A 144,179-nucleotide genomic window follows, 5' to 3' on the forward strand; every position below is an offset into this window, starting at 1 on the left:
TCTGTCTATACGGATCAGTAGAGGTGCGACTTTGGCTGCTTCATACAGCGTCAGAGGGATCTTCTGTCCATGGAGACCAGCAGAGGTGTGACTTTGGCTGCTCCATACAGAGTCAGAGGGATCTTCTGTCCATGGAGACTAGCAGAGGTGTGACTTTGGCTGCTCCATACAGGGTCAGAGGGATCTTTTGTCCATGGAGACCAGCAGAGGTGTGACATTGGCTGCTCCATATAGGGTCAGAGGGATCTTCTGTCCATGGAGATCAGCAGAGGTGTGACTTTGGCTGCACCATACAGGGTCAGAGGGATCGTCTGTCCATGGAGACCAGCAGCGGTGTGACTTTGGCTGCTCCATACAGGGTCAGAGGGATCTTCTGTCCATGGAGACCAGCAGAGGTGCGACTTTGGCTGCTCCATAGAGGGTCACAGGAATCTTCTGTCCATGGAGACCAGCAGAGGTGCGACTTTGGCTGCTCCATACAGGGTCAGAGGGATCTTCTGTCCATGGAGAACACCAGAGGTGCGACTTTGGGTGCTCCATACAGGGTCCGAGGGTTCTTCTGTCCATGGAGACAAGCAGAGGTGTGACTGTGGCTGCTCCATACAGGGGTAGAGGGATCTTCTGGCAATGGAGACCAGCAGAGGTGTGACTTTGGCCGGTCCCTACAAGGGGCAGAGGAATCTTCTGTCCATAGAGACCAGCAGAGGTGTGACTTTGGCCGGTCCCTACAAGGGCAGAGGGATCTTCTATCCATGGAGACCAGCACAGGTGTGACTTTGGCTGCTCCATACAGGGTCAGAGGGATCTTCTGTCTATACGGATCAGTAGAGGTGCGACTTTGGCTGCTCCATACAGGGTCAGAGGGATCTTCTGTCCATGGAGACCAGCAGAGGTGTGACTTTGGCTGCTCCATACAGGGTCAGAAGGATCTCCTGTCCATGGAGACCAGCAGAGGTGTGACTTTGGCTGCTCCATACAGGGTCAGAGGGATCTTCTGTCCATGGAGACCAGCAGAGGTGTGACTTTGGCTGCTCCATACAGGGTCAGAGGGATCTTCAGTCTATACGGATCAGTAGAGGTGCGACTTTGGCTACTCCCTATAGGGTCAGAGGGATCTTCTGTCCCTGGAGACCAGCATAGGTGTGACTTTGGCTGCTCCATACAGGGTCAGAGGAATCTTCTGTCCATTGAGACCAGCAGAGGTGTGACTTTAGCTGCTCCATACAGGGTCAGAGGGATGTTCTGTCCATGGAGACCAGCAGAGGTGTGACTTTGGCTGCTCCATACAGGGTCAGAAGGATCTACTGTCCATGGAGACCAGCATAGGTGTGACTTTGGCTGCTCCATACAGGGTCAGAGGGATCTTCTGTCCATGGAGACCAGCAGAGGTGCAACTTTGGCTGCTCCATACAGGGTCAGAGGGATCTTCTGTCCATGGAGACCAGCAGAGGCATGACTTTGGCTGCTCCATACAGGGTCAGAGGGATCTTCTGTCCATGGAGACCAGCAGAGGCGTGACTTTGGCTGCTCCATACAGGGTCAGAGGGATCTTCTGTCCACGGAGACCAGCAGAGGTGTGACTTTGGCTGCTCCATAAGGGTCAGAGGGATCTTCTGTCCATGGAGACCAGCAGAGGCGTGATTTTGGCTTCTCCATACAGGGTCAGAGGGATCTTCTGTCCATGGAGACCAGCAGAGGCGTGACTTTGGCTGCTCCATACAGAGTCAGAGGGATCTTCTGTCCATGGAGACCAGCAGAGGTGTGACTGTGGCTGCTCCATACAGGGTCAGGGGGATCTTCTGTCCATGGAGACCAGCAGAGGTGCGACATTGGCTGCTCCATACAGGGTCAGCGGGATCTTCTGTCCATGGAGACCAGCAGAGTTGCGAGTTTGGCTGCTCCATACAGGGTCAGAGGGATCTTCTGTCCATGGAGACCAGCAGAGGCATGACTTTGGCTGCTCCATACAGGGTCAGAGGGATCTTCTGTCCATGGAGACCAGCAGAGGCGTGACTTTGGCTGCTCCATACAGGGTCAGAGGGATCTTCTGTCCATGGAGACCAGCAGACGTGTGACTTTGGCTGCTCCATAAGGGACAGAGGGATCTTCTGTCCATGGAGACCAGCAGAGGTGTCACTTCGGCCTGTCCCTACATGGTCAGAGGGATCTTCTGTCCATGGAGACCAGCAGAGGTGTGACTTTGGCCGGTCCCTACAAGGGCAGAGGGATCTTCTGGCAATGGAGACCAGCAGAGGTGTGACTTAGGCCGGTCCCTACAAGGGCAGAGGAATCTTCTGGCAATGGAGACCAGCAGAGGTGTGACTTTGGCCAGTCCGTACAAAGGCAGAGTGATCTTCTGGCAATGGAGACCAGCAGAGGTATGACTTTGGCTGGTCCAAACAGGGTCAGAGGGATCTTCTGGTTATGGAGACCAGCAGAGGTGTGACTGTGGCTGCTCCATAAGGGACAGATGTCTCTTCTGGCAATGGAGACCAGCAGAGGTGTGACTTTGACTGGTCCATAAGGGACAGATGGCTCTTCTGGCAATGGAGACCAGCAGAGGTGTGACTGTGGCTGCTCCATAAGGGACAGATGGCTCTTCTGGCAATAGAGACCAGCAGAGGTGTGACTTTGACTGGTCCATAAGGGACAGATGGCTCTTCTGGCAATGGAGACCAGCAGAGGTGTGACTTTGGCTGCTCCATAAGGGACAGATGGCTCTTCTGGCAATGGAGACCAGCAGAGGTGTGACTTTGGCCGGTCCCTGCAAGGGCAGAGAGATCTTCTGGCAATGGAGACCAACAGAGGTGTGACTTAGGCCGTTTCCTACAAGGGCAGAGGGATCTTCTGTCCATGTAGACCAGCAGAGGTGTGACTTTGGCCGGTCCCTACAAGGGCAGAGGGATCTTCTGTCCATGGAGAAAATCAGAGGTGTGACTTTGGCGGGTCCCTACAAGGGCAGAGGGATCTTCTGTCCATGGAGACCAGCAGAGGTGTGACTTTGGCCGGTCCCTACAAGGGCAGAGGGATCTTCTGTCTATAAGGATCAGTAGAGGTGCGACTTTGGCTGCTCCATACAGGGTCAAAGGGATCTTCTGTCCATGGAGACCAGCAGAGGTGTGACTTTGGCCGGTCTCTACAAGGGAAGAGAGTTCTTCTGTCCATGGAGACCAGCAGAGGTGCGACTTTGGCTGCTCCATACAGGGTCAGAGGGATCTTCTGTCCATGGAGACCAGCAGAGGTGTGACATTGGCTGCTCCAAACAGGGTCAGAGGGATCTTCTGTCCATGGAGACCAGCAGAGGTGTGACTTTGGATGCTTCATACAGGATCAGAGGAATCTTCTGTCCATTGAGACCAGCAGAGGTGTGACTTTAGCTGCTCCATACAGGGTCAGAGGGATCTTCTGTCCATGGAGACCAGCAGAGGTGTGACTTTGGCTGCTCCATACAGGGTCAGAAGGATCTTCTGTCCATGGAGACCAGCATAGGTGTGACTTTGGCTGCTCCATACAGGGTCAGAGGGATCTTCTGTCCATGGAGACCAGCAGAGGTGCGACATTGGCTGCTCCATACAGGGTCAGCGGGATCTTCTGTCCATGGAGACCAGCAGAGGTGCGACTTTGGCTGCTCCATACAGGGTCAGAGGGATCTTCTGTCCATGGAGACCAGCAGAGGCATGACTTTGGCTGCTCCATACAGGGTCAGAGGGATCTTCTGTCCATGGAGACCAGCAGAGGCGTGACTTTGGCTGCTCCATACAGGGTCAGAGGGATCTTCTGTCCATGGAGACCAGCAGAGGTGTGACTTTGGCTGCTCCATAAGGGTCAGAGGGATCTTCTGTCCATGGAGACCAGCAGAGGCATGATTTTGGCTTCTCCATACAGGGTTATAGGGATCTTCTGTCCATGGAGACCAGCAGAGGCGTGACTTTGGCTGCTCCATACAGAGTTAGAGGGATCTTCTGTCCATGGAGACCAGCAGAGGTGTGACTGTTGCTGCTCCATACAGGGTCAGGGGGATCTTCTGTCCATGGAGACCAGCAGAGGTGCGACATTGGCTGCTCCATTCAGGGTCAGCGGGATCTTCTGTCCATGGAGACCAGCAGAGGTGCGAGTTTGGCTGCTCCATACAGGGTCAGAGGGATCTTCTGTCCATGGAGACCAGCAGAGGCATGACTTTGGCTGCTCCATACAGGGTCAGAGGGATCTTCTGTCCATGGAGACCAGCAGAGGTGTGACTTTGGCTGCTCCATACAGGGTCAGAGGGATCTTCTGTCCATGGAGACCAGCAGACGTGTGACTTTGGCTGCTCCATAAGGGACAGAGGGATCTTCTGTCCATGGAGACCAGCAGACGTGTCACTTCGGCCTGTCCCTACATGGTCAGAGGGATCTTCTGTTCATGGAGACCAGCAGAGGTGTGACTTTGGCCGGTCCCTACAAGGGCAGAGGGATCTTCTGGCAATGGAGACCAGCAGAGGTGTGACTTAGGCCGGTCCCTACAAGGGCAGAGGAATCTTCTGGCAATGGAGACCAGCAGAGGTGTGACTTTGGCCAGTCTGTGCAAAGGCAGAGTGATCTTCTGGTTATGGAGACCAGCAGAGGTGTGACTGTGGCTGCTCCATAAGGGACAGATGGCTCTTCTGGCAATGGAGACCAGCAGAGGTGTGACTTTGACTGGTCCATAAGGGACAGATGGCTCTTCTGGCAATGGAGACCAGCAGAGGTGTGACTGTGGCTGCTCCATAAGGGACAGATGGCTCTTCTGGCAATAGAGACCAGCAGAGATGTGACTTTGACTGGTCCATAAGGGACAGATGGCTCTTCTGGCAATGGAGACCAGCAGAGGTGTGACTTTGGCTGCTCCATAAGGGACAGATGGCTCTTCTGGCAATGGAGACCAGCAGAGGTGTGTCTTTGGCCGGTCCCTACAAGGGAAGAGGGATCTTCTGGCAATGGAGACCAACAGAGGTGTGACTTAGGCCATTCCCTACAAGGGCAGAGGGATCTTCTGTCCATGTAGACCGGCAGAGGTGTGACTTTGGCCGGTCCCTACAAGGGCAGAGGGATCTTCTGTCCATGGAGAAAAGCAGAGGTGTGACTTTGGCCGGTCCCTACAAGGGCAGAGGGATCTTCTGTCCATGGAGACCAGCAGAGGTGTGACTTTGGCCGGTCCCTACAAGGGCAGAGAGTTCTTCTGTCCATGGAGACCAGCAGAGGTGCGACTTTGGCTGCTCCATACAGGGTCAGAGGGATCTTCTGTCCATGGAGACCAGCAGAAGTGCGGCTTTGGCTGCTCCATACAGGGTCAGAGGGATCTTCTGTCTATACGGATCAGTAGAGGTGCGACTTTGGCTGCTCCATACAGGGTCAAAGGGATCTTCTGTCCATGGAGACCAGCAGAGGTGTGACTTTGGCCGGTCTCTACAAGGGCAGAGAGTTCTTCTGTCCATGGAGACCAGCAGAGGTGCGACTTTGGCTGCTTCATACAGGGTCAGAGGGATCTTCTGTCCATGGAGACCAGCAGAGGTGCGACTTTGGCTGCTCCATACAGGGTCAGAGGGATCTTCTGTCCATGGAGACCAGCAGAGGTGTGACTGTGGCTGCTCCATAAGGGACAGATGGCTCTTCTGGCAATGGAGACCAGCAGAGGTGTGACTTTGACTGGTCCATAAGGGACAGATGGCTCTTCTGGCAATGGAGACCAGCAGAGGTGTGACTTTGGCTGCTCCATAAGGGACAGATGGCTCTTCTGGCAATGGAGACCAGCAGAAGTGTGACTTTGGCCGGTCCCTACAAGGGCAGAGGGATCTTCTGGCAATGGAGACCAACAGAGGTGTGACTTAGGCCGGTCCCTACAAGGGCAGAGGGATCTTCTGTCCATGTAGACCTGCAGAGGTGTGACTTTGGCCGGTCCCTACAATGGCAGAGGGATCTTCTGTCCATGGAGAAAAGCAGAGGTGTGACTTTGGCCGGTCCCTACAAGGGCAGAGGGATCTTCTGTCCATGGAAACCAGCAGAGGTGTGACTTTGGCCGGTCACTACAAGGGCAGAGGGATCTTCTGTCTATACGGATCAGTAGAGGTGTGACTTTGGCTGCTCCATACAGGGTCAAAGGGATCTTCTGTCCATGGAGACCAGCAGAGGTGTGACTTTGGCCGGTCTCTACAAGGGCAGAGAGTTCTTCTGTCCATGGAGACCAGCAGAGGTAAGACTTTGGCTGCTCCATACAGGGTCAGAGGGATCTTCTGTCCATTGAGACCAGCAGAAGTGCGGCTTTGGCTGCTCCATACAGGGTCAGAGGGATCTTCTGTCTATACGGATCAGTAGAGGTGCGACTTTGGCTGCTCCATACAGGGTCAGAGGGATCTTCTGTCCATGGAGACCAGCAGAGGTGTGACTTTGGCTGCTCCAAACAGGGTCAGAGGGATCTTCTGTCCATGGAGACCAGCAGAGGTGCAACTTTGGCTGCTTCATACAGGGTCAGAGGGATCTTCTGTCTATACGGATCAGTAGAGGTGCGACTTTGGCTGCTCCATACAGGGTCAGAGGGATCGTCTGTCCATGGAGACCAGCAGAGGTGCGACATTGGCTGCTCCATACAGGGTCAGCGGGATCTTCTGTCCATGGAGACCAGCAGAGGTGCGACTTTGGCTGCTCCATACAGGGTCAGAGGGATCTTCTGTCCATGGAGACCAGCAGAGGTGTGACTTTGGCTGCTCCATACAGGGTCAGTGGGATCTTCTGTCCATGGAGATCAGCAGAGGTGCGACTTTGGCTGCTCCATTCAGGGTCAGCGGGATCTTCTGTCCATGGAGACCAGCAGAGGTGTGACTTTGGCTGTTCCATACAGGGTCAGAGGGATCTTCTGTCCATGGAGACCAGCAGAGGTGCGACTTTGGCTGCTCCATACAGGGTCAGAGGGATCTTCTGTCCATGGAGACCAGCAGAGGTGCGACTTTGGCTGCTCCATACAGGGTCAGAGAGATCTTCTGTCCATGGAGACCAGCAGAGGTGTGACTTTGGCTGCTCCATACAGGGTCAGCGGGATCTTCTGTCCATGGAGATCAGCAGAGGTGCGACTTTGGCTGCTCCATTCAGGGTCAGCGGGATCTTCTGTCCATGGAGACCAGCAGAGGTGTGACTTTGGCTGTTCCATACAGGGTCAGAGGGATCTTCTGTCCATGGAGACCAGCAGAGGTGTGACTTTGGCTGGTCTCTACAAGGGCAGAGGGATCTTCTGTCTATACGGATCAGTAGAGGTGTGACTTTGGCTGCTCCATACAGGGTCAGCGGGATCTTCTGTCCATGGAGATCAGCAGAGGTGCGACTTTGGCTGCTCCATTCAGGGTCAGCGGGATCTTCTGTCCATGGAGACCAACAGAGTTGCGACTTTGGGTGCTCCATACAGGGTCAGAGGGATCTTCTGTCCATGGAGACCAGCAGAGGTGTGACATTGGCTGCTCAATACAGGGTCAGAAGGATCTTCTGTCCATGGAGACAAGCATAGGTGTGACTTTGGCTGCTCCATACAGGGTCAGAGGGATCTTCTGTCCATGGAGACCAGCAGAGGTGCGACTTTGGCTGCTCCATACAGGGTCAGAGAGATCTTCTGTCCATGGAGACCAGCAAAGGTGTGACTTTGGCTGCTCCATACAGGGTCAGCGGGATCTTCTGTCCATGGAGATCAGCAGAGGTGCGACTTTGGCTGCTCCATTCAGGGTCAGCGGGATCTTCTGTCCATGGAGACCAGCAGAGGTGTGACTTTGGCTGTTCCATACAGGGTCAGAGGGATCTTCTGTCCATGGAGACCAACAGAGTTGCGACTTTGGGTGCTCCATACAGGGTCAGAGGGATCTTCTGTCCATGGAGACCAGCAGAGGTGTGACTTTGGCCGGTCCCTACAAGGGCAGAGGGATCTTCTGTCCATGGAAACCAGCAGAGGTGTGACTTTGGCCGGTCACTACAAGGGCAGAGGGATCTTCTGTCTATACGGATCAGTAGAGGTGTGACTTTGGCTGCTCCATACAGGGTCAAAGGGATCTTCTGTCCATGGAGACCAGCAGAGGTGTGACTTTGGCCGGTCTCTACAAGGGCAGAGAGTTCTTCTGTCCATGGAGACCAGCAGAGGTAAGACTTTGGCTGCTCCATACAGGGTCAGAGGGATCTTCTGTCCATTGAGACCAGCAGAAGTGCGGCTTTGGCTGCTCCATACAGGGTCAGAGGGATCTTCTGTCTATACGGATCAGTAGAGGTGCGACTTTGGCTGCTCCATACAGGGTCAGAGGGATCTTCTGTCCATGGAGACCAGCAGAGGTGTGACTTTGGCTGCTCCAAACAGGGTCAGAGGGATCTTCTGTCCATGGAGACCAGCAGAGGTGCAACTTTGGCTGCTTCATACAGGGTCAGAGGGATCTTCTGTCTATACGGATCAGTAGAGGTGCGACTTTGGCTGCTCCATACAGGGTCAGAGGGATCGTCTGTCCATGGAGACCAGCAGAGGTGCGACATTGGCTGCTCCATACAGGGTCAGCGGGATCTTCTGTCCATGGAGTCCAGCAGAGGTGCGACTTTGGCTGCTCCATACAGGGTCAGAGGGATCTTCTGTCCATGGAGACCAGCAGAGGTGTGACTTTGGCTGCTCCATACAGGGTCAGTGGGATCTTCTGTCCATGGAGATCAGCAGAGGTGCGACTTTGGCTGCTCCATTCAGGGTCAGCGGGATCTTCTGTCCATGGAGACCAGCAGAGGTGTGACTTTGGCTGTTCCATACAGGGTCAGAGGGATCTTCTGTCCATGGAGACCAGCAGAGGTGCGACTTTGGCTGCTCCATACAGGGTCAGAGGGATCTTCTGTCCATGGAGACCAGCAGAGGTGCGACTTTGGCTGCTCCATACAGGGTCAGAGAGATCTTCTGTCCATGGAGACCAGCAGAGGTGTGACTTTGGCTGCTCCATACAGGGTCAGCGGGATCTTCTGTCCATGGAGATCAGCAGAGGTGCGACTTTGGCTGCTCCATTCAGGGTCAGCGGGATCTTCTGTCCATGGAGACCAGCAGAGGTGTGACTTTGGCTGTTCCATACAGGGTCAGAGGGATCTTCTGTCCATGGAGACCAGCAGAGGTGTGACTTTGGCTGGTCTCTACAAGGGCAGAGGGATCTTCTGTCTATACGGATCAGTAGAGGTGTGACTTTGGCTGCTCCATACAGGGTCAGCGGGATCTTCTGTCCATGGAGATCAGCAGAGGTGCGACTTTGGCTGCTCCATTCAGGGTCAGCGGGATCTTCTGTCCATGGAGACCAACAGAGTTGCGACTTTGGGTGCTCCATACAGGGTCAGAGGGATCTTCTGTCCATGGAGACCAGCAGAGGTGTGACTTTGGCTGCTCAATACAGGGTCAGAAGGATCTTCTGTCCATGGAGACAAGCATAGGTGTGACTTTGGCTGCTCCATACAGGGTCAGAGGGATCTTCTGTCCATGGAGACCAGCAGAGGTGCGACTTTGGCTGCTCCATACAGGGTCAGAGAGATCTTCTGTCCATGGAGACCAGCAAAGGTGTGACTTTGGCTGCTCCATACAGGGTCAGCGGGATCTTCTGTCCATGGAGATCAGCAGAGGTGCGACTTTGGCTGCTCCATTCAGGGTCAGCGGGATCTTCTGTCCATGGAGACCAGCAGAGGTGTGACTTTGGCTGTTCCATACAGGGTCAGAGGGATCTTCTGTCCATGGAGACCAACAGAGTTGCGACTTCGGGTGCTCCATACAGGGTCAGAGGGATCTTCTGTCCATGGAGACCAGCAGAGGTGTGACTTTGGCTGCTCGATACAGGGTCAGAGGGATCGTCTGTCCATGGAGACCAGCAGAGGTGTGACTTTGGCTGCTCCATACAGGGTCAGAGGGATCTTCTGTCCATGGAGACCAGCAGAGGTGTGACTTTGGCTGCTCCATACAGAGTCAGCGGGATCTTCTGTCCATGGAGATCAGCAGAGGTGCGACTTTGGCTGCTCCATTCAGGGTCAGCGGGATCTTCTGTCCATGGAGTCCAGCAGAGGTGTGACTTTGGCTGTTCCATACAGGGTCAGAGGGATCTTCTGTCCATGGAGACCAGCAGAGGTGCGACTTTGGGTGCTCCATACAGGGTCAGAGGGATCTTCTGTCCATGGAGAGCAGCAGAGGTGTGACTTTGGCTGCTCCATACAGGGTCAGAAGGATCTTCTGTCCATGGAGACCAGCATAGGTGTGACTTTGGCTGCTCCATACAGGGTCAGAGGGATCTTCTGTCCATGGAGACCAGCAGAGGTGCGACTTTGGCTGCTCCATTCAGGGTCAGAGAGATCTTCTGTCCATGGAGATCAGCAGAGGTGCGACTTTGGCTGCTCCATTCAGGGTCAGCGGGATCTTCTGTCCATGGAGACCAGCAGAGGTGTGACTTTGGCTGCTCCATACACGGTCAGAAGGATCTTCTGTCCATGGAGACCAGCATAGGTGTGACTTTGGCTGCTCCATACAGGGTCAGAGGGATCTTCTGTCCATGGAGACCAGCAGAGGTGCGACATTGGCTGCTCCATACAGGGTCAGCGGGATCTTCTGTCCATGGAGACCAGCAGAGGTGCGACTTTGACTGCTCCATACAGGGTCAGAGGGATCTTCTGTCCATGGAGACCAGCAGAGGCATGACTTTGGCTGCTCCATACAGGGTCAGAGGGATCTTCTGTCCATGGAGACCAGCAGAGGCGTGACTTTGGCTGCTCCATACAGGGTCAGAGGGATCTTCTGTCCATGGAGACCAGCAGAGGTGTGACTTTGGCTGCTCCATAAGGGTCAGAGGGATCTTCTGTCCATGGAGACCAGCAGAGGCGTGATTTTGGCTTCTCCATACAGGGTCAGAGGGATCTTCTGTCCATGGAGATCAGCAGAGGTGCGACTTTGGCTGCTCCATTCAGGGTCAGCGGGATCTTCTGTCCATGGAGACCAGCAGAGGTGTGACTTTGGCTGCTCCATACAGGGTCAGAAGGATCTTCTGTCCATGGAGACCAGCATAGGTGTGACTTTGGCTGCTCCATACAGGGTCAGAGGGATCTTCTGTCCATGGAGACCAGCAGAGGTGCGACATTGGCTGCTCCATACAGGGTCAGCGGGATCTTCTGTCCATGGAGACCAGCAGAGGTGCGACTTTGACTGCTCCATACAGGGTCAGAGGGATCTTCTGTCCATGGAGACCAGCAGAGGCATGACTTTGGCTGCTCCATACAGGGTCAGAGGGATCTTCTGTCCATGGAGACCAGCAGAGGCGTGACTTTGGCTGCTCCATACAGGGTCAGAGGGATCTTCTGTCCATGGAGACCAGCAGAGGCGTGACTTTGGCTGCTCCATACAGAGTCAGAGGGATCTTCTGTCCATGGAGACCAGCAGCGGTGTGACTGTGGCTGCTCCATACAGGGTCAGGGGGATCTTCTGTTCATGGAGACCAGCAGAGGTGCGACATTGGCTGCTCCATACAGGGTCAGCGGGATCTTCTGTCCATGGAGACCAGCAGAGGTGCGAGTTTGGCTGCTCCATACAGGGTCAGAGGGATCTTCTGTCCATGGAGACCAGCAGAGGCGTGACTTTGGCTGCTCCATAAGGGACAGAGGGATCTTCTGTCCATGGAGACCAGCAGAGGTGTCACTTCGGCCTGTCCCTACTTGGTCAGAGGGATCTTCTGTCCATGGAGACCAGCAGAGGTGTGACTTTGGCCGGTCCCTACAAGGGCAGAGGGATCTTCTGGCAATGGAGACCAGCAGAGGTGTGACTTAGGCCGGTCCCTACAAGGGCAGAGGAATCTTCTGGCAATGGAGACCAGCAGAGGTATGACTTTGGCTGGTCCAAACAGGGTCAGAGGTATCTTCTGGTTATGGAGACCAGCAGAGGTGTGACTGTGGCTGCTCCATAAGGGACAGATGGCTCTTCTGGCAATGGAGACCAGCAGAGGTGTGACTTTGACTGGTCCATAAGGGACAGATGGCTCTTCTGGCAATGGAGACCAGCAGAGGTGTGACTTTGGCTGCTCCATAAGGGACAGATGGCTCTTCTGGCAATGGAGACCAGCAGAAGTGTGACTTTGGCCGGTCCCTACAAGGGCAGAGGGATCTTCTGGCAATGGAGACACACAGAGGTGTGACTTAGGCCGGTCCCTACAAGGGCAGAGGGATCTTCTGTCCATGTAGACCTGCAGAGGTGTGACTTTGGCCGGTCCCTACAAGGGCAGAGGGATCTTCTGTCCATGGAGAAAAGCAGAGGTGTGACTTTGGCCGGTCCCTACAAGGGCAGAGGGATCTTCTGTCCATGGAAACCAGCAGAGGTGTGACTTTGGCCGGTCCCTACAAGGGCAGAGGGATCTTCTGTCTATACGGATCAGTAGAGGTGTGACTTTGGCTGCTCCATACAGGGTCAAAGGGATCTTCTGTCCATGGAGACCAGCAGAGGTAAGACTTTGGCTGCTCCATACAGGGTCAGAGGGATCTTCTGTTCATTGAGACCAGCAGAAGTGCGGCTTTGGCTGCTCCATACAGGGTCAGAGGGATCTTCTGTCTATACGGATCAGTAGAGGTGCGACTTTGGCTGCTCCATACAGGGTCAGAGGGATCTTCTGTCCATGGAGACCAGCAGAGGTGTGACTTTGGCTGCTCCTAACAGGGTCAGAGGGATCTTCTGTCCATGGAGACCAGCAGAGGTGTGACTTTGGCTGCTCCATACAGGGTCAGTGGGATCTTCTGTCCATGGAGATCAGCAGAGGTGCGACTTTGGCTGCTCCATTTAGGGTCAGCGGGATCTTCTGTCCATGGAGACCAGCAGAGGTGTGACTTTGGCTGTTCCATACAGGGTCAGAGGGATCTTCTGTCCATGGAGACCAGCAGAGGTGCGACTTTGGCTGCTCCATACAGGGTCAGAGGGATCTTCTGTCCATGGAGACCAGCAGAGGTGCGACTTTGGCTGCTCCATACAGGGTCAGAGAGATCTTCTGTCCATGGAGACCAGCAGAGGTGTGACTTTGGCTGCTCCATACAGGGTCAGCGGGATCTTCTGTCCATGGAGATCAGCAGAGGTGCGACTTTGGCTGCTCCATTCAGGGTCAGCGGGATCTTCTGTCCATGGAGACCAGCAGAGGTGTGACTTTGGCTGTTCCATACAGGGTCAGAGGGATCTTCTGTCCATGGAGACCAGCAGAGGTGTGACTTTGGCTGGTCTCTACAAGGGCAGAGGGATCTTCTGTCTATACGGATCAGTAGAGGTGTGACTTTGGCTGCTCCATACAGGGTCAGCGGGATCTTCTGTCCATGGAGATCAGCAGAGGTGCGACTTTGGCTGCTCCATTCAGGGTCAGCGGGATCTTCTGTCCATGGAGACCAACAGAGTTGCGACTTTGGGTGCTCCATACAGGGTCAGAGGGATCTTCTGTCCATGGAGACCAGCAGAGGTGTGACTTTGGCTGCTCAATACAGGGTCAGAAGGATCTTCTGTCCATGGAGACAAGCATAGGTGTGACTTTGGCTGCTCCATACAGGGTCAGAGGGATCTTCTGTCCATGGAGACCAGCAGAGGTGCGACTTTGGCTGCTCCATACAGGGTCAGAGAGATCTTCTGTCCATGGAGACCAGCAAAGGTGTGACTTTGGCTGCTCCATACAGGGTCAGAGGGATCTTCTGTCCATGGAGATCAGCAGAGGTGCGACTTTGGCTGCTCCATTCAGGGTCAGCGGGATCTTCTGTCCATGGAGACCAGCAGAGGTGTGACTTTGGCTGTTCCATACAGGGTCAGAGGGATCTTCTGTCCATGGAGACCAACAGAGTTGCGACTTTGGGTGCTCCATACAGGGTCAGAGGGATCTTCTGTCCATGGAGACCAGCAGAGGTGTGACTTTGGCTGCTCGATACAGGGTCAGAGGGATCGTCTGTCCATTAAGACCAGCAGAGGTGTGACTTTGGCTGCTCCATACAGGGTCAGAGGGATCTTCTGTCCATGGAGACCAGCAGAGGTGTGACTTTGGCTGCTCCATACAGAGTCAGCGGGATCTTCTGTCCATGGAGATCAGCAGAGGTGCGACTTTGGCTGCTCCATTCAGGGTCAGCGGGATCTTCTGTCCATGGAGACCAGCAGAGGTGTGACTTTGGCTGTTCCATACAGGGTCAGAGGGATCTTCTGTCCATGGAGACCAGCAGAGGTGCGACTTTGGGTGCTCCATACAGGGTCAGAGGGATCTTCTGTCCATGGAGAGCAGCAGAGGTGTGACTTTGGCTGCTCCATACAGGGTCAGAAGGATCTTCTGTCCATGGAGACCAGCATAGGTGTGACTTTGGCTGCTCCATACAGGGTCAGAGGGATCTTCTGTCCATGGAGACCAGCAGAGGTGCGACTTTGGCTGCTCCATTCAGGGTCAGAGAGATCTTCTGTCCATGGAGACCAGCAGAGGTGTGACTTTGGCTGCTCCATACAGGGTCGGCGGGATCTTCTGTCCATGGAGATCAGCAGAGGTGCGACTTTGGCTGCTCCATTCAGGGTCAGCGGGATCTTCTGTCCATGGAGACCAGCAGAGGTGTGACTTTGGCTGCTCCATACACGGTCAGAAGGATCTTCTGTCCATGGAGACCAGCATAGGTGTGACTTTGGCTGCTCCATACAGGGTCAGAGGGATCTTCTGTCCATGGAGACCAGCAGAGGTGCGACATTGGCTGCTCCATACAGGGTCAGCGGGATCTTCTGTCCATGGAGACCAGCAGAGGTGCGACTTTGACTGCTCCATACAGGGTCAGAGGGATCTTCTGTCCATGGAGACCAGCAGAGGCATGACTTTGGCTGCTCCATACAGGGTCAGAGGGATCTTCTGTCCATGGAGACCAGCAGAGGCGTGACTTTGGCTGCTCTATACAGGGTCAGAGGGATCTTCTGTCCATGGAGACCAGCATAGGTGTGACTTTGGCTGCTCCATACAGGGTCAGAGGGATCTTCTGTCCATGGAGACCAGCAGAGGTGCGACATTGGCTGCTCCATACAGGGTCAGCGGGATCTTCTGTCCATGGAGACCAGCAGAGGTGCGACTTTGACTGCTCCATACAGGGTCAGAGGGATCTTCTGTCCATGGAGACCAGCAGAGGCATGACTTTGGCTGCTCCATACAGGGTCAGAGGGATCTTCTGTCCATGGAGACCAGCAGAGGCGTGACTTTGGCTGCTCCATACAGGGTCAGAGGGATCTTCTGTCCATGGAGACCAGCAGAGGCGTGACTTTGGCTGCTCCATACAGAGTCAGAGGGATCTTCTGTCCATGGAGACCAGCAGCGGTGTGACTGTGGCTGCTCCATACAGGGTCAGGGGGATCTTCTGTTCATGGAGACCAGCAGAGGTGCGACATTGGCTGCTCCATACAGGGTCAGCGGGATCTTCTGTCCATGGAGACCAGCAGAGGTGCGAGTTTGGCTGCTCCATACAGGGTCAGAGGGATCTTCTGTCCATGGAGACCAGCAGAGGCGTGACTTTGGCTGCTCCATAAGGGACAGAGGGATCTTCTGTCCATGGAGACCAGCAGAGGTGTCACTTCGGCCTGTCCCTACATGGTCAGAGGGATCTTCTGTCCATGGAGACCAGCGGAGGTGTGACTTTGGCCGGTCCCTACAAGGGCAGAGGGATCTTCTGGCAATGGAGACCAGCAGAGGTGTGACTTAGGCCGGTCCCTACAAGGGCAGAGGAATCTTCTGGCAATGGAGACCAGCAGAGGTATGACTTTGGCTGGTCCAAACAGGGTCAGAGGTATCTTCTGGTTATGGAGACCAGCAGAGGTGTGACTGTGGCTGCTCCATAAGGGACAGATGGCTCTTCTGGCAATGGAGACCAGCAGAGGTGTGACTTTGACTGGTCCATAAGGGACAGATGGCTCTTCTGGCAATGGAGACCAGCAGAGGTGTGACTTTGGCTGCTCCATAAGGAACAGATGGCTCTTCTGGCAATGGAGACCAGCAGAAGTGTGACTTTGGCCGGTCCCTACAAGGGCAGAGGGATCTTCTGGCAATGGAGACACACAGAGGTGTGACTTAGGCCGGTCCCTACAAGGGCAGAGGGATCTTCTGTCCATGTAGACCTGCAGAGGTGTGACTTTGGCCGGTCCCTACAAGGGCAGAGGGATCTTCTGTCCATGGAGAAAAGCAGAGGTGTGACTTTGGCCGGTCCCTACAAGGGCAGAGGGATCTTCTGTCCATGGAAACCAGCAGAGGTGTGACTTTGGCCGGTCCCTACAAGGGCAGAGGGATCTTCTGTCTATACGGATCAGTAGAGGTGTGACTTTGGCTGCTCCATACAGGGTCAAAGGGATCTTCTGTCCATGGAGACCAGCAGAGGTGTGACTTTGGCCGGTCTCTACAAGGGCAGAGAGTTCTTCTGTCCATGGAGACCAGCAGAGGTAAGACTTTGGCTGCTCCATACAGGGTCAGAGGGATCTTCTGTCCATTGAGACCAGGAGAAGTACGGCTTTGGCTGCTCCATACAGGGTCAGAGGGATCTTCTGTCTATACGGATCAGTAGAGGTGCGACTTTGGCTGCTCCATACAGGGTCAGAGGGATCTTCTGTCCATGGAGACCAGCAGAGGTGTGACTTTGGCTGCTCCAAACAGGGTCAGAGGGATCTTCTGTCCATGGAGACCAGCAGAGGTGCAACTTTGGCTGCTTCATACAGGGTCAGAGGGATCTTCTGTCTATACGGATCAGTAGAGGTGCGACTTTGGCTGCTCCATACAGGGTCAGAGGGATCGTCTGTCCATGGAGACAAGCAGAGGTGCGACATTGGCTGCTCCATACAGGGTCAGCGGGATCTTCTGTCCATGGAGACCAGCAGAGGTGCGACTTTGGCTGCTCCATACAGGGTCAGAGGGATCTTCTGTCCATGGAGACCAGCAGAGGTGCGACTTTGGCTGCTCCATACAGGGTCAGCGGGATCTTCTGTCCATGGAGATCAGCAGAGGTGCGACTTTGGCTGCTCCATTCAGGGTCAGCGGGATCTTCTGTCCATGGAGACCAGCAGAGGTGTGACTTTGGCTGTTCCATACAGGGTCAGAGGGATCTTCTGTCCATGGAGACCAGCAGAGGTGCGACTTTGGCTGCTCCATACAGGGTCAGAGGGATCTTCTGTCCATGGAGACCAGCAGAGGTGCGACTTTGGCTGCTCCATACAGGGTCAGAGAGATCTTCTGTCCATGGAGACCAGCAGAGGTGTGACTTTGGCTGCTCCATACAGGGTCAGCGGGATCTTCTGTCCATGGAGATCAGCAGAGGTGCGGCTTTAGCTGCTCCATTCAGGGTCAGCGGGATCTTCTGTCCATGGAGACCAGCAGAGGTGTGACTTTGGCTGTTCCATACAGGGTCAGAGGGATCTTCTGTCCATGGAGACCAACAGAGTTGCGACTTTGGGTGCTCCATACAGGGTCAGAGGGATCTTCTGTCCATAGAGACCAGCAGAGGTGTGACTTTGGCTGCTCCATACAGGGTCAGAAGGATCTTCTGTCCATGGAGACCAGCATAGGTGTGACTTTGGCTGCTCCATACAGGGTCAGCGGGATCTTCTGTCCATGGAGATCAGCAGAGGTGCGACTTTGGCTGCTCCATTCAGGGTCAGCGGGATCTTCTGTCCATGGAGACCAGCAGAGGTGTGACTTTGGCTGTTCCATACAGGGTCAGAGGGATCTTCCGTCCATGGAGACCAACAGAGTTGCGACTTTGGGTGCTCCATACAGGGTCAGAGGGATCTTCTGTCCATGGAGACCAGCAGAGGTGTGACTTTGGCTGCTCGATACAGGGTCAGAGGGATCTTCTGTCTATACGGATCAGTAGAGGTGCGACTTTGGCTGCTCCATACAGGGTCAGAGGGATCTTCTGTCCATGGAGACCAGCAGAGGTGTGACTTTGGCTGCTCCAAACAGGGTCAGAGGGATCTTCTGTCCATGGAGACCAGCAGAGGTGCGACTTTGGCTGCTCCATACAGGGTCAGAATAATCTTCTGTCTATACGGATCAGTAGAGGTGCAACTTTGGCTTCTCCATACAGGGTCAGAGGGAGCTTCTGTCCATGGAGACCAGCAGAGGTGTGACTTTCACTGCTCCATTCAGGGCCAGAGGGATCTTCTGTCCATGGAGACCAGCAGAGGTGTGACTTTGGCTGCTCCAAACAGGGTCAGAGGGATCTTCTGTCCATGGAGACCAGCAGAGGTGTGACTTTGGCTGCTCCATACTGGGTCAGAGGGATCTTCTGTCTATACGGATCAGTAGAGGTGCGACTTTGGCTGCTCCACACAGGGTCAGAGGGATCGTCTGTCCATGGAGACCAGCAGAGGTGCGACATTGGCTGCTTCATACAGGGTCAGCGGGATCTTCTGTCCATGGAGACCAGCAGAGGTGCGACTTTGGCTACTCCATACAGGGTCAGAGGGATCTTCTGTCCATGGAGACCAGCAGAGGTGTGACTTTGGCTGCTCCATACAGGCTCAGAGGGATCTTCTGTCCATGGAGACCAGTAGAGGTGTGTCTCTGGCTGCTCCATACAGGGTCAGAGGGATCTTCTGTCCATGGAGACCAGCAGAGGTGTGACATTGGCTGCTCGATACAGGGTCAGAGGGATCTTCTGTCTATACGGATCAGTAGAGGTGCGACTTTGGCTGCTCCATACAGGGTCAGAGGGATCTTCTGTCCATGGAGACCAGCAGAAGTGCGACTTTGGCTGCTCCATACAGGGTCAGAGGGATCTTCTGTCCATGGAGACCAGCAGAGGTGTGACTTTCACTGCTCCATACAGGGCCAGAGGGATCGTCTGTCCATGGAGTCCAGCAGAGGTGCGACATTGGCTGCTTCATACAGGGTCAGCGGGATCTTCTGTCCATGGAGACCAGCAGAGGTACGACTTTGGCTGCTCCATACAGGGTCAGAGGGATCTTCTGTCCATGGAGACCAGCAGAGGTGTGACTTTGGCTGCTCCATACAGGGTCAGAGGGATCTTCTGTCTATACGGATCAGTAGAGGTGCGACTTTGGCTGCTCCATACAGGGTCAGAGGGATTGTCTGTCCATGGAGACCAGCAGAGGTGCGACATTGGCTGCTCCATACAGGGTCAGCGGGATCTTCTGTCCATGGAGACCAGCAGAGGTGCGACTTTGGCTGCTCCATACAGGGTCAGAGGGATCTTCTGTCCATGGAGACCAGCAGAGGTGTTACTTTGGCTGCTCCATACAGGGTCAGCGGGATCTTCTGTCCATGGAGACCAGCAGAGTTGCGACTTTGGCTGCTCCTTTCAGGTTCAGCGGGATCTTCTGTTCATGGAGATCAGCAGAGGTGTGACTTTGGCTGTTCCATACAGGGTCAGAGGGATCTTCTGTCCATGGAGACCAGCAGAGGTGTGACTTTGGGTGCTCCATACAGGGTCAGACGGATCTTCTGTCCATGGAAACCAGCAGAGGTGTGACTTTGACTGCTCCATACAGGGTCAGAAGGATCTTCTGTCCATGAAGACCAGCATAGGTGTGACTTTGGCTGCTCCATACAGGGTCAGAGGGATCTTCTGTCCATGGAGACCAGCAGAGGTGTGACTTTGGCTGCTCCGTAAAGAGTCAGAGGGATCGTCTATCCATGGAGACCAGCAGAGGTGTGACTTTCGAATCTCCATACAGGGTCAGAGGGATCTTCTGTCCATGGAGACCAGCAGAGGTGTGACTTTGGCTGCTCCATACAGGGTCAGAGGGATCTTCTGTCCATGGAGACCAGCAGAGGTGTGACATTGGCTGCTCCATACAGGGTCAGAGGGATCTTCTGTCCATGGAGACCAGCAGAGGTGTGACTTTGGCTGCTCCATACAGGGTCAGAGGGATCTTCTGTCCACGGAGACCAGCAGAGGTGTGACTTTGGCCGGTCCCTACAAGGGCAGAGGGATCTTCTGGCAATGGAGACCAGCAGAGGTGTGACTTAGGCCGGTCCCTACAAGGGCAGAGGAATCTTCTGGCAATGGAGACCAGCAGAGGTGTGACTTTGGCCAGTCCCTACAAAGGCAGAGTGATCTTCTGGCAATGGAGACCAGCAGAGGTATGACTTTGGCTGGTCCAAACAGGGTCAGAGGGATCTTCTGGTTATGGAGACCAGCAGAGGTGTGACTGTGGCTGCTCCATAAGGGACAGATGGCTCTTCTGGCAATGGAGACCAGCAGAGGTGTGACTTTGACTGGTCCATAAGGGACAGATGGCTCTTTTGGCAATGGAGACCAGCAGAGGTGTGACTTTGGCTGCTCCATAAGGGACAGATGGCTCTTCTGGCAATGGAGACCAGCAGAGGTGTGACTTTGGCCGGTCCCTACAAGGGCAGAGGGATCTTCTGGCAATGGAGACCAACAGAGGTGTGACTTAGGCCATTCCTTACAAGGGCAGAGGGATCTTCTGTCCATGTAGACCAGCAGAGGTGTGACTTTGGCCGGTCCCTACAAGGGCAGAGGGATCTTCTGTCCATGGAGAAAAGCAGAGGTGTGACCTTGGCCGGTCCCTACAAGGGCAGAGGGATCTTCTGTCTATACAGATCAGTAGAGGTGCGACTTTGGCTGCTCCATACAGGGTCAAAGGGATCTTCTGTCCATGGGGACCAGCAGAGGTGTGACTTTGGCCGGTCTCTACAAGGGCAGAGAGTTCTTCTGTCCATGGAGACCAGCAGAGGTGCGACTTTGGTTGCTCCATACAGGGTCAGAGGGATCTTCTGTCCATGGAGACAAGCAGAGGTGTGACATTGGCTGCTCCATACAGGGTCAGAGGGATCTTCTGTCTATACGGATCAGTAGAGGTGCGACTTTGGCTGCTCCATACAGGGTCAGAGGTATCTTATTGCCATGGAGACCACCAATGGTGTGACTTTGGCTGCTCCATACATGGTCAGAGTGATCTTCTGTCTATACGGATCAGTAGAGGTGAGACTTTGGCTGCTCCATACAGGGTCAGAGGGATCTTCTGTCTATACGGATCAGTAGAGGTGCGACTTTGGCTGCTTCATACAGCGTCAGAGGGATCTTCTGTCCATGGGGACCAGCAGAGGTGTGACTTTGGCTGCTCCATACAGAGTCAGAGGGATCTTCTGTCCATGGAGAGCAGCAGAGGTGTGACTTTGGCTGCTCCATACAGGGTCAGAGGGATCTTTTGTCCATGGAGACCAGCAGAGGTGTGACATTGGCTGCTCCACATAGGGTCAGAGGGATCTTCTGTCCATGGAGATCAGCAGAGGTGTGACTTTGGCTGCTCCATACAGGGTCAGAGGGATCGTCTGTCCACGGAGACCAGCAGCGGTGTGACTTTGGCTGCTCCATACAGGGTCAGAGGGATCTTCTGTCCATGGAGACCAGCAGAGGTGCGACTTTGGCTGCTCCATACAGGGTCACAGGAATCTTCTGTCCATGGAGACCAGCAGAGGTGCGACTTTGGCTGCTCCATACAGGGTCAGAGGGATCTTCTGTCCATGGAGAACACCAGAGGTGCGACTTTGGGTGCTCCATACAGGGTCAGAGGGTTCTTCTGTCCATGGGGACCAGCAGAGGTGTGACTGTGGCTGCTCCATACAGGGGTAGAGGGATCTTCTGGCAATGGAGACCAGCAGAGGTGTGACTTTGGCCGGTCCCTACAAGGGGCAGAGGAATCTTCTGTCCATAGAGACCAGCAGAGGTGTGACTTTGGCCGGTCCCTACAAGGGCAGAGGGATCTTCTATCCATGGAGACCAGCAGAGGTGTGACTTTGGCTGCTCCATACAGGGTCAGAGGGATCTTCTGTCCATGGAGACCAGTAGAGGTGCGACTTTGGCTGCTCCATACAGGGTCAGAGGGATCTTCTGTCCATGGAGAACACCAGAGGTGCGACTTTGGGTGCTCCATACAGGGTCAGAGGGTTCTTCTGTCCATGGAGACCAGCAGAGGTGTGACTGTGGCTGCTCCATACAGGGGTAGAGGGATCTTCTGGCAATGGAGACCAGCAGAGGTGTGACTTTGGCCGGTCACTACAAGGGGCAGAGGAATCTTCTGTCCATAGAGACCAGCGGAGGTGTGACTTTGGCGGGTCCCTACAAGGGCAGAGGGATCTTCTATCCATGGAGACCAGCAGAGGTGTGACTTTGGCTGCTCCATACAGGGTCAGAGGGATCTTCTGTCTATACAGATCAGTAGAGGTGCGACTTTGGCTGCTCCATACAGGGTCAGAGGGATCTTCTGTCCATGGAGACCATCAGAGGTGTGACTTTGGATGCTCCATACAGGGTCAGAGGGATCTTCTGTCCATGGAGACCAGCAGAGGTGTGACTTTGGCTGCTCCATACAGGGTCAGAGGGATCTTCAGTCTATACGGATCAGTAGAGGTGCGACTTTGGCTGCTCCCTATAGGGTCAGAGGGATCTTCTGTCCCTGGAGACCAGCATAGGTGTGACTTTGGCTGCTCCATACAGGGTCAGAGGAATCTTCTGTCCATTGAGACCAGCAGAGGTGTGACTTTAGCTGCTCCATACAGGGTCAGAGGGATCTTCTGTCCATGGAGACCAGCAGAGGTGTGACTTTGGCTGCTCCATACAGGGTCAGAAGGATCTTCTGTCCATGGAGACCAGCATAGGTGTGACTTTGGCTGCTCCATACAGGGTCAGAGGGATCTTCTGTCCATGGAGACCAGCAGAGGTGCGAGATTGGCTGCTCCATACAGGGTCAGCGGGATCTTCTGTCCATGGAGACCAGCAGAGGTGCGACTTTGGCTGCTCCATACAGGGTCAGAGGGATCTTCTGTCCATGGAGACCAGCAGAGGCATGACTTTGGCTGCTCCAAACAGGGTCAGAGGGATCTTCTGTCCATGGAGACCAGCAGAGGCGTGACTTTGGCTGCTCCATACAGGGTCAGAGGGATCTTCTGTCCATGGAGACAAGCAGAGGTGTGACTTTGGCTGCTCCATAAGGGTCAGAGGGATTTTCTGTCCATGGAGACCAGCAGAGGCGTGATTTTGGCTTCTCCATACAGGGTCAGAGGGATCTTCTGTCCATGGAGACCAGCAGAGGCTTGACTTTGGCTGCTCCATACAGAGTCCGAGGGATCTTCTGTCCATGGAGACCAGCAGAGGTGTGACTGTGGCTGCTCCATACAGGGTCAGGGGGATCTTCTGTCCATGGAGACCAGCAGAGGTGCAACATTGGCTTCTCCATACAGGGTCAGCGGGATCTTCTGTCCATGGAGACCAGCAGAGGTGCGAGTTTGGCTGCTCCATACAGGGTCAGAGGGATCTTCTGTCCATGGAGACCAGCAGAGGCATGACTTTGGCTGCTCCATACAGGGTCAGAGGGATCTTCTGTCCATGGAGACCAGCAGAGGTGTGACTTTGGCTGCTCCATACAGGGTCAGAGGGATCTTCTGTCCATGGAGACCAGCAGACGTGTGACTTTGGCTGCTCCATAAGGGACAGAGGGATCTTCTGTCCATGGAGACCAGCAGAGGTGTCACTTCAGCCTGTCCCTACATGGTCAGAGGGATCTTCTGTCCATGCAGACCAGCAGAGGTGTGACTTTGGCCGGTCCCTACAAGGGCAGAGGGATCTTCTGGCAATGGAGACCAGCAGAGGTGTGACTTAGGCCGGTCCCTACAAGGGCAGAGGAATCTTCTGGCAATGGAGACCAGCAGAGGTGTGACTTTGGCCAGTCCCTACAAAGGCAGAGTGATCTTCTGGCAATGGAGACCAGCAGAGGTATGACTTTGGCTGGTCCAAACAGGGTCAGAGAGATCTTCTGGTTATGGAGACCAGCAGAGGTGTGACTGTGGCTGCTCCATAAGGGACAGATGGCTCTTCTGGCAATGGAGACCAGCAGAGGTGTGACTTTGACTGGTCCATAAGGGACAGATGGCTCTTCTGGCAATGGAGACCAGCAGAGGTGTGACTGTGGCTGCTCCATAAGGGACAGATGGCTCTTCTGGCAATGGAGACCAGCAGAGGTGTGACTTTGGCCGGTCCCTACAAGGGCAGAGGGATCTTCTGGCAATGGAGACCAACAGAGGTGTGACTTAGGCCGTTCCCTACAAGGGCAGAGGGATCTTCTGTCCATGGAGAAAAGCAGAGGTGTGACTTTGGCCGGTCCCTACACGGGCAGAGGGATCTTCTGTCCATGGAGACCAGCCGAGGTGTGACTTTGGCCGGTCCCTACAAGGGCAGAGGGATCTTCTGTCTATACGGATCAGTAGAGGTGCGAATTTGGCTGCTCCATACAGGGTCAAAGGGATCTTCTGTCCATGGAGACCAGCAGAGGTGTGACTTTGGCCGGTCTCTACAAGGGCAGAGAGTTCTTCTGTCCATGGAGACCAGCAGAGGTGCGACTTTGGTTGCTCCATACAGGGTCAGAGGGATCTTCTGTCCATGGAGACCAGCAGAGGTGTGACATTGGCTGCTCCATACAGGGTCAGAGGGATCTTCTGTCTATTCGGATCGGTAGAGGTGCGACTTTGGCTGCTCCATACAGGGTCAGAGGTATCTTATTGCCATGGAGACCACCAATGGTGTGACTTTGGCTGCTCCATACAGGGTCAGAGGGAATTTCTGTCCATGGAGACCAGCAGAGGTGTGACTTTGGCTGCTCCATACAGGGTCAGAGGGATCTTCTGTCCATGGAGACCAGCAGAGGTGTGACTTTGGCTGCTCCATACAGGGTCAGAGTGATCTTCTGTCTATACGGATCAGTAGAGGTGCGACTTTGGCTGCTTCATACAGCGTCAGAGGGATCTTCTGTCTATATGGATCAGTAGAGGTGCGACTTTGGCTGCTTCATACAGCGTCAGAGGGATCTTCTGTCCATGGAGACCAGCAGACGTGTGACTTTGGCTGCTCCATAAGGGACAGAGGGATCTTCTGTCCATGGACACCAGCAGAGGTGTCACTTCGGCCTGTCCCTACATGGTCAGAGGGATCTTCTGTCCATGCAGACCAGCAGAGGTGTGACTTTGGCCGGTCCCTACAAGGGCAGAGGGATCTTCTGGCAATGGAGACCAGCAGAGGTGTGACTTAGGCCGGTCCTTACAAGGGCAGAGGAATCTTTTGGCAATGGAGACCAGCAGAGGTGTGACTTTGGCCAGTCCCTACAAAGGCAGAGTGATCTTCTGGCAATGGAGACCAGCAGAGGTATGACTTTGGCTGGTCCAAACAGGGTCAGATGGCTCTTCTGGCAATGGAGACCAGCAGAGGTGTGACTTTGACTGGTCCATAAGGGACAGATGGCTCTTCTGGCAATGGAGACCAGCAGAGGTGTGACTTTGGCTGCTCCATAAGGGACAGATGGCTCTTCTGGCAATGGAGACCAGCAGAGGTGTGACTTTGGCCGGTCCCTACAAGGGCAGAGGGATCTTCTATCCATGGAGACCAGCACAGGTGTGACTTTGGCTGCTCCATACAGGGTCAGAGGGATCTTCAGTCTATACGGATCAGTAGAGGTGCGACTTTGGCTGCTCCCTATAGGGTCAGAGGGATCTTCTGTCCCTGGAGACCAGCATAGGTGTGACTTTGGCTGCTCCATACAGGGTCAGAGGAATCTTCTGTCCATTGAGACCAGCAGAGGTGTGACTTTAGCTGCTCCATACAGGGTCAGAGGGATGTTCTGTCCATGGAGACCAGCAGAGGTGTGACTTTGGCTGCTCCATACAGGGTCAGAAGGATCTTCTGTCCATGGAGACTAGCATAGCTGTGACTTTGGCTGCTCCATACAGGGTCAGAGGGATCTTCTGTCCATGGAGACCAGCAGAGGTGCGACTTTGGCTGCTCCGTACAGGGTCACAGGAATCTTCTGTCCATGGAGACCAGCAGAGGTGCGACTTTGGCTGCTCCATACAGGGTCAGAGGGATCTTCTGTCCATGGAGAACACCAGAGGTGCGACTTTGGGTGCTCCATACAGGGTCAGAGGGTTCTTCTGTCCATGGAGACCAGCAGAGGTGTGACTGTGGCTGCTCCATACAGGGGTAGAGGGATCTTCTGGCAATGGAGACCAGCAGAGGTGTGACTTTGGCCGGTCCCTACAAGGGCAGAGGGATCTTCTGGCAATGGAGACCAACAGAGGTGTGACTTAGGCCGTTCCCTACAAGGGCAGAGGGATCTTCTGTCCATGTAGAGCAGCAGAGGTGTGACTTTGGCCGGTCCCTACAAGGGCAGAGGGATCTTCTGTCCATGGAGAAAAGCAGAGGTGTGACTTTGGCCGGTCCCTACAAGGGCAGAGGGATCTTCTGTCCATGGAGACCAGCAGACGTGTGACTTTGGCCGGTCCCTACAAGGGCAGAGGGATCTTCTGTCTATACGGATCAGTAGAGGTGCGACTTTGGCTGCTCCATACAGGGTCAAAGGGATCTTCTGTCCATGGAGACCAGCAGAGGTGTGACTTTGGCTGGTCTCTACAAGGGCAGAGAGTTCTTCTGTCCATGGAGACCAGCGACTTTGGTTGCTCCATACAGGGTCAGAGGGATCTTCTGTCCATGGAGACCAGCAGAGGTGTGACATTGGCTGCTCCATACAGGGTCAGAGGGATCTTCTGTCTATACGGATCAGTAGAGGTGCGACTTTGGCTGCTCCATACAGGGTCAGAGGTATCTTATTGCCATGGAGACCACCAATGGTGTGACTTTGGCTGCTCCATACAGGGTCAGAGGGAATTTCTGTCCATGGAGACCAACAGAGGTGTGACTTTGGCTGCTCCATACAGGGTCAGAGGGATCTTCTGTCCATGGAGACCAGCAGAGGTGTGACGTTGGCTGCTCCATACAGGGTCAGAGTGATCTTCTGTCTATACGGATCAGCAGAGGTGCGACTTTGGCTGCTCCATACAGGGTCAGAGGGATCTTCTGTCTATACGGATCAGTAGAGGTGTGACTTTGGCTGCTTCATACAGCGTCAGAGGGATCTTCTGTCCATGGAGACCAGCAGAGGTGTGACTTTGGCTGCTCCATACAGAGTCAGAGGGATCTTCTGTCCATGGAGAGCAGCAGAGGTGTGACTTTGGCTGCTCCATACAGGGTCAGAGGGATCTTTTGTCCATGGAGACCAGCAGAGGTGTGACATTGGCTGCTCCATATAGGGTCAGAGGGATCTTCTGTCCATGGAGATCAGCAGAGGTGTGACTTTGGCTGCTCCATACAGGGTCAGAGGGATCGTCTGTCTATGGAGACCAGCAGCGGTGTGACTTTGGCTGCTCCATACAGGGTCAGAGGGATCTTCTGTCCATGGAGACCAGCAGAGGTGCGACTTTGGCTGCTCCATACAGGGTCACAGGAATCTTCTGTCCATGGAGACCAGCAGAGGTGCGACTTTGGCTGCTCCATACAGGGTCAGAGGGATCTTCTGTCCATGGAGAACACCAGAGGTGCGACTTTGGGTGCTCCATACAGGGTCAGAGGGTTCTTCTGTCCATGGAGACCAGCAGAGGTGTGACTGTGGCTGCTCCATACAGGGGTAGAGGGATCTTCTGGCAATGGAGACCAGCAGAGGTGTGACTTTGGCCGGTCCCTACAAGGGGCAGAGGAATCTTCTGTCCATAGAGACCAGCAGAGGTGTGACTTTGGCCGGTCCCTACAAGGGCAGAGGGATCTTCTATCCATGGAAACCAGCACAGGTGTGACTTTGGCTGCTCCATACAGGGTCAGAGGGATCTTCAGTCTATACAGATCAGTAGAGGTGCGACTTTGGCTGCTCCCTATAGGGTCAGAGGGATCTTCTGTCCCTGGAGACCAGCATAGGTGTGACTTTGGCTGCTCCATACAGGGTCAGAGGAATCTTCTGTCCATTGAGACCAGCAGAGGTGTGACTTTAGCTGCTCCATACAGGGTCAGAGGGATGTTCTGTCCATGGAGACCAGCAGAGGTGTGACTTTGGCTGCTCCATACAGGGTCAGAAGGATCTTCTGTCCATGGAGACCAGCATAGCTGTGACTTTGGCTGCTCCATACAGGGTCAGAGGGATCTTCTGTCCATGGAGACCAGCAGAGGTGCGACATTGGCTGCTCCATACAGGGTCAGCGGGATCTTCTGTCCATGGAGACCAGCAGAGGTGCAACTTTGGCTGCTCCATACAGGGTCAGAGGGATATTCTGTCCATGGAGACCAGCAGAGGCATGACTTTGGCTGCTCCATACAGGGTCAGAGGGATCTTCTGTCCATGGAGACCAGCAGAGGCGTGACTTTGGCTGCTCCATACAGGGTCAGAGGGATCATCTGTCCATGGAGACCAGCAGAGGTGTGACTTTGGCTACTCCATAAGGGTCAGAGGGATCTTCTGTCCATGGAGACCAGCAGAGGCGTGATTTTGGCTTCTCCATACAGGGTCAGAGGGATCTTCTGTCCATGGAGACCAGCAGAGGCGTGACTTTGGCTGCTCCATACAGAGTCAGAGGGATCTTCTGTCCATGGAGACCAGCAGAGGTGTGACTGTGGCTGCTCCATACAGGGTCAGGGGGATCTTCTGTCCATGGAGATCAGCAGAGGTGCGACATTGGCTGCTCCATACAGGGTCAGCGGGATCTTCTGTCCATGGAGACCAGCAGAGGTGCGAGTTTGGCTGCTCCATACAGGGTCAGAGGGATCTTCTGTCCATGGAGACCAGCAGAGGCATGACTTTGGCTGCTCCATACAGGGTCAGAGTGATTTTCTGTCTATACGGATCAGTAGAGGTGCGACTTTGGCTGCTCCATACAGGGTCAGAGGGATCTTCTGTCTATACGGATCAGTAGAGGTGCGACTTTGGCTGCTTCATACAGCGTCAGAGGGATCTTCTGTCCATGGAGACCAGCAGAGGTGTGACTTTGGCTGCTCCATACAGAGTCAGAGGGATCTTCTGTCCATGGAGACCAGCAGAGGTGTGACTTTGGCTGCTCCATACAGGGTCAGAGGGATCTTTTGTCCATGGAGACCAGCAGAGGTGAGACATTGGCTGCTCCATATAGGGTCAGAGGGATCTTCTGTCCATGGAGATCAGCAGAGGTGTGACTTTGGCTGCTCCATACAGGGTCAGAGGGATCGTCTGTCCATGGAGACCAGCAGCGGTGTGACTTTGGCTGCTCCATACAGGGTCAGAGGGATCTTCTGTCCATGGAGACCAGCAGAGGTGCGACTTTGGCTGCTCCATACAGGGTCACAGGAATCTTCTGTCCATGGAGACCAGCAGAGGTGCGACTTTGGCTGCTCCATACAGGGTCAGAGGGATCTTCTGTCCATGGAGAACACCAGAGGTGCGACTTTGGGTGCTCCATACAGGGTCAGAGGGTTCTTCTGTCCATGGAGACCAGCAGAGGTGTGACTGTGGCTGCTCCATACAGGGGTAGAGGGATCTTCTGGCAATGAAGACCAGCAGAGGTGTGACTTTGGCCAGTCCCTACAAGGGGCAGAGGAATCTTCTGTCCATAGAGACCAGCAGAGGTGTGACTTTGGCCGGTCCCTACAAGGGCAGAGGGATCTTCTATCCATGGAGACCAGCACAGGTGTGACTTTGGCTGCTCCATACAGGGTCAGAGGGATCTTCAGTCTATACGGATCAGTAGAGGTGCGACTTTGGCTGCTCCCTATAGGGTCAGAGGGATCTTCTGTACCTGGAGACCAGCATAGGTGTGACTTTGGCTGCTCCATACAGGGTCAGAGGGATCTTCTGTCCATGGAGACCAGCAGAGGTGTGACATTGGCTGCTCCATACAGGGTCAGAGGGATCTTCTGTCTATACGGATCAGTAGAGGTGCGACTTTGGCTGCTCCATACAGGGTCAGAGGTATCTTATTGCCATGGAGACCACCAATGGTGTGACTTTGGATGCTCCATACAGGGTCAGAGGGAATTTCTGTCCATGGAGACCAACAGAGGTGTGACTTTGGCTGCTCCATACAGGGTCAGAGGGATCTTCTGTCCATGGAGACCAGCAGAGGTGTGACGTTGGCTGCTCCATACAGGGTCAGAGTGATCTTCTGTCTATACGGATCAGTAGAGGTGCGACTTTGGCTGCTCCATACAGGGTCAGAGGGATCTTCTGTCTATACGGATCAGTAGAGGTGCGACTTTTGCTGCTTCATACAGCGTCAGAGGGATCTTCTGTCCATGGAGACCAGCAGAGGTGTGACTTTGGCTGCTCCATACAGAGTCAGAGGGATCTTCTGTCCATGGAGACCAGCAGAGGTGTGACTTTGGCTGCTCCATACAGGGTCAGAGGGATCTTTTGTCCATGGAGACCAGCAGAGGTGTGACATTGGCTGCTCCATATAGGGTCAGAGGGATCTTCTGTCCATGGAGATCAGCAGAGGTGTGACTTTGGCTGCTCCATACAGGGTCAGAGGGATCGTCTGTCTATGGAGACCAGCAGCGGTGTGACTTTGGCTGCTCCATACAGGGTCAGAGGGATCTTCTGTCCATGGAGACCAGCAGAGGTGCGACTTTGGCTGCTCCATACAGGGTCACAGGAATCTTCTGTCCATGGAGACCAGCAGAGGTGCGACTTTGGCTGCTCCATACAGGGTCAGAGGGATCTTCTGTCCATGGAGAACACCAGAGGTGCGACTTTGGGTGCTCCATACAGGGTCAGAGGGTTCTTCTGTCCATGGAGACCAGCAGAGGTGTGACTGTGGCTGCTCCTTACAGGGGTAGAGGGATCTTCTGGCAATGGAGACCAGCAGAGGTGTGACTTCGGCCGGTCCCTACAAGGGGCAGAGGAATCTTCTGTCCATAGAGACCAGCAGAGGTGTGACTTTGGCCGGTCCCTACAAGGGCAGAGGGATCTTCTATCCATGGAGACCAGCACAGGTGTGACTTTGGCTGCTCCATACAGGGTCAGAGGGATCTTCAGTCTATACGGATCAGTAGAGGTGCGACTTTGGCTGCTCCCTATAGGGTCAGAGTGATCTTCTGTCCCTGGAGACCAGCATAGGTGTGACTTTGGCTGCTCCATACAGGGTCAGAGGAATCTTCTGTCCATTGAGACCAGCAGAGGTGTGACTTTAGCTGCTCCATACAGGGTCAGAGGGATGTTCTGTCCATGGAGACCAGCAGAGGTGTGACTTTGGCTGCTCCATACAGGGTCAGAAGGATCTTCTGTCCATGGAGACCAGCATAGCTGTGACTTTGGCTGCTCCATACAGGGTCAGAGGGATCTTCTGTCCATGGAGACCAGCAGAGGTGCAACATTGGCTGCTCCATACAGGGTCAGCGGGATCTTCTGTCCATGGAGACCAGCAGAGGTGCAACTTTGGCTGCTCCATACAGGGTCAGAGGGATCTTCTGTCCATGGAGACCAGCAGAGGCATGACTTTGGCTGCTCCATACAGGGTCAGAGGGATCTTCTGTCCATGGAGACCAGCAGAGGCGTGACTTTGGCTGCTCCATACAGGGTCAGAGGGATCATCTGTCCATGGTGACCAGCAGAGGTGTGACTTTGGCTACTCCATAAGGGTCAGAGGGATCTTCTGTCCATGGAGACCAGCAGAGGCGTGATTTTGGCTTCTCCATACAGGGTCAGAGGGATCTTCTGTCCATGGAGACCATCAGAGGTGTGACTTTGGCTGCTCCATACAGAGTCAGAGGGATCTTCTGTCCATGGAGACCAGCAGAGGTGTGACTGTGGCTGCTCCATACAGGGTCAGGGGGATCTTCTGTCCATGGAGATCAGCAGAGGTGCGACATTGGCTGCTCCATACAGGGTCAGCGGGATCTTCTGTCCATGGAGACCAGCAGAGGTGCGAGTTTGGCTGCTCCATACAGGGTCAGAGGGATCTTCTGTCCATGGAGACCAGCAGAGGCATGACTTTGGCTGCTCCATACAGGGTCAGAGTGATTTTCTGTCTATACGGATCAGTAGAGGTGCGACTTTGGCTGCTCCATACAGGGTCAGAGGGATCTTCTGTCTATACGGATCAGTAGAGGTGCGACTTTGGCTGCTTCATACAGCGTCAGAGGGATCTTCTGTCCATGGAGACCAGCAGAGGTGTGACTTTGGCTGCTCCATACAGAGTCAGAGGGATCTTCTGTCCATGGAGACCAGCAGAGGTGTGACTTTGGCTGCTCCATACAGGGTCAGAGGGATCTTTTGTCCATGGAGACCAGCAGAGGTGTGACATTGGCTGCTCCATATAGGGTCAGAGGGATCTTCTGTCCATGGAGATCAGCAGAGGTGTGACTTTGGCTGCTCCATACAGGGTCAGAGGGATCGTCTGTCCATGGAGACCAGCAGCGGTGTGAGTTTGGCTGCTCCATACAGGGTCAGGGGGATCTTCTGTCCATGGAGACCAGCAGAGGTGCGACTTTGGCTGCTCCATACAGGGTCACAGGAATCTTCTGTCCATGGAGACCAGCAGAGGTGCGACTTTGGCTGCTCCATACAGGGTCAGAGGGATCTTCTGTCCATGGAGAACACCAGAGGTGCGACTTTGGGTGCTCCATACAGGGTCAGAGGGTTCTTCTGTCCATGGAGACCAGCAGAGGTGTGACTGTGGCTGCTCCATACAGGGGTAGAGGGATCTTCTGGCAATGGAGACCAGCAGAGGTGTGACTTTGGCCGGTCCCTACAAGGGGCAGAGGAATCTTCTGTCCATAGAGACCAGCAGAGGTGTGACTTTGGCCGGTCCCTACAAGGGCAGAGGGATCTTCTATCCATGGAGACCAGCACAGGTGTGACTTTGGCTGCTCCATACAGGGTCAGAGGGATCTTCAGTCTATACGGATCAGTAGAGGTGCGACTTTGGCTGCTCCCTATAGGGTCAAAGGGATCTTCTGTCCCTGGAGACCAGCATAGGTGTGACTTTGGCTGCTCCATACAGGGTCAGAGGGATCTTCTGTCCATGGAGACCAGCAGAGGTGTGACATTGGCTGCTCCATACAGGGTCAGAGGGATCTTCTGTCTATACGGATCAGTAGAGGTGCGACTTTGGCTGCTCCATACAGGGTCAGAGGTATCTTATTGCCATGGAGACCACCAATGGTGTGACTTTGGCTGCTCCATACAGGGTCAGAGGGAATTTCTGTCCATGGAGACCAACAGAGGTGTGACTTTGGCTGCTCCATACAGGGTCAGAGGGATCTTCTGTCCATGGAGACCAGCAGAGGTGTGACGTTGGCTGCTCCATACAGGGTCAGAGTGATCTTCTGTCTATACGGATCAGTAGAGGTGCGACTTTGGCTGCTCCATACAGGGTCAGAGGGATCTTCTGTCTATACGGATCAGTAGAGGTGCGACTTTGGCTGCTTCATACAGCGTCAGAGGGATCTTCTGTCCATGGAGACCAGCAGAGGTGTGACTTTGGCTGCTCCATACAGAGTCAGAGGGATCTTCTGTCCATGGAGACCAGCAGAGGTGTGACTTTGGCTGCTCCATACAGGGTCAGAGGGATCTTTTGTCCATGGAGACCAGCAGAGGTGTGACATTGGCTGCTCCATATAGGGTCAGAGGGATCTTCTGTCCATGGAGATCAGCAGAGGTGTGACTTTGGCTGCTCCATACAGGGTCAGAGGGATCGTCTGTCCATGGAGACCAGCAGCGGTGTGACTTTGGCTGCTCCATACAGGGTCAGAGGGATCTTCTGTCCATGGAGACCAGCAGAGGTGCGACTTTGGCTGCTCCATACAGGGTCACAGGAATCTTCTGTCCATGGAGACCAGCAGAGGTGCAACTTTGGCTGCTCCATACAGGGTCAGAGGGATCTTCTGTCCATGGAGAACACCAGAGGTGCGACTTTGGGTGCTCCATACAGGGTCAGAGGGTTCTTCTGTCCATGGAGACCAGCAGAGGTGTGACTGTGGCTGCTCCATACAGGGGTAGAGGGGTCTTCTGGCAATGGAGACCAGCAGAGGTGTGACTTTGGCCGGTCCCTACAAGGGGCAGAGGAATCTTCTGTCCATAGAGACCAGCAGAGGTGTGACTTTGGCCGGTCCCTACAAGGGCAGAGGGATCTTCTATCCATGGAGACCAGCACAGGTGTGACTTTGGCTGCTCCATACAGGGTCAGAGGGATCTTCAGTCTATACGGATCAGTAGAGGTGCGACGTTGGCTGCTCCCTATAGGGTCAGAGGGATCTTCTGTCCCTGGAGACCAGCATAGGTGTGACTTTGGCTGCTCCATACAGGGTCAGAGGAATCTTCTGTCCATTGAGACCAGCAGAGGTGTGACTTTAGCTGCTAAATACAGGGTCAGAGGGATGTTCTGTCCATGGAGACCAGCAGAGGTGTGACTTTGGCTGCTCCATACAGGGTCAGAAGGATCTTCTGTCCATGGAGACCAGCATAGCTGTGACTTTGGCTGCTCCATACAGGGTCAGAGGGATCTTCTGTCCATGGAGACCAGCAGAGGTGCGACATTGGCTGCTCCATACAGGGTCAGCGGGATCTTCTGTCCATGGAGACCAGCAGAGGTGCAACTTTGGCTGCTCCATACAGGGTCAGAGGGATCTTCTGTCCATGGAGACCAGCAGAGGCATGACTTTGGCTGCTCCATACAGGGTCAGAGGGATCTTCTGTCCATGGAGACCAGCAGAGGCGTGACTTTGGCTGCTCCATACAGGGTCAGAGGGATCATCTGTCCATGGAGACCAGCAGAGGTGTGACTTTGGCTACTCCATAAGGGTCAGAGGGATCTTCTGTCCATAGAGACCAGCAGAGGCGTGATTTTGGCTTCTCCATACAGGGTCAGAGGGATCTTCTGTCCATGGAGACCAGCAGAGGCGTGACTTTGGCTGCTCCATACAGAGTCAGAGGGATCTTCTGTCCATGGAGACCAGCAGAGGTGTGACTGTGGCTGCTCCATACAGGGTCAGGGGGATCTTCTGTCCATGGAGATCAGCAGAGGTGCGACATTGGCTGCTCCATACAGGGTCACAGGACTCTTCTGTCCATGGAGACTAGCAGAGGTGCAACTTTGGCTGCTCCATACAGGGTCAGAGGGATCTTCTGTCCATGGAGAACACCAGAGGCATGACTTTGGCTGCTCCATACAGGGTCAGAGTGATCTTCTGTCTATACGGATCAGTAGAGGTGCGACTTTGGCTGCTCCATACAGGGTCAGAGGGATCTTCTGTCCATGGAGACCAGCAGAGGCATGACTTTGGCTGCTCCATACAGGGTCAGAGTGATTTTCTGTCTATACGGATCAGTAGAGGTGCGACTTTGGCTGCTCCATACAGGGTCAGAGGGATCTTCTGTCTATACCGATCAGTAGAGGTGCGACTTTGGCTGCTTCATACAGCGTCAGAGGGATCTTCTGTCCATGGAGACCAGCAGAGGTGTGACTTTGGCTGCTCCATACAGAGTCAGAGGGATCTTCTGTCCATGGAGACCAGCAGAGGTGTGACTTTGGCTGCTCCATACAGGGTCAGAGGGATCTTTTGTCCATGGAGACCAGCAGAGGTGTGACATTGGCTGCTCCATATAGGGTCAGAGGGATCTTCTGTCCATGGAGATCAGCAGAGGTGTGACTTTGGCTGCTCCATACAGGGTCAGAGGGATCGTCTGTCCATGGAGACCAGCAGCGGTGTGACTTTGGCTGCTCCATACAGGGTCAGAGGTATCTTCTGTCCATGGAGACCAGCAGAGGTGTGACTTTGGCTGCTCCATACAGGGTCAGAGGGATCTTCTGTCCATGGAGACCAGCAGAGGTGCGACTTTGGCTGCTCCATACAGGGTCACAGGAATCTTCTGTCCATGGAGACCAGCAGAGGTGCGACTTTGGCTGCTCCATACAGGGTCAGAGGGATCTTCTGTCCATGGAGAACACCAGAGGTGCGACTTTGGGTGCTCCATACAGGGTCAGAGGGTTCTTCTGTCCATGGAGACCAGCAGAGGTGTGACTGTGGCTGCTCCATACAGGGGTACAGGGATCTTCTGGCAATGGAGACCAGCAGAGGTGTGACTTTGGCCGGTCCCTACAAGGGGCAGAGGAATCTTCTGTCCATAGAGACCAGCAGAGGTGTGACTTTGGCCGGTCCCTACAAGGGCAGAGGGATCTTCTATCCATGGAGACCAGCACAGGTGTGACTTTGGCTGCTCCATACAGGGTCAGAGGGATCTTCTGTCCCTGGAGACCAGCATAGGTGTGACTTTGGCTGCTCCATACAGGGTCAGAGGGATCTTCTGTCCATGGAGACCAGCAGAGGTGTGACATTGGCTGCTCCATACAGGGTCAGAGGGATCTTCTGTCTATACGGATCAGTAGAGGTGCGACTTTGGCTGCTCCATACAGGGTCAGAGGTATCTTATTGCCATGGAGACCACCAATGGTGTGACTTTGGCTGCTCCATACAGGGTCAGAGGGAATTTCTGTCCATGGAGACCAACAGAGGTGTGACTTTGGCTGCTCCATACAGGGTCAGAGGGATCTTCTGTCCATGGAGACCAGCAGAGGTGTGACGTTGGCTGCTCCATACAGGGTCAGAGTGATCTTCTGTCTATACGGATCAGTAGAGGTGCGACTTTGGCTGCTCCATACAGGGTCAGAGGGATCTTCTGTCTATACGGATCAGTAGAGGTGCGACTTTGGTTGCTTCATACAGCGTCAGAGGGATCTTCTGTCCATGGAGACCAGCAGAGGTGTGACTTTGGCTGCTCCATACAGAGTCAGAGGGATCTTCTGTCCATGGAGACCAGCAGAGGTGTGACTTTGGCTGCTCCATACAGGGTCAGAGGGATCTTTTGTCCATGGAGACCAGCAGAGGTGTGACATTGGCTGCTCCATATAGGGTCAGAGGGATCTTCTGTCCATGGAGATCAGCAGAGGTGTGACTTTGGCTGCTCCATACAGGGTCAGAGGGATCGTCTGTCCATGGAGACCAGCAGCGGTGTGACTTTGGCTGCTCCATACAGGGTCAGAGGGATCTTCTGTCCATGGAGACCAGCAGAGGTGCGACTTTGGCTGCTCCATACAGGGTCACAGGAATCTTCTGTCCATGGAGACCAGCAGAGGTGCGACTTTGGCTGCTACATACAGGGTCAGAGGGATCTTCTGTCCATGGAGAACACCAGAGGTGCGACTTTGGGTGCTCCATACAGGGTCAGAGGGTTCTTCTGTCCATGGAGACCAGCAGAGGTGTGACTGTGGCTGCTCCATACAGGGGTAGAGGGATCTTCTGGCAATGGAGACCAGCAGAGGTGTGACTTTGGCCGGTCCCTACAAGGGGCAGAGGAATCTTCTGTCCATAGAGACCAGCAGAGGTGTGACTTTGGCCGGTCCCTACAAGGGCAGAGGGATCTTCTATCCATGGAGACCAGCACAGGTGTGACTTTGGCTGCTCCATACAGGGTCAGAGGGATCTTCAGTCTATACGGATCAGTAGAGGTGCGACTTTGGCTGCTCCCTATAGGGTCAGAGGGATCTTCTGTCCCTGGAGACCAGCATAGGTGTGACTTTGGCTGCTCCATACAGGGTCAGAGGAATCTTCTGTCCATTGAGACCAGCAGAGGTGTGACTTTAGCTGCTAAATACAGGGTCAGAGGGATGTTCTGTCCATGGAGACCAGCAGAGGTGTGACTTTGGCTGCTCCATACAGGGTCAGAAGGATCTTCTGTCCATGGAGACCAGCATAGCTGTGACTTTGGCTGCTCCATACAGGGTCAGAGGGATCTTCTGTCCATGGAGACCAGCAGAGGTGCGACATTGGCTGCTCCATACAGGGTCAGCGGGATCTTCTGTCCATGGAGACCAGCAGAGGTGCAACTTTGGCTGCTCCATACAGGGTCAAAGGGATCTTCTGTCCATGGAGACCAGCAGAGGCATGACTTTGGCTGCTCCATACAGGGTCAGAGGGATCTTCTGTCCATGGAGACCAGCAGAGGCGTGACTTTGGCTGCTCCATACAGGGTCAGAGGGATCATCTGTCCATGGAGACCAGCAGAGGTGTGACTTTGGCTACTCCATAAGGGTCAGAGGGATCTTCTGTCCATGGAGACCAGCAGAGGCGTGATTTTGGCTTCTCCATACAGGGTCAGAGGGATCTTCTGTCCATGGAGACCAGCAGAGGCGTGACTTTGGCTGCTCCATACAGGGTCAGAGGGATCATCTGTCCATGGAGACCAGCAGAGGTGTGACTTTGGCTACTCCATAAGGGTCAGAGGGATCTTCTGTCCATGGAGACCAGCAGAGGCGTGATTTTGGCTTCTCCATACAGGGTCAGAGGGATCTTCTGTCCATGGAGACCAGCAGAGGCGTGACTTTGGCTGCTCCATACAGAGTCAGAGGGATCTTCTGTCCATGGAGACCAGCAGAGGTGTGACTGTGGCTGCTCCATACAGGGTCAGGGGGATCTTCTGTCCATGGAGATCAGCAGAGGTACGACATTGGCTGCTCCATACAGGGTCAGCGGGATCTTCTGTCCATGGAGACCAGCAGAGGTGCGAGTTTGGCTGCTCCATACAGGGTCAGAGGGATCTTCTGTCCATGGAGACCAGCAGAGGCATGACTTTGGCTGCTCCATACAGGGTCAGAGTGATCTTCTGTCTATACGGATCAGTAGAGGTGCGACTTTGGCTGCTTCATACAGCGTCAGAGGGATCTTCTGTCCATGGAGACCAGCAGAGGTGTGACTTTGGCTGCTCCATACAGAGTCAGAGGGATCTTCTGTCCATGGAGACCAGCAGAGGTGTGACTTTGGCTGCTCCATACAGGGTCAGAGGGATCTTTTGTCCATGGAGACCAGCAGAGGTGTGACATTGGCTGCTCCATATAGGGTCAGAGGGATCTTCTGTCCATGGACATCAGCAGAGGTGTGACTTTGGCTGCTCCATACAGGGTCAGAGGGATCGTCTGTCCATGGAGACCAGCAGCGGTGTGACTTTGGCTGCTCCATACAGGGTCAGAGGGATCTTCTGTGCATGGAGACCAGCAGAGGTGCGACTTTGGCTGCTCCATATAGGGTCACAGGAATCTTCTGTCCATGGAGACCAGCAGAGGTGCGACTTTGGCTGCTCCATACAGGGTCAGAGGGATCTTCTGTCCATGGAGAACACCAGAGGTGCGACTTTGGGTGCTCCACACAGGGTCAGAGGGTTCTTCTGTCCATGGAGACCAGCAGAGGTGTGACTGTGGCTGCTCCATACAGGGGTAGAGGGATCTTCTGGCAATGGAGACCAGCAGAGGTGTGACTTTGGCCGGTCCCTACAAGGGGCAGAGGAATCTTCTGTCCATAGAGACCAGCAGAGGTGTGACTTTGGCCGGTCCCTACAAGCGCAGAGGGATCTTCTATCCATGGAGACCAGCACAGGTGTGACTTTGGCTGCTCCATACAGGGTCAGAGGGATCTTCTGTCCCTGGAGACCAGCATAGGTGTGACTTTGGCTGCTCCATACAGGGTCAGAGGGATCTTCTGTCCATGGAGACCAGCAGAGGTGTGACATTGGCTGCTCCATACAGGGTCAGAGGGATCTTCTGTCTATACGGATCAGTAGAGGTGCGACTTTGGCTGCTCCATACAGGGTCAGAGGAATCTTCTGTCTATACGGATCAGTAGAGGTGCGACTTTGGCTGCTTCATACAGCGTCAGAGGGATCTTCTGTCCATGGAGACCAGCAGAGGTGTGACTTTGGCTGCTCCATACAGAGTCAGAGGGATCTTCTGTCCATGGAGACCAGCAGAGGTGTGACTTTGGCTGCTCCATACAGGGTCAGAGGGATCTTTTGTCCATGGAGACCAGCAGAGGTGTGACATTGGCTGCTCCATATAGGGTCAGAGGGATCTTCTGTCCATGGACATCAGCAGAGGTGTGACTTTGGCTGCTCCATACAGGGTCAGAGGGATCGTCTGTCCATGGAGACCAGCAGCGGTGTGACTTTGGCTGCTCCATACAGGGTCAGAGGGATCTTCTGTGCATGGAGACCAGCAGAGGTGCGACTTTGGCTGCTCCATATAGGGTCACAGGAATCTTCTGTCCATGGAGACCAGCAGAGGTGCGACTTTGGCTGCTCCATACAGGGTCAGAGGGATCTTCTGTCCATGGAGAACACCAGAGGTGCGACTTTGGGTGCTCCATACAGGGTCAGAGGGTTCTTCTGTCCATGGAGACCAGCAGAGGTGTGACTGTGGCTGCTCCATACAGGGGTAGAGGGATCTTCTGGCAATGGAGACCAGCAGAGGTGCGACTTTGGCTGCTCCATACAGGGTCACAGGAATCTTCTGTCCATGGAGACCAGCAGAGGTGCGACTTTGGCTGCTCCATACAGGGTCAGAGGGATCTTCTGTCCATGGAGATCAGCAGCGGTGTGACTTTGGCTGCTCCATACAGGGTCAGAGGGATCTTCTGTCCATGGAGACCACCAGAGGTGCGACTTTGGCTGCTCCATACAGGGTCACAGGAATCTTCTGTCCATGGAGAACAGCAGAGGTGCGACTTTGGCTGCTCCATACAGGGTCAGAGGGATCTTCTGTCCATGGAGAACACCAGAGGTGCGACTTTGGGTGCTCCATACAGGGTCAGAGGGTTCTTCTGTCCATGGAGACCAGCAGAGGTGTGACTGTGGCTGCTCCATACAAGGGTAGAGGGATCTTCTGGCAATGGAGACCAGCAGAGGTGTGACTTTGGCCGGTCCCTACAAGGGGCAGAGGAATCTTCTGTCCATAGAGACCAGCAGAGGTGTGACTTTGGCCGGTCCCTACAAGGGCAGAGGGATCTTCTATCCATGGAGACCAGCACAGGTGTGACTTTGGCTGCTCCATACAGGGTCAGAGGGATCTTCAGTCTATACGGATCAGTAGAGGTGCGACTTTGGCTGCTCCCTATAGGGTCAGAGTGATCTTCTGTCCCTGGAGACCAGCATAGGTGTGACTTTGGCTGCTCCATACAGGGTCAGAGGAATCTTCTGTCCATTGAGACCAGCAGAGGTGTGACTTTAGCTGCTCCATACAGGGTCAGAGGGATGTTCTGTCCATGGAGACCAGCAGAGGTGTGACTTTGGCTGCTCCATACAGGGTCAGAAGGATCTTCTGTCCATGGAGACCAGCATAGCTGTGACTTTGGCTGCTCCATACAGGGTCAGAGGGATCTTCTGTCCATGGAGACCAGCAGAGGTGCGACATTGGCTGCTCCATACAGGGTCAGCGGGATCTTCTGTCCATGGAGACCAGCAGAGGTGCAACTTTGGCTGCTCCATACAGGGTCAGAGGGATCTTCTGTCCATGGAGACCAGCAGAGGCATGACTTTGGCTGCTCCATACAGGGTCAGAGGGATCTTCTGTCCATGGAGACCAGCAGAGGCGTGACTTTGGCTGCTCCATACAGGGTCAGAGGGATCATCTGTCCATGGAGACCAGCAGAGGTGTGACTTTGGCTACTCCATAAGGGTCAGAGGGATCTTCTGTCCATGGAGACCAGCAGAGGTGTGATTTTGGCTTCTCCATACAGGGTCAGAGGGATCTTCTGTCCATGGAGACCAGCAGAGGTGTGACTTTGGCTGCTCCATACAGAGTCAGAGGGATCTTCTGTCCATGGAGACCAGCAGAGGTGTGACTGTGGCTGCTCCATACAGGGTCAGGGGGATCTTCTGTCCATGGAGATCAGCAGAGGTGCGACATTGGCTGCTCCATACAGGGTCAGCGGGATCTTCTGTCCATGGAGACCAGCAGAGGTGCGAGTTTGGCTGCTCCATACAGGGTCAGAGGGATCTTCTGTCCATGGAGACCAGCAGAGGCATGACTTTGGCTGCTCCATACAGGGTCAGAGTGATTTTCTGTCTATACGGATCAGTAGAGGTGCGACTTTGGCTGCTCCATACAGGGTCAGAGGGATCTTCTGTCTATACGGATCAGTAGAGGTGCGACTTTGGCTGCTTCATACAGCGTCAGAGGGATCTTCTGTCCATGGAGACCAGCAGAGGTGTGACTTTGGCTGCTCCATACAGAGTCAGAGGGATCTTCTGTCCATGGAGACCAGCAGAGGTGTGACTTTGGCTGCTCCATACAGGGTCAGAGGGATCTTTTGTCCATGGAGACCAGCAGAGGTGTGACATTGGCTGCTCCATATAGGGTCAGAGGGATCTTCTGTCCATGGAGATCAGCAGAGGTGTGACTTTGGCTGCTCCATACAGGGTCAGAGGGATCGTCTGTCCATGGAGACCAGCAGCGGTGTGAGTTTGGCTGCTCCATACAGGGTCAGGGGGATCTTCTGTCCATGGAGACCAGCAGAGGTGCGACTTTGGCTGCTCCATACAGGGTCACAGGAATCTTCTGTCCATGGAGACCAGCAGAGGTGCGACTTTGGCTGCTCCATACAGGGTCAGAGGGATCTTCTGTCCATGGAGAACACCAGAGGTGCGACTTTGGGTGCTCCATACAGGGTCAGAGGGTTCTTCTGTCCATGGAGACCAGCAGAGGTGTGACTGTGGCTGCTCCATACAGGGGTAGAGGGATCTTCTGGCAATGGAGACCAGCAGAGGTGTGACTTTGGCCAGTCCCTACAAGGGGCAGAGGAATCTTCTGTCCATAGAGACCAGCAGAGGTGTGACTTTGGCCGGTCCCTACAAGGGCAGAGGGATCTTCTATCCATGGAGACCAGCACAGGTGTGACTTTGGCTGCTCCATACAGGGTCAGAGGGATCTTCAGTCTATACGGATCAGTAGAGGTGCGACTTTGGCTGCTCCCTATAGGGTCAGAGGGATCTTCTGTCCCTGGAGACCAGCATAGGTGTGACTTTGGCTGCTCCATACAGGGTCAGAGGGATCTTCTGTCCATGGAGACCAGCAGAGGTGTGACATTGGCTGCTCCATACAGGGTCAGAGGGATCTTCTGTCTATACGGATCAGTAGAGGTGCGACTTTGGCTGCTCCATACAGGGTCAGAGGTATCTTATTGCCATGGAGACCACCAATGGTGTGACTTTGGCTGCTCCATACAGGGTCAGAGGGAATTTCTGTCCATGGAGACCAACAGAGGTGTGACTTTGGCTGCTCCATACAGGGTCAGAGGGATCTTCTGTCCATGGAGCCCAGCAGAGGTGTGACGTTGGCTGCTCCATACAGGGTCAGAGTGATCTTCTGTCTATACGGATCAGTAGAGGTGCGACTTTGGCTGCTCCATACAGGGTCAGAGGGATCTTCTGTCTATACGGATCAGTAGAGGTGCGACTTTGGCTGCTTCATACAGCGTCAGAGGGATCTTCTGTCCATGGAGACCAGCAGAGGTGTGACTTTGGCTGCTCCATACAGAGTCAGAGGGATCTTCTGTCCATGGAGACCAGCAGAGGTGTGACTTTGGCTGCTCCATACAGGGTCAGAGGGATCTTTTGTCCATGGAGACCAGCAGAGGTGTGACATTGGCTGCTCCATATAGGGTCAGAGGGATCTTCTGTCCATGGAGATCAGCAGAGGTGTGACTTTGGCTGCTCCATACAGGGTCAGAGGGATCGTCTGTCCATGGAGACCAGCAGCGGTGTGACTTTGGCTGCTCCATACAGGGTCAGAGGGATCTTCTGTCCATGGAGACCAGCAGAGGTGCGACTTTGGCTGCTCCATACAGGGTCACAGGAATCTTCTGTCCATGGAGACCAGCAGAGGTGCAACTTTGGCTGCTCCATACAGGGTCAGAGGGATCTTCTGTCCATGGAGAACACCAGAGGTGCGACTTTGGGTGCTCCATACAGGGTCAGAGGGTTCTTCTGTCCATGGAGACCAGCAGAGGTGTGACTGTGGCTGCTCCATACAGGGGTAGAGGGGTCTTCTGGCAATGGAGACCAGCAGAGGTGTGACTTTGGCCGGTCCCTACAAGGGGCAGAGGAATCTTCTGTCCATAGAGACCAGCAGAGGTGTGACATTGGCCGGTCCCTACAAGGGCAGAGGGATCTTCTATACATGGAGACCAGCACAGGTGTGACTTTGGCTGCTCCATACAGGGTCAGAGGGATCTTCAGTCTATACGGATCAGTAGAGGTGCGACTTTGGCTGCTCCCTATAGGGTCAGAGGGATCTTCTGTCCCTGGAGACCAGCATAGGTGTGACTTTGGCTGCTCCATACAGGGTCAGAGGAATCTTCTGTCCATTGAGACCAGCAGAGGTGTGACTTTAGCTGCTAAATACAGGGTCAGAGGGATGTTCTGTCCATGGAGACCAGCAGAGGTGTGACTTTGGCTGCTCCATACAGGGTCAGAAGGATCTTCTGTCCATGGAGACCAGCATAGCTGTGACTTTGGCTGCTCCATACAGGGTCAGAGGGATCTTCTGTCCATGGAGACCAGCAGAGGTGCGACATTGGCTGCTCCATACAGGGTCAGCGGGATCTTCTGTCCATGGAGACCAGCAGAGGTGCAACTTTGGCTGCTCCATACAGGGTCAGAGGGATCTTCTGTCCATGGAGACCAGCAGAGGCATGACTTTGGCTGCTCCATACAGGGTCAGAGGGATCTTCTGTCCATGGAGACCAGCAGAGGCGTGACTTTGGCTGCTCCATACAGGGTCAGAGGGATCATCTGTCCATGGAGACCAGCAGAGGTGTGACTTTGGCTACTCCATAAGGGTCAGAGGGATCTTCTGTCCATAGAGACCAGCAGAGGCGTGATTTTGGCTTCTCCATACAGGGTCAGAGGGATCTTCTGTCCATGGAGACCAGCAGAGGCGTGACTTTGGCTGCTCCATACAGAGTCAGAGGGATCTTCTGTCCATGGAGACCAGCAGAGGTGTGACTGTGGCTGCTCCATACAGGGTCAGGGGGATCTTCTGTCCATGGAGATCAGCAGAGGTGCGACATTGGCTGCTCCATACAGGGTCACAGGAATCTTCTGTCCATGGAGACCAGCAGAGGTGCAACTTTGGCTGCTCCATACAGGGTCAGAGGGATCTTCTGTCCATGGAGAACACCAGAGGCATGACTTTGGCTGCTCCATACAGGGTCAGAGTGATCTTCTGTCTATACGGATCAGTAGAGGTGCGACTTTGGCTGCTCCATACAGGGTCAGAGGGATCTTCTGTCCATGGAGACCAGCAGAGGCATGACTTTGGCTGCTCCATACAGGGTCAGAGTGATTTTCTGTCTATACGGATCAGTAGAGGTGCGACTTTGGCTGCTCCATACAGGGTCAGAGGGATCTTCTGTCTATACCGATCGGTAGAGGTGCGACTTTGGCTGCTTCATACAGCGTCAGAGGGATCTTCTGTCCATGGAGACCAGCAGAGGTGTGACTTTGGCTGCTCCATACAGAGTCAGAGGGATCTTCTGTCCATGGAGACCAGCAGAGGTGTGACTTTGGCTGCTCCATACAGGGTCAGAGGGATCTTTTGTCCATGGAGACCAGCAGAGGTGTGACATTGGCTGCTCCATATAGGGTCAGAGGGATCTTCTGTCCATGGAGATCAGCAGAGGTGTGACTTTGGCTGCTCCATACAGGGTCAGAGGGATCGTCTGTCCATGGAGACCAGCAGCGGTGTGACTTTGGCTGCTCCATACAGGGTCAGAGGGATCTTCTGTCCATGGAGACCAGCAGAGGTGTGACTTTGGCTGCTCCATACAGGGTCAGAGGGATCTTCTGTCCATGGAGACCAGCAAAGGTGCGACTTTGGCTGCTCCATACAGGGTCACAGGAATCTTCTGTCCATGGAGACCAGCAGAGGTGCGACTTTGGCTGCTCCATACAGGGTCAGAGGGATCTTCTGTCCATGGAGAACACCAGAGGTGCGACTTTGGGTGCTCCATACAGGGTCAGAGGGTTCTTCTGTCCATGGAGACCAGCAGAGGTGTGACTGTGGCTGCTCCATACAGGGGTACAGGGATCTTCTGGCAATGGAGACCAGCAGAGGTGTGACTTTGGCCGGTCCCTACAAGGGGCAGAGGAATCTTCTGTCCATAGAGACCAGCAGAGGTGTGACTTTGGCCGGTCCCTACAAGGGCAGAGGGATCTTCTATCCATGGAGACCAGCACAGGTGTGACTTTGGCTGCTCCATACAGGGTCAGAGGGATCTTCTGTCCCTGGAGACCAGCATAGGTGTGACTTTGGCTGCTCCATACAGGGTCAGAGGGATCTTCTGTCCATGGAGACCAGCAGAGATGTGACATTGGCTGCTCCATACAGGGTCAGAGGGATCTTCTGTCTATACGGATCAGTAGAGGTGCGACTTTGGCTGCTCCATACAGGGTCAGAGGTATCTTATTGCCATGGAGACCACCAATGGTGTGACTTTGGCTGCTCCATACAGGGTCAGAGGGAATTTCTGTCCATGGAGACCAACAGAGGTGTGACTTTGGCTGCTCCATACAGGGTCAGAGGGATCTTCTGTCCATGGAGACCAGCAGAGGTGTGACGTTGGCTGCTCCATACAGGGTCAGAGTGATCTTCTGTCTATACGGATCAGTAGAGGTGCGACTTTGGCTGCTCCATACAGGGTCAGAGGGATCTTCTGTCTATACGGATCAGTAGAGGTGCGACTTTGGTTGCTTCATACAGCGTCAGAGGGATCTTCTGTCCATGGAGACCAGCAGAGGTGTGACTTTGGCTGCTCCATACAGAGTCAGAGGGATCTTCTGTCCATGGAGACCAGCAGAGGTGTGACTTTGGCTGCTCCATACAGGGTCAGAGGCATCTTTTGTCCATGGAGACCAGCAGAGGTGTGACATTGGCTGCTCCATATAGGGTCAGAGGGATCTTCTGTCCATGGAGATCAGCAGAGGTGTGACTTTGGCTGCTCCATACAGGGTCAGAGGGATCGTCTGTCCATGGAGACCAGCAGCGGTGTGACTTTGGCTGCTCCATACAGGGTCAGAGGGATCTTCTGTCCATGGAGACCAGCAGAGGTGCGACTTTGGCTGCTCCATACAGGGTCACAGGAATCTTCTGTCCATGGAGACCAGCAGAGGTGCGACTTTGGCTGCTCCATACAGGGTCAGAGGGATCTTCTGTCCATGGAGAACACCAGAGGTGCGACTTTGGGTGCTCCATACAGGGTCAGAGGGTTCTTCTGTCCATGGAGACCAGCAGAGGTGTGACTGTGGCTGCTCCATACAGGGGTAGAGGGATCTTCTGGCAATGGAGACCAGCAGAGGTGTGACTTTGGCCGGTCCCTACAAGGGGCAGAGGAATCTTCTGTCCATAGAGACCAGCAGAGGTGTGACTTTGGCCGGTCCCTACAAGGGCAGAGGGATCTTCTATCCATGGAGACCAGCACAGGTGTGACTTTGGCTGCTCCATACAGGGTCAGAGGGATCTTCAGTCTATACGGATCAGTAGAGGTGCGACTTTGGCTGCTCCCTATAGGGTCAGAGGGATCTTCTGTCCCTGGAGACCAGCATAGGTGTGACTTTGGCTGCTCCATACAGGGTCAGAGGAATCTTCTGTCCATTGAGACCAGCAGAGGTGTGACTTTAGCTGCTAAATACAGGGTCAGAGGGATGTTCTGTCCATGGAGACCAGCAGAGGTGTGACTTTGGCTGCTCCATACAGGGTCAGAAGGATCTTCTGTCCATGGAGACCAGCATAGCTGTGACTTTGGCTGCTCCATACAGGGTCAGAGGGATCTTCTGTCCATGGAGACCAGCAGAGGTGCGACATTGGCTGCTCCATACAGGGTCAGCGGGATCTTCTGTCCATGGAGACGAGCAGAGGTGCAACTTTGGCTGCTCCATACAGGGTCAGAGGGATCTTCTGTCCATGGAGACCAGCAGAGGCGTGACTTTGGCTGCTCCATACAGGGTCAGAGGGATCATCTGTCCATGGAGACCAGCAGAGGTGTGACTTTGGCTACTCCATAAGGGTCAGAGGGATCTTCTGTCCATGGAGACCAGCAGAGGCGTGATTTTGGCTTCTCCATACAGGGTCAGAGGGATCTTCTGTCCATGGAGACCAGCAGAGGCGTGACTTTGGCTGCTCCATACAGGGTCAGAGGGATCATCTGTCCATGGAGACCAGCAGAGGTGTGACTTTGGCTACTCCATAAGGGTCAGAGGGATCTTCTGTCCATGGAGACCAGCAGAGGCGTGATTTTGGCTTCTCCATACAGGGTCAGAGGGATCTTCTGTCCATGGAGACCAGCAGAGGCGTGACTTTGGCTGCTCCATACAGAGTCAGAGGGATCTTCTGTCCATGGAGACCAGCAGAGGTGTGACTGTGGCTGCTCCATACAGGGTCAGGGGGATCTTCTGTCCATGGAGATCAGCAGAGGTACGACATTGGCTGCTCCATACAGGGTCAGCGGGATCTTCTGTCCATGGAGACCAGCAGAGGTGCGAGTTTGGCTGCTCCATACAGGGTCAGAGGGATCTTCTGTCCATGGAGACCAGCAGAGGCATGACTTTGGCTGCTCCATACAGGGTCAGAGTGATCTTCTGTCTATACGGATCAGTAGAGGTGCGACTTTGGCTACTTCATACAGCGTCAGAGGGATCTTCTGTCCATGGAGACCAGCAGAGGTGTGACTTTGGCTGCTCCATACAGAGTCAGAGGGATCTTCTGTCCATGGAGACCAGCAGAGGTGTGACTTTGGCTGCTCCATACAGGGTCAGAGGGATCTTTTGTCCATGGAGACCAGCAGAGGTGTGACATTGGCTGCTCCATATAGGGTCAGAGGGATCTTCTGTCCATGGACATCAGCAGAGGTGTGACTTTGGCTGCTCCATACAGGGTCAGAGGGATCGTCTGTCCATGGAGACCAGCAGCGGTGTGACTTTGGCTGCTCCATACAGGGTCAGAGGGATCTTCTGTGCATGGAGACCAGCAGAGGTGCGACTTTGGCTGCTCCATATAGGGTCACAGGAATCTTCTGTCCATGGAGACCAGCAGAGGTGCGACTTTGGCTGCTCCATACAGGGTCAGAGGGATCTTCTGTCCATGGAGAACACCAGAGGTGCGACTTTGGGTGCTCCATACAGGGTCAGAGGGTTCTTCTGTCCATGGAGACCAGCAGAGGTGTGACTGTGGCTGCTCCATACAGGGGTAGAGGGATCTTCTGGCAATGGAGACCAGCAGAGGTGTGACTTTGGCCGGTCCCTACAAGGGGCAGAGGAATCTTCTGTCCATAGAGACCAGCAGAGGTGTGACTGTGGCCGGTCCCTACAAGCGCAGAGGGATCTTCTATCCATGGAGACCAGCACAGGTGTGACTTTGGCTGCTCCATACAGGGTCAGAGGGATCTTCTGTCCCTGGAGACCAGCATAGGTGTGACTTTGGCTGCTCCATACAGGGTCAGAGGGATCTTCTGTCCATGGAGACCAGCAGAGGTGTGACATTGGCTGCTCCATACAGGGTCAGAGGGATCTTCTGTCTATACGGATCAGTAGAGGTACGACTTTGGCTGCTCCATACAGGGTCAGAGGGATCTTCTGTCTATACGGATCAGTAGAGGTGCGACTTTGGCTGCTTCATACAGCGTCAGAGGGATCTTCTGTCCATGGAGACCAGCAGAGGTGTGACTTTGGCTGCTCCATACAGAGTCAGAGGGATCTTCTGTCCATGGAGACCAGCAGAGGTGTGACTTTGGCTGCTCCATACAGTGTCAGAGGGATCTTTTGTCCATGGAGAACACCAGAGGTGCGACTTTGGGTGCTCCATACAGGGTCAGAGGGTTCTTCTGTCCATGGAGACCAGCAGAGGTGTGACTGTGGCTGCTCCATACAGGGGTAGAGGGATCTTCTGGCAATGGAGACCAGCAGAGGTGTGACTTTGGCCGGTCCCTACAAGGGGCAGAGGAATCTTCTGTCCATAGAGACCAGCAGAGGTGTGACTTTGGCCGGTCCCTACAAGCGCAGAGGGATCTTCTATCCATGGAGACCAGCAGAGGTGTGACTTTGGCTGCTCCATACAGTGTCAGAGGGATCTTTTGTCCATGGAGACCAGCAGAGGTGTGACATTGGCTGCTCCATATAGGGTCAGAGGGATCTTCTGTCCATGGAGATCAGCAGAGGTGTGACTTTGGCTGCTACATACAGGGTCAGAGGGATCGTCTGTCCATGGAGACCAGCAGCGGTGTGACTTTGGCTGCTCCATACAGGGTCAGAGGGATCTTCTGTCCATGGAGACCAGCAGAGGTGCGACTTTGGCTGCTCCATACAGGGTCACAGGAATCTTCTGTCCATGGAGACCAGCAGAGGTGCAACTTTGGCTGCTCCATACAGGGTCAGAGGGACCTTCTGTCCATGGAGAACACCAGAGGTGCGCCTTTGGGTGCTCCATACAGGGTCAGAGGGTTCTTCTGTCCATGGAGACCAGCAGAGGTGTGACTGTGGCTGCTCCATACAGGGGTAGAGGGATCTTCTGGCAATGGAGACCAGCAGAGGTGTGACTTTGGCCGGTCCCTACAAGGGGCAGAGGAATCTTCTGTCCATAGAGACCAGCAGAGGTGTGACTTTGGCCGGTCCCTACAAGGGCAGAGGGATCTTCTATCCATGGAGACCAGCACAGGTGTGACTTTGGCTGCTCCATACAGGGTCAGAGGGATCTTCAGTCTATACGGATCAGTAGAGGTGCGACTTTGGCTGCTCCCTATAGGGTCAGAGGGATCTTCTGTCCCTGGAGACCAGCATAGGTGTGACTTTGGCTGCTCCATACAGGGTCAGAGGAATCTTCTGTCCATTGAGACCAGCAGAGGTGTGACTTTAGCTGCTAAATACAGGGTCAGAGGGATGTTCTGTCCATGGAGACCAGCAGAGGTGTGACTTTGGCTGCTCCATACAGGGTCAGAAGGATCTTCTGTCCATGGAGACCAGCATAGCTGTGACTTTGGCTGCTCCATACAGGGTCAGAGGGATCTTCTGTCCATGGAGACCAGCAGAGGTGCGACATTGGCTGCTCCATACAGGGTCAGCGGGATCTTCTGTCCATGGAGACCAGCAGAGGTGCAACTTTGGCTGCTCCATACAGGGTCAGAGGGATCTTCTGTCCATGGAGACCAGCAGAGGCATGACTTTGGCTGCTCCATACAGGGTCAGAGGGATCTTCTGTCCATGGAGACCAGCAGAGGCGTGACTTTGGCTGCTCCATACAGGGTCAGAGGGATCATCTGTCCATGGAGACCAGCAGAGGTGTGACTTTGGCTACTCCATAAGGGTCAGAGGGATCTTCTGTCCATGGAGACCAGCAGAGGCGTGATTTTGGCTTCTCCATACAGGGTCAGAGGGATCTTCTGTCCATGGAGACCAGCAGAGGCGTGACTTTGGCTGCTCCATACAGAGTCAGAGGGATCTTCTGTCCATGGAGACCAGCAGAGGTGTGACTGTGGCTGCTCCATACAGGGTCAGGGGTATCTTCTGTCCATGGAGATCAGCAGAGGTGCGACATTGGCTGCTCCATACAGGGTCAGAGGGATCTTCTGTCCATGGAGACCAGCAGAGGCATGACTTTGGCTGCTCCATACAGGGTCAGAGTGATCTTCTGTCTATACGGATCAGTAGAGGTACGACTTTGGCTGCTCCATACAGGGTCAGAGGGATCTTCTGTCCATGGAGACCAGCAGAGGTGTGACTGTGGCTGCTCCATACAGGGTCAGGGGGATCTTCTGTCCATGGAGATCAGCAGAGGTACGACATTGGCTGCTCCATACAGGGTCAGAGTGATCTTCTGTCTATACGGATCAGTAGAGGTGCGACTTTGGCTGCTTCATACAGCGTCAGAGGGATCTTCTGTCCATGGAGACCAGCAGAGGTGTGACTTTGGCTGCTCCATACAGAGTCAGAGGGATCTTCTGTCCATGGAGACCAGCAGAGGTGTGACTTTGGCTGCTCCATACAGGGTCAGAGGGATCTTTTGTCCATGGAGACCAGCAGAGGTGTGACATTGGCTGCTCCATATAGGGTCAGAGGGATCTTCTGTCCATGGAGATCAGCAGAGGTGTGACTTTGGCTGCTCCATACAGGGTCAGAGGGATCGTCTGTCCATGGAGACCAGCAGCGGTGTGACTTTGGCTGCTCCATACAGGGTCAGAGGGATCTTCTGTCCATGGAGACCAGCAGAGGTGCGACTTTGGCTGCTCCATATAGGGTCACAGGAATCTTCTGTCCATGGAGACCAGCAGAGGTGCGACTTTGGCTGCTCCATACAGGGTCAGAGGGATCTTCTGTCCATGGAGAACACCAGAGGTGCGACTTTGGGTGCTCCATACAGGGTCAGAGGGTTCTTCTGTCCATGGAGACCAGCAGAGGTGTGACTGTGGCTGCTCCATACAGGGGTAGAGGGATCTTCTGGCAATGGAGACCAGCAGAGGTGTGACTTTGGCCGGTCCCTACAAGGGGCAGAGGAATCTTCTGTCCATAGAGACCAGCAGAGGTGTGACTTTGGCCGGTCCCTACAAGCGCAGAGGGATCTTCTATCCATGGAGACCAGCACAGGTGTGACTTTGGCTGCTCCATACAGGGTCAGAGGGATCTTCTGTCCCTGGAGACCAGCATAGGTGTGACTTTGGCTGCTCCATATAGGGTCAGAGGGATCTTCTGTCCATGGAGATCAGCAGAGGTGTGACTTTGGCTGCTCCATACAGGGTCAGAGGGATCGTCTGTCCATGGAGACCAGCAGCGGTGTGACTTTGGCTGCTCCATACAGGGTCAGAGGGATCTTCTGTCCATGGAGACCAGCAGAGGTGATCTTCTGTCTATACGGATCAGTAGAGGTGCGACTTTGGCTGCTCCATACAGGGTCAGAGGGATCTTCTGTCCATGGAGACCAGCAGAGGCATGACTTTGGCTGCTCCATACAGGGTCAGAGTGATTTTCTGTCTATACGGATCAGTAGAGGTGCGACTTTGGCTGCTCCATACAGGGTCAGACTTTGGCCGGTCCCTACAAGGGGCAGAGGAATCTTCTGTCCATGGAGACCAGCAGAGGTGTGACATTGGCTGCTCCATACAGGGTCAGAGGGATCTTCTGTCTATACGGATCAGTAGAGGTGCGACTTTGGCTGCTCCATACAGGGTCAGAGGTATCTTATTGCCATGGAGACCACCAATGGTGTGACTTTGGCTGCTCCATACAGGGTCAGAGGGAATTTCTGTCCATGGAGACCAACAGAGGTGTGACTTTGGCTGCTCCATACAGGGTCAGAGGGATCTTCTGTCCATGGAGACCAGCAGAGGTGTGACGTTGGCTGCTCCATACAGGGTCAGAGGGATCTTCTATCCATGGAGACCAGCACAGGTGTGACTTTGGCCGGTCCCTACAAGCGCAGAGGGATCTTCTATCCATGGAGACCAGCACAGGTGTGACTTTGGCTGCTCCATACAGGGTCAGAGGGATCTTCTGTCCCTGGAGACCAGCATAGGTGTGACTTTGGCTGCTCCATATAGGGTCAGAGGGATCTTCTGTCCATGGAGATCAGCAGAGGTGTGACTTTGGCTGCTCCATACAGGGTCAGAGGGATCGTCTGTCCATGGAGACCAGCAGCGGTGTGACTTTGGCTGCTCCATACAGGGTCAGAGGGATCTTCTGTCCATGGAGACCAGCAGAGGTGATCTTCTGTCTATACGGATCAGTAGAGGTGCGACTTTGGCTGCTCCATACAGGGTCAGAGGGATCTTCTGTCCATGGAGACCAGCAGAGGCATGACTTTGGCTGCTCCATACAGGGTCAGAGTGATTTTCTGTCTATACGGATCAGTAGAGGTGCGACTTTGGCTGCTCCATACAGGGTCAGACTTTGGCCGGTCCCTACAAGGGGCAGAGGAATCTTCTGTCCATGGAGACCAGCAGAGGTGTGACATTGGCTGCTCCATACAGGGTCAGAGGGATCTTCTGTCTATACGGATCAGTAGAGGTGCGACTTTGGCTGCTCCATACAGGGTCAGAGGTATCTTATTGCCATGGAGACCACCAATGGTGTGACTTTGGCTGCTCCATACAGGGTCAGAGGGAATTTCTGTCCATGGAGACCAACAGAGGTGTGACTTTGGCTGCTCCATACAGGGTCAGAGGGATCTTCTGTCCATGGAGACCAGCAGAGGTGTGACGTTGGCTGCTCCATACAGGGTCAGAGTGATCTTCTGTCTATACGGATCAGTAGAGGTGCGACTTTGGCTGCTCCATACAGGGTCAGAGGGATCTTCTGTCTATACGGATCAGTAGAGGTGCGACTTGGTTGCTTCATACAGCATCAGAGGGATCTTCTGTCCATGGAGACCAGCAGAGGTGTGACTTTGGCTGCTCCATACAGAGTCAGAGGGATCTTCTGTCCATGGAGACCAGCAGAGGTGTGACTTTGGCTGCTCCATACAGGGTCAGAGGGATCTTTTGTCCATGGAGACCAGCAGAGGTGTGACATTGGCTGCTCCATATAGGGTCAGAGGGATCTTCTGTCCATGGAGATCAGCAGAGGTGTGACTTTGGCTGCTCCATACAGGGTCAGAGGGATCGTCTGTCCATGGAGACCAGCAGCGGTGTGACTTTGGCTGCTCCATACAGGGTCAGAGGGATCTTCTGTCCATGGAGACCAGCAGAGGTGCGACTTTGGCTGCTCCATACAGGGTCACAGGAATCTTCTGTCCATGGAGACCAGCAGAGGTGCGACTTTGGCTGCTCCATACAGGGTCAGAGGGATCTTCTGTCCATGGAGAACACCTGAGGTGCGACTTTGGGTGCTCCATACAGGGTCAGAGGGTTCTTCTGTCCATGGAGACCAGCAGAGGTGTGACTGTGGCTGCTCCATACAGGGGTAGAGGGATCTTCTGGCAATGGAGACCAGCAGAGGTGTGACTTTGGCCGGTCCCTACAAGGGGCAGAGGAATCTTCTGTCCATAGAGACCAGCAGAGGTGTGACTTTGGCCGGTCCCTACAAGGGCAGAGGGATCTTCTATCCATGGAGACCAGCACAGGTGTGACTTTGGCTGCTCCATACATGGTCAGAGGGATCTTCAGTCTATACGGATCAGTAGAGGTGCGACTTTGGCTGCTCCCTATAGGGTCAGAGGGATCTTCTGTCCCTGGAGACCAGCATAGGTGTGACTTTGGCTGCTCCATACAGGGTCAGAGGAATCTTCTGTCCATTGAGACCAGCAGAGGTGTGACTTTAGCTGCTAAATACAGGGTCAGAGGGATGTTCTGTCCATGGAGACCAGCAGAGGTGTGACTTTGGCTGCTCCATACAGGGTCAGAAGGATCTTCTGTCCATGGAGACCAGCATATCTGTGACTTTGGCTGCTCCATACAGGGTCAGAGGGATCTTCTGTCCATGGAGACCAGCAGAGGTGCGACATTGGCTGCTCCATACAGGGTCAGCGGGATCTTCTGTCCATGGAGACCAGCAGAGGTGCAACTTTGGCTGCTCCATACAGGGTCAGAGGGATCTTCTGTCCATGGAGACCAGCAGAGGCATGACTTTGGCTGCTCCATACAGGGTCAGAGGGATCTTCTGTCCATGGAGACCAGCAGAGGCGTGATTTTGGCTGCTCCATACAGGGTCAGAGGGATCATCTGTCCATGGAGACCAGCAGAGGTGTGACTTTGGCTACTCCATAAGGGTCAGAGGGATCTTCTGTCCATGGAGACCAGCAGAGGTGTGATTTTGGCTTCTCCATACAGGGTCAGAGGGATCTTCTGTCCATGGAGACCAGCAGAGGAGTGACTTTGGCTGCTCCATACAGAGTCAGAGGGATCTTCTGTCCATGGAGACCAGCAGAGGTGTGACTGTGGCTGCTCCATACAGGGTCAGGGGGATCTTCTGTCCATGGAGATCAGCAGAGGTGCGACATTGGCTGCTCCATACAGGGTCACAGGAATCTTCTGTCCATGGAGACCAGCAGAGGTGCGACTTTGGCTGCTCCATACAGGGTCAGAGGGAGCTTCTGTCTATGGAGAACACCAGAGGTGCGACTTTGGGTGCTCCATACAGGGTCAGAGGGTTCTTCTGTCCATGGAGACCAGCAGAGGTGTGACTGTGGCTGCTCCATACAGGGGTAGAGGGATCTTCTGGCAATGGAGACCAGCAGAGGTGTGACTTTGGCCGGTCCCTACAAGGGGCAGAGGAATCTTCTGTCCATAGAGACCAGCAGAGGTGTGACTTTGGCCGGTCCCCACAAGGGCAGAGGGATCTTCTATCCATGGAGACCAGCACAGGTGTGACTTTGGCTGCTCCATACAGGGTCAGAGGGATCTTCAGTCTATACGGATCAGTAGAGGTGCGACTTTGGCTGCTCCCTATAGGGTCAGAGGGATCTTCTGTCCCTGGAGACCAGCATAGGTGTGACTTTGGCTGCTCCATACAGGGTCAGAGGGATCTTCTGTCCATGGAGACCAGCAGAGGTGTGACATTGGCTGCTCCATACAGGGTCAGAGGGATCTTCTGTCTATACGGATCAGTAGAGGTGCGACTTTGGCTGCTCCATACAGGGTCAGAGGTATCTTATTGCCATGGAGACCACCAATGGTGTGACTTTGGCTGCTCCATACAGGGTCAGAGGGAATTTCTGTCCATGGAGACCAACAGAGGTGTGACTTTGGCTGCTCCATACAGGGTCAGGGGGATCTTCTGTCCATGGAGACCAGCAGAGGTGTGACGTTGGCTGCTCCATACAGGGTCAGAGTGATCTTCTGTCTATACGGATCAGTAGAGGTGCGACTTTGGCTGCTCCATACAGGGTCAGAGGGATCTTCTGTCTATACGGATCAGTAGAGGTGCGACTTTGGCTGCTTCATACAGCGTCAGAGGGATCTTCTGTCCATGGAGACCAGCAGAGGTGCGACTTTGGCTGCTTCATACAGCGTCAGAGGGATCTTCTGTCCATGGAGACCAGCAGAGGTGTGACTTTGGCTGCTCCATACAGAGTCAGAGGGATCTTCTGTCCATGGAGACCAGCAGAGGTGTGACTTTGGCTGCTCCATACAGGGTCAGAGGGATCTTTTGTCCATGGAGACCAGCAGAGGTGTGACATTGGCTGCTCCATATAGGGTCAGAGGGATCTTCTGTCCATGGAGAACACCAGAGGTGCGACTTTGGGTGCTCCATACAGGGTCAGAGGGTTCTTCTGTCCATGGAGACCAGCAGAGGTGTGACTTTGGCCGGTCCCTACAAGGGGCAGAGGAATCTTCTGTCCATAGAGACCAGCAGAGGTGTGACTTTGGCCGGTCCCTACAAGGGCAGAGGGATCTTCTATCCATGGAGACCAGCACAGGTGTGACTTTGGCTGCTCCATATAGGGTCAGAGGGATCTTCAGTCTATACGGATCGGTAGAGGTGCGACTTTGGCTGCTCCCTATAGGGTCAGAGGGATCTTCTGTCCCTGGAGACCAGCATAGGTGTGACTTTGGCTGCTCCATACAGGGTCAGAGGAATCTTCTGTCCATTGAGACCAGCAGAGGTGTGACTTTAGCTGCTAAATACAGGGTCAGAGGGATGTTCTGTCCATGGAGACCAGCAGAGGTGTGACTTTGGCTGCTCCATACAGGGTCAGAAGGATCTTCTGTCCATGGAGACCAGCATAGCTGTGACTTTGGCTGCTCCATACAGGGTCAGAGGGATCTTCTGTCCATGGAGACCAGCAGAGGTGCGACATTGGCTGCTCCATACAGGGTCAGCGGGATCTTCTGTCCATGGAGACCAGCAGAGGTGCAACTTTGGCTGCTCCATACAGGGTCAGAGGGATCTTCTGTCCATGGAGACCAGCAGAGGCATGACTTTGGCTGCTCCATACAGGGTCAGAGGGATCTTCTGTCCATGGAGACCAGCAGAGGCGTGACTTTGGCTGCTCCATACAGGGTCAGAGGGATCATCTGTCCATGGAGACCAGCAGAGGTGTGACTTTGGCTACTCCATAAGGGTCAGAGGGATCTTCTGTCCATGGAGACCAGCAGAGGCGTGATTTTGGCTTCTCCATACAGGGTCAGAGGGATCTTCTGTCCATGGAGACCAGCAGAGGCGTGACTTTGGCTGCTCCATACAGAGTCAGAGGGATCTTCTGTCCATGGAGACCAGCAGAGGTGTGACTGTGGCTGCTCCATACAGGGTCAGGGGGATCTTCTGTCCATGGAGATCAGCAGAGGTGCGACATTGGCTGCTCCATACAGGGTCAGCGGGATCTTCTGTCCATGGAGACCAGCAGAGGTGCGAGTTTGGCTGCTCCATACAGGGTCAGAGGGATCTTCTGTCCATGGAGACCAGCAGAGGCATGACTTTGGCTGCTCCATACAGGGTCAGAGTGATCTTCTGTCTATACGGATCAGTAGAGGTGCGACTTTGGCTGCTCCATACAGGGTCAGAGGGATCTTCTGTCCATGGAGAAAAGCAGAGGTGTGACTGTGGCTGCTCCATACAGGGTCAGGGGGATCTTCTGTCCATGGAGATCAGCAGAGGTGCGACATTGGCTGCTCCATACAGGGTCAGCGGGATCTTCTGTCCATGGAGACCAGCAGAGGTGCGAGTTTGGCTGCTCCATACAGGGTCAGAGGGATCTTCTGTCCATGGAGACCAGCAGAGGCATGACTTTGGCTGCTCCATACAGGGTCAGAGTGATCTTCTGTCTATACGGATCAGTAGAGGTGCGACTTTGGCTGCTTCATACAGCGTCAGAGGGATCTTCTGTCCATGGAGACCAGCATGGTGTGACTTTGGCTGCTCCATACAGGGTCAGAAGGATCTTCTGTCCATGGAGACCAGCATAGCTGTGACTTTGGCTGCTCCATACAGGGTCAGAGTGATCTTCTGTCTATACGGATCAGTAGAGGTGCGACTTTGGCTGCTCCATACAGGGTCAGAGGGATCTTCTGTCCATGGAGACCAGCAGAGGTGTGACTGTGGCTGCTCCATACAGGGTCAGGGGGATCTTCTGTCCATGGAGACCAGCAGAGGTGCGACATTGGCTGCTCCATACAGGGTCAGCGGGATCTTCTGTCCATGGAGACCAGCAGAGGTGCAACTTTGGCTGCTCCATACAGGGTCAGAGGGATCTTCTGTCCATGGAGACCAGCAGAGGCATGACTTTGGCTGCTCCATACAGGGTCAGAGGGATCTTCTGTCCATGGAGACCAGCAGAGGCGTGACTTTGGCTGCTCCATACAGGGTCAGAGGGATCATCTGTCCATGGAGACCAGCAGAGGTGTGACTTTGGCTACTCCATAAGGGTCAGAGGGATCTTCTGTCCATGGAGACCAGCAGAGGTGTGATTTTGGCTTCTCCATACAGGGTCAGAGGGATCTTCTGTCCATGGAGACCAGCAGAGGCGTGACTTTGGCTGCTCCATACAGAGTCAGAGGGATCTTCTGTCCATGGAGACCAGCAGAGGTGTGACTGTCGCTGCTCCATACAGGGTCAGGGGGATCTTCTGTCCATGGAGATCAGCAGAGGTGCGACATTGGCTGCTCCATACAGGGTCAGCGGGATCTTCTGTCCATGGAGACCAGCAGAGGTGCGAGTTTGGCTGCTCCATACAGGGTCAGAGGGATCTTCTGTCCATGGAGACCAGCAGAGGCATGACTTTGGCTGCTCCATACAGGGTCAGAGTGATCTTCTGTCTATACGGATCAGTAGAGGTACGACTTTGGCTGCTCCATACAGGGTCAGAGGGATCTTCTGTCCATGGAGACCAGCAGAGGTGTGACTGTGGCTGCTCCATACAGGGTCAGGGGGATCTTCTGTCCATGGAGATCAGCAGAGGTGCGACATTGGCTGCTCCATACAGGGTCAGCGGGATCTTCTGTCCATGGAGACCAGCAGAGGTGCGAGTTTGGCTGCTCCATACAGGGTCAGAGGGATCTTCTGTCCATGGAGACCAGCAGAGGCATGACTTTGGCTGCTCCATACAGGGTCAGAGTGATCTTCTGTCTATACGGATCAGTAGAGGTGCGACTTTGGCTGCTTCATACAGCGTCAGAGGGATCTTCTGTCCATGGAGACCAGCAGAGGTGTGACGTTGGCTGCTCCATACAGAGTCAGAGGGATCTTCTGTCCATGGAGACCAGCAGAGGTGTGATTTTGGCTGCTCCATACAGGGTCAGAGGGATCTTTTGTCCATGGAGACCAGCAGAGGTGTGACATTGGCTGCTCCATATAGGGTCAGAGGGATCTTCTGTCCATGGAGATCAGCAGAGGTGTGACTTTGGCTGCTCCATACAGGGTCAGAGGGATCGTCTGTCCATGGAGACCAGCAGCGGTGTGACTTTGGCTGCTCCATACAGGGTCAGAGGGATCTTCTGTCCATGGAGACCAGCAGAGGTGCGACTTTGGCTGCTCCATATAGGGTCACAGGAATCTTCTGTCCATGGAGACCAGCAGAGGTGCGACTTTGGCTGCTCCATACAGGGTCAGAGGGATCTTCTGTCCATGGAGAACACCAGAGGTGCGACTTTGGGTGCTCCATACAGGGTCAGAGGGTTCTTCTGTCCATGGAGACCAGCAGAGGTGTGACTGTGGCTGCTCCATACAGGGGTAGAGGGATCTTCTGGCAATGGAGACCAGCAGAGGTGTGACTTTGGCCGGTCCCTACAAGGGGCAGAGGAATCTTCTGTCCATAGAGACCAGCAGAGGTGTGACTTTGGCCGGTCCCTACAAGCACAGAGGGATCTTCTATCCATGGAGACCAGCACAGGTGTGACTTTGGCTGCTCCATACAGGGTCAGAGGGATCTTCTGTCCCTGGAGACCAGCATAGGTGTGACTTTGGCTGCTCCATACAGGGTCAGAGGGATCTTCTGTCCATGGAGACCAGCAGAGGTGTGACATTGGCTGCTCCATACAGGGTCAGAGGGATCTTCTGTCTATACGGATCAGTAGAGGTGCGACTTTGGCTGCTCCATACAGGGTCAGAGGTATCTTATTGCCATGGAGACCACCAATGGTGTGACTTTGGCTGCTCCATACAGGGTCAGAGGGAATTTCTGTCCATGGAGACCAACAGAGGTGTGACTTTGGCTGCTCCATACAGGGTCAGAGGGATCTTCTGTCCATGGAGACCAGCAGAGGTGTGACGTTGGCTGCTCCATACAGGGTCAGAGTGATCTTCTGTCTATACGGATCAGTAGAGGTGCGACTTTGGCTGCTCCATACAGGGTCAGAGGGATCTTCTGTCTATACGGATCAGTAGAGGTGCGACTTTGGTTGCTTCATACAGCGTCAGAGGGATCTTCTGTCCATGGAGACCAGCAGAGGTGTGACTTTGGCTGCTCCATACAGAGTCAGAGGGATCTTCTGTCCATGGAGACCAGCAGAGGTGTGACTTTGGCTGCTCCATACAGGGTCAGAGGGATCTTTTGTCCATGGAGACCAGCAGAGGTGTGACATTGGCTGCTCCATATAGGGTCAGAGGGATCTTCTGTCCATGGAGATCAGCAGAGGTGTGACTTTGGCTGCTCCATACAGGGTCAGAGGGATCGTCTGTCCATGGAGACCAGCAGCGGTGTGACTTTGGCTGCTCCATACAGGGTCAGAGGGATCTTCTGTCCATGGAGACCAGCAGAGGTGCGACTTTGGCTGCTCCATACAGGGTCACAGGAATCTTCTGTCCATGGAGACCAGCAGAGGTGCGACTTTGGCTGCTCCATACAGGGTCAGAGGGATCTTCTGCCCATGGAGAACACCAGAGGTGCGACTTTGGGTGCTCCATACAGGGTCAGAGGGTTCTTCTGTCCATGGAGACCAGCAGAGGTGTGACTGTGGCTGCTCCATACAGGGGTAGAGGGATCTTCTGGCAATGGAGACCAGCAGAGGTGTGACTTTGGCCGGTCCCTACAAGGGGCAGAGGAATCTTCTGTCCATAGAGACTTGCAGAGGTGTGACTTTGGCCGGTCCCTACAAGGGCAGAGGGATCTTCTATCCATGGAGACCAGCACAGGTGTGACTTTGGCTGCTCCTTACAGGGTCAGAGGGATCTTCAGTCTATAAGGATCAGTAGAGGTGCGACTTTGGCTGCTCCCTATAGGGTCAGAGGGATCTTCTGTCCCTGGAGACCAGCATAGGTGTGACTTTGGCTGCTCCATACAGGGTCAGAGGAATCTTCTGTCCATTGAGACCAGCAGAGGTGTGACTTTAGCTGCTAAATACAGGGTCAGAGGGATGTTCTGTCCATGGAGACCAGCAGAGGTGTGACTTTGGCTGCTCCATACAGGGTCAGAAGGATCTTCTGTCCATGGAGACCAGCATAGCTGTGACTTTGGCTGCTCCATACAGGGTCAGAGGGATCTTCTGTCCATGGAGACCAGCAGAGGTGCGACATTGGCTGCTCCATACAGGGTCAGCGGGATCTTCTGTCCATGGAGACCAGCAGAGGTGCAACTTTGGCTGCTCCATACAGGGTCAGAGGGATCTTCTGTCCATGGAGACCAGCAGAGGTGTGACTTTGGCTACTCCATAAGGGTCAGAGGGATCTTCTGTCAATGGAGACCAGCAGAGGCGTGATTTTGGCTTCTCCATACAGGGTCAGAGGGATCTTCTGTCCATGGAGACCAGCAGAGGCGTGACTTTGGCTGCTCCATACAGAGTCAGAGGGATCTTCTGTCCATGGAGACCAGCAGAGGTGTGACTGTGGCTGCTCCATACAGGGTCAGGGGGATCTTCTGTCCATGGAGATCAGCAGAGGTGCGACATTGGCTGCTCCATACAGGGTCACAGGAATCTTCTGTCCATGGAGACCAGCAGAGGTGCGACTTTGGCTGCTCCATACAGGGTCAGAGGGATCTTCTGTCCATGGAGAACACCAGAGGTGCGACTTTGGGTGCTCCATACAGAGTCAGAGGGTTCTTCTGTCCATGGAGACCAGCAGAGGTGTGACTGTGGCTGCTCCATACAGGGGTAGACTGATCTTCTGGCAATGGAGACCAGCAGAGGTGTGACTTTGGCCGGTCCCTACAAGGGGCAGAGGAATCTTCTGTCCATAGAGACCAGCAGAGGTGTGACTTTGGCCGGTCCCTACAAGGGCAGAGGGATCTTCTATCCATGGAGACCAGCACAGGTGTGACTTTGGCTGCTCCATACAGGGTCAGAGGGATCTTCAGTCTATACGGATCAGTAGAGGTGCGACTTTGGCTGCTCCCTATAGGGTCAGAGGGATCTTCTGTCCCTGGAGACCAGCATAGGTGTGACTTTGGCTGCTCCATACAGGGTCAGAGGGATCTTCTGTACATGGAGACCAGCAGAGGTGTGACATTGGCTGCTCCATACAGGGTCAGAGGGATCTTCTGTCTATACGGATCAGTAGAGGTGCGACTTTGGCTGCTCCATACAGGGTCAGAGGTATCTTATTGCCATGGAGACCACCAATGGTGTGACTTTGGCTGCTCCATACAGGGTCAGAGGGAATTTCTGTCCATGGAGACCAACAGAGGTGTGACTTTGGCTGCTCCATACAGGGTCAGAGGGATCTTCTGTCCATGGAGACCAGCAGAGGTGTGACGTTGGCTGCTCCATACAGGGTCAGAGTGATCTTCTGTCTATACGGATCAGTAGAGGTGCGACTTTGGCTGCTCCATACAGGGTCAGAGGGATCTTCTGTCTATACGGATCAGTAGAGGTGCGACTTTGGCTGCTTCATACAGCGTCAGAGGGATCTTATGTCCATGGAGACCAGCAGAGGTGTGACTTTGGCTGCTCCATACAGAGTCAGAGGGATCTTCTGTCCATGGAGACCAGCAGAGGTGTGACTTTGGCTGCTCCATACAGGGTCAGAGGGATCTTTTGTCCATGGAGACCAGCAGAGGTGTGACATTGGCTGCTCCATATAGGGTCAGAGGGATCTTCTGTCCATGGAGATCAGCAGAGGTGTGACTTTGACTACTCCATACAGGGTCAGAGGGATCGTCTGTCCATGGAGACCAGCAGCGGTGTGACTTTGGCTGCTCCATACAGGGTCAGAGGGATGTTCTGTCCATGGAGACCAGCAGAGGTGCGACTTTGGCTGCTCCATACAGGGTCACAGGAATCTTCTGTCCATGGAGACCAGCAGAGGTGCGACTTTGGCTGCTCCATACAGGGTCAGAGGGATCTTCTGTCCATGGAGAACACCAGAGGTGCAACTTTGGGTGCTCCATACAGGGTCAGAGGGATCTTCTGTCCATGGAGACCAGCAGAGGTGTGACTGTGGCTGCTCCATACAGGGGTAGAGGGATCTTCTGGCAATGGAGACCAGCAGAGGTGTGACTTTGGCCGGTCCCTACAAGGGGCAGAGGAATCTTCTGTCCATAGAGACCAGCAGAGGTGTGACTTTGGCCGGTCCCTACAAGGGCAGAGGGATCTTCTATCCATGGAGACCAGCACAGGTGTGACTTTGGCTGCTCCATACAGGGTCAGAGGGATCTTCAGTCTATACGGATCAGTAGAGGTGCGACTTTGGCTGCTCCCTATAGGGTCAGAGGGATCTTCTGTCCCTGGAGACCAGCATAGGTGTGACTTTGGCTGCTCCATACAGGGTCAGAGGAATCTTCTGTCCATTGAGACCAGCAGAGGTGTGACTTTAGCTGCTAAATACAGGGTCAGAGGGATGTTCTGTCCATGGAGACCAGCAGAGGTGTGACTTTGGCTGCTCCATACAGGGTCAGAAGGATCTTCTGTCCATGGAGACCAGCATAGCTGTGACTTTGGCTGCTCCATACAGGGTCAGAGGGATCTTCTGTCCATGGAGACCAGCAGAGGTGCGACATTGGCTGCTCCATACAGGGTCAGCGGGATCTTCTGTCCATGGAGACCAGCAGAGGTGCAACTTTGGCTGCTCCATACAGGGTCAGAGGGATCTTCTGTCCATGGAGACCAGCAGAGGCGTGACTTTGGCTGCTCCATACAGGGTCAGAGGGATCATCTGTCCATGGAGACCAGCAGAGGTGTGACTTTGGCTACTCCATAAGGGTCAGAGGGATCTTCTGTCCATGGAGACCAGCAGAGGCGTGATTTTGGCTTCTCCATACAGGGTCAGAGGGATCTTCTGTCCATGGAGACCAGCAGAGGCGTGACTTTGGCTGCTCCATACAGAGTCAGGGGGATCTTCTGTCCATGGAGATCAGCAGAGGTGCGACATTGGCTGCTCCATACAGGGTCAGCGGGATATTCTGTCCATGGAGACCAGCAGGGTTGCGAGTTTGGCTGCTCCATACAGGGTCAGAGGGATCTTCTGTCCATGGAGACCAGCAGAGGCATGACTTTGGCTGCTCCATACAGGGTCAGAGTGATCTTCTGTCTATACGGATCAGTAGAGGTGCGACTTTGGCTGCTCCATACAGGGTCAGAGGGATCTTCTGTCCATGGAGACCAGCAGAGGTGTGACTGTGGCTGCTCCATACAGGGTCAGGGGGATCTTCTGTCCATGGAGATCAGCAGAGGTGCGACATTGGCTGCTCCATACAGGGTCAGCGGGATCTTCTGTCCATGGAGACCAGCAGAGGTGCGAGTTTGGCTGCTCTATACAGGGTCAGAGGGATCTTCTGTCCATGGAGACCAGCAGAGGCATGACTTTGGCTGCTCCATACAGGGTCAGAGTGATCTTCTGTCTATACGGATCAGTAGAGGTGCGACTTTGGCTGCTTCATACAGCGTCAGAGTGATCTTCTGTCCATGGAGACCAGCATGGTGTGACTTTGGCTGCTCCATACAGGGTCAGAAGGATCTTCTGTCCATGGAGACCAGCATAGCTGTGACTTTGGCTGCTCCATACAGGGTCAGAGGGATCTTCTGTCCATGGAGACCAGCAGAGGTGCGACATTGGCTGCTCCATACAGGGTCAGCGGGATCTTCTGTCCATGGAGACCAGCAGAGGTGCAACTTTGGCTGCTCCATACAGGGTCAGAGGGATCTTCTGTCCATGGAGACCAGCAGAGGCATGACTTTGGCTGCTCCATACAGGGTCAGAGGGATCTTCTGTCCATGGAGACCAGCAGAGGCGTGACTTTGGCTGCTCCATACAGGGTCAGAGGGATCATCTGTCCATGGAGACCAGCAGAGGTGTGACTTTGGCTACTCCATAAGGGTCAGAGGGATCTTCTGTCCATGGAGACCAGCAGAGGCGTGATTTTGGCTTCTCCATACAGGGTCAGAGGGATCTTCTGTCCATGGAGACCAGCAGAGGCGTGACTTTGGCTGCTCCATACAGAGTCAGAGGGATCTTCTGTCCATGGAGACCAGCAGAGGTGTGACTGTGGCTGCTCCATACAGGGTCAGGGGGATCTTCTGTCCATGGAGATCAGCAGAGGTGTGACATTGGCTGCTCCATACAGGGTCAGCGGGATCTTCTGTCCAAGGAGACCAGCAGAGGTGCGAGTTTGGCTGCTCCATACAGGGTCAGAGGGATCTTCTGTCCATGGAGACCAGCAGAGGCATGACTTTGGCTGCTCCATACAGGGTCAGAGTGATCTTCTGTCTATACGGATCAGTAGAGGTACGACTTTGGCTGCTCCATACAGGGTCAGAGGGATCTTCTGTCCATGGAGACCAGCAGAGGTGTGACTGTGGCTGCTCCATACAGGGTCAGGGGGATCTTCTGTCCATGGAGATCAGCAGAGGTGCGACATTGGCTGCTCCATACAGGGTCAGCGGGATCTTCTGTCCATGGAGACCAGCAGAGGTGCGAGTTTGGCTGCTCCATACAGGGTCAGAGGGATCTTCTGTCCATGGAGACCAGCAGAGGCATGACTTTGGCTGCTCCATACAGGGTCAGAGTGATCTTCTGTCTATACGGATCAGTAGAGGTGCGACTTTGGCTGCTTCATACAGCGTCAGAGGGATCTTCTGTCCATGGAGACCAGCAGAGGTGTGTCTTTGGCTGCTCCATACAGAGTCAGAGGGATCTTCTGTCCATGGAGACCAGCAGAGGTGTGACTTTGGCTGCTCCATACAGGGTCAGAGGGATCTTTTGTCCATGGAGACCAGCAGAGGTGTGACATTGGCTGCTCCATATAGGGTCAGAGGGATCTTCTGTCCATGGAGATCAGCAGAGGTGTGACTTTGGCTGCTCCATACAGGGTCAGAGGGATCGTCTGTCCATGGAGACCAGCAGCGGTGTGACTTTGGCTGCTCCATACAGGGTCAGAGGGATCTTCTGTCCATGGAGACCAGCAGAGGTGCGACTTTGGCTGCTCCATATAGGGTCACAGGAATCTTCTGTCCATGGAGACCAGCAGAGGTGCGACTTTGGCTGCTCCATACAGGGTCAGAGGGATCTTCTGTCCATGGAGAACACCAGAGGTGCGACTTTGGGTGCTCCATTCAGGGTCAGAGGGTTCTTCTGTCCATGGAGACCAGCAGAGGTGTGACTGTGGCTGCTCCATACAGGGGTAGAGGGATCTTCTGGCAATGGAGACCAGCAGCGGTGTGACTTTGGCCGGTCCCTACAAGGGGCAGAGGAATCTTCTGTCCATAGAGACCAGCAGAGGTGTGACTTTGGCCGGTCCCTAGAAGGGCAGAGGGATCTTCTATCCATGGAGACCAGCACAGGTGTGACTTTGGCTGCTCCATACAGGGTCAGAGGGATCTTCAGTCTATACGGATCAGTAGAGGTGCGACTTTGGCTGCTCCCTATAGGGTCAGAGGGATCTTCTGTCCCTGGAGACCAGCATAGGTGTGACTTTGGCTGCTCCATACAGGGTCAGAGGAATCTTCTGTCCATTGAGACTAGCAGAGGTGTGACTTTAGCTGCTCCATACAGGGTCAGAGGGATGTTCTGTCCATGGAGACCAGATGAGGTGTGACTTTGGCTGCTCCATACAGGGTCAGAAGGATCTTCTGTCCATGGAGACCAGCATAGCTGTGACTTTGGCTGCTCCATACAGGGTCATTGGGATCTTCTGTCCATGGAGACCAGCAGAGGTGCGACATTGGCTGCTCCATACAGGGTCAGCGGGATCTTCTGTCCATGGAGACCAGCAGAGGTGCGACTTTGGCTGCTCCATACAGGGTCAGAGGAATGTTCTGTCCATGGAGACCAGCAGAGGTGTGACTTTGGCTGCTCCATACAGGGTCAGAAGGATCTTCTGTCCATGGAGACCAGCATAGCTGTGACTTTGGCTGCTCCATACAGGGTCAGAGGGATCTTCTGTCCATGGAGACCAGCAGAGGTGCGACATTGGCTGCTCCATACAGGGTCAGCGGGATCTTCCGTCCATGGAGACCAGCAGAGGTGCAACTTTGGCTGCTCCATACAGGGTCAGAGGGATCTTCTGTCCATGGAGATCAGCAGAGGCATGACTTTGGCTGCTCCATACAGGGTCAGAGGGATCTTCTGTCCATGGAGTCCAGCAGAGGCGTGACTTTGGCTGCTCCATACAGGGTCAGAGGGATCTTCTGTCCATGGAGACCAGCAGAGGTGTGACTTTGGCTACTCCATAAGGGTCAGAGGGATCTTCTGTCCATGGAGACCAGCAGAGGCGTGATTTTGGCTTCTCCATACAGGGTCAGAGGGATCTTCTGTCCATGGAGACCAGCAGAGGCGTGACTTTGGCTGCTCCATACAGAGTCAGAGGGATCTTCTGTCCATGGAGACCAGCAGAGGTGTGACTGTGGCTGCTCCATACAGGGTCAGGGGGATCTTCTGTCCATGGAGATCAGCAGAGGTGCGACATTGGCTTCTCCATACAGGGTCAGCGGGATCTTCTGTCCATGGAGACCAGCAGAGGTGCGAGTTTGGCTGCTCCATGCAGGGTCAGAGGGATCTTCTGTCCATGGAGACCAGCAGAGGCATGACTTTGGCTGCTCCATACAGGGTCAGAGTGATCTTCTGTCTATACGGATCAGTAGAGGTGCGACTTTGGCTGCTCCATACAGGGTCAGAGGGATCTTCTGTCTATACGGATCAGTAGAGGTGCGACTTTGGCTGCTTCATACAGCGTCAGAGGGATCTTCTGTCCATGGAGACCAGCAGAGGTGTGACTTTGGCTGCTCCATACAGAGTCAGAGGGATCTTCTGTCCATGGAGACCAGCAGAGGTGTGACTTTGGCTGCTCCATACAGGGTCAGAGGGATCTTTTGTCCATGGAGACCAGCAGAGGTGTGACATTGGCTGCTCCATATAGGGTCAGAGGGATCTTCTGTCCATGGAGATCAGCAGAGGTGTGACTTTGGCTGCTCCATACAGGGTCAGAGGGATCGTCTGTCCATGGAGACCAGCAGCGGTGTGACTTTGGCTGCTCCATACAGGGTCAGAGGGATCTTCTGTCCATGGAGACCAGCAGAGGTGCGACTTTGGCTGCTCCATACAGGGTCACAGCAATCTTCTGTCCATGGAGACCAGCAGAGGTGTGACTTTGGCTGCTCCATACAGGGTCAGAGGGATCTTCTGTCCATGGAGAACACCAGAGGTGCGACTTTGGGTGCTCCATACAGGGTCAGAGGGTTCTTCTGTCCATGGAGACCAGCAGAGGTGTGACTGTGGCTGCTCCATACAGGGGTAGAGGGATCTTCTGGCAATGGAGACCAGCAGAGGTGTGACTTTAGCCGGTCCCTACAAGGGGCAGAGGAATCTTCTGTCCATAGAGCCCAGCAGAGGTGTGACTTTGGCCGGTCCCTACAAGGGCAGAGGGATCTTCTATCCATGGAGACCAGCACAGGTGTGACTTTGGCTGCTCCATACAGGGTCAGAGGGATCTTCAGTCTATACGGATCAGTAGAGGTGCGACTTTGGCTGCTCCCTATAGGGTCAGAGGGATCTTCTGTCCCTGGAGACCAGCATAGGTGTGACTTTGGCTGCTCCATACAGGGTCAGAGGAATCTTCTGTCCATTGAGACCAGCAGAGGTGTGACTTTAGCTGCTCCATACAGGGTCAGAGGGATGTTCTGTCCATGGAGACCAGATGAGGTGTGACTTTGGCTGCTCCATACAGGGTCAGAAGGATCTTCTGTCCATGGAGACCAGCATAGCTGTGACTTGGGGTGCTCCATACAGGGTCAGAGGGATCTTCTGTCCATGGAGACCAGCAGAGGTGCGACATTGGCTGCTCCATACAGGGTCAGCGGGATCTTCTGTCCATGGAGACCAGCAGAGGTGCAACTTTGGCTGCTCCATACAGGGTCAGAGGGATCTTCTGTCCATGGAGACCAGCATAGGTGTGACTTTGGCTGCTCCATACAGGGTCAGAAGGATCTTCTGTCCATGGAGACCAGCATAGCTGTGACTTTGGCTGCTCCATACAGGGTCAGAGGGATCTTCTGTCCATGGAGACAAGCAGAGGTGTGACTTTGGCTGCTCCATAAGGGTCAGAGGCATTTTCTGTCCATGGAGACCAGCAGAGGCGTGATTTTGGCTTCTCCATACAGGGTCAGAGGGATCTTCTGTCCATGGAGACCAGCAGAGGCGTGACTTTGGCTGCTCCATACAGAGTCCGAGGGATCTTTTGTCCATGGAGACCAGCAGAGGTGTGACTGTGGCTGCTCCATACAGGATCAGGGGGATCTTCTGTCCATGGAGACCAGCAGAGGTGCGACATTGGCTGCTCCATACAGGGTCAGCGGGATCTTCTGTCCATGGAGACCAGCAGAGGTGCGAGTTTGGCTGCTCCATACAGGGTCAGAGGGATCATCTGTCCATGGAGACCAGCAGAGGCATGACTTTGGCTGCTCCATACAGGGTCAGAGGGATCTTCTGTCCATGGAGACCAGCAGAGGTGTCACTTCAGCCTGTCCCTACATGGTCAGAGGGATCTTCTGTCCATGCAGACCAGCAGAGGTGTGACTTTGGCCGGTCCCTACAAGGGCAGAGGGATCTTCTGGCAATGGAGACCAGCAGAGGTGTGACTTAGGCCGGTCCCTACAAGGGCAGAGGAATCTTCTGGCAATGGAGACCAGCAGAGGTGTGACTTTGGCCAGTCCCTACAAAGGCAGAGTGATCTTCTGGCAATGGAGACCAGCAGAGGTATGACTTTGGTTGGTCCAAACAGGGTCAGAGGGATCTTCTGGTTATGGAGACCAGCAGAGGTGTGACTGTGGCTGCTCCATAAGGGACAGATGGCTCTTCTGGCAATGGAGACCAGCAGAGGTGTGACTTTGACTGGTACATAAGGGACAGATGGCTCTTCTGGCAATGGAGACCAGCAGAGGTGTGACTGTGGCTGTTCCATAATTGACAGATGGCTCTTCTGGCAATGGAGACCAGCAGAGGTGTGACTTTGGCCGGTCCCTACAAGGGCAGAGGGATCTTCTGGCAATGGAGACCAACAGAGGTGTGACTTAGGCCGTTCCCTACAAGGGCAGAGGGATCTTCTGTCCATATAGACCAGCAGAGGTGTGACTTTGGCCGGTCCCTACAAGGGCAGAGGGATCTTCTGTCCATGGAGAAAAGCAGAGGTGTGACTTTGGCCGGTCCCTACAAGGGCAGAGGGATCTTCTGTCCATGGAGACCAGCAGAGGTGTGACTTTGGCCGGTCCCTACAAGGGCAGAGGGATCTTCTGTCTATACGGATCAGTAGAGGTGCGACTTTGGCTGCTCCATACAGGGTCAAAGGGATCTTCTGTCCATGGAGACCAGCAGAGGTGTGACTTTGGCCGGTCTCTACAAGGGCAGAGAGTTCTTCTGTCCATGGAGACCAGCAGAGGTGCGACTTTGGTTGCTCCATACAGGGTCAGAGGGATCTTCTGTCCATGGAGACCAGCAGAGGTGTGACATTGGCTGCTCCATACAGGGTCAGAGGGATCTTCTGTCTATTCGGATCAGTAGAGGTGCGACTTTGGCTGCTCCATACAGGGTCAGAGGTATCTTATTGCCATGGAGACCACCAATGGTGTGACTTTGGCTGCTCCATACAGGGTCAGAGGGAATTTCTGTCCATGGAGACCAGCAGAGGTGTGACTTTGGCTGCTCCATACAGGGTCAGAGGGATCTTCTGTCCATGGAGACCAGCAGAGGTGTGACTTTGGCTGCTCCATACAGGGTCAGAGTGATCTTCTGTCTATACGGATCAGTAGAGGTGCGACTTTGGCTGCTTCATACAGCGTCAGAGGGATCTTCTGTCTATACGGATCAGTAGAGGTGCGACTTTGGCTGCTTCATACAGCGTCAGAGGGATCTTCTGTCCATGGAGACCAGCAGACGTGTGACTTTGGCTGCTCCATAAGGGACAAAGGGATCTTCTGTCCATGAAGACCAGCAGAGGTGTCACTTCAGCCTGTCCCTACATGGTCAGAGGGATCTTCTGTCCATGCAGACCAGCAGAGGGGTGACTTTGGCCGGTCCCTACAAGGGCAGAGGGATCTTCTGGCAATGGAGACCAGCAGAGGTGTGACTTAGTCCGGTCCTTACAAGGGCAGAGGAATCTTCTGGCAATGGAGACCAGCAGAGGTGTGACTTTGGCCAGTCCCTACAAAGGCAGAGTGATCTTCTGGCAATGGAGACCAGCAGAGGTATGACTTTGGCTGGTCCAAACAGGGTCAGAGGGATCTTCTGGTTATGGAGACCAGCAGAGGTATGACTGTGGCTGCTCCATAAGGGACAGATGGCTCTTCTGGCAATGGAGACCAGCAGAGGTGTGACTTTGACTGGTCCATAAGGGACAGATGGCTCTTCTGGCAATGGAGACCAGCAGAGGTGTGACTTTGGCTGCTCCATAAGGGACAGATGGCTCTTCTGGCAATGGAGACCAGCAGAGGTGTGACTTTGGCCGGTCCCTACAAGGGCAGAGGGATCTTCTATCCATGGAGACCAGCACAGGTGTGACTTTGGCTGCTCCATACAGGGTCAGAGGGATCTTCAGTCTATACGGATCAGTAGAGGTGCGACTTTGGCTGCTCCCTATAGGGTCAGAGGGATCTTCTGTCCCTGGAGACCAGCATAGGTGTGACTTTGGCTGCTCCATACAGGGTCAGAGGAATCTTCTGTCCATTGAGACCAGCAGAGGTGTGACTTTAGCTGCTCCATACAGGGTCAGAGGGATGTTCTGTCCATGGAGACCAGCAGAGGTGTGACTTTGGCTGCTCCATACAGGGTCAGAAGGATCTTCTGTCCATGGAGACCAGCATAGCTGTGACTTTGGCTGCTCCATACAGGGTCAGAGGGATCTTCTGTCCATGGAGACCAGCAGAGGTGCGACTTTGGGTGCTCCGTACAGGGTCACAGGAATCTTCTGTCCATGGAGACCAGCAGAGGTGCGACTTTGGCTGCTCCATACAGGGTCAGAGGGATCTTCTGTCCATGGAGAACACCAGAGGTGCGACTTTGGGTGCTCCATACAGGGTCAGAGGGTTCTTCTGTCCATGGAGACCAGCAGAGGTGTGACTGTGGCTGCTCCATACAGGGGTAGAGGGATCTTCTGGCAATGGAGACCAGCAGAGGTGTGACTTTGGCCGGTCCCTACAAGGGCAGAGGGATCTTCTGGCAATGGAGACCAACAGAGGTGTGACTTAGGCCGTTCCCTACAAGGGCAGAGGGATCTTCTGTCCATGTAGACCAGCAGAGGTGTGACTTTGGCCGGTCCCTACAAGGGCATAGGGATCTTCTGTCCATTGAGAAAAGCAGAGGTGTGACTTTGGCCGGTCCCTACAAGGGCAGAGGGATCTTCTGTCCATGGAGACCAGCAGACGTGTGACTTTGGCCGGTCCCTACAAGGGCAGAGGGATCTTCTGTCTATGCGGATCAGTAGAGGTGCGACTTTGGCTGCTCCATACAGGGTCAAAGGGATCTTCTGTCCATGGAGACCAGCAGAGGTGTGACTTTGGCTGGTCTCTACAAGGGCAGAGAGTTCTTCTGTCCATGGAGACCAGCGACTTTGGTTGCTCCATACAGGGTCAGAGGGATTTTCTGTCCATGGAGACCAGCAGAGGTGTGACATTGGCTGCTCCATACAGGGTCAGAGGGATCTTCTGTCTATACGGATCAGTAGAGGTGCGACTTTGGCTGCTCCATACAGGGTCAGAGGGATCTTCTGTCCATGGAGACCAGCAGCGGTGTGACTTTGGCTGCTCCAAACAGGGTCAGAGGGATCTTCTGTCCATGGAGACCAGCAGAGGTGCGACTTTGGCTGCTCCATACAGGGTCAGAGGAATGTTCTGTCCATGGAGACCAGCAGAGGTGTGACTGTGGCTGCTCCATACAGGGGTAGACTGATCTTCTGGCAATGGAGACCAGCAGAGGTGTGACTTTGGCCGGTCCCTACAAGGGGCAGAGGAATCTTCTGTCCATAGAGACCAGCAGAGGTGTGACTTTGGCCGGTCCCTACAAGGGCAGAGGGATCTTCTATCCATGGAGACCAGCACAGGTGTGACTTTGGCTGCTCCATACAGGGTCAGAGGGATCTTCAGTCTATACGGATCAGTAGAGGTGCGACTTTGGCTGCTCCCTATAGGGTCAGAGGGATCTTCTGTCCCTGGAGACCAGCATAGGTGTGACTTTGGCTGCTCCATACAGGGTCAGAGGGATCTTCTGTACATGGAGACCAGCAGAGGTGTGACATTGGCTGCTCCATACAGGGTCAGAGGGATCTTCTGTCTATACGGATCAGTAGAGGTGCGACTTTGGCTGCTCCATACAGGGTCAGAGGTATCTTATTGCCATGGAGACCACCAATGGTGTGACTTTGGCTGCTCCATACAGGGTCAGAGGGAATTTCTGTCCATGGAGACCAACAGAGGTGTGACTTTGGCTGCTCCATACAGGGTCAGAGGGATCTTCTGTCCATGGAGACCAGCAGAGGTGTGACGTTGGCTGCTCCATACAGGGTCAGAGTGATCTTCTGTCTATACGGATCAGTAGAGGTGCGACTTTGGCTGCTCCATACAGGGTCAGAGGGATCTTCTGTCTATACGGATCAGTAGAGGTGCGACTTTGGCTGCTTCATACAGCGTCAGAGGGATCTTATGTCCATGGAGACCAGCAGAGGTGTGACTTTGGCTGCTCCATACAGAGTCAGAGGGATCTTCTGTCCATGGAGACCAGCAGAGGTGTGACTTTGGCTGCTCCATACAGGGTCAGAGGGATCTTTTGTCCATGGAGACCAGCAGAGGTGTGACATTGGCTGCTCCATATAGGGTCAGAGGGATCTTCTGTCCATGGAGATCAGCAGAGGTGTGACTTTGACTACTCCATACAGGGTCAGAGGGATCGTCTGTCCATGGAGACCAGCAGCGGTGTGACTTTGGCTGCTCCATACAGGGTCAGAGGGATGTTCTGTCCATGGAGACCAGCAGAGGTGCGACTTTGGCTGCTCCATACAGGGTCACAGGAATCTTCTGTCCATGGAGACCAGCAGAGGTGCGACTTTGGCTGCTCCATACAGGGTCAGAGGGATCTTCTGTCCATGGAGAACACCAGAGGTGCAACTTTGGGTGCTCCATACAGGGTCAGAGGGATCTTCTGTCCATGGAGACCAGCAGAGGTGTGACTGTGGCTGCTCCATACAGGGGTAGAGGGATCTTCTGGCAATGGAGACCAGCAGAGGTGTGACTTTGGCCGGTCCCTACAAGGGGCAGAGGAATCTTCTGTCCATAGAGACCAGCAGAGGTGTGACTTTGGCCGGTCCCTACAAGGGCAGAGGGATCTTCTATCCATGGAGACCAGCACAGGTGTGACTTTGGCTGCTCCATACAGGGTCAGAGGGATCTTCAGTCTATACGGATCAGTAGAGGTGCGACTTTGGCTGCTCCCTATAGGGTCAGAGGGATCTTCTGTCCCTGGAGACCAGCATAGGTGTGACTTTGGCTGCTCCATACAGGGTCAGAGGAATCTTCTGTCCATTGAGACCAGCAGAGGTGTGACTTTAGCTGCTAAATACAGGGTCAGAGGGATGTTCTGTCCATGGAGACCAGCAGAGGTGTGACTTTGGCTGCTCCATACAGGGTCAGAAGGATCTTCTGTCCATGGAGACCAGCATAGCTGTGACTTTGGCTGCTCCATACAGGGTCAGAGGGATCTTCTGTCCATGGAGACCAGCAGAGGTGCGACATTGGCTGCTCCATACAGGGTCAGCGGGATCTTCTGTCCATGGAGACCAGCAGAGGTGCAACTTTGGCTGCTCCATACAGGGTCAGAGGGATCTTCTGTCCATGGAGACCAGCAGAGGCGTGACTTTGGCTGCTCCATACAGGGTCAGAGGGATCATCTGTCCATGGAGACCAGCAGAGGTGTGACTTTGGCTACTCCATAAGGGTCAGAGGGATCTTCTGTCCATGGAGACCAGCAGAGGCGTGATTTTGGCTTCTCCATACAGGGTCAGAGGGATCTTCTGTCCATGGAGACCAGCAGAGGCGTGACTTTGGCTGCTCCATACAGAGTCAGGGGGATCTTCTGTCCATGGAGATCAGCAGAGGTGCGACATTGGCTGCTCCATACAGGGTCAGCGGGATATTCTGTCCATGGAGACCAGCAGGGTTGCGAGTTTGGCTGCTCCATACAGGGTCAGAGGGATCTTCTGTCCATGGAGACCAGCAGAGGCATGACTTTGGCTGCTCCATACAGGGTCAGAGTGATCTTCTGTCTATACGGATCAGTAGAGGTGCGACTTTGGCTGCTCCATACAGGGTCAGAGGGATCTTCTGTCCATGGAGACCAGCAGAGGTGTGACTGTGGCTGCTCCATACAGGGTCAGGGGGATCTTCTGTCCATGGAGATCAGCAGAGGTGCGACATTGGCTGCTCCATACAGGGTCAGCGGGATCTTCTGTCCATGGAGACCAGCAGAGGTGCGAGTTTGGCTGCTCTATACAGGGTCAGAGGGATCTTCTGTCCATGGAGACCAGCAGAGGCATGACTTTGGCTGCTCCATACAGGGTCAGAGTGATCTTCTGTCTATACGGATCAGTAGAGGTGCGACTTTGGCTGCTTCATACAGCGTCAGAGTGATCTTCTGTCCATGGAGACCAGCATGGTGTGACTTTGGCTGCTCCATACAGGGTCAGAAGGATCTTCTGTCCATGGAGACCAGCATAGCTGTGACTTTGGCTGCTCCATACAGGGTCAGAGGGATCTTCTGTCCATGGAGACCAGCAGAGGTGCGACATTGGCTGCTCCATACAGGGTCAGCGGGATCTTCTGTCCATGGAGACCAGCAGAGGTGCAACTTTGGCTGCTCCATACAGGGTCAGAGGGATCTTCTGTCCATGGAGACCAGCAGAGGCATGACTTTGGCTGCTCCATACAGGGTCAGAGGGATCTTCTGTCCATGGAGACCAGCAGAGGCGTGACTTTGGCTGCTCCATACAGGGTCAGAGGGATCATCTGTCCATGGAGACCAGCAGAGGTGTGACTTTGGCTACTCCATAAGGGTCAGAGGGATCTTCTGTCCATGGAGACCAGCAGAGGCGTGATTTTGGCTTCTCCATACAGGGTCAGAGGGATCTTCTGTCCATGGAGACCAGCAGAGGCGTGACTTTGGCTGCTCCATACAGAGTCAGAGGGATCTTCTGTCCATGGAGACCAGCAGAGGTGTGACTGTGGCTGCTCCATACAGGGTCAGGGGGATCTTCTGTCCATGGAGATCAGCAGAGGTGTGACATTGGCTGCTCCATACAGGGTCAGCGGGATCTTCTGTCCAAGGAGACCAGCAGAGGTGCGAGTTTGGCTGCTCCATACAGGGTCAGAGGGATCTTCTGTCCATGGAGACCAGCAGAGGCATGACTTTGGCTGCTCCATACAGGGTCAGAGTGATCTTCTGTCTATACGGATCAGTAGAGGTACGACTTTGGCTGCTCCATACAGGGTCAGAGGGATCTTCTGTCCATGGAGACCAGCAGAGGTGTGACTGTGGCTGCTCCATACAGGGTCAGGGGGATCTTCTGTCCATGGAGATCAGCAGAGGTGCGACATTGGCTGCTCCATACAGGGTCAGCGGGATCTTCTGTCCATGGAGACCAGCAGAGGTGCGAGTTTGGCTGCTCCATACAGGGTCAGAGGGATCTTCTGTCCATGGAGACCAGCAGAGGCATGACTTTGGCTGCTCCATACAGGGTCAGAGTGATCTTCTGTCTATACGGATCAGTAGAGGTGCGACTTTGGCTGCTTCATACAGCGTCAGAGGGATATTCTGTCCATGGAGACCAGCAGAGGTGTGTCTTTGGCTGCTCCATACAGAGTCAGAGGGATCTTCTGTCCATGGAGACCAGCAGAGGTGTGACTTTGGCTGCTCCATACAGGGTCAGAGGGATCTTTTGTCCATGGAGACCAGCAGAGGTGTGACATTGGCTGCTCCATATAGGGTCAGAGGGATCTTCTGTCCATGGAGATCAGCAGAGGTGTGACTTTGGCTGCTCCATACAGGGTCAGAGGGATCGTCTGTCCATGGAGACCAGCAGCGGTGTGACTTTGGCTGCTCCATACAGGGTCAGAGGGATCTTCTGTCCATGGAGACCAGCAGAGGTGCGACTTTGGCTGCTCCATATAGGGTCACAGGAATCTTCTGTCCATGGAGACCAGCAGAGGTGCGACTTTGGCTGCTCCATACAGGGTCAGAGGGATCTTCTGTCCATGGAGAACACCAGAGGTGCGACTTTGGGTGCTCCATTCAGGGTCAGAGGGTTCTTCTGTCCATGGAGACCAGCAGAGGTGTGACTGTGGCTGCTCCATACAGGGGTAGAGGGATCTTCTGGCAATGGAGACCAGCAGCGGTGTGACTTTGGCCGGTCCCTACAAGGGGCAGAGGAATCTTCTGTCCATAGAGACCAGCAGAGGTGTGACTTTGGCCGGTCCCTAGAAGGGCAGAGGGATCTTCTATCCATGGAGACCAGCACAGGTGTGACTTTGGCTGCTCCATACAGGGTCAGAGGGATCTTCAGTCTATACGGATCAGTAGAGGTGCGACTTTGGCTGCTCCCTATAGGGTCAGAGGGATCTTCTGTCCCTGGAGACCAGCATAGGTGTGACTTTGGCTGCTCCATACAGGGTCAGAGGAATCTTCTGTCCATTGAGACTAGCAGAGGTGTGACTTTAGCTGCTCCATACAGGGTCAGAGGGATGTTCTGTCCATGGAGACCAGATGAGGTGTGACTTTGGCTGCTCCATACAGGGTCAGAAGGATCTTCTGTCCATGGAGACCAGCATAGCTGTGACTTTGGCTGCTCCATACAGGGTCATTGGGATCTTCTGTCCATGGAGACCAGCAGAGGTGCGACATTGGCTGCTCCATACAGGGTCAGCGGGATCTTCTGTCCATGGAGACCAGCAGAGGTGCGACTTTGGCTGCTCCATACAGGGTCAGAGGAATGTTCTGTCCATGGAGACCAGCAGAGGTGTGACTTTGGCTGCTCCATACAGGGTCAGAAGGATCTTCTGTCCATGGAGACCAGCATAGCTGTGACTTTGGCTGCTCCATACAGGGTCAGAGGGATCTTCTGTCCATGGAGACCAGCAGAGGTGCGACATTGGCTGCTCCATACAGGGTCAGCGGGATCTTCCGTCCATGGAGACCAGCAGAGGTGCAACTTTGGCTGCTCCATACAGGGTCAGAGGGATCTTCTGTCCATGGAGATCAGCAGAGGCATGACTTTGGCTGCTCCATACAGGGTCAGAGGGATCTTCTGTCCATGGAGTCCAGCAGAGGCGTGACTTTGGCTGCTCCATACAGGGTCAGAGGGATCTTCTGTCCATGGAGACCAGCAGAGGTGTGACTTTGGCTACTCCATAAGGGTCAGAGGGATCTTCTGTCCATGGAGACCAGCAGAGGCGTGATTTTGGCTTCTCCATACAGGGTCAGAGGGATCTTCTGTCCATGGAGACCAGCAGAGGCGTGACTTTGGCTGCTCCATACAGAGTCAGAGGGATCTTCTGTCCATGGAGACCAGCAGAGGTGTGACTGTGGCTGCTCCATACAGGGTCAGGGGGATCTTCTGTCCATGGAGATCAGCAGAGGTGCGACATTGGCTTCTCCATACAGTGTCAGCGGGATCTTCTGTCCATGGAGACCAGCAGAGGTGCGAGTTTGGCTGCTCCATGCAGGGTCAGAGGGATCTTCTGTCCATGGAGACCAGCAGAGGCATGACTTTGGCTGCTCCATACAGGGTCAGAGTGATCTTCTGTCTATACGGATCAGTAGAGGTGCGACTTTGGCTGCTCCATACAGGGTCAGAGGGATCTTCTGTCTATACGGATCAGTAGAGGTGCGACTTTGGCTGCTTCATACAGCGTCAGAGGGATCTTCTGTCCATGGAGACCAGCAGAGGTGTGACTTTGGCTGCTCCATACAGAGTCAGAGGGATCTTCTGTCCATGGAGACCAGCAGAGGTGTGACTTTGGCTGCTCCATACAGGGTCAGAGGGATCTTTTGTCCATGGAGACCAGCAGAGGTGTGACATTGGCTGCTCCATATAGGGTCAGAGGGATCTTCTGTCCATGGAGATCAGCAGAGGTGTGACTTTGGCTGCTCCATACAGGGTCAGAGGGATCGTCTGTCCATGGAGACCAGCAGCGGTGTGACTTTGGCTGCTCCATACAGGGTCAGAGGGATCTTCTGTCCATGGAGACCAGCAGAGGTGCGACTTTGGCTGCTCCATACAGGGTCACAGCAATCTTCTGTCCATGGAGACCAGCAGAGGTGTGACTTTGGCTGCTCCATACAGGGTCAGAGGGATCTTCTGTCCATGGAGAACACCAGAGGTGCGACTTTGGGTGCTCCATACAGGGTCAGAGGGTTCTTCTGTCCATGGAGACCAGCAGAGGTGTGACTGTGGCTGCTCCATACAGGGGTAGAGGGATCTTCTGGCAATGGAGACCAGCAGAGGTGTGACTTTAGCCGGTCCCTACAAGGGGCAGAGGAATCTTCTGTCCATAGAGCCCAGCAGAGGTGTGACTTTGGCCGGTCCCTACAAGGGCAGAGGGATCTTCTATCCATGGAGACCAGCACAGGTGTGACTTTGGCTGCTCCATACAGGGTCAGAGGGATCTTCAGTCTATACGGATCAGTAGAGGTGCGACTTTGGCTGCTCCCTATAGGGTCAGAGGGATCTTCTGTCCCTGGAGACCAGCATAGGTGTGACTTTGGCTGCTCCATACAGGGTCAGAGGAATCTTCTGTCCATTGAGACCAGCAGAGGTGTGACTTTAGCTGCTCCATACAGGGTCAGAGGGATGTTCTGTCCATGGAGACCAGATGAGGTGTGACTTTGGCTGCTCCATACAGGGTCAGAAGGATCTTCTGTCCATGGAGACCAGCATAGCTGTGACTTGGGGTGCTCCATACAGGGTCAGAGGGATCTTCTGTCCATGGAGACCAGCAGAGGTGCGACATTGGCTGCTCCATACAGGGTCAGCGGGATCTTCTGTCCATGGAGACCAGCAGAGGTGCAACTTTGGCTGCTCCATACAGGGTCAGAGGGATCTTCTGTCCATGGAGACCAGCATAGGTGTGACTTTGGCTGCTCCATACAGGGTCAGAAGGATCTTCTGTCCATGGAGACCAGCATAGCTGTGACTTTGGCTGCTCCATACAGGGTCAGAGGGATCTTCTGTCCATGGAGACAAGCAGAGGTGTGACTTTGGCTGCTCCATAAGGGTCAGAGGCATTTTCTGTCCATGGAGACCAGCAGAGGCGTGATTTTGGCTTCTCCATACAGGGTCAGAGGGATCTTCTGTCCATGGAGACCAGCAGAGGCGTGACTTTGGCTGCTCCATACAGAGTCCGAGGGATCTTTTGTCCATGGAGACCAGCAGAGGTGTGACTGTGGCTGCTCCATACAGGATCAGGGGGATCTTCTGTCCATGGAGACCAGCAGAGGTGCGACATTGGCTGCTCCATACAGGGTCAGCGGGATCTTCTGTCCATGGAGACCAGCAGAGGTGCGAGTTTGGCTGCTCCATACAGGGTCAGAGGGATCATCTGTCCATGGAGACCAGCAGAGGCATGACTTTGGCTGCTCCATACAGGGTCAGAGGGATCTTCTGTCCATGGAGACCAGCAGAGGTGTCACTTCAGCCTGTCCCTACATGGTCAGAGGGATCTTCTGTCCATGCAGACCAGCAGAGGTGTGACTTTGGCCGGTCCCTACAAGGGCAGAGGGATCTTCTGGCAATGGAGACCAGCAGAGGTGTGACTTAGGCCGGTCCCTACAAGGGCAGAGGAATCTTCTGGCAATGGAGACCAGCAGAGGTGTGACTTTGGCCAGTCCCTACAAAGGCAGAGTGATCTTCTGGCAATGGAGACCAGCAGAGGTATGACTTTGGTTGGTCCAAACAGGGTCAGAGGGATCTTCTGGTTATGGAGACCAGCAGAGGTGTGACTGTGGCTGCTCCATAAGGGACAGATGGCTCTTCTGGCAATGGAGACCAGCAGAGGTGTGACTTTGACTGGTACATAAGGGACAGATGGCTCTTCTGGCAATGGAGACCAGCAGAGGTGTGACTGTGGCTGTTCCATAATTGACAGATGGCTCTTCTGGCAATGGAGACCAGCAGAGGTGTGACTTTGGCCGGTCCCTACAAGGGCAGAGGGATCTTCTGGCAATGGAGACCAACAGAGGTGTGACTTAGGCCGTTCCCTACAAGGGCAGAGGGATCTTCTGTCCATATAGACCAGCAGAGGTGTGACTTTGGCCGGTCCCTACAAGGGCAGAGGGATCTTCTGTCCATGGAGAAAAGCAGAGGTGTGACTTTGGCCGGTCCCTACAAGGGCAGAGGGATCTTCTGTCCATGGAGACCAGCAGAGGTGTGACTTTGGCCGGTCCCTACAAGGGCAGAGGGATCTTCTGTCTATACGGATCAGTAGAGGTGCGACTTTGGCTGCTCCATACAGGGTCAAAGGGATCTTCTGTCCATGGAGACCAGCAGAGGTGTGACTTTGGCCGGTCTCTACAAGGGCAGAGAGTTCTTCTGTCCATGGAGACCAGCAGAGGTGCGACTTTGGTTGCTCCATACAGGGTCAGAGGGATCTTCTGTCCATGGAGACCAGCAGAGGTGTGACATTGGCTGCTCCATACAGGGTCAGAGGGATCTTCTGTCTATTCGGATCAGTAGAGGTGCGACTTTGGCTGCTCCATACAGGGTCAGAGGTATCTTATTGCCATGGAGACCACCAATGGTGTGACTTTGGCTGCTCCATACAGGGTCAGAGGGAATTTCTGTCCATGGAGACCAGCAGAGGTGTGACTTTGGCTGCTCCATACAGGGTCAGAGGGATCTTCTGTCCATGGAGACCAGCAGAGGTGTGACTTTGGCTGCTCCATACAGGGTCAGAGTGATCTTCTGTCTATACGGATCAGTAGAGGTGCGACTTTGGCTGCTTCATACAGCGTCAGAGGGATCTTCTGTCTATACGGATCAGTAGAGGTGCGACTTTGGCTGCTTCATACAGCGTCAGAGGGATCTTCTGTCCATGGAGACCAGCAGACGTGTGACTTTGGCTGCTCCATAAGGGACAAAGGGATCTTCTGTCCATGAAGACCAGCAGAGGTGTCACTTCAGCCTGTCCCTACATGGTCAGAGGGATCTTCTGTCCATGCAGACCAGCAGAGGGGTGACTTTGGCCGGTCCCTACAAGGGCAGAGGGATCTTCTGGCAATGGAGACCAGCAGAGGTGTGACTTAGTCCGGTCCTTACAAGGGCAGAGGAATCTTCTGGCAATGGAGACCAGCAGAGGTGTGACTTTGGCCAGTCCCTACAAAGGCAGAGTGATCTTCTGGCAATGGAGACCAGCAGAGGTATGACTTTGGCTGGTCCAAACAGGGTCAGAGGGATCTTCTGGTTATGGAGACCAGCAGAGGTATGACTGTGGCTGCTCCATAAGGGACAGATGGCTCTTCTGGCAATGGAGACCAGCAGAGGTGTGACTTTGACTGGTCCATAAGGGACAGATGGCTCTTCTGGCAATGGAGACCAGCAGAGGTGTGACTTTGGCTGCTCCATAAGGGACAGATGGCTCTTCTGGCAATGGAGACCAGCAGAGGTGTGACTTTGGCCGGTCCCTACAAGGGCAGAGGGATCTTCTATCCATGGAGACCAGCACAGGTGTGACTTTGGCTGCTCCATACAGGGTCAGAGGGATCTTCAGTCTATACGGATCAGTAGAGGTGCGACTTTGGCTGCTCCCTATAGGGTCAGAGGGATCTTCTGTCCCTGGAGACCAGCATAGGTGTGACTTTGGCTGCTCCATACAGGGTCAGAGGAATCTTCTGTCCATTGAGACCAGCAGAGGTGTGACTTTAGCTGCTCCATACAGGGTCAGAGGGATGTTCTGTCCATGGAGACCAGCAGAGGTGTGACTTTGGCTGCTCCATACAGGGTCAGAAGGATCTTCTGTCCATGGAGACCAGCATAGCTGTGACTTTGGCTGCTCCATACAGGGTCAGAGGGATCTTCTGTCCATGGAGACCAGCAGAGGTGCGACTTTGGGTGCTCCGTACAGGGTCACAGGAATCTTCTGTCCATGGAGACCAGCAGAGGTGCGACTTTGGCTGCTCCATACAGGGTCAGAGGGATCTTCTGTCCATGGAGAACACCAGAGGTGCGACTTTGGGTGCTCCATACAGGGTCAGAGGGTTCTTCTGTCCATGGAGACCAGCAGAGGTGTGACTGTGGCTGCTCCATACAGGGGTAGAGGGATCTTCTGGCAATGGAGACCAGCAGAGGTGTGACTTTGGCCGGTCCCTACAAGGGCAGAGGGATCTTCTGGCAATGGAGACCAACAGAGGTGTGACTTAGGCCGTTCCCTACAAGGGCAGAGGGATCTTCTGTCCATGTAGACCAGCAGAGGTGTGACTTTGGCCGGTCCCTACAAGGGCATAGGGATCTTCTGTCCATTGAGAAAAGCAGAGGTGTGACTTTGGCCGGTCCCTACAAGGGCAGAGGGATCTTCTGTCCATGGAGACCAGCAGACGTGTGACTTTGGCCGGTCCCTACAAGGGCAGAGGGATCTTCTGTCTATGCGGATCAGTAGAGGTGCGACTTTGGCTGCTCCATACAGGGTCAAAGGGATCTTCTGTCCATGGAGACCAGCAGAGGTGTGACTTTGGCTGGTCTCTACAAGGGCAGAGAGTTCTTCTGTCCATGGAGACCAGCGACTTTGGTTGCTCCATACAGGGTCAGAGGGATTTTCTGTCCATGGAGACCAGCAGAGGTGTGACATTGGCTGCTCCATACAGGGTCAGAGGGATCTTCTGTCTATACGGATCAGTAGAGGTGCGACTTTGGCTGCTCCATACAGGGTCAGAGGTATCTTATTGCCATGGAGACCACCAATGGTGTGACTTTGGCTGCTCCATACAGGGTCAGAGGGAATTTCTGTCCATGGAGACCAACAGAGGTGTGACTTTGGCTGCTCCATACAGGGTCAGAGGGATCTTCTGTCCATGGAGACCAGCAGAGGTGTGACGTTGGCTGCTCCATACAGGGTCAGAGTGATCTTCTGTCTATACGGATCAGTAGAGGTGCGACTTTGGCTGCTCCATACAGGGTCAGAGGGATCTTCTGTCTATACGGATCAGTAGAGGTGCGACTTTGGCTGCTTCATACAGCGTCAGAGGGATCTTCTGTCCATGGAGACCAGCAGAGGTGTGACTTTGGCTGCTCCATACAGAGTCAGAGGGATCTTCTGTCCATGGAGACCAGCAGAGGTGTGACTTTGGCTGCTCCATACAGGGTCAGAGGGATCTTTTGTCCATGGAGACCAGCAGAGGTGTGACATTGGCTGCTCCATATAGGGTCAGAGGGATCTTCTGTCCATGGAGATCAGCAGAGGTGTGACTTTGGCTGCTCCATACAGGGTCAGAGGGATCGTCTGTCCATGGAGACCAGCAGCGGTGTGACTTTGGCTGCTCCATACAGGGTCAGAGGGATCTTCTGTCCATGGAGACCAGCAGAGGTGCGACTTTGGCTGCTCCATACAGGGTCACAGGAATCTTCTGTCCATGGACACCAGCAGAGGTGCGACTTTGGCTGCTCCATACAGGGTCAGAGGGATCTTCTGTCCATGGAGAACACCAGAGGTGCGACTTTGGGTGCTCCATACAGGGTCAGAGGGTTCTTCTGTCCATGGAGACCAGCAGAGGTGTGACGGTGGCTGCTCCATACATGGGTAGAGGGATCTTCTGGCAATGGAGACCAGCAGAGGTGTGACTTTGGCCGGTGTAGGAGAGTAGGGTCTGCTTTCTATGTTCACCCCCACTTTTTGCTTTTGCTTTACTGGTTTTCGACTTAGATGTGGCTGTGGGCCTGCTAATCAGACCCACAGCCCTGCTGTTCTCTCTCTAAATTAATACTATGTACTTTAGGTGCATAACCCATTTGGATAGGATCACCTTATTGGCCCCTGTATAGTGTACCCTAGGTACCCAGGGCATAGGTGTACCCTAGGCCTACCAGGGGCTGCAGCATGTATCATGCCACCCCTGGCCTGGCCTTCCATTTTGACACAACTGGCTGATCACTCAGCTGGGGCAAGGTCGTGTAATCACCCCTTGCTTAGGTGTAGTATTCCTATACCTAACTTACATATAGACACATGTGTACCTATCAGTCACTCCTATGGCAGGCCTTGACAATCCTGGAGGCAGAGTGCTTGGTAACATGTGAGATGGTGCTCTAGCATGAGCTGAGCCTGTCTGCAGCTTTCGGAACCTTGTCCTTATAGCTGTTCTATGATATAGCCTACCATATACTCTTAAAGTGCCTTATAATCTTAGACGGTTATGGTAACTATGGCTTGGCTTTATCGAAACATGTCGTGTAAGGTGTCTAACACTGTGGAATAATACCCCCATGCCATTTCTGGACATGAGAATATTATTCCCCCCTTCTAGAGGGAAAGACATGTTAAAATCATACTTCAACTGTTAGCCTCTGACCAAAGCCTCAGCATCACAAAATGGATGCTGCTGCCACGACACAAGTCTGACCTCCTGCAGCTGGGAGTGATCCCAGCCAGGGAGGCCTGGACAATAGGTTTCCTGCTTGGGGAGGTGCTAGCACCTCCCCAGACAGCCTTTAGTGTATTGGGGCAGGGTGGGCTGAAAGGAATGAGACATGCCTGGGGCACACAAGGTGTTCCTTGCATAGTCCAGTTCAAACCGGCGCTGGGGCACTCCAGCCCCAGCTCTGGCGCGAAACTGGACAAAGGGAAGTGGGTGTAACCACCCCCTCCCAGGTCCCACCCATAAGGCGTGACCTAGCAGGTATCCCAGCCCCCCAGATTAGTATAAGAGTGGGAGTTGGGCCTCAAGACTTTAGATTATCCTGAACCTGAAAAACTGAACAGAAACTCTGGACCTTCGACATTCGACGAAAGAAGAAGACTGAAGAATCTCCCTTGTAGCCAAGGAGTGGCTACCCTGTGCAAACAGGCACCATCAAGAGACTACCCTTTGCTTTGCCCACGTTCTACGAGGAACCGACTGCAGAGCCTGACCAGAGCCTTGACTTCCAGACTTCTCCGACCCTGATCCACATCGACAGCAAAGCTGAGATCCGTGGAGGCGACGAGCGACGTGGGACCGGCTACCTGGAAAAAGTGGCTAGTAACTTACAGCGCAGCTTCTGAGGTACCCTCGAAGTTGTGCACCGGGGATTGAGAAGCCCCAACCCCAAGCACCATCTGCACCGAAGATCAGCCCCCCACACTCCACGAGTCCTGCGTGGGGCCCTTCAGCATTTTCCTGCTTGCCGCGTCTGTCCGGTTGCTTGCCCGCTGGCTAGTGGCCTTTGTGACGACGCACCCTGAAATCTTCTGCACTGGTTTGGCTCCTCCAGACTGGCTCCCGCTTCTCTGCAAAGAAGAAGCACCCCAGACCTTCCTGGTCTGCACCAGAAGCAAGTCCTTCGTTCTTCGTGGGTTCCGCTTGCCAAGGCTTGGTGAGTCCTAGTCCAACTTCGACGCCGCCGACAGCAAGAGCCTTCGTGGGACAGCTCGCCTCCTGGTCCTGGTCGTCCTCGACGCTTCCTGGTCCTCCTGGCTGCAGCGACAAGCTTCACCTTCACCTGCAATCTTCACGACATCGCCTGGTTCCTTCCTGGTTCCACGTGGTCACTGGCTAGTGACCTTGACTCTGTCCCTTCTGCTTGCAGGTTTCTTCTCTTCTTGATCCCAGCCTTGGGATCCACCGGACACTCTTCACTGACTGCCTGTCAGAATCTTTCTTCAGGCATCCATAGGAGTCGACGACGAAAACGACGCATCTTCACCCCTATGCACCCGCGGCCTGTGGGCTAGGTAACTTGGGTACTCCTGTGCTCATCAGGATAGTGACTATCCTAGTGTCTAGTTTTCAAGTCTCAACTTCCTAGGTACTCCGGAAGTGTCCTAAATCTACCGTTTTCTAAACTGTACTATTGCTATTGACTTTTACGCATTACGCGTGAGTGTTTCCACTCTGCATACGAATCCCGTGGGCCTCCCACTTCCTAACTAACGCTAGTGTAGTGTAGCCCCAGCGATTCCCTAGGCCTTAGTAATTGAAAATGATGACTATGACATGCATTTGTCTATGTAATAGGTTGAAATATTGACCCTTTTCTATACTGAATACGATTAAATGAGGTCATTTGTGTATCTCAATAAGGTGTTGTCATAACTCAATCTGAATGTATATTCATATACTTGTGTTTTTATTAAGATAAATTGTTCCACTGTGACTGTTTTTTCATATACCAATCTATACACCCGAGTCCAGTGGTCTATCGGGTTCACCCCATTGAAACATAAACGTATCCTAGTGCAGGTTCTCTTGCGAGGGTTTTTTGCTTTTAGCTGATTTAATTTATCTTCTCACATTGTGATGGCAAGTGAGACTTTATCATATACTGAGGAGTACATCGCCAATCTCATTCAGGACCCCACTAACCTTTTCATTACCTCCAACACTCCCAACATAGATGTGTCCCTCAACGAGAAGATTAGCAAATTGGAAAGACTGGAGAAAAAGCTAATCCGTACAAGATTACACGGACACGTCCTGACCAAATACTTACATGCTAATGTCATCCCGGTAGGATTACAAGTCAAGAACGAACCTGCGATCTTTGTGGACCAGCCCAAGTTCAAGGAGGGCTTCAGTTTTGTTGCCAATAACTGCTCGCGGCACTGGATGGTGCTGGGGGTAGAAACAGCCCTTGAACAGGTCGAGAAACTTATGAAAGAAATCGCAGATCTCAAACGCGATATCTCTACTGACAACGCTCTAACGAACGCCAAAGAAGCCTTGGAGCGCCTTGAGAAAACAATCAAAGAATTTGATATTAATACTCAAGCGAAGAAGCTCGACAAACTCTCCAAAGACGTACGTGTCTATGACAAGAAGCTGACCTACCCATATTTACACGACGACTACTACAAACAGGATCAGCAAGGTCGTTTTTTCAATAGAGGAAGGGGTGGATTCAGGGGCACCCGTCGTTTCACAACTTTCTCTGAATCGACAGGATCCACTGGAAGCGACAGTGAACAAGCAGGTAGTAGTGTTAACTACCAAGGCCAGGACACGGCATACTATCCACCATCTGGTCCTTCTTTTTTAGAGGACAGACAATGGCGACCTCCAAGAGGAAGGAACACGAACTGGAACTGGAACAGAGGCCGGGGACGCGGCCACCTACAACAAGGATGGGGCCGAGGCCTACCCCAAGGCATGACCCCTGCCCAGAAACAAGTTCATTTCCCCCAGGAACAGCACGGGGAAATTCAAACGAGACGCCGAGTCTATCGCTGGTAAGCACCATCAAGGACCCCATTATGAACTTGTCCAATCATGTACTGACCAATGACGAACACAAGGTTCTCAGTAAAGGGCTCTCGTATGTCCCTACGGCATACCCAAACAAATTTAATCTACAAACTGAATTACACCGTTTTTTTCGTAAGATGAGGTTACGCTATTTTTTCCGTCAGTCCCCAAGTCAATCTACGACATCTTGCACTGGACTCCGGACTCCATCCTCCTTTACTCCAACCTCACAAATGGTGTCACATCACCTGTTAACTTATGAGAGTATTGTGCTCAAGGAGGCCCTTAACACGTGTTCCATCAAGAAATATGTGACTCATAACGTTACCAGTGGTGAAAGGAAAGCCCTTGACGATTTAAAAAACAATCGCTCCATTGTCATCAAGCCTGCGGATAAGGGTGGCGCCATTGTGCTTCAGAATGTGGAGGACTACAAGGATGAGATTTACTCCCAACTGAATGACGGTGTTAGCTACACTAGATTAAATTCCAATCCTTCCAAGAAAATCAGCAGCATGATCTTGCGGACAACTCAAGACGGCCTTGCCCAAGGTTTCCTTTCGAATTTGGAATTTGCCTACTTGAACCAGACTCATCCACGCGTTCCAACGATTTACACCTTACCAAAAGTTCATAAGAATCAACAACGACCGCCTGGGCGCCCCATAGTGTCTGGATGTGGGTCTATCCTTGAACCATTGTGTAAATACGTGGACTTTTTTCTAAAACCTTTGGCTGAACAAACCAGGTCATATGTACGAGACACAATGCAGGTCATCAATTTAATTGATGGTATGTCTTTCGATCCGGATACCCAGATCCTTGTCACGCTGGATATTGTGTCACTATATACCAGCATATCACAACAACATGCTCTAGATGTGATGTCAAAATATTTGGACACAAGAACACAACCCACACATGTTCCATCCGAGTTCATAATTCAGTTGCTCACTATAGCGATGACACAAAACTTTTTCCTCTTCCAGAATGAGTATTTCATGCAGACTAAAGGTGTTGCGATGGGGGCCAGCTTTGCACCGGACTTGGCGATCCTGTACATGGATGATTTTGAGCAGACCTTTGTGAACAACACTACTAATCCATTTAAGAGGCAAGTTGCGTACTGGAAGCGGTACATCGATGATGTCCTCATGATTTGGACAGGCAGTGATTCAGAACTCAACAATTTTTTCAAATGGCTCAATGGGAGAACAGGCGACATCCAGTTCACAATTCACAAAGACAAGTCCACCATTGACTTTCTGGATGTTTCTATCAAAACCGCAGATGAGTGCCTATATACGACCCTATACCGTAAACCTACTGAGAGAAACACGCTACTTAGATATGGGAGTCACCACCCAAGAGGCCTGCGTGATAATCTACCGTTTGGCCAGTTCCTGAGGATCAGGAGAAATTGTACAAGGAAGGAGGATTTCTTCAATGAATCTGATGATTTGATTGCCAGACTGATTGAACGTGGCTACCCCAGACGGTTGGTAAAGAGAGCTCGCAAGAGAGCGTGGTTCAATCATAGGGACACGCTTTTAACTCCAAAGAATCGTACCGAGGACTCCAACAGGCTAATATGCGTTACCACCTTCAACACCAGGAGTAACGAAATTCGGCATATCATTAACAAACACTGGCATTTGGTATCATCGGAACTACATCTTCCCGAACCACCCATGCACTCTTTTAAGAAAGGCAGAAATGTCCGTGATCAAGTAGTAAAATCCTTTTTGGACATACCACCCAAGCCAACAATCGAATCAGTGTGGCAATTACCGGCACCAGTAGGCCATGTCAAATGTGGACAATGCAAAGCTTGTAGTCTCACCATTGAAACTAAGGTGTTTCAATTGAACAATTACACGGTGCCCCTCAAAACATTGACAAATTGTAACACTAAGAATGTGATCTACGCCATTGTCTGTCCCTGCAATAAGATATATGTGGGTCAGACCACTCAGAGAATTAAGTGCCGCATACTACAACACTGCAGCAGAATAAGATGCAATACCACGGGGGCCCCCATGGTTGAACATTTCTCATCATTTAGTCACCCCCCTGAATCAATGAAATGGCTAGTTCTGGAGGCCATCACTCTGGGCATCAGGGGTGGCGACCTGGGTGCAATCCTCAACACTCGTGAATGTAAATGGATGGACAGGTTTGACTCTGTCCACAATGGCCTTAACGAACTTGATGCTACGTATGCACAATTATCACTGTTGAATAACACCTAGCCTAAAATATGGGTTAATCTTGAGTATCTATATTCTCGCCCCTTGAATTTACTACCACCTGAACTACATTATATCTTGTCATATATTGTTATCTTGGTGAGGGTGTTTTCTCTCAGCTTCAGAATGTTAGCTGTTTTACAGTCAGGTTGCATACATTTGTAAATAGGATATGTTAATGCGTGCTTATTTACTGCTCTACGACCTGTTTTTCATGTTCATGATTTCCAAGCTGACGTACTTTTAACTAAGTGTTTTATCTATTCTTTGCATTTAACGCACAGCGTTGAAATTATCATGCCTCAATGTTGCAAACTGGTAACCTAGAGTGTAAGCTGTTACACAGCAGTTTCAATTGACACATTTAAGAGTCCTTCGCACGCCATTGAACGCTGTCTGCCGATCACGGGTTGACACTTTCAGTTTTGCAGCGTCTAAGCTTTCAGCTGCGTTGTTTCAGACACACCCCCTGCTCTGGTCCAATGGGCGCGTCACGTGCCCCGTGCTGACGTACTTGCTTTCGTCATTTACTTAATGAGCAACTTGACACTTCCCAGGGTTAGCTGTCAGATGTTATCGACGCTACCTGGGAGGTATGTCGTGCCGCGGAGCGAGCGCGCGTTTACCAAGTGGTTGTAATCCACCGCGCATCTCACTTTCTTCCCCTTTTTGTGCTTCGTTAAGAGACTAAAAGCTGCCTCTCTTTACCTCTCCAATTGCCATTATTCCGTTGCTGGCCACTTCTTAGTTGGGTTTAGTTGTTAAAAAGCTTAATTAGTCTCTATGCTTTAGAGCCGTTAGGCGGTTGTATATATATTTATATATATCTATTTTGTGAAACGCTGCGAATTTAACCTTTCATTTTCACCTGCCTCACACTTATTGCCCGGGCCTTCAGAGGCCGAGGCATGTTACGTGTTTAGTCTGTAACACGCTGGGTGTTTCTTTTAAATTTAGCGGATTTATATCCTCCCAACTTCGCAGCTCTGTCCATACTTAACCCTAGTTGTCCCTTGATGATTACTCCTTCTTAAAAATGCCGCCATATATATCCTTCCCTCCACCTATGTGGGTCCTTTTATGGCTGTACCATATTTGGTTTCGGTATTTGAAATTCATTTTCTTTACCCCCCCCCAGCGTTGGTTACTTTTGAACCACTGCCCACTGTGATTCATCACATACCGACAAGAATACTGCCATCGATAGCACCGGTTGTTCAACACTGAATGGTGAGTAATACACCATTTTTGTTGTGGTCAGTTGGCCCTAATTGGGACCTCATACAGATGTACAATCTCCCCTCTTTCCGTCTTTCTGCTTTGTTTTAGGAGCCGGTCGGGCCCACTCCACAATTAACCCAGCATGAGTTTTCCTTGCTGTAGCTGGTAAATATCATCTGATTTCTACCTCATGACAATTAATGGTCCCAGAGACACACCATATTAATACTACTCATTATTTCTAGGTGTAAGTCCTTCTTCCCTACCCCCCGTTGGTCCTGAAGAAGACCCCGCTTCCAAGATTTCCTAATTGCTGGCTCGATTAGGGGTCGAAACGTCGACGAATTTTCCCTTTGTTCAATACACAAGACTGACAGTGACTGTACAACTGCTTTTCTTGCTAATGTTATTACATTTGTGCTATTGCCATTTAAGTGGCAGGTTAGGTTTTCAAATTAATTTTGGATGTTTCTAAAACACACGACCTTCCCCTTCACTTTGTTTGCACTTATCCCGATTTATGTTGCACTTTTCACATCACTTACACCCTTAGTAATTGAAAATGATGACTATGACATGCATTTGTCTATGTAATAGGTTGAAATATTGACCCTTTTCTATACTGAATACGATTAAATGAGGTCATTTGTGTATCTCAATAAGGTGTTGTCATAACTCAATCTGAATGTATATTCATATACTTGTGTTTTTATTAAGATAAATTGTTCCACTGTGACTGTTTTTTCATATACCAATCTATACACCCGAGTCCAGTGGTCTATCGGGTTCACCCCATTGAAACATAAACGTATCCTAGTGCAGGTTCTCTTGCGAGGGTTTTTTGCTTTTAGCTGATTTAATTTATCTTCTCACATTGTGATGGCAAGTGAGACTTTATCATATACTGAGGAGTACATCGCCAATCTCATTCAGGACCCCACTAACCTTTTCATTACCTCCAACACTCCCAACATAGATGTGTCCCTCAACGAGAAGATTAGCAAATTGGAAAGACTGGAGAAAAAGCTAATCCGTACAAGATTACACGGACACGTCCTGACCAAATACTTACATGCTAATGTCATCCCGGTAGGATTACAAGTCAAGAACGAACCTGCGATCTTTGTGGACCAGCCCAAGTTCAAGGAGGGCTTCAGTTTTGTTGCCAATAACTGCTCGCGGCACTGGATGGTGCTGGGGGTAGAAACAGCCCTTGAACAGGTCGAGAAACTTATGAAAGAAATCGCAGATCTCAAACGCGATATCTCTACTGACAACGCTCTAACGAACGCCAAAGAAGCCTTGGAGCGCCTTGAGAAAACAATCAAAGAATTTGATATTAATACTCAAGCGAAGAAGCTCGACAAACTCTCCAAAGACGTACGTGTCTATGACAAGAAGCTGACCTACCCATATTTACACGACGACTACTACAAACAGGATCAGCAAGGTCGTTTTTTCAATAGAGGAAGGGGTGGATTCAGGGGCACCCGTCGTTTCACAACTTTCTCTGAATCGACAGGATCCACTGGAAGCGACAGTGAACAAGCAGGTAGTAGTGTTAACTACCAAGGCCAGGACACGGCATACTATCCACCATCTGGTCCTTCTTTTTTAGAGGACAGACAATGGCGACCTCCAAGAGGAAGGAACACGAACTGGAACTGGAACAGAGGCCGGGGACGCGGCCACCTACAACAAGGATGGGGCCGAGGCCTACCCCAAGGCATGACCCCTGCCCAGAAACAAGTTCATTTCCCCCAGGAACAGCACGGGGAAATTCAAACGAGACGCCGAGTCTATCGCTGGTAAGCACCATCAAGGACCCCATTATGAACTTGTCCAATCATGTACTGACCAATGACGAACACAAGGTTCTCAGTAAAGGGCTCTCGTATGTCCCTACGGCATACCCAAACAAATTTAATCTACAAACTGAATTACACCGTTTTTTTCGTAAGATGAGGTTACGCTATTTTTTCCGTCAGTCCCCAAGTCAATCTACGACATCTTGCACTGGACTCCGGACTCCATCCTCCTTTACTCCAACCTCACAAATGGTGTCACATCACCTGTTAACTTATGAGAGTATTGTGCTCAAGGAGGCCCTTAACACGTGTTCCATCAAGAAATATGTGACTCATAACGTTACCAGTGGTGAAAGGAAAGCCCTTGACGATTTAAAAAACAATCGCTCCATTGTCATCAAGCCTGCGGATAAGGGTGGCGCCATTGTGCTTCAGAATGTGGAGGACTACAAGGATGAGATTTACTCCCAACTGAATGACGGTGTTAGCTACACTAGATTAAATTCCAATCCTTCCAAGAAAATCAGCAGCATGATCTTGCGGACAACTCAAGACGGCCTTGCTCAAGGTTTCCTTTCGAATTTGGAATTTGCCTACTTGAACCAGACTCATCCACGCGTTCCAACGATTTACACCTTACCAAAAGTTCATAAGAATCAACAACGACCGCCTGGGCGCCCCATAGTGTCTGGATGTGGGTCTATCCTTGAACCATTGTGTAAATACGTGGACTTTTTTCTAAAACCTTTGGCTGAACAAACCAGGTCATATGTACGAGACACAATGCAGGTCATCAATTTAATTGATGGTATGTCTTTCGATCCGGATACCCAGATCCTTGTCACGCTGGATATTGTGTCACTATATACCAGCATACCACAACAACATGCTCTAGATGTGATGTCAAAATATTTGGACACAAGAACACAACCCACACATGTTCCATCCGAGTTCATAATTCAGTTGCTCACTATAGCGATGACACAAAACTTTTTCCTCTTCCAGAATGAGTATTTCATGCAGACTAAAGGTGTTGCGATGGGGGCCAGCTTTGCACCGGACTTGGCGATCCTGTACATGGATGATTTTGAGCAGACCTTTGTGAACAACACTACTAATCCATTTAAGAGGCAAGTTGCGTACTGGAAGCGGTACATCGATGATGTCCTCATGATTTGGACAGGCAGTGATTCAGAACTCAACAATTTTTTCAAATGGCTCAATGGGAGAACAGGCGACATCCAGTTCACAATTCACAAAGACAAGTCCACCATTGACTTTCTGGATGTTTCTATCAAAACCGCAGATGAGTGCCTATATACGACCCTTTACCGTAAACCTACTGAGAGAAACACGCTACTTAGATATGGGAGTCACCACCCAAGAGGCCTGCGTGATAATCTACCGTTTGGCCAGTTCCTGAGGATCAGGAGAAATTGTACAAGGAAGGAGGATTTCTTCAATGAATCTGATGATTTGATTGCCAGACTGATTGAACGTGGCTACCCCAGACGGTTGGTAAAGAGAGCTCGCAAGAGAGCGTGGTTCAATCATAGGGACACGCTTTTAACTCCAAAGAATCGTACCGAGGACTCCAACAGGCTAATATGCGTTACCACCTTCAACACCAGGAGTAACGAAATTCGGCATATCATTAACAAACACTGGCATTTGGTATCATCGGAACTACATCTTCCCGAACCACCCATGCACTCTTTTAAGAAAGGCAGAAATGTCCGTGATCAAGTAGTAAAATCCTTTTTGGACATACCACCCAAGCCAACAATCGAATCAGTGTGGCAATTACCGGCACCAGTAGGCCATGTCAAATGTGGACAATGCAAAGCTTGTAGTCTCACCATTGAAACTAAGGTGTTTCAATTGAACAATTACACGGTGCCCCTCAAAACATTGACAAATTGTAACACTAAGAATGTGATCTACGCCATTGTCTGTCCCTGCAATAAGATATATGTGGGTCAGACCACTCAGAGAATTAAGTGCCGCATACTACAACACTGCAGCAGAATAAGATGCAATACCACGGGGGCCCCCATGGTTGAACATTTCTCATCATTTAGTCACCCCCCTGAATCAATGAAATGGCTAGTTCTGGAGGCCATCACTCTGGGCATCAGGGGTGGCGACCTGGGTGCAATCCTCAACACTCGTGAATGTAAATGGATGGACAGGTTTGACTCTGTCCACAATGGCCTTAACGAACTTGATGCTACGTATGCACAATTATCACTGTTGAATAACACCTAGCCTAAAATATGGGTTAATCTTGAGTATCTATATTCTCGCCCCTTGAATTTACTACCACCTGAACTACATTATATCTTGTCATATATTGTTATCTTGGTGAGGGTGTTTTCTCTCAGCTTCAGAATGTTAGCTGTTTTACAGTCAGGTTGCATACATTTGTAAATAGGATATGTTAATGCGTGCTTATTTACTGCTCTACGACCTGTTTTTCATGTTCATGATTTCCAAGCTGACGTACTTTTAACTAAGTGTTTTATCTATTCTTTGCATTTAACGCACAGCGTTGAAATTATCATGCCTCAATGTTGCAAACTGGTAACCTAGAGTGTAAGCTGTTACACAGCAGTTTCAATTGACACATTTAAGAGTCCTTCGCACGCCATTGAACGCTGTCTGCCGATCACGGGTTGACACTTTCAGTTTTGCAGCGTCTAAGCTTTCAGCTGCGTTGTTTCAGACACACCCCCTGCTCTGGTCCAATGGGCGCGTCACGTGCCCCGTGCTGACGTACTTGCTTTCGTCATTTACTTAATGAGCAACTTGACACTTCCCAGGGTTAGCTGTCAGATGTTATCGACGCTACCTGGGAGGTATGTCGTGCCGCGGAGCGAGCGCGCGTTTACCAAGTGGTTGTAATCCACCGCGCATCTCACTTTCTTCCCCTTTTTGTGCTTCGTTAAGAGACTAAAAGCTGCCTCTCTTTACCTCTCCAATTGCCATTATTCCGTTGCTGGCCACTTCTTAGTTGGGTTTAGTTGTTAAAAAGCTTAATTAGTCTCTATGCTTTAGAGCCGTTAGGCGGTTGTATATATATTTATATATATCTATTTTGTGAAACGCTGCGAATTTAACCTTTCATTTTCACCTGCCTCACACTTATTGCCCGGGCCTTCAGAGGCCGAGGCATGTTACGTGTTTAGTCTGTAACACGCTGGGTGTTTCTTTTAAATTTAGCGGATTTATATCCTCCCAACTTCGCAGCTCTGTCCATACTTAACCCTAGTTGTCCCTTGATGATTACTCCTTCTTAAAAATGCCGCCATATATATCCTTCCCTCCACCTATGTGGGTCCTTTTATGGCTGTACCATATTTGGTTTCGGTATTTGAAATTCATTTTCTTTACCCCCCCCCCAGCGTTGGTTACTTTTGAACCACTGCCCACTGTGATTCATCACATACCGACAAGAATACTGCCATCGATAGCACCGGTTGTTCAACACTGAATGGTGAGTAATACACCATTTTTGTTGTGGTCAGTTGGCCCTAATTGGGACCTCATACAGATGTACAATCTCCCCTCTTTCCGTCTTTCTGCTTTGTTTTAGGAGCCGGTCGGGCCCACTCCACAATTAACCCAGCATGAGTTTTCCTTGCTGTAGCTGGTAAATATCATCTGATTTCTACCTCATGACAATTAATGGTCCCAGAGACACACCATATTAATACTACTCATTATTTCTAGGTGTAAGTCCTTCTTCCCTACCCCCCGTTGGTCCTGAAGAAGACCCCGCTTCCAAGATTTCCTAATTGCTGGCTCGATTAGGGGTCGAAACGTCGACGAATTTTCCCTTTGTTCAATACACAAGACTGACAGTGACTGTACAACTGCTTTTCTTGCTAATGTTATTACATTTGTGCTATTGCCATTTAAGTGGCAGGTTAGGTTTTCAAATTAATTTTGGATGTTTCTAAAACACACGACCTTCCCCTTCACTTTGTTTGCACTTATCCCGATTTATGTTGCACTTTTCACATCACTTACACCCTTAGTAATTGAAAATGATGACTATGACATGCATTTGTCTATGTAATAGGTTGAAATATTGACCCTTTTCTATACTGAATACGATTAAATGAGGTCATTTGTGTATCTCAATAAGGTGTTGTCATAACTCAATCTGAATGTATATTCATATACTTGTGTTTTTATTAAGATAAATTGTTCCACTGTGACTGTTTTTTCATATACCAATCTATACACCCGAGTCCAGTGGTCTATCGGGTTCACCCCATTGAAACATAAACGTATCCTAGTGCAGGTTCTCTTGCGAGGGTTTTTTGCTTTTAGCTGATTTAATTTATCTTCTCACATTGTGATGGCAAGTGAGACTTTATCATATACTGAGGAGTACATCGCCAATCTCATTCAGGACCCCACTAACCTTTTCATTACCTCCAACACTCCCAACATAGATGTGTCCCTCAACGAGAAGATTAGCAAATTGGAAAGACTGGAGAAAAAGCTAATCCGTACAAGATTACACGGACACGTCCTGACCAAATACTTACATGCTAATGTCATCCCGGTAGGATTACAAGTCAAGAACGAACCTGCGATCTTTGTGGACCAGCCCAAGTTCAAGGAGGGCTTCAGTTTTGTTGCCAATAACTGCTCGCGGCACTGGATGGTGCTGGGGGTAGAAACAGCCCTTGAACAGGTCGAGAAACTTATGAAAGAAATCGCAGATCTCAAACGCGATATCTCTACTGACAACGCTCTAACGAACGCCAAAGAAGCCTTGGAGCGCCTTGAGAAAACAATCAAAGAATTTGATATTAATACTCAAGCGAAGAAGCTCGACAAACTCTCCAAAGACGTACGTGTCTATGACAAGAAGCTGACCTACCCATATTTACACGACGACTACTACAAACAGGATCAGCAAGGTCGTTTTTTCAATAGAGGAAGGGGTGGATTCAGGGGCACCCGTCGTTTCACAACTTTCTCTGAATCGACAGGATCCACTGGAAGCGACAGTGAACAAGCAGGTAGTAGTGTTAACTACCAAGGCCAGGACACGGCATACTATCCACCATCTGGTCCTTCTTTTTTAGAGGACAGACAATGGCGACCTCCAAGAGGAAGGAACACGAACTGGAACTGGAACAGAGGCCGGGGACGCGGCCACCTACAACAAGGATGGGGCCGAGGCCTACCCCAAGGCATGACCCCTGCCCAGAAACAAGTTCATTTCCCCCAGGAACAGCACGGGGAAATTCAAACGAGACGCCGAGTCTATCGCTGGTAAGCACCATCAAGGACCCCATTATGAACTTGTCCAATCATGTACTGACCAATGACGAACACAAGGTTCTCAGTAAAGGGCTCTCGTATGTCCCTACGGCATACCCAAACAAATTTAATCTACAAACTGAATTACACCGTTTTTTTCGTAAGATGAGGTTACGCTATTTTTTCCGTCAGTCCCCAAGTCAATCTACGACATCTTGCACTGGACTCCGGACTCCATCCTCCTTTACTCCAACCTCACAAATGGTGTCACATCACCTGTTAACTTATGAGAGTATTGTGCTCAAGGAGGCCCTTAACACGTGTTCCATCAAGAAATATGTGACTCATAACGTTACCAGTGGTGAAAGGAAAGCCCTTGACGATTTAAAAAACAATCGCTCCATTGTCATCAAGCCTGCGGATAAGGGTGGCGCCATTGTGCTTCAGAATGTGGAGGACTACAAGGATGAGATTTACTCCCAACTGAATGACGGTGTTAGCTACACTAGATTAAATTCCAATCCTTCCAAGAAAATCAGCAGCATGATCTTGCGGACAACTCAAGACGGCCTTGCTCAAGGTTTCCTTTCGAATTTGGAATTTGCCTACTTGAACCAGACTCATCCACGCGTTCCAACGATTTACACCTTACCAAAAGTTCATAAGAATCAACAACGACCGCCTGGGCGCCCCATAGTGTCTGGATGTGGGTCTATCCTTGAACCATTGTGTAAATACGTGGACTTTTTTCTAAAACCTTTGGCTGAACAAACCAGGTCATATGTACGAGACACAATGCAGGTCATCAATTTAATTGATGGTATGTCTTTCGATCCGGATACCCAGATCCTTGTCACGCTGGATATTGTGTCACTATATACCAGCATATCACAACAACATGCTCTAGATGTGATGTCAAAATATTTGGACACAAGAACACAACCCACACATGTTCCATCCGAGTTCATAATTCAGTTGCTCACTATAGCGATGACACAAAACTTTTTCCTCTTCCAGAATGAGTATTTCATGCAGACTAAAGGTGTTGCGATGGGGGCCAGCTTTGCACCGGACTTGGCGATCCTGTACATGGATGATTTTGAGCAGACCTTTGTGAACAACACTACTAATCCATTTAAGAGGCAAGTTGCGTACTGGAAGCGGTACATCGATGATGTCCTCATGATTTGGACAGGCAGTGATTCAGAACTCAACAATTTTTTCAAATGGCTCAATGGGAGAACAGGCGACATCCAGTTCACAATTCACAAAGACAAGTCCACCATTGACTTTCTGGATGTTTCTATCAAAACCGCAGATGAGTGCCTATATACGACCCTTTACCGTAAACCTACTGAGAGAAACACGCTACTTAGATATGGGAGTCACCACCCAAGAGGCCTGCGTGATAATCTACCGTTTGGCCAGTTCCTGAGGATCAGGAGAAATTGTACAAGGAAGGAGGATTTCTTCAATGAATCTGATGATTTGATTGCCAGACTGATTGAACGTGGCTACCCCAGACGGTTGGTAAAGAGAGCTCGCAAGAGAGCGTGGTTCAATCATAGGGACACGCTTTTAACTCCAAAGAATCGTACCGAGGACTCCAACAGGCTAATATGCGTTACCACCTTCAACACCAGGAGTAACGAAATTCGGCATATCATTAACAAACACTGGCATTTGGTATCATCGGAACTACATCTTCCCGAACCACCCATGCACTCTTTTAAGAAAGGCAGAAATGTCCGTGATCAAGTAGTAAAATCCTTTTTGGACATACCACCCAAGCCAACAATCGAATCAGTGTGGCAATTACCGGCACCAGTAGGCCATGTCAAATGTGGACAATGCAAAGCTTGTAGTCTCACCATTGAAACTAAGGTGTTTCAATTGAACAATTACACGGTGCCCCTCAAAACATTGACAAATTGTAACACTAAGAATGTGATCTACGCCATTGTCTGTCCCTGCAATAAGATATATGTGGGTCAGACCACTCAGAGAATTAAGTGCCGCATACTACAACACTGCAGCAGAATAAGATGCAATACCACGGGGGCCCCCATGGTTGAACATTTCTCATCATTTAGTCACCCCCCTGAATCAATGAAATGGCTAGTTCTGGAGGCCATCACTCTGGGCATCAGGGGTGGCGACCTGGGTGCAATCCTCAACACTCGTGAATGTAAATGGATGGACAGGTTTGACTCTGTCCACAATGGCCTTAACGAACTTGATGCTACGTATGCACAATTATCACTGTTGAATAACACCTAGCCTAAAATATGGGTTAATCTTGAGTATCTATATTCTCGCCCCTTGAATTTACTACCACCTGAACTACATTATATCTTGTCATATATTGTTATCTTGGTGAGGGTGTTTTCTCTCAGCTTCAGAATGTTAGCTGTTTTACAGTCAGGTTGCATACATTTGTAAATAGGATATGTTAATGCGTGCTTATTTACTGCTCTACGACCTGTTTTTCATGTTCATGATTTCCAAGCTGACGTACTTTTAACTAAGTGTTTTATCTATTCTTTGCATTTAACGCACAGCGTTGAAATTATCATGCCTCAATGTTGCAAACTGGTAACCTAGAGTGTAAGCTGTTACACAGCAGTTTCAATTGACACATTTAAGAGTCCTTCGCACGCCATTGAACGCTGTCTGCCGATCACGGGTTGACACTTTCAGTTTTGCAGCGTCTAAGCTTTCAGCTGCGTTGTTTCAGACACACCCCCTGCTCTGGTCCAATGGGCGCGTCACGTGCCCCGTGCTGACGTACTTGCTTTCGTCATTTACTTAATGAGCAACTTGACACTTCCCAGGGTTAGCTGTCAGATGTTATCGACGCTACCTGGGAGGTATGTCGTGCCGCGGAGCGAGCGCGCGTTTACCAAGTGGTTGTAATCCACCGCGCATCTCACTTTCTTCCCCTTTTTGTGCTTCGTTAAGAGACTAAAAGCTGCCTCTCTTTACCTCTCCAATTGCCATTATTCCGTTGCTGGCCACTTCTTAGTTGGGTTTAGTTGTTAAAAAGCTTAATTAGTCTCTATGCTTTAGAGCCGTTAGGCGGTTGTATATATATTTATATATATCTATTTTGTGAAACGCTGCGAATTTAACCTTTCATTTTCACCTGCCTCACACTTATTGCCCGGGCCTTCAGAGGCCGAGGCATGTTACGTGTTTAGTCTGTAACACGCTGGGTGTTTCTTTTAAATTTAGCGGATTTATATCCTCCCAACTTCGCAGCTCTGTCCATACTTAACCCTAGTTGTCCCTTGATGATTACTCCTTCTTAAAAATGCCGCCATATATATCCTTCCCTCCACCTATGTGGGTCCTTTTATGGCTGTACCATATTTGGTTTCGGTATTTGAAATTCATTTTCTTTACCCCCCCCCAGCGTTGGTTACTTTTGAACCACTGCCCACTGTGATTCATCACATACCGACAAGAATACTGCCATCGATAGCACCGGTTGTTCAACACTGAATGGTGAGTAATACACCATTTTTGTTGTGGTCAGTTGGCCCTAATTGGGACCTCATACAGATGTACAATCTCCCCTCTTTCCGTCTTTCTGCTTTGTTTTAGGAGCCGGTCGGGCCCACTCCACAATTAACCCAGCATGAGTTTTCCTTGCTGTAGCTGGTAAATATCATCTGATTTCTACCTCATGACAATTAATGGTCCCAGAGACACACCATATTAATACTACTCATTATTTCTAGGTGTAAGTCCTTCTTCCCTACCCCCCGTTGGTCCTGAAGAAGACCCCGCTTCCAAGATTTCCTAATTGCTGGCTCGATTAGGGGTCGAAACGTCGACGAATTTTCCCTTTGTTCAATACACAAGACTGACAGTGACTGTACAACTGCTTTTCTTGCTAATGTTATTACATTTGTGCTATTGCCATTTAAGTGGCAGGTTAGGTTTTCAAATTAATTTTGGATGTTTCTAAAACACACGACCTTCCCCTTCACTTTGTTTGCACTTATCCCGATTTATGTTGCACTTTTCACATCACTTACACCCTTAGTAATTGAAAATGATGACTATGACATGCATTTGTCTATGTAATAGGTTGAAATATTGACCCTTTTCTATACTGAATACGATTAAATGAGGTCATTTGTGTATCTCAATAAGGTGTTGTCATAACTCAATCTGAATGTATATTCATATACTTGTGTTTTTATTAAGATAAATTGTTCCACTGTGACTGTTTTTTCATATACCAATCTATACACCCGAGTCCAGTGGTCTATCGGGTTCACCCCATTGAAACATAAACGTATCCTAGTGCAGGTTCTCTTGCGAGGGTTTTTTGCTTTTAGCTGATTTAATTTATCTTCTCACATTGTGATGGCAAGTGAGACTTTATCATATACTGAGGAGTACATCGCCAATCTCATTCAGGACCCCACTAACCTTTTCATTACCTCCAACACTCCCAACATAGATGTGTCCCTCAACGAGAAGATTAGCAAATTGGAAAGACTGGAGAAAAAGCTAATCCGTACAAGATTACACGGACACGTCCTGACCAAATACTTACATGCTAATGTCATCCCGGTAGGATTACAAGTCAAGAACGAACCTGCGATCTTTGTGGACCAGCCCAAGTTCAAGGAGGGCTTCAGTTTTGTTGCCAATAACTGCTCGCGGCACTGGATGGTGCTGGGGGTAGAAACAGCCCTTGAACAGGTCGAGAAACTTATGAAAGAAATCGCAGATCTCAAACGCGATATCTCTACTGACAACGCTCTAACGAACGCCAAAGAAGCCTTGGAGCGCCTTGAGAAAACAATCAAAGAATTTGATATTAATACTCAAGCGAAGAAGCTCGACAAACTCTCCAAAGACGTACGTGTCTATGACAAGAAGCTGACCTACCCATATTTACACGACGACTACTACAAACAGGATCAGCAAGGTCGTTTTTTCAATAGAGGAAGGGGTGGATTCAGGGGCACCCGTCGTTTCACAACTTTCTCTGAATCGACAGGATCCACTGGAAGCGACAGTGAACAAGCAGGTAGTAGTGTTAACTACCAAGGCCAGGACACGGCATACTATCCACCATCTGGTCCTTCTTTTTTAGAGGACAGACAATGGCGACCTCCAAGAGGAAGGAACACAAACTGGAACTGGAACAGAGGCCGGGGACGCGGCCACCTACAACAAGGATGGGGCCGAGGCCTACCCCAAGGCATGACCCCTGCCCAGAAACAAGTTCATTTCCCCCAGGAACAGCACGGGGAAATTCAAACGAGACGCCGAGTCTATCGCTGGTAAGCACCATCAAGGACCCCATTATGAACTTGTCCAATCATGTACTGACCAATGACGAACACAAGGTTCTCAGTAAAGGGCTCTCGTATGTCCCTACGGCATACCCAAACAAATTTAATCTACAAACTGAATTACACCGTTTTTTTCGTAAGATGAGGTTACGCTATTTTTTCCGTCAGTCCCCAAGTCAATCTACGACATCTTGCACTGGACTCCGGACTCCATCCTCCTTTACTCCAACCTCACAAATGGTGTCACATCACCTGTTAACTTATGAGAGTATTGTGCTCAAGGAGGCCCTTAACACGTGTTCCATCAAGAAATATGTGACTCATAACGTTACCAGTGGTGAAAGGAAAGCCCTTGACGATTTAAAAAACAATCGCTCCATTGTCATCAAGCCTGCGGATAAGGGTGGCGCCATTGTGCTTCAGAATGTGGAGGACTACAAGGATGAGATTTACTCCCAACTGAATGACGGTGTTAGCTACACTAGATTAAATTCCAATCCTTCCAAGAAAATCAGCAGCATGATCTTGCGGACAACTCAAGACGGCCTTGCTCAAGGTTTCCTTTCGAATTTGGAATTTGCCTACTTGAACCAGACTCATCCACGCGTTCCAACGATTTACACCTTACCAAAAGTTCATAAGAATCAACAACGACCGCCTGGGCGCCCCATAGTGTCTGGATGTGGGTCTATCCTTGAACCATTGTGTAAATACGTGGACTTTTTTCTAAAACCTTTGGCTGAACAAACCAGGTCATATGTACGAGACACAATGCAGGTCATCAATTTAATTGATGGTATGTCTTTCGATCCGGATACCCAGATCCTTGTCACGCTGGATATTGTGTCACTATATACCAGCATACCACAACAACATGCTCTAGATGTGATGTCAAAATATTTGGACACAAGAACACAACCCACACATGTTCCATCCGAGTTCATAATTCAGTTGCTCACTATAGCGATGACACAAAACTTTTTCCTCTTCCAGAATGAGTATTTCATGCAGACTAAAGGTGTTGCGATGGGGGCCAGCTTTGCACCGGACTTGGCGATCCTGTACATGGATGATTTTGAGCAGACCTTTGTGAACAACACTACTAATCCATTTAAGAGGCAAGTTGCGTACTGGAAGCGGTACATCGATGATGTCCTCATGATTTGGACAGGCAGTGATTCAGAACTCAACAATTTTTTCAAATGGCTCAATGGGAGAACAGGCGACATCCAGTTCACAATTCACAAAGACAAGTCCACCATTGACTTTCTGGATGTTTCTATCAAAACCGCAGATGAGTGCCTATATACGACCCTTTACCGTAAACCTACTGAGAGAAACACGCTACTTAGATATGGGAGTCACCACCCAAGAGGCCTGCGTGATAATCTACCGTTTGGCCAGTTCCTGAGGATCAGGAGAAATTGTACAAGGAAGGAGGATTTCTTCAATGAATCTGATGATTTGATTGCCAGACTGATTGAACGTGGCTACCCCAGACGGTTGGTAAAGAGAGCTCGCAAGAGAGCGTGGTTCAATCATAGGGACACGCTTTTAACTCCAAAGAATCGTACCGAGGACTCCAACAGGCTAATATGCGTTACCACCTTCAACACCAGGAGTAACGAAATTCGGCATATCATTAACAAACACTGGCATTTGGTATCATCGGAACTACATCTTCCCGAACCACCCATGCACTCTTTTAAGAAAGGCAGAAATGTCCGTGATCAAGTAGTAAAATCCTTTTTGGACATACCACCCAAGCCAACAATCGAATCAGTGTGGCAATTACCGGCACCAGTAGGCCATGTCAAATGTGGACAATGCAAAGCTTGTAGTCTCACCATTGAAACTAAGGTGTTTCAATTGAACAATTACACGGTGCCCCTCAAAACATTGACAAATTGTAACACTAAGAATGTGATCTACGCCATTGTCTGTCCCTGCAATAAGATATATGTGGGTCAGACCACTCAGAGAATTAAGTGCCGCATACTACAACACTGCAGCAGAATAAGATGCAATACCACGGGGGCCCCCATGGTTGAACATTTCTCATCATTTAGTCACCCCCCTGAATCAATGAAATGGCTAGTTCTGGAGGCCATCACTCTGGGCATCAGGGGTGGCGACCTGGGTGCAATCCTCAACACTCGTGAATGTAAATGGATGGACAGGTTTGACTCTGTCCACAATGGCCTTAACGAACTTGATGCTACGTATGCACAATTATCACTGTTGAATAACACCTAGCCTAAAATATGGGTTAATCTTGAGTATCTATATTCTCGCCCCTTGAATTTACTACCACCTGAACTACATTATATCTTGTCATATATTGTTATCTTGGTGAGGGTGTTTTCTCTCAGCTTCAGAATGTTAGCTGTTTTACAGTCAGGTTGCATACATTTGTAAATAGGATATGTTAATGCGTGCTTATTTACTGCTCTACGACCTGTTTTTCATGTTCATGATTTCCAAGCTGACGTACTTTTAACTAAGTGTTTTATCTATTCTTTGCATTTAACGCACAGCGTTGAAATTATCATGCCTCAATGTTGCAAACTGGTAACCTAGAGTGTAAGCTGTTACACAGCAGTTTCAATTGACACATTTAAGAGTCCTTCGCACGCCATTGAACGCTGTCTGCCGATCACGGGTTGACACTTTCAGTTTTGCAGCGTCTAAGCTTTCAGCTGCGTTGTTTCAGACACACCCCCTGCTCTGGTCCAATGGGCGCGTCACGTGCCCCGTGCTGACGTACTTGCTTTCGTCATTTACTTAATGAGCAACTTGACACTTCCCAGGGTTAGCTGTCAGATGTTATCGACGCTACCTGGGAGGTATGTCGTGCCGCGGAGCGAGCGCGCGTTTACCAAGTGGTTGTAATCCACCGCGCATCTCACTTTCTTCCCCTTTTTGTGCTTCGTTAAGAGACTAAAAGCTGCCTCTCTTTACCTCTCCAATTGCCATTATTCCGTTGCTGGCCACTTCTTAGTTGGGTTTAGTTGTTAAAAAGCTTAATTAGTCTCTATGCTTTAGAGCCGTTAGGCGGTTGTATATATATTTATATATATCTATTTTGTGAAACGCTGCGAATTTAACCTTTCATTTTCACCTGCCTCACACTTATTGCCCGGGCCTTCAGAGGCCGAGGCATGTTACGTGTTTAGTCTGTAACACGCTGGGTGTTTCTTTTAAATTTAGCGGATTTATATCCTCCCAACTTCGCAGCTCTGTCCATACTTAACCCTAGTTGTCCCTTGATGATTACTCCTTCTTAAAAATGCCGCCATATATATCCTTCCCTCCACCTATGTGGGTCCTTTTATGGCTGTACCATATTTGGTTTCGGTATTTGAAATTCATTTTCTTTACCCCCCCCCAGCGTTGGTTACTTTTGAACCACTGCCCACTGTGATTCATCACATACCGACAAGAATACTGCCATCGATAGCACCGGTTGTTCAACACTGAATGGTGAGTAATACACCATTTTTGTTGTGGTCAGTTGGCCCTAATTGGGACCTCATACAGATGTACAATCTCCCCTCTTTCCGTCTTTCTGCTTTGTTTTAGGAGCCGGTCGGGCCCACTCCACAATTAACCCAGCATGAGTTTTCCTTGCTGTAGCTGGTAAATATCATCTGATTTCTACCTCATGACAATTAATGGTCCCAGAGACACACCATATTAATACTACTCATTATTTCTAGGTGTAAGTCCTTCTTCCCTACCCCCCGTTGGTCCTGAAGAAGACCCCGCTTCCAAGATTTCCTAATTGCTGGCTCGATTAGGGGTCGAAACGTCGACGAATTTTCCCTTTGTTCAATACACAAGACTGACAGTGACTGTACAACTGCTTTTCTTGCTAATGTTATTACATTTGTGCTATTGCCATTTAAGTGGCAGGTTAGGTTTTCAAATTAATTTTGGATGTTTCTAAAACACACGACCTTCCCCTTCACTTTGTTTGCACTTATCCCGATTTATGTTGCACTTTTCACATCACTTACACCCTTAGTAATTGAAAATGATGACTATGACATGCATTTGTCTATGTAATAGGTTGAAATATTGACCCTTTTCTATACTGAATACGATTAAATGAGGTCATTTGTGTATCTCAATAAGGTGTTGTCATAACTCAATCTGAATGTATATTCATATACTTGTGTTTTTATTAAGATAAATTGTTCCACTGTGACTGTTTTTTCATATACTATTCTATTTCCGTGACAGTGGTTCTCATACCACTTACTTAGTATATGGTTTGCGGGGCCCCTAGGGCCTAACTGTATTACTTACCTGTGTGACTTAATGTATGCTTAAATAAGACTGTGTTGTACTTACCTCTAATCTCATAAAGAGTGCTGAGGGTTTGCTTAGAATAAATACACTTTATTTTATATATATATCTGTTGTGGTGTCCTTTCATTTGGTATTCAAGGGATTATATATGGTATCACAGCTGGCTTCACATGCCATTCAGAGTTTAGCCTAAGACAGCTCTTGTCCATGCTACCACTAGGATAGCTGGTCTATAAGGTTGACTTTACAACCAATCACCATAAGGGTATTTGGACTGATATAAGGTGTACACTAGAACTAGTGACATCATACATCAGGCCAACTTCTCACATTGGTGAGCAGCGGTTGGGATCTGAGCTTGCTGTTGTAATACCATTGTAATCTTAAGATACTAAATTGAAAGATCACACAGATATTGTCTAGGTACATATAACATAGATTATAATACTTAAGTCCTACTGGACTTTGTAGTTGTAGGTTGAAGGGAGTAACACACCCTGACTACAACTACTAGAGAGGTTTAGTAGAAACAACTAGTGTAGGTAGGTGCACACACCACACCCTCACTAGATCATGTCTCTGAGAGGAGATCAAGTGGATGCTCTCTCAGGAGGATCAGGTCTGCAAAAGACCCCCTCTAGATATGATACCTTAACATTCCAGGAGATGAGACACTTGTGTACCTCCAGAGGAATAAAACAGGGTGCAAACCCTACCCTCCTTCAGTTAAGACAACTCCTAGAGGAGTATGACATTCTTAAGGCATCTCAGGCAGGTGCCCTAGGCACAGAGGAGGGTCTACCCACCACAGAGGAGTCAGAGGAGACTTCAGATGAAGAGGTAGACAGCCAGGGCCAAGTAGGAAGACTTAGCCAGGCTAACCTAAGCTTACATGGGAGTTTGCATGGGGTCCCCCCTTACAGACCCCCAAGTAGGCTTACACAGAGAAACAGGAGGGACAGATCCCCTTCAAGGGAATCCATCCACTCCCATGTCTCTAACATCTCTAATGCTTCCTCTCACAGGGGAATGACTTCACCTGAGAGAAAGGAGCATGCAGCCAGAATGAGGGAGGCTAATCTGAGGATTCAGAGGGAAGAACTTGCCCTTGCCAAGGAGAAGCTTGCTCTGGCTAGAGAACAAAAGTTAAGTGGGTTAAAACCCACTGGTGGCAGCAACATTCCTATAGATAGAGACAGGCACTATGATAATAGAAACCTGAGCAAGATTGTCCCTCCCTACAAGTGTGGGGATGACATCCACAAATGGATAACTGCTTTGGAGAGAGCTTGCAAAGTACAGCAGGTACCCCAAAGTCAGTGGGCAGCTATCTTGTGGCTCTCCTTCTCTAAGAAAGGAAGAGACAAGCTCCTCACAGTTAGTGATGAGGATGCAGATAATTACACTGTCCTGAAGAGTGCTCTGATTGATGGGTTTGGCCTAACCACTGAACAATACAGGTTGTTGTTCAGGGATACCCAGAAGACACAGACTCAGGACTGGACTGACTTTGTAGATTGTGCCACTAAGGCTCTGGAAGGCTGGCTAATGGGAAGTAAGGTTAAGGACTATACAGGATTGTATAATTTGATCATGAGAGAACAAATACTTAACAACTGTCAAAACCAGCTATTGCATCAACACCTGATTGATTCTGATCTGACTTCTCCCCAAGAATTGGGAAAGAAGGCAGATAGATGGGTCAGGACTAGAGTTAAGCAGAAAAACCAGAACCAGGGCGGTGATCAGAAAAAGGCAGACCAGAAGGGTAATGATCAGAAACAAAAAGACCAGAAGTCTTCACCAGGCCCCCAAAAGGCTCAGGGGGAGGGTGGTCCCAAAAAGGATAAAAAGAAAGATGGCCAAAAGAAACCATGGTGCAACTATTGTAAGTCCAACTCACATTGGTTTAGTGAGTGCACCAAAAAGAATAAGCCCCCAGCCACCATTGCCCCTAAGGCAACTGTACCCCCTAGTTCAGCTGTAAGTGGTGGTTCCCAGCAAAAGGGTGTAGTAGGGTTAACCCTGGGAACTGAGGAGGATTCTGGCCTAGTCAGAGTACCTACTCAGGCTGTTCTGATCTGTGATGGGGACTTAGCTTTGTCCTCTACTGTAGGCCCCAGTAACCTGGGCAAGTACAGACAGACACCTTTTATCAACCAAAGAATGGCTCAGGCCTACAGGGACACTGGAGCTAGTGTCACAATGGTGACACCTGCTTTTGTGGACCCTGGACAGATCATACTAGGTGAGAATTACCTAGTGACCAACGCTAGCAATGCCACTACCTCCCATAGTGTGGCTATTGTTAACTTCTCCTGGGAAGGGGTAACTGGCCTCAAGAAAGTTGTTGTTAGTTCAGACCTTCCTGTAGAGTGTTTACTGGGCAATGATCTTGAAACTTCAGTTTGGTCTGAAGTGGAGTATAGGACCCATGCAGAAATGCTGGGGATAGATGCACATGTCCTTGCTGTGACCAGGTCACAGGCCAAAAAGTGCACCACTGAACAAGTGCTGGATCCTGAAACTGTGGACCAGTCACAACCCAAGAGAAAGAGCAGTAGGGTTAAGGCTGTGCCTTCCCCCCTGCCTCAGGTGGTGGATCAGCCCTCCCAGGAGGATGATTCTGAGAGCCCTGAAGGAACTGTCCTAGAAGAACTTGAACCTGATCAGGTTGAGTTTCTTGGGACAGGGGGACCTTCAAGGGCAGATCTGAGGCAGGCTCAATTAGACTGCCCCTCTCTTGAACCCCTCAGACAGCTGGCTGCTGCTGAGGCTGCAGGGAATGCTCAAGGTACCCATAGAGTGTATTGGGATGAAGGGCTACTGTATTCAGAGGCTAGAGACCCCAAGCCTGGTGCATCCAGGAGGTTGGTCATACCACTGAAGTTCAGAGGCTTCCTTCTAACCTTGGCCCATGATATTCCCCTTGCAGGGCATTTAGGCCAGAACAAGACTTGGGACAGGCTTGTCCCTCACTTTCACTGGCCCCATATGTCAGAAGATACTAAGGAGTTTTGTCGCTCCTGTGTCACCTGCCAAGCCAGTGGCAAATCAGGTGGCACCACAAAGGCCCCCCTCATACCACTACCTGTGGTGGGGGTCCCCTTTGAAAGAGTGGGCATAGATATTGTAGGACCAATGGACCCACAAACAGCATCTGGGCACAGATTCATACTGGTGATAGTGGACCATGCCACCAGGTACCCAGAAGCAATTCCCCTGAGGACCACAACAGCTCCTGTTGTGGCAAGGGCCCTGCTTGGAGTATTCTCCAGAGTGGGCTTTCCAAAGGAGGTCATTTCTGACAGAGGTACCAACTTCATGTCAGGATACTTGACTGCAATGTGGAAGGAGTGTGGTGTTAACTATAAGTTCACCACACCCTATCACCCACAGTGCAATGGGCTTGTTGAGAGATTCAACAAGACCCTAAAGGGAATGATAAAAGGATTACCAGATAAGCTTAGGCGAAGATGGGACATCCTTTTACCCTGCCTTCTGTTTGCTTACAGAGAGGTCCCACAAAAGGGGGTTGGCTACAGCCCTTTTGAGCTTTTGTTTGGGCATCCTGTAAGAGGACCCCTGTGTTTGGTGAAGGAAGGATGGGAGAGACCTCTCAGACAACCCAAACTAGACATAGTGGATTATGTACTTGGTCTCCGCTCCAGGATGGCAGAGTATATGAAGAAGGCTTCTAAATACCTTGAGGCAAGCCAAGAACTCCAAAAAGCTTGGCATGACCAAAAGGCTGTACTGACTGTTTACCAGCCAGGGCAGAAAGTGTGGGTGTTGGAGCCAGTGGCCCCAGCAGAACTCCAAGACAAATGGTCTGGACCCCACACTATTGTTGAGAAAAAGGGAGAAGTCACCTACTTGGTGGACCTTGGGACTCCCAGAAGCCCCCACAGGGTGCTTCATGTCAACAGATTGAAGGCATATGTCGACAGGGCAGACATGGGGCTACTCATGGCTACAGATGAGGGGCAGGAGGAAGAGAGTGACCCTCTCCCAGACCTGTTGACTCAGAACCCTGATGATGGCTCAGTTGATGGTGTGGTCTTTTCTGACAGCCTCACTGTCCATCAGCAACAGGACTGCAGACAGGTTCTGCAATCCTACAGACATATGTTCTCTCTGACCCCAAGTCAGACAAACTGGTGCACCCATGAGGTGGACACTGGTGACAGTCTGCCTGTGAAGAGTAAAATCTACAGGCAACCTGACCATGTCAGGGACTGCATAAAAGTTGAGGTACAAAAGATGTTGGAGCTGGGAGTCATTGAACCTTCAGAGAGCCCTTGGGCTAGTCCTGTAGTTCTTGTGCCAAAACCTCACACCCAAGATGGTAAGAGAGAGATGAGGTTTTGCGTGGATTACAGAGGTCTCAATGCTGTCACTAGGACAGATGCCCACCCAATACCTAGGGCAGATGAGCTCATTGACAGACTGGCAGCTGCTAAGTTTTTGAGCACATTTGACCTAACAGCAGGCTACTGGCAAATCAGACTAGCTGAGAGTGCAAAGGCCAAAACTGCTTTCTCGACCCCAGGAGGACATTATCAATTTGTGGTAATGCCCTTTGGTTTGAAGAATGCACCTGCCACTTTCCAAAGGTTGGTGAATCAAGTCCTTACTGGGTTGGATGATTATTGTGCAGCTTATCTTGATGATATTGCTGTCTTTAGCTCCACCTGGGAGGATCACCTGGTCCACCTGAGGAATGTTTTAGAGGCCCTGCAAAAGGCAGGCCTCACTATCAAGGCCACTAAGTGCCAGATAGGGCAGAGCAAGGTTGTATACCTGGGCCACCTAGTTGGTGGGGGTCAGGTTCAACCACTGGAGAGCAAGATCCAGACCATAAAGGACTGGGCTCCTCCAACCACCCAGACTCAGGTCAGAGCTTTCTTGGGCCTGACTGGGTACTACAGAAAGTTTGTTAAGAATTATGGGTCCATAGTGACACCACTTAATGACTTGACCTCCAAGAAGATGCCAAAGAAAGTTCAGTGGACAGTAAGCTGTCAAAAAGCATTTGATGACCTGAAGCAGGCCATGTGCAGTGCACCTATTCTGAAAAGTCCAGACTACTCCAAAGAGTTCATTGTCCAGACAGATGCTTCTGAGTTAGGTGTGGGAGCTGTTCTTTCACAACTGAATGTAGATGGTCAAGACCAGCCCATTGCTTTTATGAGTAGAAGGCTGACCCCTAGAGAGAAACGTTGGTCAGCTATTGAGAGGGAGGCCTTTGCTGTGGTTTGGGCCCTGAAGAAGCTGAGGCCATACTTGTTTGGCACTCACTTCAAGATTCAGATAGACCATAAGCCCCTCTTGTGGCTAAATCAGATGAAGGGTGAGAATCCCAAACTTCTTAGGTGGTCCATTTCCCTACAGGGGATGGACTTCACAGTGGAACATAGACCTGGGACTGACCATGCCAATGCAGATGGACTCTCCAGATATTTCCACTTAGAACATGAAGACTCAACTGGTCAAGGTTAGTTTAATGTCCCTAAGTTTGGGGGGGGGGTTGTGTAGGAGAGTAGGGTCTGCTTTCAATGTTCACCCCCACTTTTTGCTTTTGCTTTACTGGTTTTCGACTTAGATGTGGCTGTGGGCCTGCTAATCAGACCCACAGCCCTGCTGTTTTCTCTCTAAATTAATACTATGTACTTTAGGTGCATAACCCATTTGGATAGGATCACCTTATTGGCCCCTGTATAGTGTACCCTAGGTACCCAGGGCATAGGTGTACCCTAGGCCTACCAGGGGCTGCAGCATGTATTATGCCACCCCTGGCCTGGCCTTCCATTTTGACACAACTGGCTGATCACTCAGCTGGGGCAAGGTCGTGTAATCACCCCTTGCTTAGGTGTAGTATTCCTATACCTAACTTACATATAGACACATGTGTACCTATCAGTCACTCCTATGGCAGGCCTTGACAATCCTGGAGGCAGAGTGCTTGGTAACATGTGAGATGGTGCTCTAGCATGAGCTGAGCCTGTCTGCAGCTTTCGGAACCTTGTCCTTATAGCTGTTCTATGATATAGCCTACCATATACTCTTAAAGTGCCTTATAATCTTAGACGGTTATGGTAACTATGGCTTGGCTTTATCGAAACATGTCGTGTAAGGTGTCTAACACTGTGGAATAATACCCCCATGCCATTTCTGGACATGAGAATATTATTCCCCCCTTCTAGAGGGAAAGACATGTTAAAATCATACTTCAACTGTTAGCCTCTGACCAAAGCCTCAGCATCACAAAATGGATGCTGCTGCCACGACACAAGTCTGACCTCCTGCAGCTGGGAGTGATCCCAGCCAGGGAGGCCTGGACAATAGGTTTCCTGCTTGGGGAGGTGCTAGCACCTCCCCAGACAGCCTTTAGTGTATTGGGGCAGGGTGGGCTGAAAGGAATGAGACATGCCTGGGGCACACAAGGTGTTCCTTGCATAGTCCAGTTCAAACCGGCGCTGGGGCACTCCAGCCCCAGCTCTGGCGCGAAACTGGACAAAGGGAAGTGGGTGTAACCACCCCCTCCCAGGTCCCACCCATAAGGCGTGACCTAGCAGGTATCCCAGCCCCCCAGATTAGTATAAGAGTGGGAGTTGGGCCTCAAGACTTTAGATTATCCTGAACCTGAAAAACTGAACAGAAACTCTGGACCTTCGACATTCGACGAAAGAAGAAGACTGAAGAATCTCCCTTGTAGCCAAGGAGTGGCTACCCTGTGCAAACAGGCACCATCAAGAGACTACCCTTTGCTTTGCCCACGTTCTACGAGGAACCGACTGCAGAGCCTGACCAGAGCCTTGACTTCCAGACTTCTCCGACCCTGATCCACATCGACAGCAAAGCTGAGATCCGTGGAGGCGACGAGCGACGTGGGACCGGCTACCTGGAAAAAGTGGCTAGTAACTTACAGCGCAGCTTCTGAGGTACCCTCGAAGTTGTGCACCGGGGATTGAGAAGCCCCAACCCCAAGCACCATCTGCACCGAAGATCAGCCCCCCACACTCCACGAGTCCTGCGTGGGGCCCTTCAGCATTTTCCTGCTTGCCGCGTCTGTCCGGTTGCTTGCCCGCTGGCTAGTGGCCTTTGTGACGACGCACCCTGAAATCTTCTGCGCTGGTTTGGCTCCTCCAGACTGGCTCCCGCTTCTCTGCAAAGAAGAAGCACCCCAGACCTTCCTGGTCTGCACCAGAAGCAAGTCCTTCGTTCTTCGTGGGTTCCGCTTGCCAAGGCTTGGTGAGTCCTAGTCCAACTTCGACGCCGCCGACAGCAAGAGCCTTCGTGGGACAGCTCGCCTCCTGGTCCTGGTCGTCCTCGACGCTTCCTGGTCCTCCTGGCTGCAGCGACAAGCTTCACCTTCACCTGCAATCTTCACGACATCGCCTGGTTCCTTCCTGGTTCCACGTGGTCACTGGCTAGTGACCTTGACTCTGTCCCTTCTGCTTGCAGGTTTCTTCTCTTCTTGATCCCAGCCTTGGGATCCACCGGACACTCTTCACTGACTGCCTGTCAGCATCTTTCTTCAGGCATCCATAGGAGTCGACGACGAAAACGACGCATCTTCACCCCTATGCACCCGCGGCCTGTGGGCTAGGTAACTTGGGTACTCCCGTGCTCATCAGGATAGTGACTATCCTAGTTTCTAGTTTTCAAGTCTCAACTTCCTAGGTACTCCGGAAGTGTCCTAAATCTACCGTTTTCTAAACTGTACTATTGCTATTGACTTTTACGCATTACGCGTGAGTGTTTCCACTCTGCATACGAATCCCGTGGGCCTCCCACTTCCTAACTAACGCTAGTGTAGTGTAGCCCCAGCGATTCCCCAGGCCTAGGCCTATTCTATTTCCGTGACAGTGGTTCTCATACCACTTACTTAGTATATGGTTTGCGTGGCCCCTAGGGCCTAACTGTATTACTTACCTGTGTGACTTCATGTATGCTTAAATAAGACTGTGTTGTACTTACCTCTAATCTCATAAAGAGTGCTGAGGGTTTGCTTAGAATAAATACACTTTATTTGATATATATATCTGTTGTGGTGTCCTTTCATTTGGTATTCAAGGGATTATATATGGTATCACAGCTGGCTTCACATGCCATTCAGAGTTTAGCCTAAGACTGCTCTTGTCCATGCTACCACTAGGATAGCTGGTCTATAAGGTTGACTTTACAACCAATCACCATAAGGGTATTTGGGCTGATATAAGGTGTACACTAGAACTAGTGACATCATACATCAGGCCAACTTCTCACAGCCGGTCCCTACAAGGGGCAGAGGAATCTTCTGTCCATAGAGACCAGCAGAGGTGTGACTTTGGCCGGTCCCTACAAGGGCAGAGGGATCTTCTATCCATGGAGACCAGCACAGGTGTGACTTTGGCTGCTCCATACAGGGTCAGAGGGATCTTCAGTCTATACGGATCAGTAGAGGTGCGACTTTGGCTGCTCCCTATAGGGTCAGAGGGATCTTCTGTCCCTGGAGACCAGCATAGGTGTGACTTTGGCTGCTCCATACAGGGTCAGAGGAATCTTCTGTCCATTGAGACCAGCAGAGGTGTGACTTTAGCTGCTCCATACAGGGTCAGAGGGATGTACTGTCCATGGAGACCAGCAGAGGTGTGACTTTGGCTGCTCCATACAGGGTCAGAGGGTTCTTCTGTCCATGGAGACCAGCAGAGGTGCGACATTGGCTGCTCCATACAGGGTCAGCGGGATCTTCTGTCCATGGAGACCAGCAGAGGTGCAACTTTGGCTGCTCCATACAGGGTCAGAGGGATCTTCTGTCCATAGAGACCAGCAGAGGCATGACTTTGGCTGCTCCATACAGGGTCAGAGGGATCTTCTGTCCATGGAGACCAGCAGAGGCGTGACTTTGGCTGCTCCATACAGGGTCAGAGGGATCATCTGTCCATGGAGACCAGCAGAGGTGTGACTTTGGCTACTCCATAAGGGTCAGAGGGATCTTCTGTCCATGGAGACCAGCAGAGGCGTGATTTTGGCTTCTCCATACAGGGTCAGAGGGATCTTCTGTCCATGGAGACCAGCAGAGGCGTGACTTTGGCTGCTCCAAACAGAGTCAGAGGGATCTTCTGTCCATGGAGACCAGCAGAGGTGTGACTGTGGCTGCTCCATACAGGGTCAGGGGGATCTTCTGTCCATGGAGATCAGCAGAGGTGCGACATTGGCTGCTCCATACAGGGTCAGCGGGATCTTCTGTCCATGGAGACCAGCAGAGGTGCGAGTTTGGCTGCTCCATACAGGGTCAGAGGGATCTTCTGTCCATGGAGACCAGCAGAGGCATGACTTTGGCTGCTCCATACAGGGTCAGAGTGATCTTCTGTCTATACGGATCAGTAGAGGTGCGACTTTGGCTGCTCCATACAGGGTCAGAGGGATCTTCTGTCTATACGGATCAGTAGAGGTGCGACTTTGGCTGCTTCATACAGCGTCAGAGGGATCTTCTGTCCATGGAGACCAGCAGAGGTGTGACTTTGGCTGCTCCATACAGAGTCAGAGGGATCTTCTGTCCATGGAGACCAGCAGAGGTGTGACTTTGGCTGCTCCATACAGGGTCAGAGGGATCTTTTGTCCATGGAGACCATCAGACGTGTGACATTGGCTGCTCCATATAGGGTCAGAGGGATCTTCTGTCCATGGAGATCAGCAGAGGTGTGACTTTGGCTGCTCCATACAGGGTCAGAGGGATCGTCTGTCCATGGAGACCAGCAGCGGTGTGACTTTGGCTGCTCCATACAGGGTCAGAGGGATCTTCTGTCCATGGAGACCAGCAGAGGTGCGACTTTGGCTGCTCCATACAGGGTCACAGGAATCTTCTGTCCATGGAGACCAGCAGAGGTGCGACTTTGGCTGCTCCATACAGGGTCAGAGGGATCTTCTGTCCATGGAGAACACCAGAGGTGCGACTTTGGGTGCTCCATACAGGGTCAGAGGGTTCTTCTGTCCATGGAGACCAGCAGAGGTGTGACTGTGGCTGCTCCATACAGGGGTAGAGGGATCTTCTGGCAATGGAGACCAGCAGATGTGTGACTTTGGCCGGTCCCTACAAGGGGCATAGGAATCTTCTGTCCATAGAGACCAGCAGAGGTGTGACTTTGGCCGGTCCCTACAAGGGCAGAGGGATCTTCTATCCATGGAGACCAGCACAGGTGTGACTTTGGCTGCTCCATACAGGGTCAGAGGGATCTTCTGTCCCTGGAGACCAGCATAGGTGTGACTTTGGCTGCTCCATACAGGGTCAGAGGAATCTTCTGTCCATTGAGACCAGCAGAGGTGTGACTTTAGCTGCTCCATACAGGGTCAGAGGGATGTTCTGTCCATGGAGACCAGATGATGTGTGACTTTGGCTGCTCCATACAGGGTCAGAAGGATCTTCTGTCCATGGAGACCAGCATAGCTGTGACTTTGGCTGCTCCATACAGGGTCATTGGGATCTTCTGTCCATGGAGACCAGCAGAGGTGCGACATTGGCTGCTCCATACAGGGTCAGCGGGATCTTCTGTCCATGGAGACCAGCAGAGGTGCAACTTTGGCTGCTCCATACAGGGTCAGAGGGATGTTCTGTCCATGGAGACCAGCAGAGGTGTGACTTTGGCTGCTCCATACAGGGTCAGAAGGATCTTCTGTCCATGGAGACCAGCATAGCTGTGACTTTGGCTGCTCCATACAGGGTCAGAGGGATCTTCTGTCCATGGAGACCAGCAGAGGTGCGACATTGGCTGCTCCATACAGGGTCAGCGGGATCTTCTGTCCATGGAGACCAGCAGAGGTGCAACTTTGGCTGCTCCATACAGGGTCAGAGGGATCTTCTGTCCATGGAGATCAGCAGAGGCATGACTTTGGCTGCTCCATACAGGGTCAGAGGGATCTTCTGTCCATGGAGTCCAGCAGAGGCGTGACTTTGGCTGCTCCATACAGGGTCAGAGGGATCTTCTGTCCATGGAGACCAGCAGAGGTGTGACTTTGGCTACTCCATAAGGGTCAGAGGGATCTTCTGTCCATGGAGACCAGCAGAGGCGTGATTTTGGCTTCTCCATACAGGGTCAGAGGGATCTTCTGTCCATGGAGACCAGCAGAGGCGTGACTTTGGCTGCTCCATACAGAGTCAGAGGGATCTTCTGTCCATGGAGACCAGCAGAGGTGTGACTGTGGCTGCTCCATACAGGGTCAAGGGGAACTTCTGTCCATGGAGATCAGCAGAGGTGCGACATTGGCTGCTCCATACAGGGTCAGCGGGATCTTCTGTCCATGGAGACCAGCAGAGGTGCGAGTTTGGCTGCTCCATGCAGGGTCAGAGGGATCTTCTGTCCATGGAGACCAGCAGAGGCATGACTTTGGCTGCTCCATACAGGGTCAGAGTGATCTTCTGTCTATACGGATCAGTAGAGGTGCGACTTTGGCTGCTCCATACAGGGTCAGAGGGATCTTCTGTCTATACGGATCAGTAGAGGTGCGACTTTGGCTGCTTCATACAGCGTCAGAGGGATCTTCTGTCCATGGAGACCAGCAGAGGTGTGACTTTGGCTGCTCCATACAGAGTCAGAGGGATCTTCTGTCCATGGAGACCAGCAGAGGTGTGACTTTGGCTGCTCCATACAGGGTCAGAGGGATCTTTTGTCCATGGAGACCAGCAGAGGTGTGACATTGGCTGCTCCATATAGGGTCAGAGGGATCTTCTGTCCATGGAGATCAGCAGAGGTGTGACTTTGGCTGCTCCATACAGGGTCAGAGGGATCGTCTGTCCATGGAGACCAGCAGCGGTGTGACTTTGGCTGCTCCATACAGGGTCAGAGGGATCTTCTGTCCATGGAGACCAGCAGAGGTGCGACTTTGGCTGCTCCATACAGGGTCACAGGAATCTTCTGTCCATGGAGACCAGCAGAGGTGTGACTTTGGCTGCTCCATACAGGGTCAGAGGGATCTTCTGTCCATGGAGAACACCAGAGGTGCGACTTTGGGTGCTCCATACAGGGTCAGAGGGTTGTTCTGTCCATGGAGACCAGCAGAGGTGTGACTGTGGCTGCTCCATACAGGGGTAGAGGGATCTTCTGGCAATGGAGACCAGCAGAGGTGTGACTTTGGCCGGTCCCTACAAGGGGCAGAGGAATCTTCTGTCCATAGAGACCAGCAGAGGTGTGACTTTGGCCGGTCTCTACAAGGGCAGAGGGATCTTCTATCCATGGAGACCAGCACAGGTGTGACTTTGGCTGCTCCATACAGGGTCAGAGGGATGTTCTGTCCATGGAGACCAGCAGAGGTGTGACTTTGGCTGCTCCATACAGGGTCAGAAGGATCTTCTGTCCATGGAGACCAGCATAGCTGTGACTTTGGCTGCTCCATACAGGGTCAGAGGGATCTTCTGTCCATGGAGACCAGCAGAGGTGCGACATTGGCTGCTCCATACAGGGTCAGCGGGATCTTCTGTCCATGGAGACCAGCAGAGGTGCAACTTTGGCTGCTCCATACAGGGTCAGAGGGATCTTCTGTCCATGGAGATCAGCAGAGGCATGACTTTGGCTGCTCCATACAGGGTCAGAGGGATCTTCTGTCCATGGAGTCCAGCAGAGGCGTGACTTTGGCTGCTCCATACAGGGTCAGAGGGATCTTCTGTCCATGGAGACCAGCAGAGGTGTGACTTTGGCTACTCCATAAGGGTCAGAGGGATCTTCTGTCCATGGAGACCAGCAGAGGCGTGATTTTGGATTCTCCATACAGGGTCAGTGGGATCTTCTGTCCATGGAGACCAGCAGAGGCGTGACTTTGGCTGCTAAATACAGAGTCAGAGGGATCTTCTGTCAATGGAGACCAGCAGAGGTGTGACTGTGGCTGCTCCATACAGGGTCAGGGGGATCTTCTGTCCATGGAGATCAGCAGAGGTGCGACATTGGCTGCTCCATACAGGGTCAGCGGGATCTTCTGTCCATGGAGACCAGCAGAGGTGCGAGTTTGGCTGCTCCATGCAGGGTCAGAGGGATCTTCTGTCCATGGAGACCAGCAGAGGCATGACTTTGGCTGCTCCATACAGGGTCAGAGTGATCTTCTGTCTATACGGATCAGTAGAGGTGCGACTTTGGCTGCTCCATACAGGGTCAGAGGGATCTTCTGTCTATACGGATCAGTAGAGGTGCGACTTTGGCTGCTTCATACAGCGTCAGAGGGATCTTCTGTCCATGGAGACCAGCAGAGGTGTGACTTTGGCTGCTCCATACAGAGTCAGAGGGATCTTCTGTCCATGGAGACCAGCAGAGGTGTGACTTTGGCTGCTCCATACAGGGTCAGAGGGATCTTTTGTCCATGGAGACCAGCAGAGGTGTGACATTGGCTGCTCCATATAGGGTCAGAGGGATCTTCTGTCCATGGAGATCAGCAGAGGTGTGACTTTGGCTGCTCCATACAGGGTCAGAGGGATCGTCTGTCCATGGAGACCAGCAGCGGTGTGACTTTGGCTGCTCCATACAGGGTCAGAGGGATCTTCTGTCCATGGAGACCAGCAGAGGTGCGAGTTTGGCTGCTCCATACAGGGTCACAGGAATCTTCTGTCCATGGAGACCAGCAGAGGTGTGACTTTGGCTGCTCCATACAGGGTCAGAGGGATCTTCTGTCCATGGAGAACACCAGAGGTGCGACTTTGGGTGCTCCATACAGGGTCAGAGGGTTCTTCTGTCCATGGAGACCAGCAGAGGTGTGACTGTGGCTGCTCCATACAGGGGTAGAGGGATCTTCTGGCAATGGAGACCAGCAGAGGTGTGACTTTGGCTGGTCCCTACAAGGGGCAGAGGAATCTTCTGTCCATAGAGACCAGCAGAGGTGTGACTTTGGCCGGTCCCTACAAGGGCAGAGGGATCTTCTATCCATGGAGACCAGCACAGGTGTGACTTTGGCTGCTCCATACAGGGTCAGAGGGATCTTCAGTCTATACGGATCAGTAGAGGTGCGACTTTGGCTGCTCCCTATAGGGTCAGAGGGATCTTCTGTCCCTGGAGACCAGCATGGGTGTGACTTTGGCTGCTCCATACAGGGTCAGAGGAATCTTCTGTCCATTGAGACCAGCAGAGGTGTGACTTTAGCTGCTCATACAGGGTCAGAGGGATGTTCTGTCCATGGAGACCAGCATAGCTGTGACTTTGGCTGCTCCATACAGGGTCAGAGGGATCTTCTGTCCATGGAGACCAGCAGAGGTGCGACATTGGCTGCTCCATACAGGGTCAGCGGGATCTTCTGTCCATGGAGACCAGCAGAGGTGCAACTTTGGCTGCTCCATACAGGGTCAGAGGGATCTTCTGTCCATGGAGACCAGCAGAGGCGTGATTTTGGCTTCTCCATACAGGGTCAGAGGGATCTTCTGTCCATGGAGACCAGCAGAGGCGTGACTTTAACTGCTCCATACAGAGTCCGAGGGATCTTCTGTCCATGGAGACCAGCAGAGGTGTGACTGTGGCTGCTCCATACAGGGGTAGAGGGATCTTCTGGCAATGGAGACCAGCAGAGGTGTGACTTTGGCCGGTCCCTACAAGGAGCAGAGAAATCTTCTGTCCATAGAGACCAGCAGAGGTGTGACTTTGGCCGGTCCCTACAAGGGCAGAGGGATCTTCTATCCATGGAGACCAGCACAGGTGTGACTTTGGCTGCTCCATACAGGGTCAGAGGGATCTTCTGTCCCTGGAGACCAGCATAGGTGTGACTTTGGCTGCTCCATACAGGGTCAGAGGAATCTTCTGTCCATTGAGACCAGCAGAGGTGTGACTTTAGCTGCTCCATACAGGGTCAGAGGGATGTTCTGTCCATGGAGACCAGAAGAGGTGTGACTTTGGCTGCTCCATACAGGATCAGAAGGATCTTCTGTCCATGGAGACCAGCATAGCTGTGACTTTGGCTGCTCCATACAGGGTCATTGGGATCTTCTGTCCATGGAGACCAGCAGAGGTGCGACATTGGCTGCTCCATACAGGGTCAGCGGGATCTTCTGTCCATGGAGACCAGCAGAGGTGCAACTTTGGCTGCTCCATACAGGGTCAGAGGGATGTTCTGTCCATGGAGACCAGCAGAGGTGTGACTTTGGCTGCTCCATACAGGGTCAGAAGGATCTTCTGTCCATGGAGACCAGCATAGCTGTGACTTTGGCTGCTCCATACAGGGTCAGAGGGATCTTCTGTCCATGGAGACCAGCAGAGGTGCGACATTGGCTGCTCCATACAGGGTCAGCGGGATCTTCTGTCCATGGAGACCAGCAGAGGTGCAACTTTGGCTGCTCCATACAGGGTAAGAGGGATCTTCTGTCCATGGAGATCAGCAGAGGCATGACTTTGGCTGCTCCATACAGGGTCAGAGGGATCTTCTGTCCATGGAGTCCAGCAGAGGCGTGACTTTGGCTGCTCCATACAGGGTCAGAGGGATCTTCTGTCCATGGAGACCATCAGAGGTATGACTTTGGCTACTCCATAAGGGTCAGAGGGATCTTCTGTCCATGGAGACCAGCAGAGGCGTGATTTTGGCTTCTCCATACAGGGTCAGAGGGATCTTCTGTCCATGGAGACCAGCAGAGGCGTAACTTTGGCTGCTCCATACAGAGTCAGAGGGATCTTCTGTCCATGGAGACCAGCAGAGGTGTGACTGTGGCTGCTCCATACAGGGTCAGGGGGATCTTCTGTCCATGGAGATCAGCAGAGGTGCGACATTGGCTGCTCCATACAGGGTCAGCGGGATCTTCTGTCCATGGAGACCAGCAGAGGTGCGAGTTTGGCTGCTCCATGCAGGGTCAGAGGGATCTTCTGTCCATGGAGACCAGCAGAGGCATGACTTTGGCTGCTCCATACAGGGTCAGAGTGATCTTCTGTCTATACGGATCAGTGGAGGTGCGACTTTGGCTGCTCCATACAGGGTCAGAGTGATCTTCTGTCTGTACGGACCAGCAGAGGTGCGACTTTGGCTGCTCCATACAGGGTCACAGGAATCTTCTGTCCATGGAGACCAGCAGAGGTGCGACTTTGGCTGCTCCATACAGGGTCAGAGGGATCTTCTGTCCATGGAGAACACCAGAGGTGCGACTTTGGGTGCTCCATACAGGGTCAGAGGGTTCTTCTGTCCATGGAGACCAGCAGAGGTGTGACTGTGGCTGCTCCATACAGGGGTAGAGGGATCTTCTGGCAATGGAGACCAGCAGAGGTGTGACTTTGGCCGGTCCCTACAAGGGGCAGAGGAATCTTCTGTCCATAGAGACCAGCAGAGGTGTGACTTTGGCCGGTCCCTACAAGGGCAGAGGGATCTTCTATCCATGGAGACCAGCACAGGTGTGACTTTAGCTGCTCCATACAGGGTCAGAGGGATCTTCAGTCTATACGGATCAGTAGAGGTGCGACTTTGGCTGCTCCCTATAGGGTCAGAGGGATCTTCTGTCCCTGGAGACCAGCATAGGTGTGACTTTGGCTGTTCCATACAGGGTCAGAGGGATCTTCTGTCCATGGAGACCAGCAGAGGTGCGACTTTGGCTGCTCCATACAGGGTCAGAGGAATCTTCTGTCCATTGAGACCAGCAGAGGTGTGACTTTAGCTGCTCCATACAGGGTCAGAGGGATGTTCTGTCCATGGAGACCAGCAGAGGTGTGACTTTGGCTGCTCCATACAGGGTCAGAAGGATCTTCTGTCCATGGAGACCAGCATAGCTGTGACTTTGGCTGCTCCATACAGGGTCAGAGGGATCTTCTGTCCATGGAGACCAGCAGAGGTGCGACATTGGCTGCTCCATACAGGGTCAGTGGGGTCTTCTGTCCATGGAGACCAGCAGAGGTGCAACTTTGGCTGCTCCATACAGGGTCAGAGGGATCTTCTGTCCATGGAGACCAGCAGAGGCATGACTTTGGCTGCTCCATACAGGGTCAGAGGGATCTTCTGTCCATGGAGACCAGCAGAGGCGTGACTTTGGCTGCTCCATACAGGGTCAGAGGGATCATCTGTCCATGGAGACCAGCAGAGGTGTGACTTTGGCTACTCCATAAGGGTCAGAGGGATCTTCTGTCCATGGAGACCAGCAGAGGCGTGATTTTGGCTTCTCCATACAGGGTCAGAGGGATCTTCTGTCCATGGAGACCAGCAGAGGCGTGACTTTGGCTGCTCCATACAGAGTCAGAGGGATCTTCTGTCCATGGAGACCAGCAGAGGTGTGACTGTGGCTGCTCCATACAGGGTCAGGGGGATCTTCTGTCCATGGAGATCAGCAGAGGTGCGACATTGGCTGCTCCATACAGGGTCAGCGGGATCTTCTGTCCATGGAGACCAGCAGAGGTGCGAGTTTGGCTTCTCCATACAGGGTCAGAGGGATCTTCTGTCCATGGAGACCAGCAAAGGCGTGACTTTGGCTGCTCCATACAGAGTCAGAGGGATCTTCTGTCCATGGAGACCAGCAGAGGTGTGACTGTGGCTGCTCCATACAGGGTCAGGGGGATCTTCTGTCCATGGAGATCAGCAGAGGTGCGACATTGGCTGCTCCATACAGGGTCAGCGGGATCTTCTGTCCATGGAGACCAGCAGAGGTGCGAGTTTGGCTTCTCCATACAGGGTCAGAGGGATCTTCTGTCCATGGAGACCAGCAGAGGCATGACTTTGGCTGCTCCATACAGGGTCAGAGTGATCTTCTGTCTATACGGATCAGTAGAGGTGCGACTTTGGCTGCTCCATACAGGGTCAGCGGGATCTTCTGTCCATGGAGACCAGCAGAGGTGCGAGTTTGGCTGCTCCATGCAGGGTCAGAGGGATCTTCTGTCCATGGAGACCAGCAGAGGCATGACTTTGGCTGCTCCATACAGGGTCAGAGTGATCTTCTGTCTATACGGATCAGTAGAGGTGCGACTTTGGCTGCTCCATACAGGGTCAGAGTGATCTTCTGTCTATACGGACCAGCAGAGGTGCGACTTTGGCTGCTCCATACAGGGTCACAGGAATCTTCTGTCCATGGAGACCAGCAGAGGTGCGACTTTGGCTGCTCCATACAGGGTCAGAGGGATCTTCTGTCCATGGAGAACACCAGAGGTGCGACTTTGGGTGCTCCATACAGGGTCAGAGGGTTCTTCTGTCCATGGAGACCAGCAGAGGTGTGACTGTGGCTGCTCCATACAGGGGTAGAGGGATCTTCTGGCAATGGAGACCAGCAGAGGTGTGACTTTGGCCGGTCCCTACAAGGGGCAGAGGAATCTTCTGTCCATAGAGACCAGCAGAGGTGTGACTTTGGCCGGTCCCTACAAGGGCAGAGGGATCTTCTATCCATGGAGACCAGCACAGGTGTGACTTTGGCTGCTCCATACAGGGTCAGAGGGATCTTCAGTCTATACGGATCAGTAGAGGTGCGACTTTGGCTGCTCCCTATAGGGTCAGAGGGATCTTCTGTCCCTGGAGACCAGCATAGGTGTGACTTTGGCTGCTCCATACAGGGTCAGAGGAATCTTCTGTCCATTGTGGCCAGCAGAGGTGTGACTTTAGCTGCTCCATACAGGGTCAGAGGGATGTTCTGTCCATGGAGACCAGATGAGGTGTGACTTTGGCTGCTCCATACAGGGTCAGAAGGATCTTCTGTCCATGGAGACCAGCATAGCTGTGACTTTGGCTGCTCCATACAGGGTCAGAGGGACCTTCTGTCCATGGAGACCAGCAGAGGTGCGACATTGGCTGCTCCATACAGGGTCAGCGGGATCTTCTGTCCATGGAGACCAGCAGAGGTGCAACTTTGGCTGCTCCATACAGGGTCAGAGGGATCTTCTGTCCATGGAGACCAGCAGAGGCATGACTTTGGCTGCTCCATACAGGGTCAGAGGGATCTTCTGTCCATGGAGACCAGCAGAGGCGTGACTTTGGCTGCTCCATACAGGGTCAGAGGGATCTTCTGTCCATGGAGACCAGCAGAGGTGTGACTTTGGCTGCTCCATAAGGGTCAGAGGGATCTTCTGTCCATGGAGACCAGCAGAGGCGTGTTTTTGGCTTCTCCATACAGGGTCAGAGGGATCTTCTGTCCATGGAGACCAGCAGAGGCGTGACTTTGGCTGCTCCATACAGAGTCAGAGGGATCTTCTGTCCATGGAGACCAGCAGAGGTGTGACTGTGGCTGCTCCATACAGGGTCAGGGGGATCTTCTGTCCATGGAGATCAGCAGAGGTGCGACATTGGCTGCTCCATACAGGGTCAGCGGGATCTTCTGTCCATGGAGACCAGCAGAGGTGCGAATTTGGCTGCTCCATACAGGGTCAGAGGGATCTTCTGTCCATGGAGACCAGCAGAGGCATGACTTTGGCTGCTCCATACAGGGTCAGAGGGATCTTCTGTCCATGGAGACCAGCAGAGGTGTGACTGTGGCCGGTCCCTACAAGGGCAGAGGGATCTTCTGGCAATGGAGACCAGCAGAGGTGTGACTTAGGCCGGTCCCTACAAGGGCAGAGGAATCTTCTGGCAATGGAGACCAGCAGAGGTGTGACTTTGGCCAGTCCGTACAAAGGCAGAGTGATCTTCTGGCAATGGAGACCAGCAGAGGTATGACTTTGGCTGGTCCAAACAGGGTCAGAGGGATCTTCTGGTTATGGAGACCAGCAGAGGTGTGACTGTGGCTGCTCCATAAGGGACAGATGGCTCTTCTGGCAATGGAGACCAGCAGAGGTGTGACTTTGGCCGGTCCCTACAAGGGCAGAGGGATCTTCTGGCAATGGAGACCAACAGAGGTGTGACTTAGGCCGTTCCCTACAAGGGCAGAGGGATCTTCTGTCCATGTAGACCAGCAGAGGTGTAACTTTGGCCGGTCCCTACAAGGGCAGAGGGATCTTCTGTCCATGGAGAAAAGCAGAGGTGTGACTTTGGCCGGTCCCTACAAGGGCAGAGGGATCTTCTGTCCATGGAGACCAGCAGAGGTGTGACTTTGGCCGGTCCCTACAAGGGCAGAGGGATCTTCTGTCTATACGGATCAGTAGATGTGCGACTTTGGCTGCTCCATACAGGGTCAAAGGGATCTTCTGTCCATGGAGACCAGCAGAGGTGTGACTTTGGCCGGTCTCTACAAGGGCAGAGAGTTCTTCTGTCCATGGAGACCAGCAGAGGTGCGACTTTGGCTGCTCCATACAGGGTCAGAGGGATCTTCTGTCCATGGAGACCAGCAGAGGTGTGACTTTGGCTGCTCCAAACAGGGTCAGAGGGATCTGCTATCCATGGAGACCAGCAGAGGTGCAACTTTGGCTGCTTCATACAGGGTCAGAGGAATCTTCTGTCCATTGAGACCAGCAGAGGTGTGACTTTAGCTGCTCCATACAGGGTCAGAGGGATCTTCTGTCCATGGAGACCAGCAGAGGTGTGACTTTGGCTGCTCCATACAGGGTCAGAAGGATCTTCTGTCCATGGAGACCAGCATAGGTGTGACTTTGGCTGCTCCATACAGGGTCAGAGGGATCTTCTGTCCATGGAGACCAGCAGAGGTGCGACATTGGCTGCTCCATACAGGGTCAGCGGGATCTTCTGTCCATGGAGACCAGCAGAGGTGCGACTTTGGCTGCTCCATACAGGGTCAGAGGGATCTTCTGTCCATGGAGACCAGCAGAGGTGCGACATTGGCTGCTCCATACAGGGTCAGCGGGATCTTCTGTCCATGGAGACCAGCAGAGGTGCGACTTTGGCTGCTCCATACAGGGTCAGAGGGATCTTCTGTCCATGGAGACCAGCAGAGGTGTGACTTTGGCTGCTCCATACAGGGTCAGAGGGATCTTCTGACCATGGAGAACACCAGAGATGTGACTTTGGGTGCTCCATACAGGGTCAGAGGGTTCTTCTGTCCATGGAGACCAGCAGAGGTGTGACTGTGGCTGCTCCATACAGGGGTAGAGGGATCTTCTGGCAATGGAGACCAGCAGAGGTGTGACTTTGGCCGGTCCCTACAAGGGGCAGAGGAATCTTCTGTCCATAGAGACCAGCAGAGGTGTGACTTTGTCCGGTCCCTACAAGGGCAGAGGGATCTTCTATCCATGGAGACCAGCACAGGTGTGACTTTGGCTGCTCCATACAGGGTCAGAGGGATCTTCAGTCTATACGGATCAGTAGAGGTGCGACTTTGGCTGCTCCCTATAGGGTCAGAGGGATCTTCTGTCCCTGGAGACCAGCATAGGTGTGACTTTGGCTGCTCCATACAGGGTCGGAGGGATGTTCTGTCCATGGAGACCAGATGAGGTGTGACTTTGGCTGCTCCATACAGGGTCAGAAGGATCTTCTGTCCATGGAGACCAGCATAGCTGTGACTTTGGCTGCTCCATACAGGGTCAGAGGGATCTTCTGTCCATGGAGACCAGCAGAGGTGCGACATTGGCTGCTCCATACAGGGTCAGCGGGATCTTCTGTCCATGGAGACCAGCAGAGGTGCAACTTTGGCTGCTCCATACAGGGTCAGAGGGATCTTCTGTCCATGGAGACCAGCAGAGGCATGACTTTGGCTGCTCCATACAGGGTCAGAGGGATCTTCTGTCCATGGAGACCAGCAGAGGCGTGACTTTGGCTGCTCCATACAGGGTCAGAGGGATCTTCTGTCCATGGAGACCAGCAGAGGTGTGACTTTGGCTGCTCCATAAGGGTCAGAGGGATCTTCTGTCCATGGAGACCAGCAGAGGCGTGATTTTGGCTTCTCCATACAGGGTCAGAGGGATCTTCTGTCCATGGAGACCAGCAGAGGCGTGTCTTTGGCTGCTCCATACAGAGTCAGAGGGATCTTCTGTCCATGGAGACCAGCAGAGGTGTGACTGTGGCTGCTCCATACAGGGTCAGGGGGATCTTCTGTCCATGGAGATCAGCAGAGGTGCGACATTGGCTGCTCCATACAGGGTCAGCGGGATCTTCTGTCCATGGAGACCAGCAGAGGTGCGAGTTTGGCTGCTCCATACAGGGTCAGAGGGATCTTCTGTCCATGGAGACCAGCAGAGGCATGACTTTGGCTGCTCCATACAGGGTCAGAGGGATCTTCTGTCCATGGAGACCAGCAGAGGTGTGACTGTGGCCGGTCCCTACAAGGGCAGAGGGATCTTCTGGCAATGGAGACCAGTAGAGGTGTGACTTAGGCCGGTCCCTACAAGGGCAGAGGAATCTTCTGGCAATGGAGACCAGCAGAGGTGTGACTTTGGCCAGTCCGTACAAAGGCAGAGTGATCTTCTGGCAATGGAGACCAGCAGAGGTATGACTTTGGCTGGTCCAAACAGGGTCAGAGGGATCTTCTGGTTATGGAGACCAGCAGAGGTGTGACTGTGGCTGCTCCATAAGGGACAGATGGCTCTTCTGGCAATGGAGACCAGCAGAGGTGTGACTTTGACTGGTCCATAAGGGACAGATGGCTCTTCTGGCAATGGAGACCAGCAGAGGTGTGACTTTGGCTGCTCCATAAGGGACAGATGGCTCTTCTGTCAATGGAGACCAGCAGAGGTGTGACTTGGGCCGGTCCCTACAAGGGCAGAGGGATCTTCTGGCAATGGAGACCAACAGAGGTGTGACTTAGGCCGTTCCCTACAAGGGCAGAGGGATCTTCTGTCCATGTAGACCAGCAGAGGTGTAACTTTGGCCGGTCCCTGCAAGGGCAGAGGGATCTTCTGTCCATGGAAAAAAGCAGAGGTGTGACTTTGGCCGGTCCCTACAAGGGCAGAGGGATCTTCTGTCCATGGAGACCAGCAGAGGTGTGACTTTGGCCGGTCCCTACAAGGGCAGAGGGATCTTCTGTCTATACGGATCAGTAGATGTGCGACTTTGGCTGCTCCATACAGGGTCAAAGGGATCTTCTGTCCATGGAGACCAGCAGAGGTGTGACTTTGGCCGGTCTCTACAAGGGCAGAGAGTTCTTCTGTCCATGGAGACCAGCAGAGGTGCGACTTTGGCTGCTCCATACAGGGTCAGAGGGATCTTCTGTCCATGGAGACCAGCAGAGGTGTGACTTTGGCTGCTCCAAACAGGGTCAGAGGGATCTGCTATCCATGGAGACCAGCAGAGGTGCAACTTTGGCTGCTTCATACAGGGTCAGAGGAATCTTCTGTCCATTGAGACCAGCAGAGGTGTGACTTTAGCTGCTCCATACAGGGTCAGAGGGATCTTCTGTCCATGGAGACCAGCAGAGGTGTGACTTTGGCTGCTCCATACAGGGTCAGAAGGATCTTCTGTCCATGGAGACCAGCATAGGTGTGACTTTGGCTGCTCCATACAGGGTCAGAGGGATCTTCTGTCCATGGAGACCAGCAGAGGTGCGACATTGGCTGCTCCATACAGGGTCAGAGGGATCTTCTGTCCATGGAGACCAGCAGAGGTGCGACTTTGGCTGCTCCATACAGAGTCAGAGGGATCTTCTGTCCATGGAGACCAGCAGAGGCATGACTTTGGCTGCTCCATACAGGGTCAGAGGGATCTTCTGTCCATGGAGACCAGCAGAGGCGTGACTTTGGCTGCTCCATACAGGGTCAGAGGGATCTTCTGTCCATGGAGACCAGCAGAGGTGTGACTTTGGCTGCTCCATACAGGGTCAGAGGGATCTTCTGTCCATGGAGACCAGCAGAGGTGTGACTTTGGCTGCTCCATAAGGGTCAGAGGGATCTTCTGTCCATGGAGACCAGCAGAGGCGTGATTTTGGCTTCTCCATACAGGGTCAGAGGGATCTTCTGTCCATGGAGACCAGCAGAGGCGTGACTTTGGCTGCTCCATACAGAGTCAGAGGGATCTTCTGTCCATGGAGACCAGCAGAGGTGTGACTGTGGCTGCTCCATACAGGGTCAGGGGGATCTTCTGTCCATGGAGACCAGCAGAGGTGCGACATTGGCTGCTCCATTCAGGGTCAGCGGGATCTTCTGTCCATGGAGACCAGCAGAGGTGCGAGTTTGGCTGCTCCATACAGGGTCAGAGGGATCTTCTGTCCATGGAGACGAGCAGAGGCATGACTTTGGCTGCTCCATACAGGGTCAGAGGGATCTTCTGTCCATAGAGACCAGCAGAGGCGTGACTTTGGCTGCTCCATACAGGGTCAGAGGGATCTTCTGTCCATGGAGACCAGCAGACGTGTGACTTTGGCTGCTCCATAAGGGACAGAGGGATATTCTGTCCATGGAGACCAGCAGAGGTGTCACTTCGGCCTGTCCCTACATGGTCAGAGGGATCTTCTGTTCATGGAGACCAGCAGAGGTGTGACTTTGGCCGGTCCCTACAAGGGCAGAGGGATCTTCTGGCAATGGAGACCAGCAGAGGTGTGACTTAGGCCGGTCCCTACAAGGGCAGAGGAATCTTCTGGCAATAGAGACCAGCAGAGGTGTGACTTTGGCCAGTCCGTACAAAGGCAGAGTGATCTTCTGGCAATGGAGACCAGCAGAGGTATGACTTTGGCTGGTCCAAACAGGGTCAGAGGGATCTTCTGGTTATGGAGACCAGCAGAGGTGTGACTGTGGCTGCTCCATAAGGGACAGATGGCTCTTTTGTCCATGGAGATCAGCAGAGGTGTGACTTTGGCTGCTCCATACAGGGTCAGAGGGATCGTCTGTCCATGGAGACCAGCAGCGGTGTGTCTTTGGCTGCTCCATACAGGGTCAGAGGGATCTTCTGTCCATGGAGACCAGCAGAGGTGCGACTTTGGCTGCTCCATACAGGGTCAGAGGGATCTTCTGTCCATGGAGAACACCAGAGGTGCGACTTTGGGTGCTCCATACAGGGTCAGAGGGTTCTTCTGTCCATGGAGACCAGCAGAGGTGTGACTGTGGCTGCTCCATACAGGGGTAGAGGGATCTTCTGGCAATGGAGACCAGCAGAGGTGTGACTTTGGCCGGTCCCTACAAGGGGCAGAGGAATCTTCTGTCCATAGAGACCAGCAGAGGTGTGACTTTGGCCGGTCCCTACAAGGGCAGAGGGATCTTCTATCCATGGAGACCAGCAGAGGTGTGACTTTGGCTGCTCCATACAGGGTCAGAGGGATCTTCTGTCCATGGTGACCAGCAGAGGTGCGACTTTGGCTGCTCCATACAGGGTCAGAGGGATCTTCTGTCCATGGAGAACACCAGAGGTGCGACTTTGGGTGCTCCATACAGGGTCAGAGGGTTCTTCTGTCCATGGAGACCAGCAGAGGTGTGACTGTGGCTGCTCCATACAGGGGTAGAGGGATCTTCTGGCAATGGAGACCAGCAGAAGTGTGACTTTGGCCGGTCCCTACAAGGGGCAGAGGAATCTTCTGTCCATAGAGACCAGCAGAGGTGTGACTTTGGCGGGTCCCTACAAGGGCAGAGGGATCTTCTATCCATGGAGACCAGCAGAGGTGTGACTTTGGCTGCTCCATACAGGGTCAGAGGGATCTTCTGTCATACAGATCAGTAGAGGTGCGACTTTGGCTGCTCCATACAGGGTCAGAGGGATCTTCTGTCCATGGAGACCAGCAGAGGTGAGACTTTGGATGCTCCATACAGGGTCAGAGGGATCTTCTGTCCATGGAGACCAGCAGAGGTGTGACTTTGGCTGCTCCATACAGGGTCAGAGGGATCTTCAGTCTATACGGATCAGTAGAGGTGCGACTTTGGCTGCTCCCTATAGGGTCAGAGGGATCTTCTGTCCCTGGAGACCAGCATAGGTGTGACTGTGGCTGCTCCATACAGGGTCAGAGGAATCTTCTGTCCATTGAGACCAGCAGAGGTGTGACTTTAGCTGCTCCATACAGGGTCAGAGGGATCTTCTGTCCATGGAGACCAGCAGAGGTGTGACTTTGGCTGCTCCATACAGGGTCAGAAGGATCTTCTGTCCATGGAGACCAGCATAGGTGTGACTTTGGCTGCTCCACACAGGGTCAGAGGGATCTTCTGTCCATGGAGACCAGCAGAGGTGCTACATTGGCTGCTCCATACAGGGTCAGCGGGATCTTCTGTCCATGGAGACCAGCAGAGGTGCGACTTTGGGTGCTCCATACAGGGTCAGAGGGATCTTCTGTCCATGGAGACCAGCAGAGGCATGACTTTGGCTGCTCCATACAGGGTCAGAGGGATCTTCTGTCCATGGAGACCAGCAGGGGCGTGACTTTGGCTGCTCCATACAGGGTCAGAGGGATCTTCTGTCCATGGAGACCAGCAGAGGTGTGACTTTGGCTGCTCCATAAGGGTCAGAGGGATCTTCTGTCCATGGAGACCAGTAGAGGCGTGATTTTGGCTTCTCCATACAGGGTCAGAGGGATCTTCTGTCCATGGAGACCAGCAGAGGCGTGACTTTGGCTGCTCCATACAGAGTCCGAGGGATCTTCTGTCCATGGAGACCAGCAGAGGTGTGACTGTGGCTGCTCCATACAGGGTCAGGGGGATCTTCTGTCCTTAGAGACCAGCAGAGGTGCGACATTGGCTGCTTCATACAGGGTCAGCAGGATCTTCTGGCCATGGAGACCAGCAGAGGTGCGAGTTTGGCTGCTCCATACAGGGTCAGAGGGATCTTCTGTCCATGGAGACCAGCAGAGGCATGACTTTGGCTCCTCCATACAGGGTCAGAGGGATCTTCTGTCCATGGAGACCAGCAGAGGCGTGACTTTGGCTGCTCCATACAGGGTCAGAGGGATCTTCTGTCCATGGAGACCAGCAGACGTGTGACTTTGGCTGCTCAATAAGGGACAGAGGGATCTTCTGTCCATGGAGACCAGCAGAGGTGTCACTTCGGCCTGTCCCTACATGGTCAGAGGGATCTTCTGTCCATGCAGACCAGCAGAGGTGTGACTTTGGCCGGTCCCTACAAGGGCAGAGGGATCTTCTGGCAATGGAGACCAGCAGAGGTGTGACTTAGGCCGGTCCCTACAAGGGCAGAGGAATCTTCTGGCAATGGAGACCAGCAGAGGTGTGACTTTGGCCAGTCCCTACAAAGGCAGAGTGATCTTCTGGCAATGGAGACCAGCAGAGGTATGACTTTGGCTGGTCCAAACAGGGTCAGAGGGATCTTCTGGTTATGGAGACCAGCAGAGGTGTGACTGTGGCTGCTCCATAAGGGACAGGTGGCTCTTCTGGCAATGGAGACCAGCAGAGGTGTGACTTTGACTGGTCCATAAGGGACAGATGGCTCTTCTGGCAATGGAGACCAGCAGAGGTGTGACTGTGGCTGCTCCATAAGGGACAGATGGCTCTTCTGGCAATGGAGACCAGCAGAGGTGTGACTTTGGCCGGTCCCTACAAGGGCAGAGGGATCTTCTGGCAATGGAGACCAACAGAGGTGTGACTTAGGCCGTTCCCTACAAGGACAGAGGGATCTTCTGTCCATGTAGACCAGCAGAGGTGTGACTTTGGCCGGTCCCTACAAGGGCAGAGGGACCTTCTGTCCATGGAGAAAAGCAGAGGTGTGACTTTGGCCGGTCCCTACAAGGGCAGAGGGATCTTCTGTCCATGGAGACCAGCAGAGGTGTGACTTTGGCCGGTCCCTACAAGGGCAGAGGGATCTTCTGTCTATACGGATCAGTAGAGGTGCGACTTTGGCTGCTCCATACAGGGTCAAAGGGATCTTCTGTCCATGGAGACCAGCAGAGGTGTGACTTTGGCCGGTCTCTACCAGGGCAGAGAGTTCTTCTGTCCATGGAGACCAGCAGAGGTGCAACTTTGGTTGCTCCATACAGGGTCAGAGGGATCTTCTGTCCATGGAGACCAGCAGAGGTGTGACTTTGGCTGCTCCATACAGGGTCAGAGGGATCTTCTGTCTATACGGATCAGTAGAGGTGCGACTTTGGCTGCTCCATACAGGGTCAGAGGTATCTTATTGCCATGGAGACCACCAATGGTGTGACTTTGGCTGCTCCATACAGGGTCAGAGGGAATTTCTGTCCATGGAGACCAGCAGAGGTGTGACTTTGGCTGCTCCATACAGGGTCAGAGGGATCTTCTGTCCATGGAGACCAGCAGAGGTGTGACTTTGGCTGCTCCATACAGGGTAAGAGTGATCTTCTGTCCAGACGGATCAGTAGAGGTGCGACTTTGGCTGCTTCATACAGCGTCAGAGGGATCTTCTGTCTATACGGATCAGTAGAGGTGCGACTTTGGCTGCTTCATACAGCGTCAGAGGGATCTTCTGTCCATGGAGACCAGCAGACGTGTGACTTTGGCTGCTCCATAAGGGACAGATGGATCTTCTGTCCATGGAGACCAGCAGAGGTGTCACTTCGGCCTGTCCCTACATGGTCAGAGGGATCTTCTGTCCATGCAGACCAGCAGAGGTGTGACTTTGGCCGGTCCCTACAAGGGCAGAGGGATCTTCTGGCAATGGAGACCAGCAGAGGTGTGACTTAGGCCGGTCCTTACAAGGGCAGAGGAATCTTCTGGCAATGGAGACCAGCAGAGGTGTGACTTTGGCCAGTCCCTACAAAGGCAGAGTGATCTTCTGGCAATGGAGACCAGCAGAGGTATGACTTTGGCTGGTCCAAACAGGGTCAGAGGGATCTTCTGGTTATGGAGACCAGCAGAGGTATGACTGTGGCTGCTCCATAAGGGACAGATGGCTCTTCTGGCAATGGAGACCAGCAGAGGTGTGACTTTGACTGGTCCATAAGGGACAGATGGGTCTTCTGGCAATGGAGACCAGCAGAGGTGTGACTTTGGCTGCTCCATAAGGGACAGATGGCTCTTCTGGCAATGGAGACCAGCAGAGGTGTGACTTTGGCCGGTCCCTACAAGGGCAGAGGGATCTTCTGGCAATGGAGACCAACAGAGGTGTGACTTAGGCCGTTCCCTACAAGGGCAGAGGGATCTTCTGTCCATGTAGACCAGCAGAGGTGTGACTTTGGCCGGTCCCTACAAGGGCAGAGGGATCTTCTGTCCATGGATAAAAGCAGAGGTGTGACTTTGGCCGGTCCCTACAAGGGCAGAGGGATCTTCTGTCCATGGAGACCAGCAGACGTGTGACTTTGGCCGGTCCCTACAAGGGCAGAGGGATCTTCTGTCTATACGGATCAGTAGAGGTGCGACTTTGGCTGCTCCATACAGGATCAAAGGGATCTTCTGTCCATGGAGACCAGCAGAGGTGTGACTTTGGCCGGTCTCTACAAGGGCAGAGAGTTCTTCTGTCCATGGAGACCAGCGACTTTGGTTGCTCCATACAGGGTCAGAGGGATCTTCTGTCCATGGAGACCAGCAGAGGCGTGACTTTGGCTGCTCCATACAGGGTCAGAGGGATCTTCTGTCCATGGAGACCAGCAGAGGTGTGACTTTGGCTGCTCCATACAGGGTCAGAGGGATCTTCTGTCCATGGAGACCAGCAGAGGTGTGACTTTGGCTGCTCCATAAGGGTCAGAGGGATCTTCTGTCCATGGAGACCAGCAGAGGCGTGATTTTGGCTTCTCCATACAGGGTCAGAGGGATCTTCTGTCCATGGAGACCAGCAGAGGCGTGACTTTGGCTGCTCCATACAGGGTCAGAGGGATCTTCTGTCCATGGAGACCAGCAGACGTGTGACTTTGGCTGCTCCATAAGGGACAGAGGGATCTTCTGTCCATGGAGACCAGCAGAGGTGTCACTTCGGCCTGTCCCTACATGGTCAGAGGGATCTTCTGTTCATGGAGACCAGCAGAGGTGTGACTTTGGCCGGTCCCTACAAGGGCAGAGGGATCTTCTGGCAATGGAGACCAGCAGAGGTGTGACTTAGGCCGGTCCCTACAAGGGCAGAGGAATCTTCTGGCAATAGAGACCAGCAGAGGTGTGACTTTGGCCAGTCCGTACAAAGGCAGAGTGATCTTCTGGCAATGGAGACCAGCAGAGGTATGACTTTGGCTGGTCCAAACAGGGTCAGAGGGATCTTCTGGTTATGGAGACCAGCAGAGGTGTGACTGTGGCTGCTCCATAAGGGACAGATGGCTCTTTTGTCCATGGAGATCAGCAGAGGTGTGACTTTGGCTGCTCCATACAGGGTCAGAGGGATCATCTGTCTATGGAGACCAGCAGCGGTGTGTCTTTGGCTGCTCCATACAGGGTCAGAGGGATCTTCTGTCCATGGAGACCAGCAGAGGTGCGACTTTGGCTGCTCCATACAGGGTCACAGGAATCTTCTGTCCATGGAGACCAGCAGAGGTGCGACTTTGGCTGCTCCATACAGGGTCAGAGGGATCTTCTGTCCATGGAGAACACCAGAGGTGCGACTTTGGGTGCTCCATACAGGGTCAGAGGGTTCTTCTGTCCATGGAGACCAGCAGAGGTGTGACTGTGGCTGCTCCATACAGGGGTAGAGGGATATTCTGGCAATGGAGACCAGCAGAGGTGTGACTTTGGCCGGTCCCTACAAGGGGCAGAGGAATCTTCTGTCCATAGAGACCAGCAGAGGTGTGACTTTGGCCGGTCCCTACAAGGGCAGAGGGATCTTCTATCCATGGAGACCAGCAGAGGTGTGACTTTGGCTGCTCCATACAGGGTCAGAGGGATCTTCTGTCCATGGTGACCAGCAGAGGTGCGACTTTGGCTGCTCCATACAGGGTCAGAGGGATCTTCTGTCCATGGAGAACACCAGAGGTGCGACTTTGGGTGCTCCATACAGGGTCAGAGGGTTCTTCTGTCCATGGAGACCAGCAGAGGTGTGACTGTGGCTGCTCCATACAGGGGTAGAGGGATCTTCTGGCAATGGAGACCAGCAGAAGTGTGACTTTGGCCGGTCCCTACAAGGGGCAGAGGAATCTTCTGTCCATAGAGACCAGCAGAGGTGTGACTTTGGCGGGTCCATACAAGGGCAGAGGGATCTTCTATCCATGGAGACCAGCAGAGGTGTGACTTTGGCTGCTCCATACAGGGTCAGAGGGATCTTCTGTCTATACAGATCAGTAGAGGTGCGACTTTGGCTGCTCCATACAGGGTAAGAGGGATCTTCTGTCCATGGAGACCAGCAGAGGTGAGACTTTGGATGCTCCATACAGGGTCAGAGGGATCTTCTGTCCATGGAGACCAGCAGAGGTGTGACTTTGGCTGCTCCATACAGGGTCAGAGGGATCTTCAGTCTATACGGATCAGTAGAGGTGTGACTTTGGCTGCTCCCTATAGGGTCAGAGGGATCTTCTGTCCCTGGAGACCAGCATAGGTGTGACTGTGGCTGCTCCATACAGGGTCAGAGGAATCTTCTGTCCATTGAGACCAGCAGAGGTGTGACTTTAGCTGCTCCATACAGGGTCAGAGGGATCTTCTGTCCATGGAGACCAGCAGAGGTGTGACTTTGGCTGCTCCATACAGGGTCAGAAGGATCTTCTGTCCATGGAGACCAGCATAGGTGTGACTTTGGCTGCTCCACACAGGGTCAGAGGGATCTTCTGTCCATGGAGACCAGCAGAGGTGCGACATTGGCTGCTCCATACAGGGTCAGCGGGATCTTCTGTCCATGGAGACCAGCAGAGGTGCGACTTTGGCTGCTCCATACAGGGTCAGAGGGATCTTCTGTCCATGGAGACCAGCAGAGGCATGACTTTGGCTGCTCCATACAGGGTCAGAGGGATCTTCTGTCCATGGAGACCAGCAGAGGCGTGACTTTGGCTGCTCCATACAGGGTCAGAGGGATCTTCTGTCCATGGAGACCAGCAGAGGTGTGACTTTGGCTGCTCCATAAGGGTCAGAGGGATCTTCTGTCCATGGAGACCAGTAGAGGCGTGATTTTGGCTTCTCCATACATGGTCAGAGGGATCTTCTGTCCATGGAGACCAGCAGAGGCGTGACTTTGGCTGCTCCATACAGAGTCCGAGGGATCTTCTGTCCATGGAGACCAGCAGAGGTGTGACTGTGGCTGCTCCATACAGGGTCAGGGGGATCTTCTGTCCATGGAGACCAGCAGAGGTGCGACATTGGCTGCTCCATACAGGGTCAGCAGGATCTTCTGTCCATGGAGACCAGCAGAGGTGCGAGTTTGGCTGCTCCATACAGGGTCAGAGGGATCTTCTGTCCATGGAGACCAGCAGAGGCATGACTTTGGCTCCTCCATACAGGGTCAGAGGGATCTTCTGTCCATGGAGACCAGCAGAGGCGTGACTTTGGCTGCTCCATACAGGGTCAGAGGGATCTTCTGTCCATGGAGACCAGCAGACGTGTGACTTTGGCTGCTCCATACAGGGTCAGAGGGATCTTCTGTCCATGCAGACCAGCAGAGGTGTGACTTTGGCCGGTCCCTACAAGGGCAGAGGGATCTTCTGGCAATGGAGACCAGCAGAGGTGTGACTTAGGCCGGTCCCTACAAGGGCAGAGGAATCTTCTGGCAATGGAGACCAGCAGAGGTGTGACTTTGGCAAGTCCCTACAAAGGCAGAGTGATCTTCTGGCAATGGAGACCAGCAGAGGTATGACTTTGGCTGGTCCAAACAGGGTCAGAGGGATCTTCTGGTTATGGAGACCAGCAGAGGTGTGACTGTGGCTGCTCCATAAGGGACAGGTGGCTCTTCTGGCAATGGAGACCAGCAGAGGTGTGACTTTGACTGGTCCATAAGGGACAGATGGCTCTTCTGGCAATGGAGACCAGCAGAGGTGTGACTGTGGCTGCTCCATAAGGGACAGATGGCTCTTCTGGCAATGGAGACCAGCAGAGGTGTGACTTTGGCCGGTCCCTACAAGGGCAGAGGGATCTTCTGGCAATGGAGACCAACAGAGGTGTGACTTAGGCCGTTTCCTACAAGGGCAGAGGGATCTTCTGTCCATGTAGACCAGCAGAGGTGTGACTTTGGCCGGTCCCTACAAGGGCAGAGGGACCTTCTGTCCATGGAGAAAAGCAGAGGTGTGACTTTGGCCGGTCCCTACAAGGGCAGAGGGATCTTCTGTCCATGGAGACCAGCAGAGGTGTGACTTTGGCCGGTCCCTACAAGGGCAGAGGGATCTTCTGTCTATACGGATCAGTAGAGGTGCGACTTTGGCTGCTCCATACAGGGTCAAAGGGATCTTCTGTCAATGGAGACCAGCAGAGGTGTGACTTTGGCCGGTCTCTACCAGGGCAGAGAGTTCTTCTGTCCATGGAGACCAGCAGAGGTGCAACTTTTAGATATATAAGAAGTAAGCAGCTGGGTTTGAGCACATTCGCACTGCCTGAACAAGTCACTTACGAGTAGTGTGTGCGTTGCCCACCTCAAATAGTCAGCCGCTTAAAAGACTATAAACAATAATGATAAACCCAAAGTATGAGAGGCAACGCGAAAATAAAATAGCTGGTATACTGTGATATTACAGAATTAACGTAATACACAAAGAGCTAAGCAGTTTTACAAATTTCTTCTTTATTGTGATGGTGTTGTTATATCCACAGCCAACGCGTTTCGCCCAAACATGGGCTTCTTCAGGGCAACGAATCAAGCTGTCGAACTTAGTAGAACACGATTGTTCAGTTGTAGTAATGTGGAAAGTTCCCAATATGCAAGAATCGAGTTATATTGCCGGTAGACAAGCGTAGGCGATGAAAAGTTATCCAAAGCAACAATAATTCAGAATAGTCCAAGCTGTATTGTTCCAGCAGTGAACAAACCGGAGCGTAATGTCAAGCAGTTCACAGGAGTCGATAACGTAGTAACGAAGCACCGTCGTGTCGGATCGGTGAGGTGCAACTTTGGTTGCTCCATACAGGGTCAGAGGGATCTTCTGTCCATGGAGACCAGCAGAGGTGTGACTTTGGCTGCTCCATACAGGGTCAGAGGGATCTTCTGTCTATACTGATCAGTAGAGGTGCGACTTTGGCTGCTCCATACAGGGTCAGAGGTATCTTATTGCCATGGAGACCACCAATGGTGTGACTTTGGCTGCTCCATACAGGGTCAGAGGGAATTTCTGTCCATGGAGACCAGCAGAGGTGTGACTTTGGCTGCTCCATACAGGGTCAGAGGGATCTTCTGTCCATGGAGACCAGCAGAGGTGTGACTTTGGCTGCTCCATACAGGGTCAGAGTGATCTTCTGTCTAGACGGATCAGTAGAGGTGCGACTTTGGCTGCTTCATACAGCGTCAGAGGGATCTTCTGTCTATACGGATCAGTAGAGGTGCGACTTTGGCTGCTTCATACAGCGTCAGAGGGATCTTCTGTCCATGGAGACCAGCAGACGTGTGACTTTGGCTGCTCCATAAGGGACAGATGGATCTTCTGTCCATGGAGACCAGCAGAGGTGTCACTTCGGCCTGTCCCTACATGGTCAGAGGGATCTTCTGTCCATGCAGACCAGCAGAGGTGTGACTTTGGCCGGTCCCTACAAGGGCAGAGGGATCTTCTGGCAATGGAGACCAGCAGAGGTGTGACTTAGGCCGGTCCTTACAAGGGCAGAGGAATCTTCTGGCAATGGAGACCAGCAGAGGTGTGACTTTGGCCAGTCCCTACAAAGGCAGAGTGATCTTCTGGAAATGGAGACCAGCAGAGGTATGACTTTGGCTGGTCCAAACAGGGTCAGAGGGATCTTCTGGTTATGGAGACCAGCAGAGGTATGACTGTGGCTGCTCCATAAGGGACAGATGGCTCTTCTGGCAATGGAGACCAGCAGAGGTGTGACTTTGACTGGTCCATAAGGGACAGATGGGTCTTCTGGCAATGGAGACCAGCAGAGGTGTGACTTTGGCTGCTCCATAAGGGACAGATGGCTCTTCTGGCAATGGAGACCAGCAGAGGTGTGACTTTGGCCGGTCCCTACAAGGGCAGAGGGATCTTCTGG

Source organism: Triturus cristatus, chromosome 1_1 (genome assembly GCF_964204655.1).
Source record: "Triturus cristatus chromosome 1_1, aTriCri1.1, whole genome shotgun sequence".
In the NCBI taxonomy this organism is placed as follows: domain Eukaryota; kingdom Metazoa; phylum Chordata; class Amphibia; order Caudata; family Salamandridae; genus Triturus; species Triturus cristatus.